General features: G+C 33.0%; 1 protein-coding gene across 3 annotated transcripts; it reads right to left on the reverse strand.

Moving 5' to 3' along the window:
• Positions 1 to 495: 495 nt before the first annotated feature.
• LOC114325816 (myosin-9) lies at positions 496 to 100,217 on the reverse strand. Of its 3 annotated transcripts, XM_028273977.2 has the most exons (7): positions 100,007 to 100,217; positions 80,732 to 80,818; positions 31,838 to 32,007; positions 31,424 to 31,609; positions 22,363 to 22,509; positions 14,585 to 14,725; positions 496 to 1,200 (listed from the first exon to the last, which is right to left on the reverse strand). In XM_028273977.2, the coding sequence occupies exons 1-7, from the start codon at positions 100,080 to 100,082 to the stop codon at positions 1,123 to 1,125; spliced, it is 885 nt and encodes a 294-aa protein (XP_028129778.1). In that variant the 5' UTR covers positions 100,083 to 100,217; the 3' UTR covers positions 496 to 1,122. The 3 variants fall into 3 exon arrangements, with proteins under 3 accessions (XP_028129778.1, XP_050510569.1, XP_028129849.1); XM_050654612.1 differs by lacking the exon at positions 14,585 to 14,725; XM_028274048.2 differs by lacking the exons at positions 80,732 to 80,818; positions 100,007 to 100,217 and adding an exon at positions 76,799 to 77,019.
• Between the last annotated feature and the right edge of the window lie 2,856 nt (positions 100,218 to 103,073).

Consider the following 103,073-nt stretch of genomic DNA (forward strand, 5'->3'; position numbering starts at 1 on the left):
ACAAATAGGCACTTGTTCATTAAGATTTTAACTGCCTCCAAAGTAGTTTGACCTCCAGTTGTAATCATCTCTTTTGTTATTCCGTCGTCCACAGGAGCTTTTCATTTTTCATCTGTTTCAAAGGCATTTTTAACTTCCGCGTTAGTAATTTCTGGTAGTGTTTCATATCCTACATTTAGTATTCTTCGTTCCATATCGTGGTTTTCGGGTTTTGCTACGCTGGATCAGTATAATTTCAGTTTTGTCTTTTATCTGGTGTTTTTGCTATCGGCCTTTGCTGTTTAGAGTTTTTAACGCTTTCATGCTCTTTTTCTCATGCGTTTTCTATATTTTCGTTCCAAGAGTGCATAATTACTAAAAGATTTGTATATCCACATTCTGCTAAAGCTAGCTGGTCAATTTTGAATATAATAATATATTTTTTCTTATCTAAAATCCTTGATAAACAACTCTTACATTCAAAACATCCAGAAATCATAAAAAAAAAACAAAAAATAAATGAAAATAACATTTTACTAAGTCAGTACAATATATAAAATACGGTTAAGCAAAGAAAAATATACGTAGACAAAAACAATAATAACACAAACTGAATATCAGTACGAAGCCACATTTCTGACAATATGTGAGAATTAGGCGGTAAGAGTTTTGCGCCTGCGGTGATATACACGCAAAGAAGAACGGAATATCAATTTAGGAGTGTTGGAAACATGACACATGGCACATAAAATACGAAGGCATAACCACTTTCAGCTTAAGCTGTGAAACTTCCCTCACAAAGCAAAGCTTCATCTTGAGGCAAAGCAAAAGTACGATAAATTACTTAATATTACATAAACTACTTTAGTTCAAGCTTATTCCAGCTCTAAACAACGACTTTAACAAATATATCTAAAGTAGTACGTAAGATAATAAAATCATGTGTCCAACAGGTATATTTAACCAAATATCAAAGCAAAACGAAGTTTTTACAAATTCCGGAGCGTGTATATTAGCGCAGGCGCAAAGGCCACCTTCAATACTAAAAGTATGTATTATTAAACGATATAAGAAGTAAATGAGCTTCGATCGAAGTAAGATTTATAATGATAGATAATTGTAACCATGTGACGGTTCCTTCTTCTAACCAGAAGACGGGATCAGCTTGCCTTCGGCGACCAGATTGGCCTTGTTCTGGCGAACGAGCTCAGCTCGCTTCTCCTGAAAAAGAAATTTCTTAAGGTTATACGTGCATCACGACAAATCAAGAACATGCATATGATTAAGAAAACACAAAGTTATATTTGTGAATTGATTGTGAACATATTCGAGACGTAAATCATTTGTCTTGTGTTAGTCATATTAATAACTTTGTTTTTTGAATAATGCCACTTAATATAATCACTTGAAATTTATAGCAATTAACGAATTATTGAAGTGTGGTAAATCTCAACTAGATCGACCATCTTGTAGTTCCTTCTCCTATCGGAGGTTGGCTATCATCACAGCTATCCGTACCTTATTGGCGGCTGCTACTCTCTTAAGTTTCTCAGCCAGGAAATTCTTCTTCTACCTATAGACCTTTTACCCTTTATTTTACCTTGCATTATGAGCCTTAATATCTCATATTTCGCACCTCTCGTAATGTGGCCTAAATATTCTAGCTTTCTTGTTTTGATGTTCTTTATCACCTCGCAATCCTTTTGCAGCATTCTTAACACTTCTGCATTTGCAACTCGTTGGATCCATGGTATTTTCAAAATCCTTCTATAGCACCACATCTCAAAGGCTTCCAACTTCTTTACATATTCTACTTTTAGTGTCCAGCTTTCCACTCCATACAACAAAGTCTAGAACACGTAGCATCTTAAGGCTCTTATCCTCAGCTCCAGAGGAAGGTCTCGATTAACAAACATCTTTTTCATTTTTATAAATGCTTGTCTTGCAATTTCAATGCGTGTCCTGATTTCTCTACCCTGGTCATTGTTTTCATTTACCCAGGTTCCCAGATATTTGTAGTTATTCACTCTTTCTACTTGTTTTCCCTCGATATCCAACCTTCCTACTGTATGTTGCTTATTCTAGTTAAATAGTTTGTTATTCTAATCCAAAAAGTTATTCAATTTGTTTATCCCGGAGAGTGCTTATTTTAGCCCGATCAAAGAACAGTCTGACCAAAAAAAAAATAAAGTAAGGATGAAAATTTGGGAATAGGTACATAGTTAGGGTTACCATACGTCCGGATTTCGTCCGGACAGTCCGGATTTGAAAGACATGTCCGGATTGGGGTCCGGATATGAGAAATGTCAGGATTTTTTCTTTATTAAAAAAAAAATGGAAAATACTAGGGCCAACGGTGGGAAATTTCATTCTGCGCAGCACCTTAGGTCTAAAGTATGTTAAAACATAGGTCTATATTTTATGTATTTTAAACTGGCAGAGATTTTCGATGTTAGTTGCATATTGTAGCGAAACAGCTGTACTTTTAATTGTGCCATATGCATTTCGCATATATGTAGGTACAATGTAGAGGTAACAACACGGTCAAATTCACATTTTACATTTTCTACAACCCCTTGGACTACCCCTGTCCGGATTTGGCCATAATAAATTATAGTAACCCTATACATAGTTGAAATTGTCCATTATTATATAAGAAAAAGTTTACAATTCTACATCCCCTCCATTTTACAAAAATGGAGGGGAATACCCCTCTCGAAGATGAAAAAAATACATTCAAAATAAGACCGGAATTGGATAAAATGACTAATTCTAAAAACTTTTCTTTTATAGAGTTTTTGCACTAGGTCAATACTTTTCCGAGTTATTTGCGAGTGAATATGTTCATGTTTAACAAAATAAAGAAAAAAAAGAAAAAAAAAGAAAAGAAATATAAAAAAAATAATAAAAAAAACAAAAAAAGAAAGAAAAAATATAAAAAAGATATACAGGGTGTTTCATTAATAATTGTCCATATAGTAACTGGAGAAACCTTAACCCAAAATACGAAGATTTAACCTAAAACACTTAAATAAAATGTGGTTCCTTACTGAGTTACAGGGTGTTTTATCTAAAAATTTAAAAACTATTTTTGATCAGCATTTTAAAACTATTCGACTTATCCTTTTCATACTTGGCAGAAAGTGCGACTACTAAACACCCTACTAAATAATGATAAACAAACGTTTCTAGCTACTACCAGAGGCGTACGACAGGGGATGGTAAATGGCTGGCCCTTCTCAAATTCTACGCCACTGGAGGAATAACTATTTTAGTACCATTTTTAGATTTTCCAATACTTTCCACGTAAATAATATACTCTTCATTGGTAGCGATAAAGTCATTAGTTTTCGAGATATTTGAAGTTAAATATGAAACGGCACAGTTATTTTGATTCATTTTTGATAATAAATATGATTCATATGATTAAAATTTAAAAATTATTTGTACCCAGTACTTTAAAACTATTTGGCGTATCGTTATCATACTTGGCAGAAAGTGTAGGTACTGTACACCCTACTAAATTAAGATAAATAAAGGTTTCTAGCTACTACCAGAGGCGTACGACAGGGGATAGTAACTGGTTGAACCTTCCCAAATTCTACGCCACTGACTAAATTGCTATTTTAGTGTAATTTTTTGATTTCACAATACTTTTTATGTAAATAACATACTCTTCATTCGTAACGATAAAATGATTAGTTTTCGAGATATTTGAAATTAAAAATGAAGCGACACAAAACATTAATCAAAATAACCGTGTCGTTTCATTTTTAACTTCAAAGATCTCGAAAACTAATGCTTTTATCGTTACGAATGAAGAGTATATTATTTTCATAGAAAGTATTGGAGAATCCAAAAATTGAACTAAAATAGCAATTTTGCCAGTGGCGTAGAATTTGGAAAGGGTCAACCATTCACTTTCCCCCGTCGTACGCCTCTGGTAATAACCAGAAACGTTTGTTTAACATAATTTAGTAGTTTGTACAGTACCTATACTTCCTGCCAAGTACGAAAAGGATACGTCGAATAGTTTTAAAATGCTGAGGAAAAATAATTTTTAAATTTTTAGATAAAACACCCTGTAACTCAGTAAGGAACCACTTTTTATTTAAGTGTTTTAGGTTAAATCTTCGTATTTTGTGCTAAGGTTTCTCCAGTTACTATATGGACAATTATTAATGAAACACCCTGTATAAAAAAAATAGAAAAAAAAATATATAATAATTAAAAAAATATAATAAAATAAATATGTAGGTAAAAATGAATGACGAACTTGGACAGTCCATAGTAAAAAGCTTCCGAATTAAGTAGAGGGCTAAAGAAGAATGTTGCAGTTTTTGCTGTGGAACTCTTGAGAACATCATTTAGAAAAAAATATATCAAAAATTATTAAAAAAAAAAATACAAAAATAATTATTTATTAGTAGAATTGTTTATTATATTAGTATTAGTTTTAGGATAAGATACGAAAAAATGACTAATAAAATAAAAAATAGTAAAATTGGCGAATGGATTTAGTGTCCGCAGTCATATAAACCCAAACAAACGACAACAATAAAATAAAACATGTTTTGGACGGTTTTTCTGAGATAACTCAAAAAGTAAGAATTTTAGCGAAAAAAATATTCTTAGCAAAAATATAGCCCATAAAAAATTGAAAAAAAATGGTGTAGGTATACGTGAGGTCAGTAGAAGCAGAGTCAATTCTTCGTCAAATTTCAAATCGAATATTTCAATGTGAAATAACCCAAAAACGGAGCACTTTTAGGGGAAAATTCATTTTAACTTTTTTAAAGTGTTTAAAAAAAGGTGTATTTTTGTTTTTTGAAAAAACTTGTAATATTAAAAGTAAGTGAATTACGCTCAAAATATTGTTGGTCCCTTTTATTTTTTGGTAAAAAAATCGCGAAAATCACCCCCTAATTAGCATCACATATAAATTTTAACATTACCACTTCACAAGTTAATTATTTGTCTATGTATTATTTATATGATCTATAAGTTTCGTCGGTTCAAATGCTTCGTTTTATAAAAGCTGTAGTTAAAATGGCTTGAACGAGTAACTAATCACGAGTTTAGACAAATTTTGAACAGCCATAGCATAACCAATTTTTGTCTAACAAGAAAACGAAAAATCAAAAATATTCAGAAAAGCAAAATGTACATTTTATTACTCTTTGAGATTTTTGGTATTTCTAATTGTTTTTAAGTTAATTCCATAAACAATTACGATTTTTTTCAAAATTAAAAAAAAATGTTTTATTTTAAACCCAATTTTTTTCAAAACTGAGCACTTTGAACCAATGAAACTTATAGATAATATAAACAATACATAAGTAAAGTAACTTGTCAAGCGGTAACGATTAATTTTATTTGAGAAGCTAATTAAGGGGTCATTTTCGCCATTTTTTTACCAAAAAATAAAAGGGACCAACAATATTTTGAGCGTAACTCACTTACTTATAACGTGAGTTTTTTTTAAAACAAAAATAAACCTTTCTTTAAACAATTTAAAAAAGTTGTAATTAATTTTCCCCGAAAAGTGCTCCGTTTTTTTGTTATTTCACACTGAAATATTCGATTTGGAATTTGACGAAGAAGAACCTACATTTCATTAGCTGCAACTCTGCTTCTACTGGGTCTGCAGACCTCACGCATACACCATTTTTTTCAATTTTTTATAAGCTAAGCTTTTATTTTTACCAAGAATATTTTTTCGCTAAAATACTTACTTTTTGAGTTATCTCCGAAAAACCGCCCAAAAACATTTTTTCCACCTACCTCTACCGAAAGTATACTTTTCCGGACCTGATTGTAGGGAGCAAAGTTGTTATTTTCCTCCCTAGTTCTTCTCCCTAGGGAGGAAAAGTAAAGGTGACGTCATGGTATTTCATTCATGAAATATAACTTATTGACGCCCTGTACAATATCTATTTTCTATTACGTAAGTATCTATACATTTTAACGTTTATTTATAAAACACCCTGTATTTTGCAAAATGGTAAAAAAAAGTAAATTGTTATTTTGATTTAACAATGTTTACATTAATAGTTTGACTTATATTTGACAGTTGACAGTTATATTGTACCATTGTAGGGAGCAAAGTTGTTATTTTCCTCCCTAGTTCTTCTCCCTAGGGAGGAAAAGTAAAGGTGACGTCATGGTATTTCATTCATGAAATATAACTTATTGACGCCCTGTACAATATCTATTTTCTATTACGTAAGTATCTATACATTTTAACGTTTATTTATAAAACACCCTGTATTTTGCAAAATGGTAAAAAAAAGTAAATTGTTATTTTGATTTAACAATGTTTACATTAATAGTTTGACTTATATTTGACAGTTGACAGTTATATTGTACCTACTTGTTAGTTTTAGTTTTAATAAATTTTGTTGGTTAGTTACATAAATAAATTAAGTAAAAATGAAAAATGACTTGTTATTAATTTGAGGAAGGTGGAAAAACCATATGTATAACATGGGAGTAAAGTGCCTTTTCCTCCCTTGAATGATTACTACCCTCCGCTACGCGTCGGCCAGTAAACTTCATTCTCGGGAGGAAAAGTATCACTTTCCTCCCTTGTTATACAAATAGCTATCTTTTTGGTTAAAAATTTCTCTCGCAAATAACTCGAAAAGTATTGACTTAGTAAAAAAATATATAGAACAAAAGTTACTTAGAATTAGCCATTTTATCCAATTCCTATTTTTAACGTATATTTTTTCACCCCCGGGAAAAAATTTTTCACGCCGTATTTTCCAATTTTTGTAAAATGGAGGGGATGCAGAATTTTAAACTGTTTCTCTTATAATAATAGACAATTTCAACTACCTATTCCCAAATTTTCACCCTTCCCTTATAGCCAGGGAGGTAGTGTCAAATTTGACCGGAGCATTTTAGCATGGCTCGTTTCTTATTATTTAGGTAGGTGTTCCAAAGCTTATTAACAAATGATGTGTCAGCTGGCCCAAAACCGGGGATTTTAGGCAAGAAAAGCTAAAATATGAAAGTTGATGGACCAACGCTACAGCTTAAATGTCAAATATTTATATACGTTACTCAGAACATTTAATGGACTTGCTTACTTGGCACCTACCTTTCACTCAGAAGATCGGGGTTCAAATCCTGGCGCGGAAAATTCTTTTTGTTTTTTAAATTGACATTTTATTTTGAAAAATATTTATTTTTATAATACCACGTTTTTATTATTTATACGAGACAATATAAAAAAAAATCTGTATGTCTTTTATAGAATTATGCATAGAACTTATGAAATAGCATATATACATTTGATCATAAATATTATGATTGACCTTAATAAGCAAAATTGTTGTACATGAACCCCTGAAGCTTCCTGAGTTAGTACGACCAATCTAAGTGAAAAAGGGGGTTGGCCTCCCCACCCCACTCCCGACATTTTTTTATCTTTTTAGACAAACTGTTTTTTGCATAATTTTATGTGATGTAAAACCAAAAGATACATACAACCCTAATTTTTCACTTTTCTATCACCAACCCCCATTTTTTTAATAGCAATCTAATTATTTCCCTGTTCTCTATAACATATAAAAATGAATTTTTGTCTGTATGTCCCTTAAAGAATCGTAAACTATGCATTTAATCATATTATGATGACCTCAAGCAAAGTTTTTGTACTTACATGAACCCAGGAAGGAGTTAATACTTAATAATATATACTTAATATACTTAATAATTAATAGAGTTAAAAGAGTTAATACTTTTTTATTATTAACTAGCTGACCCGGCAAACTTCGTACCGCCTTAAAACTAAATAATGTTTGAATGTTTAATACCTAAAATTACCAGAAAGCCAAAAAATACTAAAAAATATTGCGTACCCATACTTTTTTCTACCAAATGCATAGTTTACGATTCTATAAGGGACATAGGTACAGACAAACATTAATTTTTATATATTATAGAGAATATAGAAATATTTAGATTGCTATTAAAACATGGGGGTTGGTCATAACAAAGTGAAAATTTAGGGTTGTATCTTTTGGTTCTACAACATATAAAATTAAGAAAAAACAGTTTGTCCAAAAAAATAACAAATAATATCTCCCTTTTCACTTAGATTGTTGGTCTTACCAACTCAGGAACCTTCAGGGGTTCATGTACAACAAATTTGCTTATTAAGATCAATCATAATATTATGACCAAAAATGCATATGCAAAGACATACAGATTTTTTTATATTGTCTCGTATAAATAATAAAAACGTGGTATTATAAAAATAAATATTTTTCAAAATAAAATGTCAATTTAAAAAACAAAAAGAATTTTCCGCGCCAGGATTTGAACCCCGATCTCCTGAGTGAAACGTAGGAGCCAAGTAAGCAAGTCCATTGAATGTTCTGAGTAACGTATATAAATATTTGACATTTAAGCTGTAGCGTTGGTCCATCAACTTTCATATTTTAGCTTTTCTTGCCTAAAATCCCCGGTTTTGGGCCAGCTGACACATCATTTGTTAATAAGCTTTGGAACACCTACCTAAATAATAAGAAACCAGCCATGCTAAAATGCTCCGGTCAAATTTGACACTACCTCCCTGGCTATTATTTTTTGGAGGCTTTCGTAAAATTTTGCGATCCCTGATCGGGCTATTTAGACAACTGTACTTTCGGATTGTTCCGGTGCCAATGTTAACCATGTTTCATGTAGCTAGTGTCGATGTACACTAGCCCAGGGGGACCGATGGCTTAATGTACCCTTCGAAGCACGGTGAACGGCTCGTACTAATTTTTGAAATGAAAAAGTCGTTGTTGATGTCGAGAGATTTTAGCTTATAAACATTTAGAATATCTTTGATAGCTTTTATGACAGAAACTTTTATGACCAATACGAATCAATCACTATAACGGAACTTTTTACACCTCTGTATTTCATCTATAAATTGGGTCATAAAATCTAGATCTTCACTTATAATCTGTTTAATATTTTCACCTCTTCTTCTTCTTCTTACGGTGCCTATCCGTTCCGGATGTTGCCGATCAGCATGGCTATCCTAACTTTGCTTGCTGCTATTGTGAATAGTCCGGTTGTGGATGTACCAAACCACTTTCTCAGGTTTTGAAGCAAAAGATATTCTTCTTCTCCCTGGTCCTCTCTTTCCAAATATCTTGCCCTAAAGAATGTGTTGCAACAAGCCATTTATCTGTTCATTCCTCATGACATGGCCAAGATATTCTAGTTTGCGCTCTTTGATGGTGTTAATATTCTCGCATTCCTTGCCTATTATTCTCCGCAAGACCTCAACATTAACCACCCACGAAATTCTTAAAATGCGTCTGTAACACCACATCTCGGATGTCTCGAGTTTTCTAGAAACTTCGGAAAGTTTCCAGGCCTCCACTCTGTATAATAACGTAGAAAATACATAGCATCTGATAATAGAGAGTTCCAGTTCTTAATGTTAAAAAAATGGAGATATTATTTTAAGAAAACAAAATTCTATCTAAAAGAGATCTTTGACTAGACTGAAATCTCTGGAGAAGCTAAATCGTTTTCCACGATAAGTTCCAGAATCATTTATAATCTCATTGTAGTAGAATAAAAACCGACGCAGAAATGTAGACTTCTACAAGGTTAGTAATTTGAAGGGAATACGTTTGGATGACTTATTTGATATTTTTAAATCAAATTTTTGTGTAATAGTCATGCAATGTTTTGAACACTCTTCGAATACATTATTTTATATGATCGTAAATCGTCACTAATTTTAAAAATGACAAAAATATAGACAGATGTAAGTAGTACGGTCAACGACCACGTATGTAAAATGCAATCAGATAAGCAATGTGGACCAGTATATCTAAAATACCTTTACATATGCATCTAAATTGGGTAATATACCACGTATACTTAAATGGTTTAGACAATGCTTTTCGATAAGGTAGAATAAAAATAGAAGAAAAAAAAAACAAACTACGCATGAAATATAGTACAGAGTTGTTTCTTATCTATATTTGCGAAATCCCTTACATTAACTAAAATCGGCAATATCAAAAATAATACCTTTAGATAAATAATCAATCACTTTTTAATTAATTTATATTTGCATTACTTCTTCTTAGAAGTGGAGGAAGAGGCAGAGGAATGATGAGAGCAAATGATACTGACTCTAGTCTCAAAAACTACACTATGTGGAGTACCACAAGGTTCAGTATTGGGTCTTCTACTTTTCCTTATCTTTATAAATGACGTTACCAATTTAAAAATCGATGGAAATTTTTTTCTTTTTGCTGGTGATACCAGTATCACATGGAGCAATTCAAATATTGCCACTCTTCATGCAACTATAACTTCTGATCTTCTTACGATAAAAACCTGGTGTGACTCTAATTTACTCTCTTTTAATATGGACAAGACAGTAGCATTTTCCTAGAGATGCTCTTCAACCCTCGTTTGTTAATAATATCCAGATCAGTACCGTTGATTCTGTAAAATTTTTTGGTATTTTTTTAGGCAGCAACCTCAAATGGTCCCTTCATAATATATATTTGGTAAGTAAGGAAATCACCTCAGCTTGCTATGCTATTAGAAGATCTGTTTCGAAGGAACTCAATTTAGCATCTTCTAAAATAACATATTTTTCTTTTTTTTTACGGAATTTTAACCCTTCCATCTTTATATATTTTAGAAACTGTTTGCTTAATTCGTAAACACCTACATGTCTTTTCAGCAAGGCCTCATCATGACTACTGAATTTCACCAGAAATTCAACTTTTGATGTCTATTTACCGATCCTGTCCTCTGAGCTAGTAAAGAAATCTATATTATATTCCGCAAAAAAAAACTATACAACCATCTCCTTTTACAACTCAAATCTGCAACATCTTTACCCAAGTTGCGTAAAATGACAAAAGCTCATCTATCTAAAAAACCACATTCAATAGAAGAGTTTCTTAATGACTAACTAAGAAATTACAGTAATGTACAAGTGACTAAAGTATATTTATCTATATTTTGTTGTCACATGCAGCAGCTTAAACTTATTAGTTCCTATCTTTGCATTTTATTATGTTGGATGTTCAATTTATATTAATTTTGCAATATATTGGTTTTGTTTTTGCTTTACTTTATTAACTTGTATTTTTTTAATATTGTCGATTTATCTAATTTCAGAAAACTGTATTTTTGTTATTTTTTTTTTGACTCTATTTAAGCTTTGTTCATAAAATTGTAAAATTTTCAGTAACAATAAAGCATATTTCTATTCTATTCTAGGAAAACCGAAAAGAAAGTGGAAGGACTGTGGAAGAGGACATAAAAAGAGGGATCTGAGGAGGAAGAAGAATCTGTTGTACGAGGATTGGTCGACAAATAAGTACCAAAGGGAGAGGAAATATCATGAAGAGGAAGCTCAGAAGTTGTACCAAAATGTTCCATCAAGGAAGTTTATACGAACGTCAATGATTCACCTCTCGCCAGCCATTACGGTGTTGAGTGCACCTTGCAGAAAATCATTCCGCGATACTTTTTAATAGGTATGCGCAAAGTGTAACCGATGTATGCGCAAAGATGTAACCAATGTATGCGTCAAAATATATAGAGTGTGAAAGATACAAAGCAGCTAATCTGACTCTCGTTGAAGTACTTCAACCTCCAGTTCCAGTTCAAAGTCAGCACATTGAAACTATTGCTATTGATCTTTTTGGTCCATTACCAGAGACATCAATTGGAGAAAGGTGGATTTTTATTATTGAAGGCACCTCCACTAGATGGATTGATATGTTTACCCATAAGGATGTGACTGCTGAATCCCGCGCCAGATGATGCCTCATTGACGAGATTGTGCTATGATTTGGTACTCTCAGGAGAGTTATCAGAGATAAAGGAGTACAGTTCGTCAGTTATGTCATGCAACATGTAACTTAAGCTTTAGGATTTAGTCAAGAGTCTTGATTCCCGTTTATCACCCAACTGCAAATCCTGTTGAATGCAAGAACCGTCACCAGAAAACTCAGTTGACTATATTTACCTCAATCTCACAAACATATATTTAAATTGAAGTAGACTGTTTCATTCTATATATAAATAGTATTACATTAAAATCAAAAAACAACTCTGTACCATAAAATGGTTTCTAGATAAATTGCAAAAATGTTCTCTTTATCTACATCGCTGCAACTTGTTCGTAAAATGTATAAAATAAATTGCAAGAAGTTTTCAAAACGCCTCTCCAAATTATTTATGATATTTTTCTAGTATCAAATAGTGTAGATAGAAGGGGAAGTAGATATACAAGTAATCTGACAACTTCTTGTTCCCAACTTTGGTATAAGGCGCTATTTTTCAACAAACGATAGGTAATGGCCAATATTTCACACTATTTTGCGTAGCTCTAATAAAAATACTCTTCGAAAGCGATTATGCTGTAGAATAGATGTTAAATTAACAAAAATCGTCAGTCATAAGGTTCAATAGGGAACTTGCACATGTTTTTTTATTACATACTAATGTTCAGTTTTGTATAAAAATGAGATTTCCAAAATTTTACGCTTCAAAAACTCATAATAACTTAGAAGTACAGATTTAAAATCTTCTCTATTTTAAAATAGTTCATACTATCCGTGACGTCACACAGGTTAACTATATGGTTCCATTTATGGTTACAATTAGGTATATTCTTCTTCTTCTTTAGTTTATTGGCCTCCACCTACTTGGGTATACCTCGTCGCGGAATAAAGGAAAAATATTTTTCCACCTACCTCTACCGAAAGTATACTTTTCCTCCCTAGGGAGGAAAAGTAAAAGTGAAGTCATGGTATTTCATTCATGAAATATAACTTATTTCCGCCCTGTACAATATCTATTTTCTATTACGTAAGTATCTATACATTTTAACGTTTATTTATAAAACACCCTGTATTTGCAGAATGGTAAAAAACAGTAAATTGTTATTTTGATTTAACAATGTTTACATTAATAATTTGACTTATATTTGACAGTTGACAGTTATATTGTACCTACTTGTTAGTTTTAGTTTTAATAAATTTTGTTGGTTAGTTACATAAATAAATTAAGTAAAAATGAAAAAATGACTTGTTATTTGAGGAAGGTGGAAAAACCATATAACATGGGAGTAAAGTGCCTTTTCCTCCCTTGAATGATTACTGCCCTCCGCTACGCGTCGGGCAGTAAACTTCATTCTCGGGAGGAAAAGTAGCACTTTCCTCCCTTGTTATACAAATAGCAATATATTCTATTAACATTTATCGTATGTCATTGTAATAATACAGTGCGGTGGAATAAGTGTTGCCCCCCCCCCCTGTTAACTTGTTTATTTTAAGAATATAAGCAAAACGCTCGTACAGGTCGATTTTTAAACTAACCATAGTATATTATAGCATCAACGTTTCGAACTTCAGGTGACAGCCATAACTTTGCTTTTTTTAAATGGGAAAGTACATCATGTTACACCTCATTTAAAAGCTCTTAAAATGCTGATTTCAAAAATGTATAATACTTTAATCCTTTTTGAGATCGTACGCGCAAACTTTCGGTCGAACTCTTTTTAAATGCATTTATTTTTTTCGAATTCTGAGGAAACTAATAATTATTTTTGAAAAATTTAAACGCAGATTGAAAGATTAAATTATTACCGAGGGCTGACAGTCCCTTAGAATAAACAAAAAGTTTCTTTTGAATGATATATTTGAAATTAAAAATCACACTAAATTTTCTCTTTTTTTCACCACTGTAACTTATTAAAATAACCATTATAGGAGTTCTCAGGGACTTTGGACCATCGAGAATACTGTAATATTTCATTCTGCGTTTAAATTTTTCAAAAATATTCATTAGTTTTTTAAGGATTCGAAAAAGAATTCGACCGAAATTTTGCGCCTACGCTTTCAAACAGGATTAAAGTATTATACATTTTTGAAATCAGTATTTTAAGAGCTTTTACATGAGGTGTCACATGATGTACTTTCCCATTTAAAAAAATCAAAGTTATGGCTGTCACCTGAAGAGGGATCGCGTAAAGTTCGAAACATTGATGCTATAATATACTATGGTTAGTTTAAAAATCGACCAGTCCGAGCGTTTTGCTTATATTCTTAAAATAAACAAGTTAACGGGGGGGGGGCAACACTTATTCCACCACACTGTATATACCAGTTTGTTGACATTGGAGTTTGATATAGCTATTGAAGGAAACGAAAGAAGGTTTACTACGGAAAATAAAACCATTTTGTAGAAGTACAAGTTTTCTATGAATAGTTCAAACGATCAAAAACACCTCTAACGTCACATAACTGTATTTTCTACTGACGTTCATAACGTCTAATTTAAAATTCTGTTTACTTTGTTGGAAGAATGTAAACATATAAACGGATGACGTCACGACGCGTTTTGGCCTGGCTGGAATAATTTGAATTTTTAATCGTCTTAGGGGCCAAACGAAAGCCAAACAAAACTTTTTTATCTTTGATACATGTTTTAAATTATGTTCTGTTGTGATTTATAACATTTTTTCGAATTTCAAATTTTATGCAAGTTCCCTATTCTGAAAACTTCAAGCAATTTACTGATAAATGACCGATTTCAAGCATATCATACTTACGTAACTCTTGAGTTTCTCTTTCTGCTCTTGTTCGAGCTGTTCTTTTCGTGATTGAGCCTGCTCTAGTTTTTCTGTGATCGCAAGGTCCAACTGTTGCAATTTTATGGTATTTTGCTCTCTCACCTTAGCTACTTGTTCTTCCTGCATAATGAAGCACATAAACATGCAAGCGATGATGAAATTTGTGATAAAACTAACGATACTGTGATCTTGTTTATACACTTCTCCAAGAAAAACGCACCACCACCTTAAAAATGGACAATTTTTGATGTCTCGAATTTCCTAAACCCGTTGTCTGATTTAAGTGATTTTTTAATATGTTATAGTCTTATTCTTTAATAATATCGCTGTAATAATATTGTTGCTAGCTAGGTAAATCGTCATTGTATACCGGGTGTACCAACTACCAATAAAACTGTGTTTATTTCTGAAAGGCATCACACTGTGGAATATTCTAGCATTTATAAAATACTGAAATTAAAACCCAACTATAGCCCCATGTTTTCTTAATATTCTGATTTTTAATTAATTCGCTTATGTTGGATAATAAAAAAGTTAGGTACTTTAACAACTAGCCATGCTTTTTAATACAGGGTGTTTTTAAATAAGTATGGAAAACTTTAAGGGAATGAAAAAATAATTTTGCTTCATAAACGTATATCCGCAAATGCTTCGTTTCCGAGATAGGGGATGTTGAAATTTTTCTTATAAACTGAAGATTTATTTACTGCTCTAAAACCGGTTAAGATAAATGAAATTTGGTGTGTTTTAAGAGATAGTTATGTCGTATTTTTTGACATACAGTTAAGGATTTAATATTCCCAATTGCGCTAATGGCGAATATAAAATTCTTAATTGTATGTCAAAAAATGCGTAATAAATTCCTCTTAAAACCCACCAAATTTCATTTGCATATCTCAACCGGTTTTAGAGCAATAAATAAATCGTCAGTTTATAAAGCACGCCGTCATTATTTTTTCATGCAGAATTACCCCTTAAAAACACCCTGTATTGATGAAAAACTTGGCTAGTTGTTAAAGTACCTAACTTTTTTATTATCCAACATAAGCGAATGAATTAAAAACAGAATATTAAGAAAACATGGTGCTATAGTTGGGTTTCAGTTTCAGTATTTTATAGATGCTAGAATATTTCACAGTGTGATGCGAACTTTGAGAAAAAAACACAGTTTCATATTGGTAGTTGGTACACCCGGAATACACTGATAATTTACCTATCTAGCAACAGTATTATTACAGCGATATTGTTAAAGAATAAGGCTATAACATATTAAAAAAATCACTTAAATCGGACAACAGGTTTAAGAAATTCGAGACATCAAAAATTGTCCATTTTTAAGGTTGTGGTGCGTTAATTTCTTGGAGAAGTGTACAAAAAAAAGAAAGTAGGAAAAATGTAAAGTGTACGATTTTGGAGAATGACAACTATAAGCTTGAACTTTGTGCATAAAAACGTCGACGAAAAAACTCTTTCGATTTTATTTCTAGTTCTAACAAATTTTTATCAAATATGTACAACAAAATGGATATAAAATTACACACACAAGTTTCTAATTTATTGATCAAGTTCAGAAGACGTCGGTACACATCGCTAGCGACTGTTAAGTTTTTAGATTTATGCTCAAAGTTCTAAGCCGGGGGAGGGGGGTGAAAACTCTGAACGTGAGTTTCGTGATGCTGAAGTAAAAAAGAAATAGTAAAAGTGCAAACGCAATCGTGGATAACTATTAGAAAGTTGCACAAATAATTTAATTTTTTAAAATATAGATTAATTCATTTTTCATATAGATTATTTGACGCTATGAGATGCAAAGTTGCCTAACCCACAGCCCAAATTTTACCAAAACGCTTTTATTACATTACAGTTATCCCTTATTTAAGTATTTTCATATGCAGAGTGGCTCAAACAACCAATGCTGAGAAGAAGAATGTAGAAGAAGAACTAACTGACCCAATTGAAGCTGGCAATGGGATAAGACCAGATTTTCTGAGCCCCTATTGTCAATCATGTGGGACAATAATTTAATAGCGAATATTATATTATGTTGTAAGCACAAGTCGCAAGGCCTTCTTGATGAAATCTTTTATTTGTGAGCTTATTTTGAGTTGGAACTCTTCTTTGTATATAGGGTGAGGCAGATAAAGGGCCTATTAGAAATATCTCGAGAACTAAAGACAATTGAATTATGAAAATTGGAATAAGGGGGTTTTGAAGACTGATCTATTTAATGAAAATATTTTCATCTATTTGGTACTTCCGGTTATACCGGAAGTTGCTTATAACTTCGTTTTTTTTAAATGGGACACCCTGTATATTTTTACAATTTTGGATTCTCCTCGATTTCTCCTTTCTTAAAATATAAGGTTTTGTAATAATATACAGGGTAGGTTAAAAGATAATTACGTTTTCTTATTAATTTCGTAGCAATATTCCCACCCTGTAGGATTGTAGTAGTTTGACATAATAAACTCTATTTATGTTCAAATGATTTTTAATATAGTCTACTATTGTTAACAATTATTAGTGTAGCTAAATTTTTAATTTTAGTATACAGGGTGGGCCGAAACTCGGAATGAGTATTTTCTGAGTTTTCTTAAATGGAACACCCTATATTTTAGTATTGTAATGAAATGATATTTCATGGTACTTTTTACTTCTTAAGCATTCCCTATACCTAACTGCTTTAGTTTGTGCTTAATTGTTAATCGCACCAACAATCTTAACTTCGATGATATTTTGATACCTCAACCACTATTGGCAATTTTTAGTATCAGTATAGATTAATATGTATTTATTTCCAAAAAATTATTTGTGACTGAATATTTTCACAGCCAACCTAATACAATTTCACCTATTTTGTGTTGCAATTAATTTTTGGCTTTAATCACCAATAACTCACAAATTAAAGAAGTTAGGTATAGGGAATGGTTAAGAAATTAAAAAGTACCATAAAATAACATTTCATTACAATACTAAAATACAGGGTGTTCCATTTAAGAAAACTCAGAAAATACTCATTCCGAGTTTCGACCAACCCTGTATACTAAAATGAAAAGTTTAACTATACCAATAACTCTTAACAATAGTAGACTATATTAAAAATCATTTGAACATTAATAGAGTATTATACCAATCTACTACAATCCTACAGGGTGTTAATGTTGCTACGAAATTAATAAGAAAACGTAATTATCTTTTAACCTACCCTGTATAATATTACAAAACCTTATATTTTGAGAAAGAAGAAATCGAGGAGAATCAAAAAATGTAAAAATATACAGGGTGTCCCATTTAAAAAAACGAAGTTACAATCAACTTCCGGTATAACCGGAAGTAGCAAAGAGAAGAAAATATTTTCATTAAATAGTTCATACCCCAAAACCCCTGTATTCCAATTTTCAAGATTCTCTTAGCTTTAGTTCTCGAGATATTTCTAATAGGCCCTTTATCTGCCTCACCCTGTATATACAGTGCTAGTCAAAAGTCCGTACCACCCTCGTATCTTTCGAACGGTTATACCTATAATGGGAAAATTTGGAGGGAGGAAATAAACGGACGTGAGCTTCTTAATTAGTCATGACAGGTGACGTAATAGTGACAGATGAGGTTACAGAGCCACTGTGACCGATAATTTTAAATGGAACCTTATGGCAAGTGATACCTCGTTTGAAAGGTATTCAAAATACCTATTCAGTCATACTAATTTTTGTGGGTTTTAGTTGATTTTGATTTTGGTGAATAAATTAAATGAATATGATATTTTAGTTTCGCATTTAATTAATAAAAATTCAAATGTCCGCCTATGGTTTTTTTTGTCAAAAAGGTTGATGTTTTTCAATTCTCTAGTAGATTTTACGTCAACGTCAACCTTTTTGACAAGTAATTATATGCGGAATTTTGAATTTTTGTCAATTAAATGCGAAACTACAATTTTATATTTATTTCATTTATTCATCAAAATTAGTTTAAACTCAAACAAAATTAGTATGACTGAATAGGTATTTTGAATACCTTTCAAACGAGGTATCACTTGCCATAAGGTCCCATTTAACGGTCACAGTGGATCTGTAACGTCATCTGTCACTATTACGTCACCTGTCATGACTAGTTAAGAAGCTTACGTCCGTTTATTTCCTCCCTCCAAATTTCACTATTATAGGTATAATCGTTCAAAAGATACGAGGGAGTACGAACTTTTGACTAGCACTGTATGATCGGTTTAGAACGTCTTGCGGCGTTGTCCGATTCCCAAATTCCATTCCTTCCTATTTTGCCACAGGTCATCCCTGAGGTCTCGCACGCTCATCGCTTTCCGGATGTCGGTGGTCCAATTAACTTTCGGTCTCCCTCTCTTCCGATGTTCAAGAGGTTGCCATTCCAGACATTGTTTTGGAAGTCTCGTCATTCATTCTATTCACGTGTCCATACCAGATCAGTTGTCTTATCTCTATATCTTTCATGATTGTTCCTTCTATTCCCATTCGATTTTTAATGTCTTCATTTCTGATATGTTCTCTTCTGGATATACGTAATGGCCTTCTCATTGCATCCATTTCCAATACTTCAATTTTATTTTTGTTTCTTTTTCTGTAAGCCTCCAAGTTTCTGCATCATATAATAGACTGCTCTTGATCATAGTCTCGTAGATATTAAATTTTCTCTTTTTCGATATTTGAGTACTCCAAAGAATATTGTCGAGACATCGGATTGCTCTTTTTGCTTGTATAATTCTGGAAATAATTTCTTCAGTTCCAGTTTTATCAAATGTTGCTCCTAGATATTTATAATCTGGGCAAGCTTTTATTTTTTGATAAATACACATAAATACTTTTTATCGATATTGACTTCCAATCCCCATCTTGAATATTCCTGACCAACTTACGCATCATGTATTCTATGTCTTCCCTGTCGTTTGCTATTACGACCTGGTCGTCCGCGAACTGGAGCGTGTAGAGGCATGTATTGTTTAGCTCGATACCCATTCCATTTACTTTCCTCTTTCAACCTTTAAGTGCTGCTGCAACGTAGATTTTAAACAGGGTCGGAGATACGCAACATCATTGTCTAAGCCTGAAAAGCTGTTAGTAAGTGAGTTTCCTATCTTTAACCGTGAACGTGATCCTGCATATAGATTTTTAAAGCATTGGTGAGAGTGTAACTTACTGGCGAAGAATGTAGAACTTCCCATATCTTATTTAAGGGTATGTGATCATAACTCTTCTTAACATACCAAAAACCCCAAACCATGCCTCGCAAATGTAGACTCTTCTTTGTGAGTAGTCTAATCAAAATATTTGCCTCAGCCAATACGTACCTATAGTCAATTTAGAAGTTAATTCGAATTACATTATATTTTAATTTATACAAATAGTACCAACATCGTAAACTAAAAGGAATAGATTATTTGACCGAACTGACTTGAATTAATCTATATTTTAAAAATAAACTTAATTTCTTATATTTTTCCTACGGTAACCATCGATAGAATCAGTTGTAAAAAGATTTTGAAATTTGGAAAACTAAAAAGGACGGGAAAAGCCATTCAATCTGAGTCACAAAATACACCAGATCCGTTTCCTTGAATATACCAAAATAGAAGAACGTAATACCCGTACGGACTACAATGAATTTAGTATCTCGATAAACATATATTTCAAATTTTTGAAAAACTGTACAGTGTCAAAGGAACTATTGATATGCACCAACTAGATCCAACCGTAGTTATTCAAGCATCATTTCCTATCAAGCCATCCCAAACCAATTTTGAAAACTGTGCCGTGTCAAAGGAACTCTTGATGTCCACAAATTTGTTCAAATAACAGCAAAATTACTGTTTTCAAGCATCATCATCAGTCATAAGTGGCATTGTTCCTAATTTTATTTCTGGTTGTCCATTCCAACTCAATTTTGCTCTTAAATTGTTTCATACATTCATTTATAAATATGAGTAAATTATTGCTCCGATACCAGTTCGATCTCGATCCGATACCGGGTCGATATAACCACCCGGTGTTCACATTTACGCTCTCCAATGTGATCTTTCACTTTTATTAAACTAAAAATGATTATTGTCTTCATTATATTATTCGTTCTTGTGTCTTTTCCTGTTCCGTAATTTGTATTTTGGTACTTTTTTCTTGATTATAAATTTTTTTGACTACGATATCTTAAGCATTTCATAAACTTTCTTTGGTATTAATTATTTCTTCTGTCTTTACTATCTTCTTTACTACGAAAGTCTTATTCCGATTCCTGTATGTTGCAAAGTTATTTGTTCCCCCTCAACGGTTTTCACTCTGACGTCATCCAAGCTGCTGTCTGTCACATATGTATGTTAAATGCCACATATCAGACGCCAAATGTCAAAATGTCCTTTGTCAAAAATACAGAGGCAAGTCGGATAATATACAAGGTGAGATCGAAACAATTATCAACGTCCACAGCTACACGGCATCACTTTTTTTAATCACTGTTACACTGCGCCTACCGTTTAGTCCAAAAATTGGTCAATATAAGCTTATTTTTCTTTCATTCTGCTTTAATATTGGTGAACACAGTTTAGTCCTGTCGCCAGGGGGGGTACAACGGCCTCGTTAATTCAGATGGACTTACTCAAGTTTTTTTTATGTATTTTGACCCGTAGAACACGAATTTTTTGGGTAACAGTTGATCCGGATGTCGATAAGATTGTTATAGACCAAGAACTTGAGGAATCAAATAACAGCGATTTTTGGCAAAACAAAACACTATTTTGTATTTTTTGGGCCATTTTAAGTAAAAAATATTTCTACAAGTTTTTTCGTAGGATGCACAGTTTTCGAGATAAACGCGGTTGAACTTTAAAAAAATCGAAAAATTGCAATTTTTGAACCCGAATAACTTTTGATTAAAAAATAAAATAGCAAGTCTGCTTACCGCATTTAGAAGTTTAAGTCAAATTATATCGGTTTTGATTATTTCCATTGGTAAAAATTTATTTTTTTATTGTTTAACAAAGCTATAAACACGTAGGGTTTCCCGTGCTTTTACATGTGTTTTAACGCATGTAACGTAGAAATAGTCTTGATTGCACTAGTACCTATTCTACCTACTCGTTCGATTTTAAATGAGAAATCATAGAAACATCACTCACGCACTAGTTGTTTGTAGCTTTGTTTAACAATAACACAATAAATTTTTAGCAATGCAAATAATCAAAACCGACATAATTTGACTTGAACTTTCAAAGGCGCTAAGCAGAATTGCTATTTTATTTTTTAATCAAAAGTTATTCGGGTTTAAAAATTGCAGTTTTTCGATTTTTTGAAAGTTCAACCGCGTTTATCTCGAAAACTGTGCATCCTACTAAAAAACTTGTAGAAATATTTTTTGCTTAAAATGACCCAAAAAATACAAAATATTGTTTTGTTTTGCCAAAAATCGCTGTTATTTGATTCCTCAAGTTCTTGGTCTATAACAATCTTATCGACATCCGGATCAACTGTTACCCAAAAAATTCGTGTTCTACGGGTCAAAATACATAAAAAAAACTTGGGTAAGTCCATCTGAATTAACGAGGCCGTTGTACCCCCCCTGGCGACAGGACTAGTTCTGAATGTTGTGAAAATTTTATTAACAAAATTTAATAAATGAAAAAAAAAACGTTCTTATGAAAACGGATCAGGTGTATCTTTTTTGTACGTAAAACTACGGGAATACGTAATCTTTTTGCAAGAGAAACTAAGGGAAAAATCTTGGAAACAAAACCGAGTACTTACGTGCTCTTTTAGGCGTTCCAACATCTTTTTGATGTTATCATCGCGTTGTTGAGAAGCTGTCTTCAGTTTATCTTCAATAGCTGATCTGACTTCTTCTGTTTGAACTTCCAGAGATAAACGAGTCTTTTCGACATTTTCGATATGATCCTATATAAGAAATTTACATAATTAAAAATATTTAGTTATAAGATATGTAGTTAAAAAAAATGTTGGGAGATATTATAGTTTTCAATTCATGCTACTTTCGAACGTCGCGATTCATTCATTCGGACAATATGTCCTTCATCATCATTCAACCAATTGCATTCACTGCTGCACAAAGGCCTCCCTCAGTTTTTTCCAATGTTCTCTATACTGGGCCGCCTGTAGCCAGATACCTTTACCAGCTACTCTTTTCACGTCATCAGTCTATCTCGTCGGTGGTCGTCCTTGGCTTCTTTTATAGTTTCTAGGCCTCCATTCCATGATTTGTTTTGTCCACCGCCCATCTTGTGTTCTAACTAAGTGCCCTACCAAGGTCCACTAAGGGTCGATTTCTCATACCTGCGTTAATCTATGGTTCAGTTGATCAAAGTTCATCCTTGAACTTCGGTTTTGTTTGGAATGCAATTCTCATTGTCACTTCACGTTCTACAGCTTTCGAGAAATGCCAATACATGGCAAAGGTAAAACTATCGCTATTTTGTAAGACCTTTTTTTATGTTATTTATTAAAAGTCATTTAAATAATTATAAATAAATCTAATAAAAATAAAATAATGATATCGTTTATCGTTATGCTTAATATAATATGATAGGTTATATTTATATTATGACAACGTTTGATGTCAAGTTGCAATAATACAACGCATGCGTAATCCTTGAAATATCTGAACTGAGTTTTGAACGCCCGAATTTCACCGTTCAAGTTGAACGTAGTTTAAGCTGCCATCGGTTGAACGTGAATTAAGAAAGGCGATTTTGTCTTTAAACTGACGTTCACTAGAACTTCAGGTTAAACTGGAGTTGAACTCGATATGAGAAATCGGCCCTTAATCGTTGTGATTCTTTCAATACCGTCTTGAATGCCCGATCTTTGCCTGACTTATTGGTTCGCTATGTGGTTTCGAAGGTTACGCCCAGCATTCGCACGTTCCATGGCTCGTTGTGTAATTCTTGAGTTTATTTGCGGATTTTCGCATCAGTGTTAAGTAAAGTCTGGATTATAAGCATTTTGCTTATAATTAGGATTTTTAGTAAAAATGCTTATTTTAAAGATATATTGCTTATCTTTGTTTATTTTACTTCTTATGGTAAACTATAGTGAAATTTCATGTTATTTCCTGTCTTAAGCAAAATTCTATAAAGTATACAGAGCTATAAAACTCCAATAATTAAATAAACCATAAGAATGTTAATCCCTTAGGCTTAGGAGATAAACGGGGAAACCCATAGTTATACCTGTCATGTAATAAACTAATATTTGTCTGCAGACTGCCCAAATTTATTATATTGTTGTAAAATAATACCGGTACATTTGTCTAAATTTAAATACGCACCAATCACATCTGCAGATGTTGAAAGAACTTTTTCTACGTATAAATATATGTATACAGATAGAAGACATAGCTTTTTACAAGAAAATTTTGAAAATCATATTATTGTTAATAGTTTTTATGCTAATGGGATTATATCATTATATCCATGTTTACTTACACGTTTTTTTTTCTTGAACCTTGCTTATTTCTTAAAAACTTTGCTTACAATTTTTGCTTATATAAGTGCTTATTTTGACCTTTCTGTCATGCTTATAATCCGGACTTTAGCTATTAGTCTCTGCACCATAAGCTTGTACGGGGAAGACACATTAGTCATAAACGTTTCGCTTGAGACACATGGGAATTGAACTTCTTACAATATAGCTCAGTTTGCCAAACGCTGCCTATGTCAGGCCTTAGTCTAAGAGCTAGTGAACCCTCCGACACGGTCGTCCTGTAAGGCTAGAAATTTTTCTAGTGATAATTCATAGCACACCAAGGCTAAAAACCATGACCTGGCAGGCCTCAGCGGTGCACGTGTATCTACCAGGTGAATCGAAAGGTGCAAATTTAGGGGGTAAAATAAACTTTCTCCTGTAAGTTTTAAATTTAAGTATGTGTTTGAGTAAGTCATTTATAAGAAATGTGTACAATGACAGGCGATTCTGAAGAGCATAAGACCTTGCCAGGCGAGGGGAAAGATTAGGGGTTTTTCCTAAAATTATTCTTTTTGCATCGATTAATTTTTTTTTAGGTTTTTTGAATCATTCCAAACAGAAAACGTCTTTAGTGATTTTTCTTTTAAGTTAATAGTAGTTTTTGTTATAATATAAGCGATTGAAAATTTTGAAAATTGCGAAATCGGCCATTTTTATCCCTAAATCGGACATTTATCTAAAAATTTTAATTTTGCCAAGATACGTAGATATTCTCTAAATATTGATTGATGAAATCCCGAAGAGTTTTTTACAATAAAATATCGAAAACCCCTTTGTTTTTTTAATTGCTAATCAAGCGAGTGCGACACTGTAGTATAAGTGAGGACGTTTGAGTTTGCATAAATTCATTATCTCGAGAATGGACAAATTTCAAGAGAAATCCTCAGACACGTCGATTTTTATTTTTAAATTAGGACTTTTTGGCATATATATAATACTAGTGACGTCATCCATCTGAGTGTGATGACGTAATCGATGATTTTTTTAAATGAGAGTAGGGACTGTGTGATAGCTCATTTGAAAGTTTATTGAATTTTCTATTCAATAATATAAACATTAACATAATTATTTATACAGGGTGTACAAAAATTTTTTTTTATTAAATTAACTTTAATTAAATTTGACAAATAGAAGAAAAATTTGTTTTGTACACCCTGTATAAATAATTATGTTATTGTTTATATTACTGAATAGAGAATTAAATAACCTTTCAAATGAGCTATCACACAATCCCTACTCTTATTTAAAAAAATCATCGATTACGTCATCACGCCCAGATGGATGACGTCACTAGTATTATATATATGCCAAAAAGTCCTAATTCAAAAATAAAATCGACCTGTCTGAGGATTTCTCTTGAAATTTGCCCATTCTCGAGATAATGAATTTATGCAAACTCACCACGTCCTCACTTATACTACAGTGTCGCACCAGCTTGATTAGCAATTAAAAAAACAAAGGGGTTTTCGATATTTTATTGCAAAAAACTCTTCGGGACTTCATCAATCAATGTTTAGAGAATATCTACGTACCTTGGCAACATTGAAATTTTTAGATAAATGTCCGATTCAAGGTTAAAAATAGCCGATTTCGCAATTTTCAAAATTTTCAATCGCTTATAATAACAAAAACTATTAACTTAAGATAAAAATCACTAAAGACGTTTTCTGTTTGGAATGATTCAAAAAACCTAAAAAAAAATTAATCGATGCAAAAAGAATAATTTTAGGAAAAACCCCTAATCTTTCCCCTCGCCTGGCAAGGTCTTATGCTCTTCAGAATCGCCTGTCATTGTACACATTTCTTATAAATGACTTACTCAAACACATAATTAAATTTAAACCTTACGGGAGAAAGTTTATTTTACCCCCTAAATTTGCACTTTTCGATTCACCTGGTAGATACACGTGCACCGCTGAGGCCTGCCAGGTCATGGTTTTTAGCCTTGGTGTGCTATGAATTATCACTAGAAAAATTTCTAGCCTTACAGGACGACCGTTAGTCGGAGGGTTCACTAGCTCTTAGACTACCTATTCGTTTTTGTATTTCATGTGTCTTTGCTATTTTGATCTCGTGTCCCAGATATTTTTAAGTAAGTATCTGTTTATTGTATGGTATTATTATCAATAATCAGTATTCTTCATACTGACACAGCACATATCAGATGGTAAGATCTCTTGACCTTACCATGATCAAATTTTTGTTATATGTAATGTAGTTTTTCGTGAAAGTCCTTTGGGCTTGTAATATATATGTTTTTTCAACTTTTCCGACTAAGAACAGCAAAAATTGACCACCTTTTTTCAACAGACAGACAAGGTTTTTTTCTATATTTTTTCCATCATTAAAAAACTGCACAAGTAATAGAAGTATTTTTTGTATATCGTACATGAGATCCATCTCTCTTCATAGTGGTATTATGAACCTTTTGACCATAGCTCCGAAGATGGCTTTATAAGCCGAAAGCGCTCAGTTAGGAATTATTTGTTTTACACACTTCAAAAGTACACTTTTCCTAGTTCACCTGTTGTCATAAGTGTTTACAAAACTATTTCAGTCTTTACATTTTTAATATAAAGTCATCCGCAAACCTCATATGATTTAATCTTTCCCATCTACATTGTTACCCATAACTTGCAAATGAGTGTTCTTAAATATTTAGAGGACGTTAACAATTTTTGGGAAATATTGTCCTTTTGTGTTCCTCCTCAACCCAAGCTGAATGTCTATACCGTCTTATTACTGTTGTTACACGATTATTTTTTCGGCCCCAATGTCATTTGTTTTACTCTTTCATTTCATTTCTTACTTATTTACTTAATTTAAAAATTACTGAATACATGACTCAGTAGCATAATATGATTCACGGCCAGCAACATAACACATAAAAGGTTTTCTTGACACAAAAAGTAAAAAGACATGTCAGTCGAGATAAATATTATTTGTACAAAAACAACAAAGAGATGGTTTCGGAGATATATGTAGTTCAGGTCAAACACCTAAACACAAAATGGGCTTCAAAATTAAACAATCTTTTAAGAAAACAACAAAATCATAAACAGATACAGTAGTTAAATATTGTTATTCAGATAATAAGCGAGGAAGTTCACTAAATTTACTTGGAAAACACGTTTTATTATCTACGCAAAAATTACTAAGATTATTTACGAAATCTGGTTATTAAATGGTCCATTAAGGATTCGTAAATAAGAACATTTTGTAAAATTATTTCTTGAATATCTAGGATTTTTATTTAAAGCGGCCCCTATATGCTCAATATGTTTGTCAATATATTGCACAATATTTAATATTGTACAATATATTGATCGTCTGTAGATCACATTGAACGATTACGGAATATATTGTGCCAATCAACAGGACTTTGATTTTTATTGTGCAATATAGTAATATTTAAGCGTCTGTGGCTTATATTGCGCAATATTTGTTCACTCCTATTTTATCGCTCTTGCCAAAAAAAAATAGGAAGAAAGAAAGTTTATTATAGAGTGGATGGATGTGTATCGGTCGTTACCGGCTCTGTGGAATGTCAAGACTAAAAATTATAGTAACATAATTTTAAAAAAGTAACAGTACGATCAATTGCTTCGAACATATACAGAATATTTTTCAGATTCAGAAAGTTTGGAAATCAATTGGTTCAGTAATTCTTAAATAACCATTTAATAAATTTTCATGAGTGTACTTATTTCTTTTTAAACTATTCCTTCATCCACATTCGTTTATTTTCCTTCGTACTTTTCAACGAAAACTTTTCGTTTATAAATTCGCAAAGTCTGTGTGTTATTGCGTCGCCGCTCCTGCAATACTTAGAGTAGATTTATCGATGGATTCTTGTGTAGTTTTGTCTTCTGAATCCAAATCTGAAAACGGCATTTCAATCGACCTCAAAGTCTAAAATGGGATGTCACAATCATTTTACTTTCTGCCGACACACTAAACGTCAGCTGAAATCGTTGCTAGTAAGTAGGCTAGTTTTTTAATCTGAATTTGTTAAGCAAAGCATAGGTTATTTACATTATTTGAGTTTGACACTTCGTGAATGAACTAAATTTTAAATAAAGTATTAATAAAATATCAATGACATTTGATAGCGAATTTAATTATTATATAAAATAAATAGGATGTTCAAAAATACAATTTGAGTATATTTTGAAAGAAATAATTTATTAACAATTTTAAAAAGGTTTATACGAGTATAGGGCTTCCCCTCTAATGGGAGTACCTAATGATAAATGGACTGTTCCATTTGTTATGAAATGAAAATTGTTATTATAGTCGGTTCGCTAAACTCGGACGCAACTGGATAGTGATTTTAGTAGGTAATTTTTTTGTTTTTTGCCAATTTTGCCAAAATTACTAATTATTTAGTAATTATTAACTACACACACCGGCAAAATTAGCCGAACACCTTAAAAATGGGACATGTTTGATGTCTCGAATTTCCTAAACCACTGGTCCGATTTGAGTGATTCTTTTAGAATGTTATAGCCTTATTATTTAAGAATATCTTTGTAATAATATTGTTGCTATACAGGTAAATGTCATTTTATACCGGGTGTTACAATCATACTGTGTTTTTTTCTTAAAGTTTGGAACACCCTGTGGAATATTCTAGTATATCTAAAATATTAAAATTAATACTCGACTGTAGACTTAGGCTTTCTGAACATTTTCCTTTTTGATTCATTTACTTACGTGAGATAATAAAAAAGTTATGTGCGTTAACAACTATCCATGTTTTTCATCAATAAATCCTCATAGTAGGGGAGGAAAGTATACTAAATTTGCAGTTACTCGAGCGTTATAAGGACCTATTGGATTGTGAAGAGTATGTGCTAAAATCAGAAAAAGGTTAAGTTAAGTTTTCCATAAAGTGGGGGTTCCATTCATATTTTAATTTAATTTTCCATTTGAAACAATCATTTTTCTCCGATTATAGCGCTATCTATCCGCTAGAGCAGCTAGAGTATCTATCCATAATTCGGAAAAATGTGTCAAATAAAAGTTGTTTATTTTTACGTAAAGAATCCAAATCTGCAATAAAAATTGGGGGCTCCTATTTAAGATTTTAAATTAAATCCCCCACCGCACCTCCGTGGGGGCTCGTGACACCCCACGGAGAGGGGTGGGGGTAAATTAAAAATTTTAAAAACGAACTCTGCGATATTTCGCGAAATGAACATCAGATCGTAAAACTGCAAAATACACATATTCAATATTTTTCAAAAATCTACCGAATGGCACCAAACACGACCTCCCACGGAGATGGGATGGGGGTTACTTTAAAATCTTAAATAGGAGCCCCCAATTTTTATTGCAGATTTGGATCATTGACGTAAAAATAAGCAACTTTTATTCGCAACATTTTTTCCAATTTTGGATAGATGGCGCTATAATCGGAAAAAACGATTGGTGGAAATGGAAAATTAAATTAAAAATGGAGAGTCCTACAGTTTATGGAAAACTTAAGTTAACTTTTTTTGGTTTTAGCACCCACTCTTCACAGTCCAATAGGTCCCCATAATGCACGAATAACTGCAAATTTAGCATACTTTAGCAAATTTAGCATACTCCCCTACTATGAGGATATATTGATAAAAAACATGGTTAGTCGTTAAAGCACATAACTTTGTTACTTTCCAACATAAGCAAATGAATCAAAAAAGAAAATGTTAAGAAAGCATAAGTCTACAATCTATTTAGTTTTAATTTTAATATTTTATATAAATATGCTAGAATATTCCACAGGGTGTTCCGAACTTTAAGAAAAAAACACAGTATGATTGTAACACCCGGTATAAAATGACATTTACCTGTCTAGCAACAATATTATTACATCGATATTCTTAACTAATAAGGCTATAACATGCTAAAAGAATCACTCAAATCGGACAAGAGGTTTAGGAAATTCGAGACATCAAACATGTCCCATTTTTAAGGTGTTCGGCTAATTTTGCCGGTGTGTGTATAGTCCGTTCGCTAAACTCAGACGCAACTGGCTAGATATTTTATTCAATATTTTTTTTGTTTTTTGCCAATTTGGCAAAAATTGGCAAAATTACTAAATATTTAGTGATTATTAACTATTTAAAAATTATTTTTTGCCAATTTTGCTAAAATTGGCAAAATTACCGACTAAAATATCTAGAAAGTTGCGTCTGAGTTTAGCGAACAGACTATATTTAGTGATTATTTTTTTTGACAAATTGGTAAAATTACTGACTAAAATCACTAGCCAATTGTGTCTGAGTTTAGCGAATCGACTATATGAAATTGAGATTGTTGGGAATAAAAAATTATGGTCTGGTATGTGCAATTACATCCTTCTAATGGAAAAAAAATATTTGAAGATTTTTCTCAAATTATGGATACCAACAACATTTTCATTTATAACTCTTTTATTTTTAATTTGACGAAGAAAAGTTATTCTTCATAAAAAGCTCTTCATGGTCTAAGATTTATGATGCAACCATTATATATATCAAATTTTATTAATTTTATACGAGGTATATAAAAATAAGAATTTCGATCAAGAGTAAAGTACCTTTATAGTTCACAACATTTAAATTAGAATGATATAATTGCACATTAAAACATAATTTTTAATTCTAAACAACTTTTCATAATAGCAATCTTCCATATTATGAATTAAATTGCGTAAATAAATAAAGATTTCGTTATGATAATGCTCGCATTTTCAGCTTGTTATAGATACAACTAATGCAATAGCCACTCGCTGTCCTTTTCCACGTGTTGGCAGCACCAGTTTCAGTTGGGAACTAATTTATTGTGCAATAATATCGTGTGGGTGTCGACCTACTAATATTATTGTACAATATATTGTACAATATATTGACCGTCTAGGGGCCGCTTAAAGATGAAGTACTACTACACAAAAGATGATAACTTTGAATTTATCATTATTTAGTGGTGTTCTTATGTTAAAAAAATCATGGTGTGCTTTATCAACTTTGAAAAAGCATTCGATAAAGTTAGACATGAAAAAATGATTGAAATTTTTGGACGAGTAGTAATAGACGACAAACACTTAAGAATTATACAAAATATCTACTACCAACAGCAACCTAATGTCAAAATTGACCGAATACTTCTGAATCGATTCAAGTTTTCCGTGGGGTTAAACAGGGGCGTATCTTGTCACCATTTCTATTTAATCTGTATTGCGAGCATATTCTCAAGAGAATATGCTCGCTGCCAGTGTTAATGGTATCACGGTCAACGTTCTTGAAGACAATAAAAAACTATTTGAAGCAATAAAAAAATTGCAGATGGATTTGGAGCTTACCTTTAGTTTTGACCTTAAGTCGGTGATATATGCTTCCCTTTTCTCTACGTGAGTGCCCATTTTTTGTTCTAGAGCATCGCGAGTGGTAGATATGAATTGACAAGTCTTTTCGTTCTTTTTGCGACTGGCCTCTTCGATTTTCATGATTTTCGCAGACCAAGCAGCCATTTTGTTTGATTCCAATTGCTGGAAAATGACGAAAATAGTAAGTTTCTTAGTAAAAAGTTAAATGTGTCTTGCGGGACACGTTGAAAAATCGTGTAATATGAAAGATATTTGGTAGTTTATAGTACAACGGGCCGTGGCGACAACGGGGACGTGCCCCGTCTATTGTTCCACGGCCCGTGTCGTACATGCCCCGTCCTAACATAAATCCGGCTTTAAACTGCAAAATGAGGAGAATGTAACGCTTACCTGTCTGCGTTCCTCAGCTGCCTTTAGTTTATCTTCAATATCCTGGACGGACATGCTGCCCTTCGGAGAGAGTGACAACTTTGGTGGGGGAGCTTTGACATCTGGCTCACCAAGGATCACTTCATAGCGAAGACCTCCTTTGGTTTTCTCTTGACAACGGACTTCAGTTGCTGAAATCAAATAAAAACGGTTGAGATATTGCTAACTTGTCATGGTTTTATAATTATCTCAGATGTAGTAGAGGTACATGTAGGGTGGATGAAATGGAAGAAGGCGAGTGGTGTGTTGTGTAACAGAAAAGTTCAATGGAAACTGAGAGAATTTGTTTTCTCCAGTTCTCTCTGTTTTGCCAGTCCCCTTATTGTAGATTTCTTCTCTCCATTGCTTCGTCCACTTCCTCTCTCAAGGATCTTAGGGAGCTGACTCTCTTCCTTCTTCCTATCGAGCTCCACTGTTATTCTATTTATCAAATGATTTTGGTCTGCTCTTCTGACATGTCCATACCAGGGTAATCTCTTATGTTCGATGTAGTCTATTATATCTGGGTTCACTCTTAATGGGTCTTCTGATAATGTTAATTTATGTTATTTATTATATTTCTTCTTGTTACTCAGCTTCTCCTTAGGAATTCCATCTCTGTTGCTTTTATTTTGTTTATTGTTTTCTTATTTATTGTACAATTTTCACACCCATAAGTGAGTAAGCTTCTTGTCATGGTTTTATTCTTCCTTTTATTTTTATGCTGATGTTCTTATACCACAGTACCGGGTTCATTAATTTTCGTATGCAGTCTCTTGCTTGTCCTTGTCTATTTTTTATATCTTCTTCCGTTGTTCCTTTGTTTGATATTATGAAACCTAAATACTTGTACTTGTCTGTTCCTTTAATTTGTTTACCTTTGTCTGTTTCCAGCTGTTTTATTTCTGTATTCTCCGTTGTTAGGTATCCAGTTTTCTTTAGGTTTATTTCCATTCCATTCGTTGCATATTTCTGTTCCAGTTTTTTCATCATAAAAAGGAGAGGTCATCTTTATCTTGCGAGAGCCCTACTTGGTGGAACTAAATGTTGGGCAGTGATAAAAACAGAAAAGCAATAAATGCAAGTAGCAGAAATGAAAATACTTAGATGGATCAGTGGAATGATAAAGGATAAAAATATGATATGGTCAACAATCCCGATAAATAGAAAAAAAACTTAGGATCTACTGTTACAGATAAGGTAGTTCGGAAAAGGGAAAAGGAAAGCAAGAAACAAAAGATGTTTCTACATGTTTATTTAATTTTAGTTTTTATAGAATGTATTCATTGTATTATTACTATGTAGATTCTTAATTATCATCAGTTGACACACGTCAGCTGATTACTGGACACATACCTTTTGTTCCTTTGTTTAAATTATATTATACCTACCTAAATTTGTTTTATCAGTTCTACAATTTAATGATTGTGACAGGGTGAGTGAAAAATCGTTGGAATATTATTTTTGAATGGACAATGGCATTACTCATAGTTTCCAACTGTTTATCACTTCGGTAAATTTAAATATTTTGCTGATTGGGCAGGTTTATTGTAATTTTTATCTCGCTTAGTTCATCATTTTGTCAATGGACTGTTAAAATATTACCATGCAAAATTGAATTCAAAGACTGCCGCGTCCGATAAGAATTATAAAAATTCTAGGTAATCGAGAGACATATACAGGGTGTCCCCGAAAATAGTGCGTTCCTTAAAGGTATAGGTAGAAGGTACCATGTAGAGCAAAAAAGTCATAACATTTTTTTTAAATTCAACCGTTTGGCCAAAAAACCAAAATACATTTTGGTATGCAAATTGAAATCTGACAACTATGTATACAAAAATCTAAACATAGACAATCACAATTCAAAAATAGTTGCAGCAGTAGCCTTTAGTATTTACATTAAACCCTGTCTTCATCCTAAACAAACAAACAAATTCTTGTTTTGTTATTTTCTAAAATGGGGTGGCATAATTATTTTGCAGGTGTAACTGTCTGACATACATTTTTATGGTGTCAATAACCTAGATCACTAACAGTTCTTGTTCAGTGATGCCAAATTTTTAAATTTTATGAAAATAAAAGTTCGCTTATATGACGAACCATATGTTCGCTTATATGCCATAAGTAAGTTATGGCTGCGAAACATGGGTGGTGACACAGAAATCTGCCAATGCATTAGATGTCTTTGAAAGAAAAGTATTACGTAGGATACTGGGCCCAATAAGGGAAAATAACAACTGGCGAATTAGGTATAATAGAGAAATATACGAGCAATATAGCGAACCAACTCTAGCACAACACACTAAACTACAGAGATTACGGTGGGCAGGGCACGTGGTCCGCATGCATGAGAATAGAATCCCCAGAAAATTGCTGAATGCAAGAATGCAGGGAAGAAGACCGGTTGGAAGACCTAAAAAGAGATGGGAAGACGAAGTCGATGAGGATGCCAGGAACTTCCTGGGAACGCGTTCATGGAAAAGAACAGCGGTAAATCGAAATGATTGGAGAAGCTTATTGAAGGAGGCCAAGGCTCGATTTGGGCTGTAGTGCCATTGGATGGATGGATTATATGACGAACAATGTAATTTTTTTTGGAAACGGTTAACTTTAGAAAAAAATGTTATAGGACTTTTTTGTTCTACATTGTGTATGGCTACACTGTATCTACACTGGCTTTTATTGGTATGTTAATTTTGATGTACACCTGGTTCCAAAAAAAACTGATACGACTCTTGACGCGTATTTTGTAGAAAATTGAGCAGTGTATTTTGAAGGATAAATACTTAATATTTACATACTGTCAATGTCACTGCCAAATATTAAAATTTGTCAGATAGCTTATTCTGTTCCACGGTTATTAGACTTTATTATTAATCCTTTCTCCGCAACTGAGGGTATCTTATCAACTGTATTGTTTTTAAACAATAGATGATAGAATAAAAATATTGACAGTTCAAAAATGTGAACATTATTGCATTGTGTGTGGCCTAAGTTTGGGCTGAAAACTGAAATGTATTACATTTTTACAAAATTTTGGAATATGTTTAATTACGTAGACCAATTTTAATAGTTGTTTTCAATACATATTTCAATCATCTACAAATAGTTTCTAATGTCTTTTGATGTCAAATAATTAGGGAAGCTGGAATTCAACAGTTTAGAATTTTACATTGAGTTAATTCAAAATTGTGACGCATGTCAAAATTCTCAATGTATTTTAATTGTATTCATTTTTTTCGAATCCTGAAAAAACTAAAATATTTTTGAAAATTTTAAACTCAGAATGAAAGGCTACATTATTACCGAGGGCTGAAAGTCCCTGAAAACTTCTATAATATTTATTTTAATAAGTTACATGGATGAAAATAAAAAAAGGTGTGATATTTAATTTCAAATATTTCATTCAATAGAAACTGCTTGTTTATTCTAAGGGGCTTTCCGCCCTCGGTAATAATGTAATCTTTCATCCTGCGTTTAAATTTTTCTAAAAGACTTATTAGTTTTTTCATGAATCAGTTGTTTGTTGTTTGTTTATTTTATTATTTGTCTGTCATAATCAATATAATGTCAGATCAATCAAATACACTGCTCAACATGATCAAATCTTACTAAGAGTCGTATCAGTTTTTTTAGGAACCGGCTGTACATTGTAATTTTGTTGTAAGGTTTGTAAATTGTTTATATTAATATTTTAGAAGATGCTGTGTTTATTAAGCATAAGATTCTTAAGTTTAATCCATTTTCAACAACTCTTAATAAATATATTAGCTATTTTCGAGGTGGACATTTTTACCCACCCTTGGGCGTACATGGAACCTAAAAAAGTAAGGTATTTAACAAAGTGTGAGACAAAGGGCTTATTCACAAAATCAGCCAACTTGGATACAGGGTCATTTCATATCAAATCAACCAGGGGTTTGGCAGACACCCTCTCCGATTTTGATAATTTTTGGTACACTTATTTTATCCATAAAGTAGATGAAAAATCTAAATTTTCAAAATTTTTGGTCCAGTAGTTTTTTTGTTATTAATTTTTGAAAATGATAAAATTGACAAGTTTTGCCTTTACATAAGTATAGAAAAATAGGAATATCTCTAAAACTACTTATCAGAAATTCATGAGCGATACCTTGTTTAAAAGGTCTTTTAAAAACCTTTTAAATAATGTATAACATGGCACATTTTAAAATTACATTTTTTTTTTCAAAAAAATTGAAAAAAGTATTTTTTATTTTTTTTCAAAAACACCATTTTTTATTTTTTTGAAAAAAATATATATTTTTTTTCAATGTTTTACTAAGACACACACCAATTTTCAAGATGGAGAAATGATGGGTTCCATATGAAAAAAAAATAAAACAATATTCAAACATGTAAAAAATGGTAGCTTTTTTAAGTAAAACACATAAAAGTCAAAGATACATGCTATAATATAGAAAACAATAATTTTTTATAAGTAACACAAACGCTTCTCTAAATTTCAAATAAATTAAATATTTTTTAAAGTTATTTTTCTTTCCAAAATGTGGGTGGAATCTGACATTTCCTCCTTTGTCAGTGTGTAAGTCCGACCTGTAGCGGTAATGGGTTGAACTTTTCTTAAAATCATTTTTCTTTCAATAATTAGAATATCTGATTTAGGTTTGGGGTAATAAAAGGAGGGGGCTGGCCCGTTTGGATGCAAGAAACTAACTTTAATTTCATTTGTCTCATCATTTCTGCCTATAATACAAGCCACCCACCAAGCATTGTTATACTCTACCGTTACAAATCCAGATTCAATTAGTTTAAGTTCCATTTGATTTAATTCTGACAAATCTTTCTGAATTAGTTGTTTTTGTTGATCAGAACTTAATGAATAATTTTTGGTTATGATTTGTGTTTCTGAAAAAGAAATAACCGCATGCACTTTTTGTGTCCCTTGTATTGTTTGGGCTTTAGCAAATCTTGGTTCTAATTTTTGAGTATGTTCATTATATTCTTCAGTTGAACAGTACTTAAAAGTGATTCCGTGAATATTTTCGGTGGCAAATTGAAATAATTGCTCTGGTGTTAGTATCTGATTCTCGTAAGGCCTTTGCAAACTGGCCTTAGTGGCCAATCTTTTGACTGTGCCTCCTAGACCATCACAGGCACTTTTACCATGTGATGTGGCAAAAAAATGCCACTCAGCTGTAAGACCAAAACCTTTTTCGTGGTAGGACAGATTTAAAAAAATTTTTTTGTTCTTATATTGAGCGGCACATCCGTCAGAAAAGTAGAATATTTTTGATAGATTCATAATTTCATTTTTCAATTCCGGTATCAACACAGTTAGAAATAAATGAAAAGCTATTGTATTATGTATTAAACAATCAGATATGAAAACATAATTCATATGCTTTATTTCTCCTTGCTCATTTCTGTAGTAAATCACAAATGGGTGCAGGGTGGCTTGCGAATTATTCCAATGGTACGATTGTACCTCATCTTGTAAAACAAATGAGTAATTCTCTGCAAAATCTGACGTAATGAGCGCTTCTCCATTTTTTAAATTATTTTTGGTCTCATTATAAAATTCCTTTTGAATGTTTGAAATAAATGAGTGTGTTTTTAATTTTAAAAGGTTTTCACCAAAGTCTTCAACAAAATCTTCTGTAGATTTAATCACCGTTTCCATATTGCACCGGTCAACAGAAATCCACTTTTTGTAGGAAACATTATCAATGAAGGATTCATTGAACTTTTCCATAAGATGATTTTTCAAATTTTCTATGCCAGGACATGTTGAGCATCGGTCCAAATAACAATCAATATTTGGGGGATTACACATTATTTTGGTTAAGCAAGCATAGTAATCCGGATAGCTAGGTTTGTTATTTTCATTAACAATTATTTTATTCAGTTTTGAACCATTAATCATTAATTTAATGTTTTGATGAATAGTGCAAACACATACTGAGTGTGTTCCACTTTGTCCTGCTAATATGCAATTTTTTGGTTTTAACTCATAAAATTTTGTAAATCCAACTTTAACTTCAGAATTCTCTTGTTTAAATAGGGCATAAATTTCTTTTAAGTTGGCTAAAAGTAAGCGTTTTGAACGTGTTCTTTCTGGTTTTCTTGCTTGACCACAACACAGTCTTTTTTTCCTGGCATCATACGACTTATGTCATCTCTTAAATAAAATTCTGTAACTAACTTGACTATTTCAGGGGAAACCGTTTTTCCTGGCTTTGGATTTGGGGTGGACAGAATCCCTTTTTCTTTTACCATCTGCTTAACAGCCCTTGCCATATACTGACTGACTCCGAATTCTTTCACTATTTTTTATCTACTCCAACTAATAGGCAGGCAGGATAGCAAATGCATTTTCTCGCTCCTTTTTGTAAGTTCCCTAAATTTCTTCTTTAATTGCTGTACCATCTCGCATTCATGTTCTTTTACAGCTTCAACAGGTGGCTCTTCAGTTTCAGCTCGTCTTTCCTCTCTTAATTTTTTCTCAATAACAGTTTTAACCTTTTCCGCTTTCTGCATTGTCAATCTTTTCTTTTTAATTGGTGATTCTCCTAAAAGCTCAAGTGATTGGTTAAGTAGCTCTAAAGACAGGTCTGGTCCAACCTTAGGTTCGGCTTTAAAATTGGGGGATGGATTTTCTGTTGAAGGTCTGAAAAAAAAAGAACTGAATAAGTGTTAAAGTTACAAAAAAATTATAAAATAAATAAAAAATATTTTTTTAATATAAATAAATAAAGTTCATGTCTATATAATAAAAAAATCCAATGTAGATGTTTACTTTTGTAAAAAAAATAATAAATTAAAACTTACCCGGCTTCAGGAGATTCAGCATTTTTCAAAGTCTTCATGTACTTTAGCCTACACCCATCACAAATCTTCATTCCTTTTTTTATGTCGACGCGATTGCACATGGCTTCAGTAACATTTCTAAGTTTTCCTGAATGTTTTCCAGTTTTAAATGGATCACAACACTTAGTTGAATACTTGTACCATTCTTTTGCCTGGTTTTCAGACATTGTTTTGCCGTAACCCCTAAATCACTATTTTTCAAAAAACAACACTTGCAATTTTTTACAGTTTTAAACACGTACTCTTACACCACAATAGATACGCCAACGTCTATTTGTTGAGCTCAAATAAATTAAAAATGAGTTTACCCCTGTGCTTCTTTTATGCAGGATTTTTCCTGCAAAAACATGCATTCTAATTTATTTCTAAGACTGACCAATCAGGGAAATTGAGGTGTGGCCTAGCTAAAACGTGAACATGCAAGTTTTTGTATCTAGTTTAAAAAGTGGTTCATAGAAACAAAATAAGTTTTACAAAAACCAAGAGAAACCAAATTAGCTTTAATAAAAAGTTAATTTTTTAAGGTAAAATCATGTGTATTGAAAACTTTATTTATTTTTTGTACCTAAACCCATGATTTCTCCATCTTAAAATTTGGTCAGTATCTCACTAAAATATTGGCAAAAAATATATATTTTTTTGAAAAAAAAATAAAAATGGTGTTTTTGAAAAAAAATAAAAAAAAAAATTTTTTCAAAATTTTTTTATTTTGAAAATGTGTCATGTGACACATCGTTTGAAAGGCCTTTAAAAGACCTTTTTAACAAGGTATCGCTCATGCATATCCAATAAGTAGTTTTACAGATATTCCTATTTTTCTATACCTATGTAAGAGCAAAATTTGGTAATTTTGTAATTTTCAAAAATTAATTACAAAAAAACTACTGGACCAAAAAATTTGAAAATTCAGATTTTTCATCTACTTTATAAGTAGAATAAGTGTACCAAAAATTATCAAAATCGGGAAGATGAAAATCCAAAGTCACCATTTTATTGGTTGATTTCATATGAAATGACCCTAGCAAGGCAATGGCATGCATTATCTCGTTCTACCTAGCCAGTAGGAAGTTCAGGTTTTACATAGGACACGTCTTGTCTAAAGTCGGAATGATCCAAGCTGGAGTTCCACAGGGAAGTAGTGTCAAGCTTCCTGTAGATACACAGCGGCCACACCCAATCACTCTGCCAACAATGCTTAGTCTATTATGCCGATGACACAGCAATAGCAGCGAGAAATCTGGATCCAGACATAGCCAGAAGATAAGATGCTCTAAATTCTAATGCTCTAAATGCTCAGTTCGTTTTCAGTCGTCGATGTGACCAGTTGTGTTTTGTTTTGGTTGTCATCACGACCGACTTACTCAAATTTGTTTAAGTGTTTTTGTTATTGTTTTGGAGTGTTGTGTAACTAAACTCGTTGTAAGTGTTACCAGATTTGTTTGACTATTCTACATTTTGTTTACTTTTTTTACATTCAACGACCCAATTAAATATTGCTTAACCTTGACCACCATGATCTACAATTGTGATATTTGCTTGATTGAATTTTCCGAAAACGACAAATACAAGATACGTTGTCATGGGGACTGTAGACGATATTTTTGTCTCAAGTGTTCTGATCTCAATAAAACCACCTCAAAAACTCTACTAGATCCAAAAAATGCCCATTTAAAATATTTCTGTACATTATGTGATTCACCTAGCCTCAGATGTTTAAATGAAAAAGTAACAAATTTAACAAAAAATCAAATACCACAAGAGAACTTTGACGCCTTACTTCAAGTTACTAAAAAACTCACAGATAATTTGCCTGTATTTATAGAGACATATGATTTATTAGCAAAAAATGACGACAAATTAGACTATCTTACAAAAAAAATTGACGAAATTCATAACTTGTTAAATCCTGAGTATCTTTTAAAATCCATAAGGCAGATGGAACAAGATATTTTCAATATATCGTCAGTTTTTTTCGGCTGTTCAAATGACACGATTAAAATACAAGTCCAAGATACAAATTCATCTGAGATAAAGTTGGGATTAGAGAGGCTCTCTTCACACATCAGTGAAATATCTAATCAAATGTGTAATCTTTCCAACAAACTACCTACTATACCAACGAAGAAAGAGGTATCGAAGAAAAACATTGTATATGCCACTTCAAGTACCCAAACTGAAGACACCCAGCATTTCGAAACCAGTACAGTCAAAAAAACAAAAATTGCAGAAGATAAATGTCACTTTGTCGTCATTAGCAACTTAGCCCCAATATACACACCTATACAAGTAGTTCATTACATTAAAGAGAAGCTAGGTATCAAGGAATTTATAAGATGTTACGCCCTCCTTAAAGATGCCAACTCAGATACTGGCTCCTCATTCAAAATAGGTATTAAGTCTAAAACATCTATTGACTTATTATTTAATAAAGAAATTTGGCCACCGGGTGTAAACGTTAAGTGGTCTACAGAATCCTTATACTCCGAACCAACGACTTCATCTGAGACAGATATAAATCGGAAGAACATCAGAAGCACGGTTAACTTGGAAAATCCAATTACCATTCCAAGTAACAACAAGAATGAAGTTGATACCACAAATATACTGACAGACAAGCAGGCCATTGCAATGTGCAAATCTAAAGATCCTTTCCGTTCTCATATTAATTTCATTAAGAAGGATACTTTAGAACCATCGATAAATCTGGATCCTTTGACCCCACCAAGAGTTAGATTGACCAATAACTCGAATAGTCGATATCTTTTAGCCAGATTAAGGGAACCGGATATCTTGAAGGCCATTAAAATTCATCTTGCTTTTCTACACGACCAACCTGCATCAGTATTTTATGATGGGTATACCAACACAAGTGTTAAACTGTTTCTGGCTTCCGAAGGACTTCCGACTAAGAGTGAAGATCTAAGAAAAATTCTAGAATTCAACGATGCTTATGGAATCGGTGCAGATGAAGTAGACGCTGATCTTGCTGCTTTTAGGTCTTTTCTCACTTCGGACAGAATTATTCACCTGCAAAAATCAAGGGAATGTCACCGAAATTATTATTCCACTAGCTCTCCAAGACGAAATTTTTAAATAATACGACGTGTTCTGAAGAACTATAAACCTCGAATAATTTTAGTGATGACAACTTTAGTATGGTTCTGATTAATATTCGTTCTATAAGAAATAAAACCGACGAATTGTTTTTGTTTCTAGAGGAATTAGGATTTCCCCAGATAGTTGCTGTTACAGAACACTGGCTTGCAGTCAACGAGCCTTTTTTTGTAGAGAAATATACCACAATTGCTAGGTATGATCGTCCAAACTCAGCTCATGGAGGCACCCTAATTCTTTCTGCAAACAATGATTTTTCTCTGATAACAAAATATGACTTTTTGTTGAATGAAGCCTTCTTTGAATTTTCCTTAGTTTTTAATAAAAATCTTAATCTTTACATTATTTGCATCTATAGATCACCTGACTCTTTCGTGGAACTATTTTTTCAGAACCTGCTAAATTTGTTAGATGACTTGCCTCAGAAGAGCAGAAAAATTCTATGCGGAGACTTCAACATAAATTATGCTGCTGCTTGTGCTACCCAAATGTTCTTGGTCAACATATTTGAATCATATGGTCTCTCAATGCACGTTAATTCTCCTACAAGGATTACAAAAACTACATCTACCATAATTGATTATATTGTCTCCGATTTCTCACCCCTTAATGTTTGCTCTACAGTTATTAATGCGGAACTATCGGATTATGAAGCAGTATATACGAAATTTAACATCTTCAGCAAACCCTCCTCGAAAACCCGACGTTTAAGTAGGATTTTTTCCGCTCGGAATTTTCATAAATTTCAAAATTTATGTTTAACTTCTGACTGGCATTTTCCTTCTACGGACGTGGACTATAATTTCAGTGATTTTTTGGAGAAGCTTGTATGTATCTTCAATAAGGCATTTCCTTTAATTACGATTAAGCCAAAACGTCGCAAACCCTGGACTACCAAAGGTATCCGCATATCAGCAAAAAATATGCGTTCACTACTTTATATCAAGAAATTTACTACCAACGTCTCTGTCACTCAATATATCACCAATTACAGAGTCACATACCTAAAACTCATCAAATCAGCTAAAAAAGCCTACTATCAAAATCGTCTGGGAAGCTCCAAAAGTGTTGCAAAAGAAACTTGGTCCATAATAAACGATCTTCGAAATAAAACCCACGCAGCTCAAACATTTGCCCTTCCAAACCCTGAAAATCTAAACGAATACTTCATTAACGTGAGTAAAAATATAACATGAACTATTCAGTCTCAACAAGATCCCATTTCCTATCTCCATAATTCAGAAATTGTCTCGAATTCATTCTTTATAAGACCAATCTATAAATCTGAATTAATCCAAACGATCAATAGTATCAAAAGCAAATCATCTTGTAGAACTGATGGACTATCCATAAAAATCTTCTCAAATCTCACAGATAATGTGTTAGAACTCCTCGTGTCACTAATTAATGATTCCTTTGAAAACGGTAAATTTCCAGAGTGCCTAAAGACAGCCATTATTATTCCTCTTCATAAAGGTGGCGAAAAATCTAATGCCTGCAACTATAGACCTATTGCCCTACTACCGGTACTCTCCAAAATTATTGAGAGGCTCATAAAAACCAGACTTATGTCCTTTCTCTTTGATAACAATATTTTATCACAAAATCAGTTCGGCTTCTTAACTAATAAATGTACAACTGATGCCATGTTTTCTGTACTTCACGAGGTTTACCAAGCACTAAACAATAATCTTTATACTGCCACTGTTTTCTGTGACTATTCCAAAGCTTTTGATTGTGTAAATCACAACATTTTGATTAAAAAACTTAATTACTATGGAATTCGAGGTATTTCTTTGAATTGGTTCAAATCTTACTTAGATAATAGGAAACAATTGGTTAGAGCAAATGATACTGACTCTAGTCTCAAAAACATTATATGTGGAGTACCACAAGGTTCAGTATTGGGTCCTCTACTTTTCCTGATCTTTATAAATGACATCACTAATTTAAAAATCGATGGAAAAATTTTTCTTTTTGCTGATGATACCAGTATTACTTGGAGCAACTCAACTATTGCAACTCTTCATGCAACTATAACTTCTGATCTTCTTACGATAAAAACCTGGTCTGACTCTAATTTACTCTCCTTTAACGTGGATAAAACGGTAGCATTATCATATAAAGGTGCTCTTCAACCCCTGCTTGTGAATAGCAGCCAGATCTCTACCGTTGATTCTGTAAAATTTCTTGGTATTCTTTTAGACAGCAACCTCAAATGGTCCCTTCATATCGATTTGTTAAGTAAGAAACTCGCCTCGGCCTGCTATGCCATAAGATCTGTTTCGAAGGAACTCAATTTATCATCTTCTAAAATAACATATTTTTCTTTATTCGAGTCTCATCTTCGATACGGTCTTCCTTTTTGGGGGTCTAGTACAGCTGCCCAATTTGATGTTATTTTCAAATTACAAAAAAGAGCAGTAAGATATCTGTTTGGCCTCAGAAGAACAACCCATTGCAGAAGTTACTTTAAAGATCACGAAATTTTAACTCTTCCATCTTTGTATATTTTAGAAACTGTTTGCTTAATTCGTAAACACATGCATGTCTTTCCAGCAAGGCCTCATCATGACTACTCCACCAGAAATTCAACTTTTAATGTCTATTTACCGATCCCGTCTTCTGAGTTAGTAAAGAAATCTATACTATATTCAGCAAAAAAACTATACAACCATCTCCCTTTACAACTCAAATCTGCAACATCCTTTCTCAAGTTCCGTAAAATGACAAAAGCTCATTTATCTAAAAGACCATATTATTCAGTAGAAGAGTTTCTTAATGACTAACTAAGAAATCACAGTAATGTACAAGTAACAAAAGTGTATTTATATATATTGGGTGTCACATACAGCAGCTTAAACTTATTAGTTCCTTTGTTTGTGTTTTATTATATTATGTTGTATGTTAAATTTTGCAATTTATAGTAATTTTGCAATATATTGGTTTTTGTTTTTTTACTTCACTTTTTTAAATTGTTTATATTTTTTTTATTGACGATTTATCTAATTTTTTAAAATTGTATTTGTTATTGTTATGTATATCTTTTTCGTGAATCTATGTTAAGCTTTGTCCATAAAATTGTATAATTTTCAGTGACAATAAACTATTCTATTCTAAATCAGTTGGCAGATTGATGCACTCAATGGAAAATCGCAGTAAATCCACAGATGTCACGGACAGTACTAGCAGATAAAATAAGCACTTTGCACAGAAACACGATAATAAGTGCCAAGTATCTTCAAAAAAATATCTAGGGGAGTGCAATTAGAACGAAAACATGCATTGTTTCGGAAAAATTCAAACAAGCTTATATTTTTCTAAAACTTTTTTTGTTAGTTTATATACATGTTAAAGTAAAAAGTTCTACTCGCAGATTTGGCCGCTAATTGTTTATTAATTGTTTTGTTTTGTATAAATAATTTTAAAAATATCGTTAAATTAATCATTTTACTTTGATCAAATATGTTTCTATTTTGTTTTTGATTATGCTGAATCCGAATATGGCATTGCAATTTGAAAATTCTTATACAGAAGCTCTTATACAGTGTGTCTGCGTAGCTAGGAACCACATAGAAAACTTTTTTATTATCAATTTTACGAAAAAAAGTTATTCTTAATGAAATGCTCTGAATAGTCAAAAATCTAAAACTCAACCATCAGATATCAAATTTTATCAATTTTATACGAGTTGTGTCAAAAATATGAATTTCGTTAAAGAGTAAAGCACCTTTATATTCCAGCATATCAAAAAATACTATTATGAAAAGTTGTTTGAAATTAGAAACTATGTCTAAATATACAATTACATCATTCTAATCAAAAAAAAATTTAATTTTTTCTCAAATTACGGATACTCATCATCATTTTATTACAATTATGATAACTATTTTATTATCACTTTTACGAAAAAAAAGTTATTTTTCATAAAATGCTCTCCCTGGTCTAAAATCTAAGATACAATCATCAGACATCAAACTTTTTTAATTTTATACGAGGTATGTAAAAAATATGAATTTTTCTTAAGAGTTAAGTGCCTTTATTATTCACAATATTTTAATTAGAAGGATGTAATTGAACACTAAAACAAATTTTTTAATTCCAAACAACTTTTCTTAATAACAATTTTCGATAATGTGAAATGTAATGGTACTTTACTCTTGAGTGAAATTCATATTTTTTGACATACCTCGTATAACATTAATTAAATTTGATATTTGATGATTGCATCTTAGATTATATACGATGCAGAGTATTTTATAAAGAATAACTTTTTTTCGGTAAACTGATAATAAAAAAGTTATCAATAGGTTCCAAGTTACGCAGACATACTGTATAAGAGCTAAAAAAATTTTTTTGCTGAACATTTATTATTGTTGAAGCTTATTAGTAAATGTATTTTAGGTAAATTTTACAGAAAAAAGTTTTGATCACTTTGTACAAACATTTTTTTAGCTGGTAATTTTCGGTTTTTGTATTACATTTTTGTTATCTTTCTTAGTTTTCTTAAAAAGAAATAGTTTATTTCATTTCTAAAGTAGAATAATTTAGTGTTAGTGCATTTTAGAGACTACATCCTAACCTTTAAAAAAGCACTTATAAAACTGCAATAGATCTGTTCAAACTTGAGTAATACCGTCTTAAAGTGGTAGTAATTCTATAAAATTACGAAAGTTTCAAAAATTACATTTTTTGAGACGTCACATCATTTGAATTAAATTTTTAAGATTTTTTTTTTGAATGAAAAATCATTTAGCAAGATGCTTGAAAGGTAAGTTGTGCAAAACTGACTGAGAGTTTTATAAGAAAAACTGTATTAGTTACACATTTTTAAACAAAATTCATGTAAGGCTCACTTTCTGCCCACACCGTAGTTATGCCCATACATTTTATCTCTTTCTATTATAACCATAAGATAGCTTAATTATTTTTCTTTCATGTTCAATTTGTAAAATTTCATTTGACCCATTAGTTAAAGAATTACATTAGAATAACTCAACCATGCACTTCGCCGTACGTTAGTTTACAGTGCGCCAATGTTTGTGAGAAGGGTGACTTTAGCGTCATAATTAAAAAATTATAGAAGATACAGATTTAATTTTAGAAAATTCTTTATATAAGGTTTTTTTGTAAAATTTTCTGAATTTTTCAATAGTCAAGTCAGTTTTTTTCTAAAATTTATATTTTCGGAGTTATTAAAAAAACATCTAATTTCGTAGTTCATTTGTTTAATAAAAAATTAAGCACCCGCACCCACTTCTCGAGTAGAACTTTTTGATATGTTGTTTATTAAACATTTCTTAACGAAATTACAAAAAGTTCTATCTTGTTTGATTTTTTGCGAAGTGAAAATCTATATGCACTCCCCTAATCTGTGTAAATGTAAACGAAAAGTACGTTTATCTCAAATTTGGAATTTCGGAATTTCTAGAAGTGTCGTATGTATACTTATCAATGACATAAATTCCTAGTAATTTCTCTCAGTATCTTCTTCATGTACCATGTCCTTTCAGAACATTGGTTTTACCATCATAGCTATCTTAATATTATTGCTCCCTAAATAGCATGCTTGTATCAATACCATACCAATCTAGCAAGTTCTTCAACCATGAAGCCCTTCTTCGTCCTGGACTGCGTTTACCTGCTATTTTCCCTTGCATCATTTAATCTCCCATTACGTTTCCGAAATACTCCATCTTTCTTTTCTTGATGGTTTTTATAATCTCAGTAGTTTTGGTGAGACGCTCTAGTCTTGCGGAGTTTCAAATCTTCTCCACCCAAGAAACTTTTAAAATTCTTCTGGAGCCTAATGTTCTTGTTGTTTAATGTCGTCGTTTCTTATGTGTTCTAGGGTAGATCTTCTTGCTGACTATTTATTTATACAGGATACGGAAATAGTGCGTCGATATACGATGTATCCGGTATAATAAGGAAATATCCTTATGGCACACCATGTATAACAAATTACCATCAAGTATCGGTTAAATATGAATGTGAAAAATATTATTGTGTCGTCCTTCACCTTGTCCGAGCACCTCAAAAATATTTATAGAACTTTTACGCAACTCCTACACGACGAGTGAGTGGTTAATAATTGAAGAGGCAATAAAATGGGGCGGTTTCATATAACTTTGATGAGGCTAAATGTCGCCTGCTGGGGAACCGATCATGTGGAGCGGGGGTTGTTAAAACAACGAGACCGTTGGGGAGATCTTCCGCGTTGATGAGTTTAACGGCAGTTTAACTATGGTAAAATGAGGATGGAGGGATTAAAGGAGATGATAGTGTTGATGGTTTTATTGTGTTGTTTATTGACAATGATGGACCCATTCAATGAAGAATCCTTGGGCGAATATAAAATCAGTTAACTTAAAACGAAGCAGCTTTATAAAATATACCCGACTATTCCTAACACAACTTCACTATTTTTTAATAGTGACACTTAGCACTATTTTTTAATACAGTCGGAAAAAGGAAAGAATACCCATAGTACGAGATCCGAATACGAGGTCAAAATGCTGCTTGCCGGATGAAACATTTTTTTATTAAATTTCATACATAGACAAATATTTCTAGCATGGGTTGCCTATCATAATCGTGTCATAGATATCCTTAAGGGGGGACGAAGGGGTTGAAATCAATATTCCAAACACATTTTTTTTAAAGTATGGTAGAATTATTTTACTTTTAAATTAAATAGGCATATTCAGTACAATTCATAGATTACTCAGAAAAAAATTCAAGGAAAAATACTGAAAAATAAGCCAACGGTGGCAAATTTTTAAGACACCTCAAAATATAATGAATTTTGGGGTGGACATCAGAACGCATCATTGGATCATGTTAAACAAAAAATTCAAAAAGATTTTATTAGCTTATCAGTTTCTCGAGGTAATGCTGTCGAGTTTTTTTAACTTTTTGATATCACTCACAAGTCAAAACGACGAATTTTTTTTTGTAAAAAAGGGTGAAAATTAAAATATTTATTATTGTTAAACAAAAAATAAGCATACAACAAAAAATATTTCGACAGCTTTACCTCAAGGAATGTCTTAAAGAAAATATATACAAAATTCCAGGTGAGTTGGTCAAGTAGTTTTTGAGTTACAATGTCTACAGCCTGAAAAAAGCAGTTTTGAGAAAAACGCGTTTAAACTATTGTCAACTTTCATTTTCAATTTCTTTTTTGTTTGTCAAATGGTAAAGTGATGCACACCGAAATATGTTTTTAAATCGCGGAGTAATTTACAAAAGAAAATAAGATCAGCTGTTGACCGTTTCTCACTACGCTCAAGCGCGTTGGCACGAACTTGCTATTAAACGCGTCGAAGGTAGGGGAGATAGTGTTCAATAGCCCTAGCTTGGACTCGATTTGCAGTAGGTTCGCGCCAGCACGCTTGAACGTAGTGAAAAACGGTCAACAGCTATTTTTATTTTCTGTTGTAAATTACTCCGCGATACAAAAAGATATTCTGGTGTGCATCATTTTACGATTTGAAAGACAAAAAAGAAATTGAAAATAAAAGTTGACAATACTTTAAACGCGTTTGCCTCTAAACTCCTTTTTTCCAAGGCTGTAGACATTGTAACTCAAAAACTACTTGACCAACCCACCTGGAATTTTGTATATATTTTCTTTAGACATTCCTTGAGGTAAAGCTGTCGAGATATTTTTTGTTGTATGCTTATTTTTTGTTTAACAATAATAAATATTTTAATTTTCACCCTTTTTTACAAAAAAAATTCGTTGTTTTGACTTCCGAGTGGTATCACAAAGTCAAAATTAGATAAAACTAAAAAAACTTGACAGCGTTACCTCGAGACACTCATAATAAGGTAATAAAATCTTTTTGAATTTTTTGTTTACCATGATTCAATGATGAGTTCTGATGTCCACCGCAAAATTCATTATATTTTGAGGTCTCTTAAAGATTTGCCACCGTTGGCTTATTTTTTTGTATTTTTCCTTGAATTTTTTCTTGAGTAATCTATGAGTTGTACTGAATATGCCTATTTACTTTAAAAATAAAATAATTCTACCATACTTTCAAAAAAAAAAATGTGTTTGGAATATTGATTTCAACCCCTTCAGCCCCACCCCCTTAAGGATAGCTATGACACGATTTTGATAGGCAACCCATGCTAGAAAGATTTGTCTATGTATGAAATTTAATAAAAAAAAATAAAATTAACATGAAGTAAAACTCCCTATAGTATGGTATAGTTAGACCCAAACCCAGACATCCAAAGTGAAAGTTATCCTCCAACACCAAATTGTTCTATATGGTCCACATAATGTTCAGAAAAAAGTCACACCATTTTGAGCGTCGGGTTTGGGGGAGGGGGGGAGAAATCTGGAAATTCGTAGTTTTTTACGTTTTTCGTCAATATTTCTAAAACTAAGCGGTTTAGCATGAACAACCCTCTACACAAAATTGTTCTACATTAAATTTGAAATAAAAAAGGCCCTATGCATAACCCTTCTAAAATGAACGGTTCCAAAGTTACGGAGGTAATATAGTATAATTGGTCCAAAAAAAGGCCTAACCCAGACATCCAAAGTAAAAGTTTTCCTTCTAACACCAAATTGTTCTATATGGTCCACATATTGTTCAGTAAAAAGTTACACCATTTTGAGCGTCCGGTTTGGGGGGGAGATGGGGGAGAAGTCGGTAAATTGGTAATTTTTTTACGTTTTTCGTCAATATTTCTAAAACTATGCTTTAGCGTAAGGAATGTTCTACAGAAAAATGTTCTACATAAAATTTAAAACAAAAAAGGTTCTATATTTAATTGTTATAAAATTAACGGTTCCAGAGTTACGGAGGGTGAAAATTGGAGGTTTTCGATACTTTTTATATTGACTGATTTCTCCCCCCTCTCCCCCCAAACCCGAGGCTCAAAATGGTGTGACTTTTTTCTGAACATTATGTGGACCATATAGAACAATTTGGTGTTGGAGGATAACTTTCACTTTGGATGTCTGGGTTTTTGGTATAATTATATCATAAATATTGCCCAATAAATATAAAAAGTATCGAAAACTTCGACTTTTCACCCTCCGTAACTCTGGAACCGTTGATTTTATAACAATTATGTATACAACATTTTTTGTTTTAAATTTCATGTAGAATATTTTTGTATATAACATTGTTTACGCTAGAGCATAGTTTTAGAAATATTGACGAAAAACGTAAAAAAACTACTAATTTACCGGCTTCTCTCCCATCTCCCTCCCAAACCGGACGCTCAAAATGGTGTAACTTTTTACTGAACAATATGTGGACCATATAGAACATTTTGGTGTTGGAGGAAAACTTTTACTTTGGATGTTTGGGTTAGGCCTTTTTTTGGACCAGGTATACTATACTACCTCCGTAACTTTGGAACCATTCATTTTAGAAAGATTATGCATATAGGGCCTTTTTTATTTCAAATTTAATGTAGAACAATTTTGTATAGAGGGTTGTTCATGCTAAACCGCATAGTTTTAGAAATATTGGCGAAAAACTACGAATTTACCGATTTCTCCCCCCTCTCCCCCCCAAACCCGACGCTCAAAATGGTGTGACTTTTTTCTGGACATTGTGTGGACCATATAGAACAATTTGGTGTTGAAGGATAAGTTTCACTTTGGATGTCTGGGTTATGCCATCTTTTGGATCAACTATACTATACTACTAGTGTAGTTGGTATATTTAATATAAAATGTAAAAAATGTTTAATCCGGCAAGCAGATGGGTACATTTTGACCTCCTATTCGGATCTTAGACTACCATGAACGATCACATCAATCACTTATTTTGTATTTGCTGTCTTTTTCTATAACAAACGTTTGTTGAAAAAGATAGCAAATACAAAATAAGTGATTGATGTAATCGTTCATGGGTATTCTTTCATTTTTTCCGACTGTATGTATCTAGTATGTAGTCTTAAGAGGTGTTAATACTGTTAAAGGGTGGATCATGGTTTGAACATTTTGTTTTTTTTTATTATTTTAAATGAAAGTACATAACTTCAAGAATACTCCCTGAAATTTTCAAAATGATCAGAGCAAAATTACTAAAAATACAGCATGTGAATGTCCCTATTTTCAGCTCACTTTGCAGCAGCTTCACGCCATGCGCCAGAGTGTTTGAGCGTAGAAACATTCAACAGCTGTTCCCCCTCTCTTTTGTAAATTACTCCGCGATTCAAAAACATATTCCGGTGTGCATCACTTTACTATTTGACATACCAAAAAATGAAAATAAAGGTTGACAAAACTTTAAACGCGTTTTTCTCAAAATTACTTTTTTCAAATACATACGGTGTACATTGTAACTCAAAACTATTGGACCGATCCCCGGGAAATTTTGCATGAATTTTCTTTGGACATTACGTGAGGTAACCCTCTTGAGACATTTTCTGTTTTATGCTTAGTTTTTGTTTAAATATGAATGTTGCCCCCCCCCCCCCTTAAAGAGTCAGGAAGTTTATTACTCCAGTCCGGACTGCTTAATGACCATATTCTTCTACCTATCTTCGACAATAATTATTTTTGTACTTTCTATAATTGACCATCAATGAAAATTAGATGTCCATCTCCTCAAGAGGACACACAACATCAGACCATCACAGATATCGCGAACTTAATATTTCTTTTGGGTGATACTCTTCCCCTGGTATTCGGATATCTCTACTTCGTGTATCGCCAACACGAACCTCAAACTTAGATTCATCACACCAAATAATTGAATCCTATTGGCTTTGAAACCAGTTTCGGTGCTCTTTTGTCCATAAAAATGGGTTTCTTTTTTCTTGCTTTGTAAGAAGAAGTTTTTCCTTTGCCTAAAGTGTGATGATAAGTTTAAATCTTGTAGATGAGATAAGTGTTGCCTGTAATGATTTGTATACTGTACAATCCATATTCAATTTTGTGCAATTTTAAAGTGGCTTTTTAAATTGGTCTACCAACAGTATAGGCACATTTTACAGCCAATTCTCGAGAATAAGCTCATCTCTTTCAGTAATCTTTGAAGTACGACCAGTTTTAACTTTTATTTTAACATTTTCCATTTATATTATACCCTGTATAAAGCGCCACCACTGCCCTGAATTCCCGTCGGTGTCTAGTAATTGTAGAAAGCACAAACGACGAGTACAGAGCTAGATTCGCCCCCTTTTAATTCCTTTGTACGAAGTGGCTTTAAAAAAAGATAAAAACAAAAGAAAATATTCATTAGAGACCAATTTCCTTCATCAGCAGTCTGGCTTAATAAGGTCGTCGTTGTCAAAGCAAAAGTTCTTTTATGGGGTTGACTCGTTGACTTCACCCTTGCGGCATCATCAGCGCAATAACACGAGAGCAGTTACCGAGGAAAAGGCGCATAAAGAAAACCGACTCGAGTGGTGCAAACAGTGCTTGTTTGCGGCCCTAAATTATCCACAATCGATCTCTTTTCATAGACGTGTGCTATGGAAATTTTAGCGAATCAAAATGGACTAAAACATTGGATTATTACTCATAATTGATCAATCAAATACCTTGTACTATACGGTTAAATATCTGGTGGTCCGATAAGTAACTTCCTTTGTAGTCCAGGGCGCATCTGTTTTGAGACGGACGTTGAGAGGTGACTCATATTTTTTGCATAAATTGCTTGGAATTAACTCATATAATAATAATTGAGTTATCCCGCTCCCTCTCAAAAAGGTCCGGAACATTGTTTAAATACTCAAAATGTCAATAAATTAAGGAAAAATTCGATTTTTTTTTTTTCGTTTTTTGATTATAACTTTAAAAGTATTCATTTCCGAGAAAAGTTGTACTGACATAAAAGTTGCGTAATTCAATTTACTACAATATAGGATTGGTTAACAATTTTAAAATTCTCACAATAAAACACTGAAAAACGTTTGTTTTCTATACTTCCACAAAATTTATTACAACTATGTACGGTGACCATATCTATTTAAAGAAAAAAAAGTACAAAAAACAAAAATGTATTAAAATCGCAAAATGTATCTTTTTATTGGACAAATAAAACTTTTTGGCATTAAAAAGAAGTAAACTATTAGTCGGAGAGATAGAAGCGGATTTTGTGCGTGATAAGTAATATGGAAAACCTATATGGGGATATGTTAAACTAGTTGTGTACATTACTTTCCCCAACGGCCGGAAACCAGAGTTGGGGCCGAGGGTAGATATAAGGGGTCAAAGTCCCGGTTTTTATTATTTTTTTTGTGACGCTCTTGATAGAGATAGTGCACCAAAATTTGGGAATAAGTAGGTCATGACGTAACTAATTAAAATCTCCAGGGGCGGAACGCTGCGTGGCCGACAAAGGGGTGGGGGAAGGGTTGAATATAAAAATTATAATTGGGTTTTTGTGACGTTCCTGATCGAAATAGTGCACCAAAATTTGGGATTAAGTAGACCATGACATAACTAAGTAAAATCCCCAGAGCCGGAAAACAGATTGGGGGACGAGGGTAGTTATAGGAGGTTAAAGTCGCGGTTTTTATTATTTTTTTTGTTACGCTTATGATCGAGATAGTGCACCAAAATTTGGGAATTAGTAGGTCATGACGTAACTAATTTAAATCTCCAGGGGCGGAACGCTGCGTGGCCGACAATGGGGTGGGGGAGGGGTGAATATAAAAATTATAATTGAGTTTTTTGTGACGTTCCTGATCGAGATAGTGCACCAAAATTTGGAAATAAGTAGACCATGACATAACTAAGTTAAATCCTTAGAGCCGGAAACCAGAGTGGGGGACGAGGGTAGTTATAAGGGGTCAAAGTCGCGGTTTTTATTATTTTTTTTTGTGACGTTCATGATCGAGAGAGTGCACCAAAATTTGGGAATAAGTAGACCATGGTGTAAAGAATGAAAATCTCCAGGGGCGGAACGCTGCGTGGCCGACAAAGGGGTGAGGACAGGGGTGAATATAAAAATTAAAAGGGTTTTTTGTGACGTTCCTGATCAAAATAGTGCACCAAAATTTGGGAATAAATAGACCATGACCTAACTAAGTAAAATCCCCAAAGCCGAAAACCAGAGTGGGGAACGAGGGTAGTTATAAGGGGTCAAAGTCGCGGTTTTTATTATTTTTTTTCTGACGCTCATGATCGAGATAGTGCACCAAAATTTGGGAATAAGTAGGTCATGACCTAACCAATTAAAATCTCCAGGGGCGGAACGCGGCGTGGCCGACAAAGGGGTGAAGACAGGGGTGAATATAAAAATTATAAGGGGTTTTTTGTGACGCTCATGATCGAGGTAGTGCACCATAATTAGGGAATAAGTAGGTCATGACGTAACTAATTAAAATCTCCAGGGGCGGAACGCTGCGGGGCCGACAAAGGGGTGGAGACAGGGGTGAATATAAAAATTATAAGGGGTTTTTTGTGACGTTCCTGATCGAGATAGTGCACTAAAATTTGGGAATAAGTAGACCATCACATTACTAAGTAAAATCCCCAGAGCCGGAAACTAGAGGGGGGACGAGGGTAGTTATAAAGGATCAAATTCGCGGCTTTTACTATTTTTTTCTGACGCTTATAATCGAGATAATGTACCAAAATTTTGGAATAACTAGTTCATGACGTAACTAAGTAAAATACCCAGGTGCAGAATGCTGCTTTTGTGGACAATGGGGTAGGGGCAGGGGCAGGGGTGAATATATAAATTATAAGGAGTTTTTTGTGACGTTCTTGATAGAAATAGTGCACCAACATTTGGGAATAAATAGGTCATGACGTAGCTAAACAAAATATATACGGGCGGAACGCTGTGTGGGGAACAAAGGGGTAAGGGCAGGAGTGTGTATTAAATTTATAAGAGGTTTTTGTGGCGTTCGTGATCGGGATAGTGCACCAAAATTTGGGAATAAGTAAATCATGACGTAACTTAGCAAACTCTCTAGAGACGTAATGCTGCATGGGGGACCAAAGGGGTCAATATGCAAAACTTTTGAGTGATGATCGTCCTCGAGAATATGTCTGCAATTTGCACAATTGATTAATTTAAATGTCTATGATCAAAATCCAGAAGGGCACAGAGCTAGGTGGGGGTTATTTTTCCTAAAAATTTACCAATTTAAAAAAAATTCCAACTGGACAACATTATATTTAAATAGTTAAAGCTATATTTAAAATTTCCTACCGAAATTAAATTTTGAATTTCCTGCGTCATCATCCGCTTGGGTTAGTTCCGACACGAATCTCTTGGAGCGTGGAATTTGATATCCAAATAACGATATTTGATATCCTTGCATGTAACGCCTATGTAACGCCTGTGATTTTTGAGTGAACGGTTGTATTGTTGTATTCAAAAATGGATGAAAACGTTATTGCTTCGTGTGTTCTAAAAATTGCTTGTAACGAAAATGATAGAATTATTTTGTTCAATGAAGATTCTTTAAAATATTGCAGAGATATATTGGATATTAGAAAAGCGTGTAAACTCAAATATCAAGAAATTATTTTGCCGGATTCGGTGAATAATGTAAGTGGTCATCATGGTAATTGTAAAAAGTTTTTTACATCGATTGACAAGGCCATTGTAGAAGCTTACAACAATAAAACTGGATCTTCAGAGGAAAATTTAAATACCGGTAAGTAATTATTGGATAATATATATGCAATATGTACCTACTGCAATATACACAGTATCGAAATCAATTATACTTTCAATATAGTTGATTGATTATTTGAGATCCAAATTAATTAAAAAAATAAGGCTTGTCTTGAGAATTGTATAACTGCTGCCATTGCAGAGTTTACACTTTTTCATAAGATTAATAGCTGGTTTTTTGAATTTTTGTCTCGTTTACACGAGATTTTTACGTCAAAGTGACATTAATTAGGTACCAGTAGCAAACCCAGAATAGGTTGATTAAAATTAATAAAAGGTAAATAAATAACTCGAAAAATTATTTAAAATACATGTAAAAATGAAGGTGTAAATAAAACAGTGACCGAAGCTGTAGGTACATAAATTTATAATTTTTAGAAAAAATATAATTTCTGTTAGACATACGGAATAATTGTTTGAACAAAATTCCAAACCATTTAATTTTTTTAAGTATTCGTTTAAAACAATTATTTTGAAATCTATTGACCTGGCGGATGTTTCATAGTAGGTATAGTATATCATTTTTTCCGTGCAAATTGAGTAAATTTGTAACAATTATTACTTATTTTTTTTTATTCATTAATAGATTCATCAATCGACTTTACAACAACCGAACATGCAACGGAAAGTCATATCGAAGAAGACGAGGGATGCTTGTTTTGCGATAAAAGAAGAAAGAGGAGTAAAAAATGTCATCGTGTACCATTACATAAGTCATCAGACCAGTCACTTCTTAATACTATTACTAATGTTGCGAAAGGATTAAATGATACTCTAATGCTTAACAAAATTAGTTCTATAGGCTCGTATTATTATTATCATTTTCAATGTAAGCAAGTGTATGTTTATCAATTTAATGGACCTACTAATGAGCGAACAGTATGGCATGACGTGAGAGATCTGCACAAAAAAGCATTTGAAAAAATATGTGATTACGTTGAAATTAATTTAATTGAAAACAAAAATTCTTATTCTTTAAAAGTGTTGACGGATAAGTATTTAACAATATTAAGTAATCTTGCAAAAGAAAATCAAGTTGACTTTGACAGTAATTTTTTTCAACATCATTTGTTAGATAAATTTATTAACCGGTTTGGTAATCAGATACAAATTATAACAATTTTCAAGAAAAAACTTATAGCTTCTCGAATGAGTTGTAACATAAATGAGAGCACTTTTGGCGAAATTACCGATTTGGAAGAACAAACTCGCGTCGGCACTAGGGTTAGAAAATCTATTTTATCTATTAACAAAAAACGTCTGCCTAGAAAATTAGAGACAAGTCACCTGATTGCCGGTGAGTGCGATATAGATGACATTCCCGAGAATTTGATTAGTCTTTTGCGATGTATAATAACTAATAATGATTCAAGAAGGCTTAAAAGCGAAAATTGTATGAGAAAAATTTATTCTATAGCCTGCGATATAATCTATGCTGCTTCTGACGGTAAAATTAAAACTTCTAAACATATAACATTAGGTATGACTTTAAAAAGCATAACTAGTAGTCGTAAAGTAGTTGACATATGTAATAGATATGGTCATTGTTGTAGTTATCACACTATTGAAGAACTAGAAACGGAAGCTACTTTTTATGCAAATGATAAGTCAGTGATATGTCCTTTAAATACAGTTTTATTACCAGACTATTGCACGGGTATAGCGTTTGATAATTATGATAGGTATGTAGAAACTCTTAATGGGAAAGATACATTGCACGATACTGTTGGAATTTTATACCAAAATATCGAGGAAGGCCATGAGATGAATTCTGCGGCAAATAAAGGAAATTTATCTCCTTTGTGTAAGAGGCGAAGAACTTTTGATGCAATTGCTCCTGAAATTCAAAATTATAACAAAGCTCTGATTTTCAAAGATACCTTGTTACCACTAGAAAGTCCATTACGGAATATTACTTCTAGTAATGCCAACTACATGAAAAAAATTGACTTTTTATGGTTATTATCTCATTTTCTTGAAATACCAAATACACCTTTATGGGTTGGTTTTAATAGCAAAATTATTAGTGATGATAGTACCCAGCAAAGAGTAAGTTATTTAACACCCATAAATCTTTCTCCAACAAATCAATCTGTCGTATACTTAACATTAAGACAAGCTCAACAAATAGCTTCAGAGTGCAAGCAAAATTACATGCAAGTCTCCTATGATTTAGCTATTGCTAAAATGGCTTTGCAAATACAAAATATTGAAAAACCTTTATTTGACAACGTTTTCATTCGCTTGGGCGATTTTCACATTATGATGGCATATTTTCACGCTATAGGAAAATTTATAGACGAATGTGGGCTTACTACTTTGATGGTTGAAGCAGAACTTTTAGCTAGTGGCTCAGTGAACGGCTTTATCTCTGGAAAACATTTTAATAGATGTAAGCGTTTATACCCTATACTATATTTTACGTTCCATATGTTGCATTTTGATCAGTTTCTGACAGATAATGAAATAACAATTGATGATTCCATTCGTGAGTTGCTTGATACAATTTTTATTGAAAAGGTATCTCCCCTTACTTTTGAGAATGAAGATTTATCCAAACTTATTAAAAAATACATAGCGTACAAGGAGAAAACTGTGGCTGGTGACCATGGCTATACCGCTCAATTTTATATAATTTTAATGAACTTAATACAAAATTATTTAATTTTTTCGCGCAGTATTCGTACCGGAGATTTTGATACATATAAATATATAATTCCAAAATTAAATGACATCTTTTTTCTGTTCAATCATCAAAATTATTCCCGCTGGCTTTGTAAATATCATGATAACTTATTAAATTTAGATAAAACCCATCCAAAACTTGCTGTAGAATTCGACAAGGGAATGTTTGGCATTAAAAGAACAAAAAATATTTTTTCGAGAATACCCGTTGACTTAACGTTAGAACAGACAGTAAATGCTGATGCTGCACGTCGTTTAACTGGAGTAACACATTTTACTAATTCTATATCAGCTAGACAGCGTTGGGCTAAAAGTAGTTGCATTCGTACAACAATCGTTTCTCACGTGTTAGATTTTACAGGTTTAAAAAAATGTCAAGATGTAACTTCTGATTTGGAAAAAAGTAAAATAATTATATCAAACAAGCAAGTTAAAGCTTCTATAAGAACTATTAACGAAAACATGAATCCCTTCAAACACACTGAAATAGACCATAAAAGTTTATTCAATATAGCAACCGGAAAAGCAACAACATGTGACGTAAGAGATTTTCTTTTAAATATCGAACTAAATGGTAAAAATTTGAGAGAAACTTTTATTAAGGAGTGTGCAACATCTGAAAGCCGATTTGAACAACCTATTGCAAAAAATAAGATTCTGAATTTTGCATCAGCTCATGTAAAAAAGAAAATTATTGTAAACAACAAGGTGCATGAAGTTAGACTTCAAAGAGACTTGTTTGGTCGGTTACTTTGCATATCGTTAACTAATAATACAGATGTAGAAAAAGCTCTGACCTATCCAATAACACCGGTTCCAATGTCTATGTGCCAAATGGATGGAACAATTTGCAAGACCAAAAAATCTTTGTTAGTTGAGTGTCTACATATCTCAAATGGTACAATACCTTCCTGTTCTGAGATTGACGTAATCGACGGTTTTTATATTCTACATTGCCTTGTCGACATACCCCAAACATTTGGTAACATAGCCAAAAAATTTAAAAAAAAAATAACCAATACTACTGCTTTAGAAATTCATTTAATCTTTGATCAATACTTTAAGCCTTCAATCAAAAATTATGAAAGAAATTTAAGGGGTAACAATGAAGCTGAGCGCAGTTTCAATATTACAGGTCCAAATCAAAAACGTCCCGTAGATTTCTTGAAAGAATTGCGTAATAATAAATTCAAAGAAGCATTGGTGAACTTTTTCTTAACATTTTGGGGAAAAAATGAGGTAGCACCCTTTATTGGACAAAAAAAACTTGTCGTTAATTTCTACGAATGCCATACATTTTTAGTTAATGCTGTTGGGAATGTTGAAAAAGTTGTGGTACCTCATTTCAGCTGTCCTGCCCACGAAGAGGCTGACACCAAAATTGTTTTTCACATTTGTCAAATTCAAAAAGATTCCAATATTACAGTAAAATGCTCAGATACTGATATACTCATAATTTTATTAAGCAATATGCATAATTTAAAAAGTAACTCAAAAATTTGGATTGAAAGTGAAGTAGCAGGAAAAAAAAAGTTCATTGATGTTTGTCAAATTTATAAACAGTATGGCGAAATATTATGCAAAGCTTTAGCAGGTTTTCACGCCCTAACAGGTTGCGATTATAACCCTAGTTTATATAGAAAAGGGAAAAAAAGGCCATTCAATGTATTAGTTAAGTCAGAAAGATACCAAAAAGCATTTTATTCCCTTGGAAATATTGATCAAGATCCAGATGAGGTTTTTAGAGTTATAGAAACTTTTATTTGTCAACTATATGGTTTAGCTCCCACAAAAAAGATTGTTGATCGGGATGTGAATTCTATGCGATATAAATTATTTAACCGTCAATATAAGATGAATGATGTCGATGAACCATTTTGTAAGAAAAAACTAAAAAACTTTGATGCCTCAAGTTTCCCACCTTGTAAAGTTGAATTATATGAGCACTTTTTAAGAGCACAATATATAACAAATATTTGGCTAAATGCTCATAAATCAGTTCCAACAGTATTCATTCCTACTGATTATGGATGGAAACTGGCTGATGATAATTCCTATAAATTTAATTGGTTTAAAGGCCCACAGTTGCCAGAATCTATTCGAGATATTGTTATAGGGGATGATGAGTCTGAAAATGAGATGGATGATTTTGAGTGTGAAAGTGATGAAAATGATGATAATAACGAGTCTGATGATAATAATATTAGCGGTGATGATGACTAATGTAATTTATATGTATTGTATAAAGTATATCTTTAAGTAAATTTTTATATATGTTAAAAGGCTACATCAGCGCGTCATCAAGACGAAAAACGCCTTCCAAGATTGCAGCTTTTGTTTTGAATATTTTGTCGGGTTATTTGACACACATATACGTACTATATTAAAGAATAGCGGTACACAGAACAATTTGAAAAATATGTTAGTATGTGGAAATTACTCTAAGTATAATTAAATAAAAGAAAAACAAAAAATTACACTATCTTCGAATAAACTTTTTATTCCATGCCTAGATTTTGTGTCACATTGGAACTACATACTAAAATCGTTTATCTATAACAAGAAATTGAACTTAACTGACAACATTTAGCAACATAGAGAAATAGTCACCGTTATCACAATGACTAATTACAATATTGTACTTTCGTCTTTGATAGTGTCACCTACTTCCGAGGCACTGTTGCCAAAGGTTCGCAAAACTTTCGAAAAACAGTGCGGCAAAATTTTCGCTCGAATTAATATTAATTACACACTGATGTAGCCTCTTAGTACTTGTAGATGTAAATAAAATTACATTTTCCAATGAAAAACCATGAATTTTTTCTAATTTCATCATTGTTTTTATCAATTAATAATAAATTTTCGAGAACAATAATTATAATTATTTGCATAAATCAATGTTATAATGTTATTTTGAAAAATATAAAAAAATTTAGTTTTTCTCTACATTATTTATGAAAATATTGTGACACCGTTTTTAACAAAACTAGCTGACCCCACCTAGCTGTCCGCTCTTTTGGATTTTGATTCTACAATAAATGAATTGTGCAAGTTACGGACATATTCTCGTTGACGAGCATCACCCAAAAATTTTGCGTATTCACCCTTGTTCGCCCCCTGGAGATTTTATTTAGTTTTTTCATGATCTACTTATTCCCAAATTTTGGTACACTATCTCGTTAACGAAGGTCACAAAAACCCCTATATTTGTATATTCAACCGTACCCACCACCCCTTTATACCCAAGCAGCGTTCCGCCCCTGGAGATTTTAGTTAGTTATGTCATGATCTACTATTGCCAAATTTTGGCGTACCATATCCATCACGAACGTCACAAAAAAACCCCTATAATTTTTACATTCACCTCTGCCCCCACCCATTTGTCCCCCACACAGTGTTCCGCCCCTGGAGATTTTACTTAGTTATGCCATAATCTAATTATTCCCAAATTTTGGGGCACCAACTCGATCACAAATGTCACAAAAAACCACTTATAATTTATATATTCACCCCTGCAGCCCCACCCCTTTGTCGGACACGCAGCGTTCGCCCATAGAGATTTTACTTAGTTACGTCATGAACTAGTTATCCCCAAATTTTGGTGCACTATCTCGATCATTAGCGTCAGAAAAAAAAAATAGAAAAAACCGCGACTTTGACCCCTTATAACTATCCTCGTCCCCCACTCTGGTTTCCGGCTCTAAGGATTTAACTTAGTTATGTCATGGTCTACTTATTCCCAAATTTTGGTGCACTATCTCGATCAGGAACGTCACAAAAAACTCAATTATAATTTTTATATTCACCCCTCCCCCACCCCATTGTCGGCCACGCAGCGTTCCGCCCCTGGAGATTTAAATTAGTTACGTCATGACCTACTAATTCCCAAATTTTGGTGCACTATCTCGATCATAAGCGTAACAAAAAAAATAATAAAAACCGCGACTTTAACCTCCTATAACTACCCTCGTCCCCCAATCTGTTTTCCGGCTCTGGGGATTTTACTTAGTTATGTCATGGTCTACTTAATCCCAAATTTTGGTGCACTATTTCGATCAGGAACGTCACAAAAACCCAATTATAATTTTAATATTCAACCCTTCCCCCACCCCTTTGTCGGCCACGCAGCGTTCCGCCCCTGGAGATTTAAATTAGTTACGTCATGACCTACTAATTCCCAAATTTTGGTGCACTATCTCTATCAAAAGCGTCACAAAAAAAATAATAAAAACCGGGACTTTGACCCCTTATATCTACCCTCGGCCCCAACTCTGGTTTCCGGCCGTTGGGGAGAGTAATGTACACAACTAGTTCAACATATCCCCATATAGTTTTTCCATATTACTTATCACGCACAAAATCCGCTCCCAGCTCTTAGACTATATGTAGCTAAACATAAAAAATTATATCAATTAAACTAAACATAACACATTTCATTAACTTTGAAAAAGTTACAAGCCTGTAATTAAGAGTTTTTAGATGAGGGACCTGGAATAGCCTCATCTTCTCCGGTTTTTTGCATCATTCATATTTTTCTGAACTTAAAATTTATTTTAAGAATGTCCGGCTTCTACTGAAGTAAATGAAACATTTCACACAAATCTCATCAAAATTTGCGTACACCTGCATCGCTGCCTTGGGAGTGGATATGGACATTTGTGACTTTTCCGACGTCCAATAATAATTATTTATTACAGAAAATAAACGCTTGATAGCCGTACTAGTACCCGGAAGACAAAAAATAAATGCGCATAATATTTGTAAGTTTTTCAGTTTGAATTGATCTACACACTTAAAAACTATAAGCCATCGATCCTGACTATCTTTTTCTCCTCTGTTTAGCAGAGAAAAGCTTCTCGGGAGAATAACAAACATCGTTCCATGTTATTTCACTTCTTATGCGAGCTCCACACTCTTGCCGAAGTCGATCGAGGTTCAACAAGTACGAGAGTGTAGACGGCCACCTTGTGTAACTTTGCCTCACTTCGTTCTACTTCCATTATCTGTCGGTCTGGTCAAAGGGATCTTTGTCGGTATCGCACCGCTCTTTGTCGGTATCGCACTTCCTCGCGAAGTAGAACGAGTGTGTAGAGGGGGTACTTCGGACTTCGGTCAACTTTGGCGAAGTAACTTCGCCGAGAGTGTGGAGCCCGCTTTAGATCTATGCTTTTGAATTGTTTAAATTCACGAAAATTTGTACTCCAGTTTTCTAGGTAGGTTACACATTTTGTGTAAAAATGTTTCACTTGTGCAGTGAAGTTTTGTGTAAGACCACCGCACCATAAGCCTGATGTCTCACACACTTAAAATGTTTTTAAAGATCATTCATAAACGCATTTACCAAACACTTGATATGGATACTGAAGAAACCCACTTTGCAGTTACACTACTAATTCAGAGATTCTTGGATGCGAACCAGGATATGTACGTCTGTTTCATAGATTACAACAAGGCTTTCGATAAAGTCCGCCACAAAGAGCTAATGGACGTCCTCAAAGCAAAACAATTACAATACAATGACCTTTGAATTATATCAAATCTATATTATAAACAGCAGGCACACATACGCATTAACGAACACACATCAGAAGAGTTCAAAATTAAAAGAGGAGTTCGACAGGGGTGTGTATTGTCACTACTACTATTAAATGCATACTCTGAAGAAATTATGAAAAAAGTTCTTGAGGGAAAAACAGCAGGAATAAAGGTACCTAAATGGAACGCTAATTAACAATATTAGATATGCGGACGACACTATCATAATAGCGGACAACCTCCAAGACCTCCAAAAGCTAATGAACAAGATAGTTGAGTATGGAGAACAATATGGATTATCAGTAAACATCAAGAAAACTAAATTTATGAGGATATTAAAAACCAAAATAATGATAAAAGCCTGACAATTAAAGGAAATCTTTAGAACAAGTTGAAAACTACAACTATCAAAGTTGAACAAAGAAATCAAAGTTCGAATAGAGAAGGCAAGAACCAACTTCAATAAAATGAGAAAGGTAGTTTGTGCAAGAGAACTGAAATAATTAAGACTTGAGAGTTAGGCTGGCAAGGTGTTACATTTTCTCGACTCTGCTTTACGGGATAGAAGCGTGGTCAATTAACGTGTCGACTACTAAAAAGTTGGAAGCATTTGAACTGTGGGTGAAGGTATTTACCTGAAGATAGCATGGACCGAGCCTGTAACAAACAACGAAGTCATGAGAAGAGTCAACAAAAGAATGGAAATATTGGAAACCATCAAGACACAAAAGCTGCAATACCTGGAACAGTATACAAAGAAATTTGTTTAAAAGTAGTAAAACATAAGAATATTAATTTTTTAGAAAAAATAAGTACATTCGCGTGTCCTTAGAAAGGTTTTAAAGTACATTAGGACAATATTTAAAAATAAGTACTGTCCTACTTAAATAAGTACATATGGTCACCGTAGTTATTACTACAGCGGTTTCGGCAAAGTGCCTTTCTCAAGTGATATATTTTATCCACCACCAAATTAGTGTATCCACCACCACAGAAAGAACCCATTACCTTCTGCTCTCTCACATATACTGGCAAAATAACAACAAAAATAGCCAGATACATAAAAAAGAAAGGAATAACACCAGCTTTCAGAACTAACAACAACTTAAGCAAACATATTAAAAACAATAAAAGCCGAAAGAGAAAGCAACTACAGAGTGGTGTGTACAAACTAACTTGTGGTGACTGTCCGAAAACTTACATCGGTCAAACTGGCAGAACTTTTGACAAACGGATAGCAGAACACAAAAGGGCTTTCAACAATAGAAAAACAGACACTTCTACATACGCACTTCACCTTCTAGATCATAATCATTCTTTCAATGAAGAGTTTCAAATTCTACATATTCAAAATAAAGGCCTTAAGCTATCACTTTTAGAATCAATGGAAATTAATAAATTGAAAAATACAGATATAATTCTGAATGACCAACTCGAGACAAACAGCTCCCCACTCCTCAACCTCTTCAGTTAAAGACTTAAAAAGGCAAACACATTGTAAAATATATCACTTGAGAAAGGCACTTCGCCGAAACAGCTGTAGTAATAACATAGTTGTAATAAATTTTGTGGAAGTATAGAAAACAAACGTTTTTCAGTGTTTTATTGTGAGATAAAATGAACTTCCATCAAGTAACGGTCGAATCCATCAATTTTAAAATTTGTCACCCTTGTCATAAAAAAACAAGTATTCGCATTTTACGTTTTTTAACCATTTATACTACACTTAGGACCTTCATATTTTACCCAGAAAAACTTTATGATATAATAAAACAATACTGTAAATTTTATGAAGATCGGTTCATAGATTTTGCAAAATAAATTTTGTAATCCAGCTTTCGCAAAAAAAATCATTATTTCAAAATGTTGCAGGACTGAAAATAAAGCAGATAGCAAGTTAAATTTTTTTACGTATAAAAGAATGCTGTACCTTTTATTTGCAATTTGCAAAGTTAAAATCGGTTAACTACCACGGCGCCAGGAATTTTTTTAAATAAACATTAATTTTTTGTGCTCTGCGCAGGACAGCGATGTTCGATTCACACAAGTTGATTTCCACCTAAATTTCTTCCAATCTTTATCTAATACATATATTATTTTCTTACTCTATATTTTGTTGTATTTTAATATTTTAATTCCACAAAAATCCAACTAATTTGATTATTGTTTGTGAAATATTGTTTAAACAATTGCATATGTTTAAAAATAATAAACTTTTATTCTCTAAATTAAAATATATGAACAAAGAAAATTTTTGCTAGAAAAAGTGTTATTTCAAAGGACACAGTATGTGTTTTTATTTTGCAATAAACAAATTTATTTATTTATATCGAAATGTACTCAAAACTAAAATTTATCAATCATTATCAAAGGTCATTGGAATGCCCAATCATAGCAAACGCATCCGCTGTCCTGCGCGTAGCACCAAAAATTAATGTTTATTTAAAAAAATTTCTGACACCGTGGTAGAGGTATAGCATAAATAAATGGTTGAAAAACGTAAAATGCGAATACATACTTGTTATTTTGTTTTTTCTTTTTGGCAATTATTGCCATTTTGCAACAAGGGCGACAATTTTTAAAAATTTTAACTAATCCCATATTGTAGGAAATTTAATTACGCAAGTTGTCCGTGCAACTTTTCTAGGAAATAAATACTTTTAAAGTTATCATCAAAAGACGAAGAAAAAAATCAAATTTTTCCTTCATTTTTTGATATTTTGATTATTTAACCCGGGAGTAGTCGCGCTCACTTCTGTAACGTCGATAGTCGCGTGTGAGATTCTATCTCAAAATACGAATTTAAAACAAATTTTTATTTTGTACTATTTTTATCTACTTTTTATATTGAAAATATGTATTTCTAACAATTTTATTAAAAAAACCTGTCTTAACGGTCACCTGCCAACATCGGCCACCTGTCCTAACGGCCAGTTTAAAAATTTCCCAAACCAATTATATGTAGATTACAAAAACTGGCAATACCGTCCACCTTTCTATATCGGCCAATAGTTCTTTCATTTTTAGTGGCCGTTACTGACAAATTTTACTGTTCAGTAAAACCTTTGTTAACGGCCACCTGCCAACATCGGCCACCTGTCCTAACAGCCAGTTTAAAAATTTCCCACACCAATTATATGTAGACTACAAAAACTGGCAATAGCGGCCACCTTTATATATCGGCCAATAGTTCTTTCATTTTTAGTGGCCGTTACTGACAGGTTTTACTGTATTACGAAAAAGGATGAAATGTGAGATTCTATCTAACGATGCGACTACTCCACAAAAAGAAGAAGAAAAAAAATTCCTACGCATTACTACACCCTTCCTCGAGGCACTTACGAAATTTTTCCAAAATTGCAAAATTTTTAATCAAGTTATATAAAAATTGAGATTCTACCTCACCGCGCGACTACTCGCGGGTTAAACAATGTTCCGGACCTTTTTGAGAGGGAGGATAACTCAAATATTATTATTTGAGTTATTTTCAAGCAATTTCTGCAAAAACATTTGAGTCACCTCTCAACGTCCAAATGTACTAATATTTTTACAGATGCGCCCTGGTCTATTGCCGATCACGATGCTACAGTCTCAAGAAAAACATTAGTTCTAGAGAGTCAACTTTTTTAGACATACACGTTATATTTCAGCGCGATGCGACCATTAGTATATTTTTGGCAGCTGCATAAAGTTGTCGTGTTTGGAAAAATGACGCCTATGGAGAGGATTTGGTATCTCTGTTTAAACATCATTATTTGAGAAAGAAAACGGCAAAGGAAATAAAAACATGTTGGATATATATTAGGAGACTAATGCTCCTTCCTGAAAAAGCTTTATTACCTGGCGTTCTGTATTGTGCAATAGAAGTCTGTCATTGACCACACGTCCGCCTGGTCCGTTTTGTTCTCTGGATGTGAAACTTGGGACAACAAAAATGAAGAATCTTAACAAATTAGAAGTGTTCGAGTTGTGGTGTTATCTGCACCCGTACCACCCCCTTAAATTTCGCAACCAGGAAATCCTTTGGTTTAGAGCATGCACAAAGAGCGAGAATTGATCAACGTCATAAAAATGGGAAAGGTTCAATATTTTGGTCATATAATGAGAGGACCTAAATATCGCTTACTCCGGTTGATCATCCAGGAAAATCGAAGGAAAACGCTAGGTTAAAAGAAAACTACTGCACTGGCTGCGTAAAGACGCGTTTTCACGGGTCGATCTGGGTTGAACGATTTGGATCGTTCGACAATAATTCGATCTTTGCCGAAAGAAAAAAGGTTTACATGACAGTCGATGAATGTTGAATTAATTGTGAGAACCAACATGCTTAAAACTTTGGTTTAAACCTTGGTTTTCTAGAAAAAAAACCTGGTTTTTTATTGAGCCTCCAAACTGGTATTTTTATTTAAAGTTTTTAATACAGCTGCTGCAAATGAAGCAAATTAAGATAAATAAATTCTAATTTCTTACTTTCGAACTTAGTTATTTTGAATATTATTACGTTTGATGATGTTTTTTTTTTGTTATATTAATTTTTTGTGTGTGTAAATAAAAATAAGAGTTGTCTTAATCATTTTTTTCATTGTTTATTACTATTATTTTATAAAATAATTTATTAATTTTTAAAGTATTTAGACTTATTATACTTTGTATCAGATAAACCTCATTTAAACAAAAAAGAATGTGTGTGTACTTTGTACGCACGTAAGAAGTTATACTTCTATTATATGATTTAAACGAAATTAATATACTTTTTATTTATATTTTGTTTAAATATTAAACTAATTTATACTTACTACTTCTCAAACATTTTTATTAGAACAGTGCCAAAAATTAAAATAATAAAAGAATAAAACACACACAAACACATTAAACAAGCCACAAATGATGTCTGAACATTAATTGTCGAAAATTTTTTTAACTAAATACGTATTTTCTGAAAATACAATTATATAATAAATATACTTACAATCATAAAATGTATTAAAAAAAACAAAAAAGAAAGTTTCTATTGGGACTCGAACCAGCGCTGATAAGAGCGGTTGGTATTGGAATTCATTCGCCTTCTCCGCTTAGCCACGGACACTATGTGTCATTATTTACGAAGATCGACTAACTAAACGGATTAAACTTGTGATATTTTGATATTTTGAAAATTGATCAAATTATTTTAATTTTGAATTGAAATGATTTAGAATTGAAAAAATACAACAAAACATAGAGTAAAAAAACAATATATTAGGTGAATATTGATAGAAATTTTGATGGTAATCAAATTATATAAATAAAAGTATTACATACTATGTATTTTGGCAGAGCAAATAGGTAGGTTTATACCCATGATACATTAACAATTATTACGTACCTGTTGCTTTTAAAAACTATTTAAAAGTCACTACAATATTATAAACTTTTTTTGTTTCTGTCCTCACAACAATAAAACTAATATATTATACATTTGTTTACCTTTACCTTTACCTCCAAACCACAGCTGCCATATCGGTTAATTTTTGACATGTCATTTGAACATCCAATCAGAACAAAGTTATAATGCGCATGCGCCGGGCTGATAGGTTTTAACATATAAAAAAATCACCCTCTATCGCCGGTAAAGAAGTATAACTTCAAAAAACCTGGTTTTTTGGTTTTTTAAAACCCTGTATATAGTGTTGTTATTTATGTGTTGATATATGTATCAGAAACATAAACCATCTCCAAGACAGATGAAAACCTCTTCTATTTGAATGAAGAAGCTTTAAGATAAGGTGAGGAATATTCGGTGGCATCTGTGAAAACGATACTTGGAAAAGGAGAACTATGAGATATACCACAAATACAACACAGACATTTGGTTGTAAAGATGTGATATCTCTCATAGAAATACAAAGTCTAGTATGAGCAGGACATCTACCAAGAGTGGGAAGTAAGTACATATATGAAAAGCGTGTAGGTACAGTATAAGAAAACGAAAACCAGTTGGTTTCTTAGGCTGTGGTGTAGGTGTAGATTATACTAGCAAATGGGTGCAACAACTGATAACGGTTAACAATGGATAGGGCTGATTGGCGTAATAGACTTGGGAAAGTCAAGGCTCTACTAAAGGACTATAGCACCAATGATGATGGTATCGATGGTAGTATAATACCATTTGAAGATTGTATCGAACTGATATCAAGTCGTAGCGATAGGCTAAAAAAGACCCACAACTCCTTTTGAGATCACTTCAAACGAACACCCTTATAATCTACGTAATAAATTCCCCTGTCTCATTTGCGTTACTTTTGTTGTTTTTCAATCAATCTAAATATAGCATGAATCTTTTATCCGGCAATTTATTGTAATCTCGAAATCCAAAGTTAGTTTTCCGCCAAAAGGCACGCAACTCTTGAGCGATTATTTTTTTTTGTGGCCAGGAGATAATGAACGATGTCGGTACAAGGTCAGAGTTACAATCAATAAATAACAAATGTACTATATTCTTTGAACAAGGTCTCGAAATATATTCCATCATTTGCTTGATTTTTATGACCTAAAAAGAGGATTCGGGTGAGAAAAATAATTTTTATTATATTGAGTTGATTATATTAATTTTTTGAGTCTACCAAAGGAAAAATAGATAAAATATTAGCACTGAAATTTGGATGAAATACGTGAGAAATATAGAATCTACATAATTGCTTTGCAAGAAACCAAGCAAATGGGACGTGAGATAGTGCAAAAAATGGAAAAAGTACTCTTTTTAACAGCTGCGGACCAAATAGATACCTGGGGATGGGTTGTATGGTTTCAGAGAGAATAAGCCGAGTAGGTACACCTAATAGCTGACTTTCAAGCAATATCAGAGATACTGTGCTAAGATTGCAAAATTTCGCGCCAATTTGTTTTAAATGCATTAATTTTTTTTTCGAAGCCTGAGAAAACTAAAGTGATTTTGAAAAATTTAAACGCCGAATGAAAGATTACATTATTATTTACCAAGGACCGAAAGTCCCTTAGAATAACCGAAAAGTTTCTTTTGAATGAGATATTTGAAATTAAAAATCACACTCAATGTTCTCTTTTTTTTTACCCATGTAACTTATTAAAATAAACATTATAGAAGTTTTCAGGGACTTTCGGCCCTCGGTAATACTGAACTCTATCATTCTACATTTAAATTTTTCAAAAATACTTATTAGTTTTCTCAGGATTCGAAAAAAAAATGAATGCATTTAAAACACATGGGCGCGAAATTTTGCGTATACCTCCTTAAGATAGCAAGTACACAATTTGATAATAAAGATGTACATAAAACAACCTGGATCTCTCCTGATGGGAAAACGAGAAACCAAATAAACCATTTTCTCATGGAAAGAAAACAATAGCTCTGTGACTGATTGTAGAAGCTACAAAAGTGGTGACCATAAAATATTGACAATAGTCAAAAAGCAAAAAATTCTCAATTTTTTGCAAAATATTCAGCAAATTTTGCAAAAAAAATCAGCAAAAAACACTATACAATCAAATGTACTGGCAGATGCACAAGTATGCAAGCCAAGAAAGAGAGTAAGAAGAAAAATTCTCAAACTACCAAGAAAAGGAAAACAACAGAAAACGATCTTTATACCATTCGCCTTTCTACTGATTTGGGCGCAAATAAAAATAAAATTGAAAAATATTGTAACTGACGTGACTTTATAAAAAATAACCAGTACAAAATATGTTTAGACGCCATAAAAGAATGAAAACAAAACATTTTTTTATCAACAAATTCAGATCATTAAATATGAATCACACTTTGAATATAATAGATACAATGAACCTTCCGCAAAAATTTATCTAAATTATTATATGACTCATATACACCTTTAATAAATAAATATTTGAGCAGGTAGAAAAACAAATTATGGATATTTTGGTTGCAAAAATATCCTTGGAAGTCCTAAATTATTTTGTTGTTTGGGAATTTACACAAGAAACGTTATTAAATAAAATTCTTACAAAACTGCTCAGTCAGGTCGATTTTTAAAATAATTATAGTATATTAAAGCATCACTGTTTCGAACTTTACACTATCCTTCTTCAGGTGACAGTAATAACTTTGATTTTTTTAAATGGGAAATTAAATCACGTGACACCTCATTTAAAATACTTATTACAAATTATATACTACAAAAATGTAAATATGTAGAAATTTTTATAGCTGAATACTTGTAATCTTGTCCAAAAATAATTTTTTTAATTTGTTGTTAAAATTGTATCACTTTTTCATATAATTTACTGGTCCTTGCCTTTAGTATTTAATCAAATCTTACATTGTTTATAAGTAAAAGATGATGTTTAATCCTATGCGTATTTTGTTTATTACAAATTGTTATCACCTGATAATACTCTGATACCTGTAAAGAGTGCCTTATATGAAAACCTTTACTATCTTGGTCTAATACATATACCTATTTGTAAACAATCACCGTATTTGGGCCTCTTCAAATTATTTTTCATTTTATAATATAAGATATCTAGGGATCTTGTTTTTTTAAGTTAATTTAATTTTAACTGATACCTGAATCCCCACTACACAAAGATTAAATATTACCTATACTCATAATTCAATATAAAGAAACCTTATATCCAGTGACAATTTCAGGAGTCAACACCAAAAATGTTTTAATTCAATTTTTACGTGAATAAAATTAAGAGCAATATCAACTTTAGAGAAATATTTAAAAGGGGACTATGTCAGGCACATGTCTTATCATGTAAATTATTCAATAGCATGCTCAAAAAAATAATAGAAGACAAAACAACAGTCAACACTTGAGGAACAATAATAAAAATGTGCAAATACTAGGTCACAGTTAATGCTTAAAAAAATACATGAGTTTTTAGATGATGTTGATAAAATCACAAGGTCCAGAAGATGAATGATAGAGGCTAGAGGCATTCAATCAAATAGAAGAAGCTGTACAAAATAGTGAAAAGGGATAAAATCGTAGCTTAACTTCTATTGAAAACTGAAAATCATTGCTGATTGATTTTATTTTTAAATAACTTTTATTATGACTTATTTTATTCATAGCTTCAGCTGCAGAACTTCGGAAGAATAGGGTGGTTTTCGTCTCGGATGCTCATATGTAGTGATCAATATATCTTCTATAAAACAGCTCACAGAAGAAACAATAGCATTCATCGTTGAATGGCAGATTGTATTCATAGACCTCCAAAAGACCTATGACAGTGTCCCAGTCAAAACCTGTTGCAATGGAAAATCACACACTAGATAACACTTACATAAATACCATAAAAACACTTTATGAAGACAATGAATATTTAGTGTCTTATTGAAGAGTCTTATTTAAAGTCTTTATGAATAAAATACAAAACTACTCAAAACCATTTAAAGTCGATAAAGGACTTTGACAAGAATGCTGTCTGTCACCAACCTTATTTGATGCTATAAGATGCAAAGTGCCCTAACCCCTACATCTGAAAATTCTTAAATAAGCGATAACTTTAGTGTAATAAAAGCGTTTTGATAAAATTGTGGGTTGTGGGTTAGGCCAATTTGCATGTCATAGCGTCATTTAGACTACAGTCGGAAAAATGAAAGAATACCCATAAACGATTACATCAATCACTTATTTTGTATTTGCTGTCTTTTTCTATAACAAACGTTTGTTATTTATTGAAAAAAGACAGCAAATACAAAATAAGTGATTGATGCGATCGTTCATGGCATAGAGGTATATATTAACATAGAGGGAGCCTACCTTCCGCGCTTCCTGACGACAAGATCTCATGGACTGGATTGCTGCATCTCTTTCTAACACACTGTATCGAAAATCTATGATGACATTCAGTGTGAATATAGGCACGGAAGAGGAGGACAACTGTAGCAGCTTTACTATGCGTAAGAGTGAAACAGCACTAATCCAAATAAAAAAGATGGTGTCGTCACTTCGCTTTGACTGACACTCTCTCTATGCTAATATATAACTCTATGGTTCATGGGTATAGGGCTTTTCATCGATTGTCATTTGTTTCGAGCTTCTGTCATGTGTCACATAATATTAATATATCTATGTCATACGTCTTTGGTTTGTGTCAAGGTATATACCAATAACGTATGACGTAGATATGTTAATATTATGTGACACATGACAGAAGCTCGAAACAAATGACTGTGAATGAAAAGCCCTATTCTTCCATTTTTCCGACTGTATATAGATTAAACACAAAAAACTGGAATAAGACATGTGGACAAAATGGTGATTGGAATGTAGTAAGCAGCAAACATAATATGCTGTGAAAAGCCATGGATAAGTAAGTAATCTTCCTTGTAGCCTATCAAGCCTTCAGAGCTACCTATTATTTTATATTCCTTCCCCTTTTTTCTGCTCCTTCATAAATGCTTTATTTCTTGTGTCTTGTATTGTAATGTCATCAAACTTTCTCCTGCAAATGGTACTAAAAATTATAGGAGATGAGCAATGGAAATGGAACAAAACCACAGAAAACCTAAAAACTTGAGACACTTGAAACACAGAAAACTTGAGAATTAATGATGGGATAGAATCTGAGGAAGTGGACATGGCATTCGATGAAATAATGAAAAATGAAATGGGAGTAATAAAAGGAAAATAAAAAGAAAGAGGAAAGAAAAAAATGGGGAAGCTTGGTCAAAATGAATACTTAATAAAAATGGGAGATGGGAGATCTTAATTTTACAAATATGTACATGTATTTCATACATATAGTTTAAGTAACCAATACAGTGAAATGGGTCAGATTTGTCAGTCCTGTTAGTTCCCCTTTAATATAGTTCGGAGGCTGGTTGTTTTTTCTTGTGATTAAATATGTAATTAAAAATATTTATTTTTACTTAGATATACCGTTAAAGCAGGACATATCGTATGTACTAAAATTAATTATTAATTAATAAATTAATCTTAAATTAAACAACATTTTACACTCCATTATCGAGCTTTAAATCACACACCTATACTCCAGTAAGACATACTACTGAACTAAAAGTTTTGTAAAACTTGTAAATGTCTGAGGGGACCGATTATGTGGGTGTGAAAAACAGATGTCATCAAACGAACCGCCTCTTAAAACATCTTTGACAAAGAATACCAAATTTTGCCGACCTTAAAGCTGTTTCACAATATAAATTTCTCGAACTATACCCTTCTGAGATCACCACATCTTAAGTTTTTTGGGACAAACGATGGAATTTTATGTACAGAAAAATAGCCATATTAATGTAAAGAATTTAAAGTAAAAACCAAAATAATTTGCTGATCTGATGGACAAATTTCTTCTCTTAATATAGTACTAGTACCTACTAACTACCGGATTCAAAGGGATAGTGATACATTTTATTTGGTAACTAAATTATTTATTATTCACTTCAGTTAAGAAAACTGTAATTATTGCAATAAATAATTATACCTATCTAAAAAAGGAATCGGAAGTTCATTGTACTTTGTTATACTACTTAATTGATATATTTTTCTTATTAGGCAAAAATATCCAATGTGTAGGAGGAGATCCAATTTGAGTTCAGTGTTCAGTGCATAAGTACCTATAGACAGTTATTTTACAAGTCTGCACAAGTAGGCAAACCACTTTTTTTAAGATGTAGGTGTTTAAACTTTTCAGTTTATTCACTATTCACCAACCGAAAAGAAATAATGCAATTACTTGAACAATCCTTTCATTGTTTCTAAGGTGAATTACCTTGAAAATCGGTCATATTTAATAACCGAACTATCCGAAGAATCATTGGAAACAATAATGGTTGGATCTACCCACAATATGTCCCGAATATGATAATTTATAATTTACCGACATATATTTCCCAAGCAAAAACATATTTCTCAGTTATTTTGAATCAAGCAAAGTTCTTATGTAAATAAAAGAATACTTTTTTGTCAATTGTTTCCCCAAATTTCGCGTAATTTACAAAAAAAACTCATTATTTAAAAAAAAAATATTAAACATGTTTAATAACATTATGGAATTTCCAGAAAAAAGTATTTAGATACAAAATTCCACCATCCTTTGTTCATCCCCTACCTTGATTCATTCCAAAATGGTCCAAACAGACTATTTCTTTCATCTAAACAAACATCTGTAAATAAAAAGGGCAGCTTACCTTTATCCATTTCCATTATTTTAAAGTTTCGAAGACACGAAGAAATACTTTTTAAAAGACACAAAGACAATACACACAAATAATTTTAAAAATACTCTTGAAGATTCGAACAAAGAATGTCTCAGTCTCGAGTCTCGAGTTTCGTTCTTACGGCCGGTTTTCGGTGGAATAAAAAACAACGGAAAAAGCCAGCCAGTTTAAATTTAAGTTAGGTTACAGTTGGTACTGGGCGCGAAACGGTAACAAGTTTAAATTTGGTAGTGACTACTGGCCCACCAACAGAGTACCGACAATAAAATAAACGGTGTTTTTTTTAGAGGTACAGAACTTTGAAATGAAATAAATTAAAGATGATTTTTTATTGGATGGTCTAAAACCTAAAATACAACCATCTTATATCAAATTCTATCAATTTTAAACGAGGTATGTCAAAAAAGATAAATTTAGATCAAAAGTAAAGTGCCTTTATAGTTCAGAATATTTCAATTAGAAGGATGTAATTACAGGCTGAAACATTGTTTTTCTACGAGCGTGCAAAAATGTCTACTTTCGCGCACGCATTTTAGTTTAGAAAGTTTCACTTTTCCGCACGCGTGTTACTTTTCCGCACGCGGTTTTTACTTTTCCGCACGCGTGTTAATTTAGATATGTTAATATGGCCTTAAAGTAATTATAATACATGCAATAAACTAATATTTAGATATTATTTACTAATTTATTTCAAATATATCTTATTGTGTTCCTGTTTTAATGAAATTAACGCGACAATTCGATGAAATAAAATTATTTTGACATAATATTCGAAAGTCAAATCGGTAGACAATAGGGCTTTTCATCGATTGTCATTTGTTTCGAGCTTCTGTCATCTGTCGTCTAATATTAATATATCTACGTCATACGTTATTGGTATTACCAATGATACAAACCAAAGACGTATGACGTAGATATCTTAATATTAGACGACAGATGACAGAAGCTCGAAACAAATGACTGTGAATGAAAAGCCCTATAACAGTCGTTTTGAATCATCGTGATGGAAACCAAGATCGTCGTCATGCTAACTAATTATATTGAAAGTTTGGTTTTGACAACCTTGTCAAAGAATTAATTTGTGTATGTATTTTCATATTAATTAAATTAATTGATTAAGATTTGGTAATTTTTTAAAGACTCTTAGAAAAAATAATGTTCCTAACTCTTGCAGAAAGTCTCTTTTCCGCACTCGACCGCTTGCCGAACTCCCGCTTCGCGTCGTTCGGCAAACTGCAGTCGCGTGCGGAAAAGAATGACTTTCTGCACTTGTTAGGAAAATAACTATTTTAATGCTAAATAACTTTTCATAATAACAATTTTAGATATTGTGAAAAATAAGCGTATTTTACTCTTGAGCGAAATTCATATTATTTGACATACCTCGTATAAAATTTGACATAAGATCGTGTATTTTAGGTTTTAGACCATGCATAACTTTTTATTAAGAATCACTTTTTTTCGTAAAATTAATAAAAGAGTTATCTGAATTGAAATAACTGAAAATAATGTTAGTTATCCATAATTAAAAAAAATTCAATTAGAAGGATGTAATTGCATACTAGAATATAGTTTTTAATTCCAAACAACTTTTCATAACAGCAATTTTCAATATTGTGAAACATAAAGCTACTTTACTCTTGAGTGAAATTCAAACTTTTTGTCATACGTCGTATAATATTCAACAAATTTGATATTTGATGGTTAAATCTTAGGTTTTGGACCATTCAGAGCTTTTTATGAAGAGTAACTTTTTTTCGTAAAATTGATAATAAAAAAGTTTTCCATATGGATACAACTTAATTACAGGGACATACTGTATAAAATCCTAAAAAGGGCTACATCAAAATAGCCGTTTTCGGAATTACAATTCCATGATCAAGTTTTTTCAGGTTAGAATGCCTGTTCGGCATTTCGACGGTTGTGCGAAGGGAGTATTAATAAATGGTGAATGGTTGAATAACATTAGATTGATATGCAGATGACACCATAGTTTTCGCCGATAATCTGAATGATTTACAGATATTAACAAATCGTATAACAGAAGTCAGCAACAGATATGGACTAGCTCTTAATATAAAGAAGACCAAATTTATGACAATTAGTAAAAAACCAATATTAAACGCTCAACTTACAGTCAACCAACAGAATATCGAAAGAGTTGAGCAATATACATATCTGGGTACGAATTTAAATAGCCAATGGGACCACTCGACAGAAATTAAACACTGAATAATAAAAGCGAAAGTAGCATACGTTAGAATGAGACCCATTTTTAACAGTCGAGATACATATCATTAAAAACAAAATACCGTCTGTTGAAAAGCTACATATTCACAGTTCTGCTCTACGGAATGGAAGCGTGGACACTAACTGTTGCATCTATGAATCGGCTCAAAGCTTTCGAAATGTGATGTTATAGGCGCATCTTACGTATATCCTGGGTTGACCGAATTACTAATGTGGAAGTCCTGCGTAGAATGGGGAAAGAGTGTGAAATTCTCATAACCATCAAAACAAAAAAAATTAGAATATCTAGGACATGTAATGAGAAATCAAGAACGTTACGGCCTTCTCCAACTGATTCTCCAAGGGAAGGTAAATGGTAAAAGCGGACCGGGAAGAAAACGCATTTCCTGGCTTCAAAATTTACGAAAGTGGTATAACACCACTACCACTGAACTGTTCCACGCTGCGGTACACAAAGTCATGATAGCCATGATTATCGCCAACATCCGGAACGGATAGGCACTTTAAGAAGAAGAAGAATGCCTGAGCCACCAAGATATTAGGGTAAAAAAACCCTTTAAATGTTTTAACGTTTATAAAAAATGTACATAATGTTGTTAAATTGATAGGATGTTTAAAATCTTCCTGGATTTAACTTCAGGCAACATATAACTTGATCCCATGTAGGTTGCAATGTCCAGAGGATGGAACCTCTCTTGACCAACTTCAAATCGCAACGTCCATACTCTTGAACGATTAATGGAATCGTAAACGTGTTTGATTTTTTTTGTATTCTTAAATGTTATAATGTCATATTATCTTCTTTTCTTCCTAAAATCTAAGATTTTCTAGAAATGGGCGGTGGGAAAGAATCTACTTAGCTAATAGCCTAAGGGCCTAAGTGTAATTAGCCACTTGTGAATATGTCAGTGGCTGGAGTCAGTTTGATTTCACAAATTGACTTGGCACGAGATAGGCGATCTTTAGTATGCGAAAATTAATACAGATTTGTTTAGATCAAAGGAAGGATGTTGTTTCCTATTTTATCGATTATTAGAAAGCATTCGATAAAGTAAAACACGAACTAATCATAAAAAATTTATTATATTTAATATCTGCAAAAGTTGAAATTGGATGCCAATGATATAAGAGTTCTCGCAAATCTGTATTAGAACCAGACAGCAATATTAGGTGCGTCTTTCAAAATTCCAAAACGGAAGATTTCTCAATAAAAATAGGGAGTAAGGTAAGGTAAAGTGTTAACCTGTTCTATTGTATGGAAAGGAAGCATGGACGTTAAAGGCTAGCTCCATTAACAAACTTGAAGTTTTTGAAATGTGGTGCCTGCGCCAAATGCTTAGAATATCATGGAAGAACATGCAGTCAGAAATAAGGAAGTATTAAGAGAGAGAAAAGAGAATTTATTATTATAATCATAATATAGTGAAATACATTGCAGATTTAAGATGCAATTATTACCATCAGTAATCGTAACAATCCTTACCACCGTCACAGTGTTTATAAATTCGTCAAAGTTTTATTTTCTTATTGTTAAGTAAACGTTAATAATTCTGTTCGAAAAATTCGTTTTGTTAAAGAATAAATTCACTTATTGATTATGTTCTGTGACATGCCCAAATGCTAGTTTAAAATAAATAACAATATTGTACTTACTAACAAACTGCACCCGTTTTGGTTGGTCTTGTATGGAAATCTTTGACTTCGTTTTCACTTTGGTAATAGGCATCTGTGACCTATGCACTGTAAATAAAAAACTATAATAAATTATTTGTAAATATAAAACTTTCTGTGGGTAAAACGATATAAGTAGATTATAGTTTCAATCGATTGACAGTGATATTCGTAATATATTTGGCATAAATTATGACATACAAGTACGCTTGCTGTGTTCATAATTTATGGAGATTTTATGCACTTTAAAGGCGGTGGTCTTCAATACACGCTGTACGCAGCCTATGGCGTCTATTGGATACCACCGGCTAAGTCGGAGGCCACTTTGTCTCAAAGCTGCAGCGTCACTGCCTGTTCTTTGGGCTGATAAAAATCAAGTTTAGTTGTTAGTCATACCACAGAATAAATAACCACATTGTGTGGTCATACTGAGTCATATACTCTCTTCGTTAAAATCTTTATAAAGCATTTGGACACATGTGTCAAGCCCTAGGCCTTCAAGACCTGTTGAGCTTAACAAATATGTTGAATATCCTGTTTTATCTGTTGTTGCCATAGGCGTCATTTCACGAATTTCATTGGAGTGGCAAAACCTACCGTGGGATTTGGGAGGTATGGAATACCCCCAAGGGAAAGGGGGGTCCGGGGTCCTCCCCCGGGAAATTTTTGTAAATTTTGATGCAAAATAGAAGGGTTTAACGCAATTTATACACTATTTTTTTTAACTATACACACTGGCTGTACACATCCTGATTTTCATTTTTTACAATATCTGCCCCAACCTTGTGTATCAACCTAGGATTCTACTGGCTACAGGTCTAAATCTTATAGATTCAATACAATAATTCAAATATTTAAAATAGACTTTTATTTACAATAGTATTTTAGTTAGATAAGAGAAACAATATGTGTTTTAGAGGTGATGGATTCAAATATAACTTAAATGAAGTCTCCTTTTCCGGATATTAAATACATCAATGACACTTTTAATATCGACTGGGATTTTCCTTTCAATGGCTAAAAGCCCCAATGCAGACATTCCTTCCTGGCCGCTAACTTTTCTGGTGTAGGTTTTTAATCTTCTCAGGCATGAAAAGGTCCTTTCACACCCACCTGAGTTTAGTGGTATCGTAAAAAATAGCCTGAATATTTCAAACGTCATGGGCAAGACATATTTTAGAGGCTTTACCACAAAAACTGACAATTTTTTTTCAATTGTTTTGTTTCTCATTTCTTTCATGTTATGAAAAATTTTCAATTTGCCGAAAAGTAACTTCTCATCCAAAGAGTAGTATTTTGAAACAAATTTGATGCTTTCCTCCACTACTTCATGTCTTCCCAACAATTGGCTCAGGTGGTGAAGTACTTCCAAATTGTTTTCCTGTAGCCTATTTTCCATTTCCAGTTCCAAAGTGTTAAGGAGTGGGAAAAAACGGTAGCTTTTAGATGCTATTTAACCATTTCAAATGGAGCTGTAGAGCCTCTGCCAAGTTTAGCTGGGATTTTTCCCAATGTAAAAAAACAATATTTCAAATATTAACTAAATATTCATACACAACATACAATAAAAAATTATATATCATGTCACAATATATTTTTATGGTTACTTTTAAACGGACGATTACGTACTTGTTTTTTAATAAAAATAGCGATAAACCCTTATCACGAATTGGTTAAGTTTAAGGAAGGTCATTTTTTCTTTAAGACAGTATTTAAAAGTACGGAAGTTGATAATAATCTCAATCTACACGATATCTAAGAACTCTATCGTCGAAAAAATAACCGTAACAAATAAACTTAAAAATTGTATACGTGTGAGTGAACTTTGAGTGAGAAATTTGGACATCTTGTTAAGGAGGCTAAAAATTTAAAATATTGTCAGTTATATCATTTATTGGTCATAATAAAAATAAGCTCATACGAAAAATAATATAGTCAAAACAAACTCTAATAAATAGAACTAAGAAACCTGAAATAAGAGAAAAATTGAGCAACAGCAACAGTAAGAAATCTTTTTATATTATTTGGATTTCTCTTTCTAAACAGAAACCGATTCGTTATTTTCTTTGAAAATACCTAACCGACTCGTATTCTATATTTTCTTAAATATCAACTTTATACATATTTTCAAACTGGCCATTCCAGACCTCTGAACTTCAATCAGAAACCAATATTGGCTGTCTGGCACTCCGCAATCGAGCGACAAAGGAATGTGCGATAATCAAAAAACCTTTTCGAGATGCTGTGAACAAAACGAAAGCAAAACGAAGTAACTTGCTGTGTAATATAGAACGGAGTTCGAGCAGGGATGAATTGAGGATCAGGAAAATTTTAGGCTACCATTATCGATCTCGAGGATATACCAGTGGCGTGCTGGAACTTTTCAAGCGGCCCGGTGATTTTATAGAAAAGCGGCCTCCCATCCTCATTTTACCTTCTATTATCAGGATGCTTTATTCGTTATTTAAAAAAACAAAAAAAAACAAAAATATAAATTATTTTTGAATCAAACATAAAACTTCGAATTCAATGATTTTTTTAATTTGCTATATTTTTTAATTTAAGAATAATAATAATCTTACAAATAATAAATGACATGTATGACCATATTGTATGCAGTAATGCAGAAACCATATTTTCCTGAATAAATATAATATAAATTTGATGTAATTAAGATAAAAGTAAAATAAAATTTTAAGAATTTTTCAACTATGTATTATATATGTTAATACAACGCAATAATCTAAATATTCTTTTGCGATTATTTTATAAAATAATTACTTGACTCTTGATCAATAATTTCCGCATTAAAGTAGATTTTTGAGCAAATACGTCGATTATTCCATCATTTTTAAGCTCATACAAAGCTTCTTTTTCTATAGCCATTAGCATAAAAGTGATCTTGTGTTAAAGTACTTTTAACCGATTTTTTATGTATTTCAATGTTGAAAAGCTTTTTTTGCAAGATACTGGTGTCACTGAAAGAGTTAATATGCTTTATATTATACTATTTAAATTTGGATAAGCACACAGCACACTGATATAAGTTGTACTTATGCAAAACAGCGTAACAGCAAGCTATACAATCTTTACACTTTTTAGTACCACACGGAGGTGAAGTTTTCACGATATCAACATTGTCATTTGTTACTTCATATTCATTATCACTTAGATTAATAATATCATATTATCATCCTTCATATTTTCTGTAGACTGAACATATTCATCATTAACTCGATATTCTATAATCTCAGTATGTATTTTGCAAAATCTTATTTTTAATACAATCCATTTATCAGAGAAATCCACGAGTTCTTCTCTAATTGCAGTCGCAAATACGGTAGGATAAAAATTTCTTAATTTTTCAGTATACCATTTTTTATTGTATCAAAATTTCTAGGATGTGGAGCGCTTAGATCATCATAAAACGATTTGATTTGTCTTGATCAAATCGTTTTTCGATACTTTCAATAATTCGTTCAAAAATGTGCAAGACGTTTTTCCATTTTTTATTCTGCAGAGTACAGAGTACTACATGTTTGAAGGAAATTGGAAAACCATAAATATACTTGTATGTATGAAAATAAATAATGTTATCTGTAGCAATCTATTTATGTATATAGACTATAGAGTCTTATTCATTTAAGCTGTATTTCACAATTTAAAAAAAATTATTATTTTTTAAATTAATTTTTTTTAAGTTTTATTAATATTATTAGCAAAATTAACATCTGATTAGAAATTAAAAAAATATTTTTTTTATTATATCTAAACATTTTTGTGAAAACCTATTTGAGCGGCCTCAAGAGGCCGCGGCCTCTCGGTGATTGCACCGATTTATTTATATGGCCAGCACGCCACTGGGATATACAATTTGTGGCCTTAGAATCTCACTGACTATTGCTCTTACTGAAAGTATATCTGTTTATCTTGTCATGAAATAATTTTGAGTTGACTTTTCTTTAGGTACTTCTTACTTTGCTCCTTCTGGCAATTTTCATGATTTTGGACTTTTGAAAAGCCCTACATTTGAAGTCAAGTAACTAGAGTCAGATTCGAGATTGGTAGGCGAAGCGAGAGGTTGTGCAACCGGTCTGTTGGCGATAAGGTAATTTCGGAATCGAATCCTATCACAATAAACACACCGGTTTTTAAAAGACCTATCGTTATCGATAATCGTTAATGTTAAAAAGTGTACTTGTGCGAAATAAAAAATAAACTTTAACGTGTATATAATAATATTTATATTAGTGCTGAGAATAACATCTAACATTTAATTTAAAATGGCCAGTGGCGGAACAATCCGAAAGGAAACCAATAGTAGGAACGAATATAGTAGCGACGAAGAATCTAAGAATAAAAAATATAAAGGAGATGAACTGTGTTTTGAAAAGAGTAACATGACGAGACGAACACCGAATAAAAGCAATGACACAAATGAAGAAATGATAAAAATGATGCGGGAAGTTATGTGGAAAAATGGTGAAATGATAGCAGAAATAAGAACCAAGAAAGACCAAAAGGAAACGATGGAATATATTAAGGAGCTAAAAGAAAAAACAAAAAAATTGGAAGAAGGTTTAAAAGTGGCAAACAAAAGAATAGAACAATTGGAAAAAGAAAGACAGAGAAATAATATAGTATTAAAGGGCCTAACCCTAGATCCTAACGACAGAAAACCAGTAAAGGAGTCAGTAGAACACTTCATAGGAAGAAATCTGAAATTACAGGTCAAACTGAGAGGAGCGGTGAAGATCGGAGACCAAATCTTTGTAGCAGAAATGAAAAACCTAACGGATAAGCTAAGTGTACTAAAAAGCAAAGGAAAACTGAAGAATCTACAGGGACAAAAGGTGTATATAGAATCAGATTTAACAAGAAAGGAAAGGGAAATACAAGCAAAAATTAGGAAAATGGCAAAAGAAGAAAAATACAAAGGTAATACTACGAAGATAGGATATATGAAACTGGAGATTAATGGGAAGGAGTGGAAATGGGACCATAATAATGAGAAAATTATACAAATTCACAGAAATATCGGGGAAAGGACTCCAAAAAGGTAATAGAAAATAATGAGACCGGACACACAACCATGACGACCAATGCAATGAATGGGAAAAGCGATAGGGAAAAAGATGATGCACAGGTAAACAAGGATGAAAATAAGAAGAAGGGGAAAGCTAGATTGCAGAAAAAAGGAGAGATAAAATGGGAACATGGAATGTGAGAAGCATCAATGGAAAAGAGGAAGAACTGGTAGAAGAAATTATAAAACAAAAAATAGAAATACTAGTAATAACGGAAACGAAGATGAAAGGAAAAGGTCTTAATAAAATACACAAAGGATATTGGTTACTATGGGTAGGAGCGGATACAAAAGAGAGAGCAAAAGAAGGAGTCGGGATAATAATTGCACCGAATAGACTACAACACGTTATAGAAGAAACATATGTTAACCAGAGAATATTATCGGTGAAAATGAAACTGATGGACGAAGAAATATGGACAATAATAGCAGCCTACGGAGTAAATGAAGATGCAAGAAAAGAAGAGAAAGATACATTTTTCGAGGAGCTCCAAATGCAAATTGATAATGGGGAAGAAAACATAATTGTAATGGGAGATCTAAACGCTAGAGTCGGAAACAACAACAGCGGAATAGAGGAGTGCATGGGAAAAGAAGGAGAAGAAATACTAAACAGAAATGGTGAAAGAATAATAGAAATATGTATGGAGAACAAACTAGTTATAACAAATACAAAATTTAAACATAAAGAAGTACACAAATACACGAGAGTACAAGACAGCAGAAACGAAAAATCAATCATAGATTACTTTTTGGTAAGCAGCAATAAATGGAAAAAAGTATAGGATACGAAAGTGAAAAGAGGCTCAGAGATTGGCAGTGACCACCATCTAGTAATAATGAGAATGAAAACAATAGAGGAAAAAGAAGAAAAGAGAAGAAAGGTAGTAAACGAAAACATAAAAAGTTACAAATTAAAAGAGGAAAGATATAAGAAGAAATTCCAAGAAAAATTAGATAATACTCTGAAAGGTAGGGCAAAAAGTACAAATATAGAAGAAAAATGAGGATAGAAGTAGAGAGTATAGAAAATACAAATACTAACATGAGGAGAACGGAATGGTGGACGGAAGAAATACGAGAGAAAATAAAGAACAAGAAAGACAAATGGAAGAGATACCTAAGCACAAAACACCCGGAAGATTACGAGGCATATAAAGAAAAAAGGAAAAAGTTTAAAATAGCGGTGAAAGCAGGAAAAGAATGGTCATGGGAGAGATTTGGACAAAAAATGACAAAAAATTATAGGGAAAACCAAAAACTCTTCTACGGTACATTAAAACAACTCAGACAAAAGAAAGAGCACACGATGCCGAATATAAAGAATGGAAACGTACTAACAGAAGAAAAACAAATAATGGAAAGATGGAGAGAATTTCAAAGAGCTAACTCGTGCAGACACGGACAACATAGGGGAGATACAAGAAAGGAATGAAGAACAACAAGTGGAATCCATAACAAGAGAGGAATTAGAGTAAGCAATAGAAAGAGTAAACTTGGGCAAAGCACGAAGCAAGGATGATATCAGCCCGGAATGATAAAATTCATGGGGACAGAGGGAATGGATAGCATGAAAGAACTAATGAATGATATCATAAATAGAGCAGAATTACCAAAGGACTGGAAGAAAGACCCTATATTACGAATACACAAAAAGGGAGACAAGAGAAACTGTAATAATTACCGAGGTATCACCATAGCAAGTATCCCTGGGAAGGTATTCGCAAGAACAATAGAGTCAAGAATAAAAACCCAAATAGAAACAACTATGGAAGACACACAGTGTGGATTCAGGAAGGATAGAAGCAAGCAAGACCTAATATTCACATTAAGACAAGTAAGTGAGAAGGTAATCAAGAAGAATAGAGAGGTACATATGTGCTTCATTGACCTGGAAAAGGTGTTTGACAGAATCCGAAGAAAGGACGTATGGAAAAAACTAAAAGAAAGGGGAGTCGACAGACACATAATAGAAGTAATAGAGGATATGTACAAAAATAATACAAATACAGTAAAAACCAATAACGAGGAATCCAGAGAATTTACTACGGGTCAGGGAGTCAAACAGGGATGCGTACTGAGTCCACTGCTATTCTCAGTGGTACTGGATGAAGCGATAAAGAAAACCAAGAGAATAATAAGAAAACTAACATCAGGATACTGGCAAATGAAACGGACTCAATTATCGGAGCTACTATTTGCAGACGACATGGTATTGATAGCAGAAAACAGAGAAGACTTACAGAACAATCTTGAAATCCTAGAAGAAGAACTATCAAACATAAATATGAAAATTAATACAGAGAAAACAAAAACAATGATAATTTCAAATACGAGGAAGACACACGTAATAGAATTAGACGGGAAACAACTAGAGCAAGTGGAATATTTTAAACACCTAGGAGTAATAATCGAATCAAATGGTAAACAAAACATGGAAATAAACGAGAGAATGGGACGAACAGGAAGCTAATTTAACGCTATGAAAACAATATTTTTTGGGAAAAAAGAGATACCGGAGAAAGTAAAAACGGCAGTCGTTAAATCAGTAGTTAGACCAACAATCATGTATAGCAGCGAGACATAGACATTGACGGGGAGACAAAAATCCAGAGTCAATGTTATGGAAATGAGGTTCCTGAGGAAAATAGCAAACAGAAAGAGGACAGACAAAATACGAAACGAAACAATTAGACAAAACCTAAAACTAGAACCAATCAATGAAAAAATAGTGGAGGGACAACTTAGATGGTTCGGGCACGTGTGTAGAATGTCGAACGAGAGGCTTACAAAACGAATGTTCGAAACGAGAGTGCAGGGGAAAAACAAAAGAGGAAGACCAAGAGTTATGTGGGTAGATGAAATCAGGAAAGAAGTTGAGAAGAAGGGATTGACATTGGAAAGTGCAAGAAACCTAACGCAAGATCGGAAAGCATGGAGACTACAATGCCAAACTCAACTTCACCAGCCTTACACCTAAAGGTAGAAAGGCTTAGGACTAAGTAAGTAACTAGAGTCAGAGCATTATATCTTTGACTGTACCATGAAATTTGTGAGGTGTAACGCAGAAGCTGAAGGGTTGGCACTCAAACAGCTCCTTAGGTCCTTTAAATTTGCCGTGCCGGGAGCTAAGATGACTAGGTTATCTGCATAGCTCAGGACATGATGCCTCTCGTTGCTAAGTCTAGCTATCAGTCCATCTTTAACCAGATTCCACAAGAGAGGAAACAACACTGTGGACAGCCTCTGGTTACTTGTGTTGACATCGTATTCTCCACTAACATTGAGTGTATTATGGGGCTCCTCAGCATGCAGTTTATCCATCTGCAGCTTGTTTCGTCTATTACTTTTAGACAAGTTGCCACTGTGGTTACTTCGTACGAGATATTGTCGAATGCTCCCTCTATATGGACGAATGCACCCAGTATACCCTCTTGGTTTCCCAGACTCTCTATAAGTACGAGATTGTTCAGTGTTGTTTCCGTAAAAAGACCTGCTCGACACGCATGCTGTCTCTGATGTATCGAACTTTCAATCAATATACCATTCCTAATGAGACTATCAAGTAATTTTTCTAGAATATTCAGTATAAACGACATCAGAGTTATCGGCCTAAGAAACCTAGCTTTTTCCTCTCCGGTTTTGCCAGGTTTGGGTAAAAAAGCCACCCTCATTTGTTTCTATGCTTTTGGTATCTAGCTCAATTCTAAACCACCTATATTGAAGATCCGGAACTCAAACGAAATTTAAAGATGATATAAAGAGGAAGGTGATTAAATATTAACGAAATGAAGAGAGAACACTAGAAAACTAATGGAATCTGATGAGTAGAACCACAATAACTTCAGCAAACTCTATGCTAGGAACTAAAGAAAGTAAATATGACCAATGGTTTGATGATGGGAGTAAAGCGGCAATTGAAGAATGGAAAGACGTATATAAAATATATTTGACTAGACGAACTAGGTGAAAGGATACTTCAGAAGACATTCTGACGAAATAACTACTGTAAGGCTGGTATGGGTAGAAGTTCCAACTGGAGGAAGACCACATGGACGCCCTCGACTCCGGTGGCGAGATAATATAGCAGGAAACCTGAAGCTATGGGCGTGGAGAATTGGATAGAGGTTGCTTAAGACAAAGAAGAATGGAGGCATGTTGTCGAGTCGACTAAACCACACAAGGGTTGTAATGCCACGGAGTAAGAACTACAGAAAGAAAAATGGTATTTGAAAACAAAAGAGGAATAGATGATAAACTAAACAAAAAGAAAAGAAAGCATATAAACAAAAAATTAATGGACGTGGAAATAAACATTAGGAAAGACAAAACACGAAAGGCATATAAATTTATCAAACAAATAAAACAAGGATATAAACCAAAAACTAATCTGTGCAGGAATAAAAACGGAGCAATAACCAGCAACACTAAAGAAAAACTGCTGACGGAAAACTCTTACAATGATGATGTATAACACACAGAACATGAATTTTTGGAAGAAGCAAAAAATGACGAGAATGAGATAACAAATCCACCAATAATAGAAAAAAAGGGAAATAAAAAAAAAGGATTAATGAGAGTTTCCAAATCCAAATCCATTTCCAAATCAAATAAAATAAACACAAAAAATAATAAAATCTCGTTTTATCTGACTTTTGCTTATTTTCGTATACTACCGGATGTTCATTCTTATTGTCTTGCAAAAAGTAAGTAATGTTAAAAACGTCTTAACCCGACGAAAAATCAATCCGTCATAAATGAATAAATATCTTTTCAGACAGAAAATAAACTAGTCTTCATCCCGATTTGGAGTTGTGACCTTAATGGTCTTCGTACTGGTTCTAGAAACTAGAATGTATGCAGTATGGTACAACGACATTTAATCCTATACCGTTTTAAGAATCGCCAACCGGAATCAGATAATAAGGATTTAGTTTAATAAAAAATGTGATTAATTCTGAGAGTAATATTACTGATGTAAATGTAACACATTCCTAATAGAATCACGGTTAGTCAAATTATCTTTAATAGTTGCATTAAAAGTGAACTACTTTATGGAGAACATGGAAACAGGACGAAACTACAACAAAAAACTGCAAATTTTTGTAAATAAATCTTTAAAAAAAAGATCCTGAAAATATACGTATAATGGCCCAACAGAATAACTAATATAAACCATAGGAAAGAACAAAGCAAACTAACATCTACAATCAAGGAAAAAATGTGAAAATGGATTGGCCATATTTTGGGGAAAGATCAAAGCAACATAGCGAGAGAAGCACTTTAATGCCAACCAGAGGGGAAAAGAAAGAGAGAAAGACCAGACAATAGCTGGACTGAAAAGAACTAAAACGAGAGAGTACGAAAAAATTGTACTAAGACGCGGCTAAGTCAAAAATAGAGCAATAAATAGAAGAGAATTGTAAGGAAGAACTATTAGTACACAGTTTATTCATAGAATAAATAAGAAAGAAGGTGTTCTGACCTGGAGGAAATGAGCAATCTTACACTTTTGACCAAGAAACGCAATAGCGCCCAATACTTCACAAGTAGGGATGGAACTAGAGAGACAGAGAGAGAAATGAGATATCTTTAAATGCATAGCTAGTTTGTTTATACCAATCAAGAAACCTAATTAGCGACCATTGACAGATATAGGCCTGAAATTGTTATGTAACGAGTTTGAAAAATATTATCTTTTAACGAAGTCGTCAATGACTACTCATTGTCATTTAGAAACAAAGAATTCCACAAGATTGAAGAAAAGAAATAACACACCACAAGAATTCCAGAGACACTCATAGGAAGAGGCTCAAAGATGACAACAATACAAAGGATATGAAACAAGTACAACACCATAACAACATTTAAAACAACCAACACGCCCAGATATATCCTGTCCAAAACCAAACCCAACAGCACACAATATAGGTAAAAGAACTGCATCTACAAAATACGCTGTGAATGTAACAATTTCTGTGTGGGAGAAACTGCAAGACAACTAAGCGTCAGGATCAACGAGCATGATGAACATACATCAAAAATAGGGACTTTGACAAATCACTGATATGCAAACATGCCTGGGACAAGGGACAATGAACACAGACCACAGTGGAAAGATGCATCAATAATTATGAAGGGAACAGACATGAAAAAGAGAAAAATCAAAGAAGCAGCCCTTATCCTACTAAATGAAGAAAGGAAAAGTGAACAACAAGAATATAATAATAATAGCGGATAAGAAAATGTGAAACGCACGTCTTCAATCGTATACAATATATATGCAACACATAATACACAAACACAAGATGAACACTCCCAAATACAGAATTACACAAAACATTATAGAAATAATCAGAATTTGATGTACAATAGGGTAAAAACATCCCCCTCAGATCTTTTCAGCTTCAGCCAATCATGGGTGTTGCCTATAACACCATAGTCTCTATCTATATCTACGTGAGTCTCAATTTTGATAAGTCCTTCTCAACACCTTATCGCTTATACACTCTTTCAATACAATTTCTTAGTAATTTTTTTTTTTGAAAACGATTAACGTCATATTTTTAGGCAAAAACGCAAATTATCAGTAGTAATTGCACAAGAGCTCTAAAATTATCGAGTTTTTCCCGAGTGACACTTTGACAGTTTTAATTTCACGACCCCAAGGGGAGTGAAATTATGTCAAAGTATCACGAGGGTAAAAATTCGATAATAATTTTAGAGATCGAGTGCAATTTTTGGCGATTATTTCATGAATAAAACTGTTCAAAACCAAAATTTTATTGTAATTTATTTATGTAAGTACAAATTAGTACAATTAAACACACAGTTGCTATAAATATTTGACGGTTGAAAGTCATCACTTTTATAATTTTTAAAACATTAATTGTCATTAATGTCACTGCTGAATGTATTTTTTCGTAGCAACGAAGGGCATCTGACCTAATATACTTGACGACTGGATATTATCAAAAATTATCAGTTTTATTTTTATTTCTGTAGCTTTCTATTGGTCAGAATCTCCTATGAATGAAATAATCATTACAATCAACTGTGTCTAATCCCATATAAATACAATATTTAACTTAAACATACCATAAGAAAACTGTTTCAGAGTATATATTTGGTTAAATATGTATATGTACAGTAAAACTCATTATTTATCTGCAACCGCGAGGAAAAGACACGACATTCGTTCGTTGACGCGGTGTAAGCGACCTGAGGGTTTCAGTTAAATCTGTTCAGTTATATCTAAAACTCAAAAAGCTCTTTGGTTACATGTCCAGAGTATACTTTATTATTTAATTCAATTTTTGTAATAAATTCTACATCGGATGTCCGTTATAAATTAGATTCCGCAAAAATTCCAGACGCTGAATCAACAGCTCCGATCGATTTCCCATTACACTCATTCCGCTCCTGGAGACAGGATGAGTCATCCCGTTTTCCCACAGCAGGGCGCACTTTCCCCAAAACTCACTTTCGCAGTTCCATTTTACTCCATTCTCCCGTGCTTTGTTGAAACTGGTAACTGTAATCTCAGAGGCGAGGCCGGGGGTCGTATTGAAATAGCTCTGAATGTCAACCCAAACAATGCTTCGTTTGTGTTGCAAAGACCTTCAGAACAGGAATATTCAGAAACACCTGTTAATTCTATCACTTATTCCCTTTGTTATTTAATTTTAAGGGGAATGGGGCAAACTGTATTCAGAATACCCTTTGTGTCTCATTTAATTATTAAAATTAGCTATAAGAGGTCCGCTTTTCAAAGAATGACAAAAATTCTTTATAAACTCTACCTTATCGTTGGATATCCGATACCAATTTGTAAACATTCATTTGTTCCATATGGCTATAAGGAGTGGAAACATGGACTCTTAGGATTACAAGTATGAGGCGTATAGAAGCCTTTGAGATGTGGGTTTTTCGAAGGATACTGAAGATCTTTTGGACATCGCACGTGACTAACAACGAGGTGCTGAGAAGAATGGGGACTGAGGGAGAACTCCTAAATATTGTAAAAAAAAACAGAAAACGAGTTATCTATAGTGCGTTTCAAGTTAAGAATAGAACATTGCGGAGATAGCCCCATTTATTTCTCATGAAGGATAGAAGCGCGCCGATGCCACGTTGTACTGACTAGAATGAATCGTATATCGGCAGTCGAGTATCCTCCCGTCCACGAGAGGTTTGGCAACATTGATCTTCGTCAGCGTAACGTTCTATTCTTAACGTGAAATGAAGTATAGGACATATTTACAGAGGAAAACGATATAACTTTTTTCGACTCATAATGGAAGGGAAAGTGGAAGGAAGAAGAGGTCTAGGAAGAAGAAAATTCTCCTGGCTGAAGAACGTAAGAGATTGGACAGGCATGGATACACATTCGATACTAAGAACAGCTCAAGATAGAGAGCAATTTGCTATAGTTATAACCAACCCTTAAGAAGAAGAAGAGAAGAGATAAATATGGAAAGTGGAGGAAAGACGTATAAATCTAAAAGAATACAAGAATTGAAAGTGAAAAAATACTGACTGTTCATTTTCAACATCTCAATAACTGCTGAAAATTGCTCCATTAAAGTAATGTTTTGTATGCCACGTATTTTGGGGAAGACGAAATTTTGCCAGAAATGATAAAGTATCTACTAGGAGGGAAAAGGAATGGCTGTGGATAATTTGTAAAGAAGCTTGGAAGAAACAAAGGATGTGAAAAATTGGGAAATAATTTACTCGTTCCAATACATAAAAAAGGAGAATAAACTCAATGTGCAAACTGCAGATCAATATGCCTAGCCCAAGTTAGCTATAACGTGGAAGACTACCTGAAAACCACGAACGTAAGACAATGGAGGAGAAGGGCCCAAGAGAGATCTGAATGGAAGGACATAGCCAGACAGGTAAAGACCCATCCAGGGCTACGGTCAAAAGAAATAAAGGACCAAAGCAATAAGGAGATAGGATAAGGAATAAAGAAAACGAAAATAATAAGGAGATTAAATAATGCAATGGAATAATAATATTAGAAAAAATAACAACGTACGAATATCTGGGCAGCATTATAACTGTTAATTACACAATTAACATTTAATATAACAATACTAATAGGACACAAAGATGTAAAAATAGAAGTGGATGAAAAATTCACAATACGATAACAGTACCAATAATAACCTACGCAAGCGAAACCTGGACAATTCAAAAAAATAATAATCAAAAATCAACTCAATTGAAATGAAACATTTGATAAAAATGTGCGGAGAAACAAAATGGGACACAGAGGTGTAACCAGGATGATCCTAAGAGGGGGGTTACAACTAGTTTATTATATGGTCTCTGGGGGTATGGAATAGTAATGGCGTTAAGCGTATAGAGCTCAAAGTACATCCAAATGCGGGGGGTTATAACCCCAAAAACCACCCCCTGGTTACGCCTCTAATGGGACATGTTAAGAAAAGAAGATATCAGACAAATGACAAAGCAGAAATCTATTACTGATATCATTAAACAGAAGCAAATGTTCTGGTTCGGACATTGATAGAATGAAACGAGAAAGAATTACAAGACAAATGTTAGCATTAGGAAATAGAAGAAAAAAGATAAGGGGAAGACCTGGAAGGAAATGTATAGGTCAGATCGAAGAAATAGGAAGAAATAAAGGGAAAGGGAAATGTTTACGACGATACGCCGACAAGAAAAGATAGCTACGTTTGGTATTTGTAGATCTTAAGAAGGCTTACGACACAGTTCCTAGACAGGAGCTATGGCGATCAAAGAAATATTTGAGAAGTTGGAGGGTTAGAGAACGGCCATTAAAAAGGGAGGACTTAAAGTTAGCAGGTCGAACGTGGAGTACATTTGGTTAGGAGGAACTGGGATAGTTGGGGAAAAACTAGGACGAATAGAGAAGTTTAACTACCTTGGCTCATTAATAATGGTAAACGGGACACTAGATTAAAAAATCGGGGAAGAACTAAGAGGGAAGATATACGAGAGTGTGGTGAGGCCTGCATCGGTATACGGCGGTGAAGTGTGATAAAGAAGATAAACCCGAAGGAACCGGGTTGACTACAGTCTCCAAAAAGATTCAAGAACAAACACGGGAATAGTTTGGTCACGTTAGATGTAGAAATGAAAAATATATGGGACGAAGGATAGGAAGGATCAACAATATTGATACGAGTAAATTAGACGTACAATACAGAGGAGATACGTTAAAGAGGAACAAACACATAATAGATATGTAGAGAACTTGATTGGGAAGATAAATTCTAGCTGTCCATTGAAAGGTAAAATTATAAACTCAGATGCAAAAAAACGGGGGTATTCCCATTTCGGCCCACTATAATCCTTTAATACTTTATGATACCCCAGGTACATTTTAAAAACCCCCCAGCTCGGCTCGAATATTAACAGGTAGGTATTAGGGTGTATTCCCATCTCGGCCCACAAATTTATCTTGGAATTATAGATTAGGGAAAATATACTGTTTGTGTATCTGCTACGCCACTGCTCATGTAGTCAAAAGCAATTATTTCTAGTTGAAGATACACTAATGTCACTGTTTTTGTACTATGTTTTAAAAAGCATGTTATTCGGTCGACACCTCGTAGTGTAATTAATGTATCTTTCAATTTCAATTAACTACTAGTTCAGTATCCAGGCAAAATCTAAATGACATCTTTAAGTATAAATGAAATGTTTAGTCAAAGAGGAAAATTGTTATTAGTGTGTGAACGTTATAAATTTAAAGAACAAACACGAAAATTAGCTTCAGGTGAAACAAAGTGGAGATGTGTAAAGGATAACTGCAAAGCATCTTTCCATTCCCATTTCAATAATTCAATGTATCAAACTCATCCTTCATTATTTATATTTTTAAATTCAATTTTAAATATACAAGCTGAAGTTCATGTTAAGTGTAACAGTATAAATACACCCCATAAATGTATAAATATACATTCAAAAAAGCGCCATGATTTTATTAACACAAATGTTAATGAATACAACAACCATATGTTATCGCAACTAGAATATGTTAAAATATTATCAAAGTATTATAATTTTTTTATATGCTTTTATTTTTATTGGACTATGTATAATTATATATCTATTTAATAAAGTTATTCTATAAATGTGTTTTTTTCCATTGAGATGTAAAATTATTTGATTGTAACAATTAATATCTCATGGGCCGAGCTGGGTATATTTTATATCGGGCAGTTTTAATCTTTGCGCCGGCTTGCGACATTTTTAAAAGACCTACCTGTTTCTTGGGCCGAGATAGGCACTGCCCAAAAAACGCAACGGAGAAAAATTTTTTGTAATTCAAAGTATTCCAATTTTTTATTTTTTAGCCCTATTTTGATGATTTTTTTAGCACACTGTGTATAAATTTATAAACTTTAATTTGGTATAGTCAGTTTTTTGATAAAATTTTATATTTGACTTATTGTACGGGGTTAATTAAAACGTGTTTTTTATCCTAATTTTGAAACATCCTCTGAATTGATATTTATTGAGGGTTCGTTGACTGCACACCGGTATATTGAGGAAATTTTAGCGAATCACGTAGTACCCTTTTTTCAATATATCGGCGATGATTTTCTATTAATGCAAGATAATGCGCGACCCCACTCTGCAATCTGTGTCACGCAATATTTAGAGGAAGTTGGTATTAATAAAATGAACTGGCCAACGTGTTCGCCAGATCTGAACCTAATAGAGCACGTTTGGGACATGCTTGGTAGAAATATTAGAGGTCGCGAAGTCGCACCAGCCTCAATTAACGAACTTTGCGTGGCTCTAGATAGAAGAGGAATGGGAAAACATCCATCAAGATGATATTCGCAACCTCATAGACAGCATGAGCCGACGTGTACGTACAGGCAGTTATAGAGGCTAGGGGAGGCAATACCAAGTATTAAGTTATTTTTTAGTAGTTTTTCTTTGTTATTTGCGTACTTAGGTTAAATTATATCTAAGTTGTTTTTTATGTTTTGTTATTGTTACCATTGTTCATTAAAACCAAGATCATGTCGTTGCTTTTAATCAATATTTAGATACAGTGCTTCGTCGTATTACAAATTAATACAAACGATAATGGTAACAATAGGAAAAGTCGTAAATTGTGGGTGGCAAAGTCATTTCGCTCCTAAAAATGAACCAATTTTCACATGAAACAAAAAACATAATACTTAGACTTAGAAGACATGGTTGCAACCGAAAAACAAGGTTTTACGAAAATCCGTTAACGGAATTATTCCACAGGATATTTCAAAGTTAGGATAAAAAACCACCTTTCAATTAACCCCGCATAATAAGTCAAATACAAAATTTTATTAAAAACTCACTATACCAAATTAAAATTTATAAATTTTTACACAGTGTGCTAAAAAATCATCAAAATAGGGCTAAAAATAAAAAAAAAACTGTTTGAATTTGATCAAAATTTTCTCCGGTGCGTTTTCTTTGCATCTGAGTGTATTTCGGTATTAAATTAAAAAAGCCGAAACCGAAATATCTAATATCAGTTTGGCTTTATGTAAGACAGATCAACAATTAATGCAATTTTCATTGATGAAAAAATATAGTGATAAAGAAACAAACGTTCATATGGTATTCATTGATCTTGAGAAAGCATATGATAGAATTCATTAAGAGATTCTGTGGTGTGCACTCAATAAGAAAGGTGTCCCCAATGAATATGTAAAGATTGTGAGAGACATGTATGAGGGAGTAACAATTATTGTTATGCTGGGGTCACAGTAACGTCTAATGCCGTTAATTAACGCATTATTTGCCATCTCTGTAATGCAAATAATGCGTTAATTAATGGCATTAGACGTTACTGTGGCCCCAGCATTAGGAGAGGTGCAAAAGATACTGCTAAGTTTCATGAGAAAGTAGGACTGTGCCAAGGCCCAGTGCTTATTTATTCTCATTAGCTTTGGATCAGATATCAACGCTACGACATGGTAACATTTCACGGTGCTTAATGTATGCTGATGATGTAGTGTTGGTAGGAAATAGTGAAAGCAGCTTATAATAAAAACTGGAAAAGTGGAGACAAGAGCTTGAAGAAAAGGTTTAAAACTCAGTGGGACAAAAACAGAGTATGTGCAATGTTAATGTTCATTTTAAAATGGGGTACTTAGTATCGGTAATGGAAAAATATATAGAGATGCAAGCAGTAGAATTAAGGTTGCATAGATGAAGTGTAACGAAGCGAGTGGTGTGTTGTGTGACAGAAAAATTACAATTAGGCTAAAAGGAAAATTCTATAAAACAGACATAACACCGGCTAAAATGTACGGAACTGAATGTTAGGCAGTTCAAAAGAAAGAGGAACAACTAATGCATATGGCGAAAATGGGAATGCTTAGATGGATGAGTGGAGTAACAAAAAAAGAAAAATTAAGAATGACTATAGTAGGGAAATATATAAGAAGTATATTAGGTTGCACCAGCTGATGCCAAAAAGAGGGAGCATAGGTTAAGATGGTTTGGTCATGTTCAACTTCGTGACACTAATCATTCAAATATGCAGAAATTTTTAAAATTCAAATGAAAAAATAAATTGACGATGTTCGATGAACGAATTTAGAGGCTAAAAACCGGAAAAATTCCATTAATTACCACATCCTGCTATCGGTGCGGACCGACTACAATTCAGCAAGGTCTGACCAGTCGTCAAAGTCTGTCAACTGTCAAGGGTAACACGACATGCCGGCAGGAACATGCAATATTGATGAATTCGGCATATTGAGTCTGGAAAAACCTACCAATACCAATTTATTCACCATACAAACAGGATTTCAACGAAATAATAAATCACCATAAACTACGAAAAAATAGTTTTTAGATAGTTTATAGAATATAGTTCCTAATAAAATGAGAATCTATAAAAGTTCTTATATAGATTAGAATGAATTTTATAGTTATTCTTAACGTAAATATACTATCAAAGTTAATAAAGGTAGTAATTTAATTTTTTGTAAATGCAGGAAATTTCCATGACAATAAATTTGTCTTAAAGAAGATTAGTCTTGTGGTGATAGCTTGAGCAAAGACGTTCGTCCACACCTATTCCAATCTATCAGTTCTAATCACCGCATAAAAGATCCAATACGTAAAAAAGAATCGATACTTAAGGTCTAAGGACTTACCGGCTGAGGCCAACGGGGCCCGACATGTGTGGCAAAAGCATTGCATAACGGATTCTCTGACTAGCCCGATGAGCATTTTGACGGTTTTTTCTTATTCGTACGTTCACAACCACTGATACCGCTCCTGATGAGGGTTTTGATGTGTTTGCCGAAATTTGCGTTACTTCCGTGATAAACTGACCGCCTTTTCCGTTGATACTGACGGAAAGGGGAGAACCAAGGAACCAGGAATAGAGAATGGAGGGCGGTGTTGTCGCGTCGAGGTGGAAAGCGCCGTGGAAAGCCAGGGGTGGATGGCTGAAAGGGATGGAATTTCCCGAAAGATATGGCACACAAGACTAAAAATAGCAGTCTTAGTATTGTTCTGAAGCTATTTTCTTATGGCATCTTAAAGCATTTTATTATTTTTGTGGGGAATAAGGCACAATTTTACTTTAAATTAAATTTATTTGGTGTTTCGATAAAGAATACATAATAATTTCTATAAAGATAAAGATCAACGGGACCTTATACCAAATGATCAAATGAGCCAACGAGACCTTTGGAAAAGAGGATATGTAGAATATTATTCAGATTATTTAGCAGATTACAGCAGAAAATTAATTACATCTGATTACAGCAAGGCACCTCATTTCTATGGAGTACCGAAAGTTCATATTCGAAAGCAAATACCCGAATTAGACCTAAAATAATATATAATATATATACTAAATGATTTCCAAAGTTTTCACTGTATTCCTTCACTCAACTGTTCTCTCCAGTTCTCTCTGTTTAGTTAGTACCCTTCCTGTAGATCTGCCTTTCTTTCCATTGCTTCGTCCTCTTCATCTCTGAGAGATGTTCGGGGTCTACCTCTCTTCCTTCTTCCCATCGGGCTCCACTCTGTTATTTTATTTATCCAACTATTTTGGTCTGCTCTTCTGATATATCCGTACCAGCTTAATCTCTTCTGTTCCATATAATCTATTATATCTGAGTTCATTTTCATTATTTTCTTAATCTCTATGTTATTTATTCTATCTCTTCTTCATGCTCTGTAGCTTTTCCTTAGTAATTCTATCTCTATTAGATGTTCCGTTGTTCCTTTGTTTGCTATTATGAAACCTAAATAGGTACTTGTACTTGTCTGTTCCTATTATTTGTTTACCTTCGTCTATTTCTAGCCGTTTTATTTCTGTATTCTCGGTTGTTAGGTATTTAGTTTTCTTTGAGATGTGGTGCTGGAGAAGAATGCTACGCATACCTTGGACAACTTATCGGACAAAAGTTTCCATTCTAAACCAACTCGAGGTTTAAAAAAAGGCTGTCCACAATATGTCTGCAACGAATTCTGCAATTCTTCGGTCACGTGGTTCGCAGATAGTTTGGAGAGATTAATTGTTTCTGGAGACGTTTCGGGGAGAAAATTAAGAGGACAATCACCAACTGGATGGTTTGACCAAATTAAGAATTCAGCTGGAAACTCATTCTGCGAAGCTCTTAGAGCAGCTGAAGATAGACCAATGGAAAAAAATTGTTAGGAATATTGGAGGAAATCGCGATCCTCAGTCATGGGGAAATGACAAGAAAGTGAGTTCTAGTTTTATCATCATAAAAGTGCGAGGTTATCTTCTTCTTGTGTGATCACTATTTGGTCGTCACTCGTCAGCAAAACTTAGGATATATAGGTATTCGTTTCCTCCTACTGGTATACCCATTCCTTCGCACTTTCTTTTTCACGGTTTCATGTTTTTTTCCAGGAATATATTGAACAATATAGAGGATGTGGAGTAGCCCTGTAGCAGTCCCTTTATTGTATTAAATGGACTGCATATTCTATTGCCCGTTTTGATAGTTTTCTATTTTGTTATTTTTGTATAGAGTGCTTTTATTGCTTTTATTAATATTCGTAGAACTTCGATGCCTTCCATTGCTTCCCATAAATGTGTTTTATCTACGTCGAAAAAGCATTTGATTGGGTCACCCACGACAGACTGATAGGTGTATTCGCACTTTCTTTTTCATGGTTTCAGGGTTTTTTCCAGGAATATTTTGAACAAGATAGGGGATGTGGAGTAGCCCTGTAGCAGTCCCTTTATTGTCTTAAATGGACTGCATATTCTATTGCCCGTTTTGATAGTTTTCTATTATGTTATTTTTGTATAGAGTGCTTTTACTGCTTTTATTAATATTCGTAGAACTTCGATGCCTTCCATTGCTTCCCATATATGTATTTTATAGACTTCGAAAAGGCATTTGATTGGGTCACCCACGACAGACTGATAGGTGTATTGCAACAGGTGGGAATTGATGACAAAGACTTTCGTATTATCAAATGCTTGTCAGAATACGACGTGGAGTGAGACAAGGGTGTATTTTATCGCCCCTACTTTTTAATATCTGCTCCGAATTTATTTTGAAAAAAAGCCTTAGATGAAGATACAGGCATTAAAATCAACGGAATTAAAAATCCACAAGGAAAAAGTTTTCCTGACAACGGAATTAATGTCAGCAATGTCAGATACGCAGGTGACACGATACTTCTTCATTCATTTCGGATGTTGGCGACCATCATCATGGCAATCTGTAGGTACTTTGCAAACTGTTGCTCTGAAAATATTTGTGATTGTTGTGTTGAATCACGTACGTAGGTTTGTATTTGGAGAAGACACAAGATCCTTTTTAGAGTGATGACAGCGTCGATTCAGACTGTAAAAATATTCTGATATCGACTCCGACCTAAAGTTAAAAGAATCTGAAGTTGAAGAACTTGGCGAATTAGCTGAAGAGGAATTGGATAATCAAGCTGAAGACAGTAGTCATTCAACTGTTGATGCACAACAGCCACATAATCTAGATCCAAGTTTCGATTGGACAGTTCATAATAGCTATTTGTATAACAAGGGAAGAGAGTGCTACTTTTCCTCACGAGAATGAAGTTTACTGCCCGACGCGTAGCGGAGGGCAGTAATCATTCAAGGGAGGAAAAGGCACTTTACTCCCATGTTATACATATGGTTTTTCCACCTTCCCCAAATTTTCCATTTTTCATGTTTACTTAATTTATTTATGTAACTAACCAACTACT

The sequence above is a fragment of the Diabrotica virgifera genome, chromosome 1 (genome assembly GCF_917563875.1).
Source record: "Diabrotica virgifera virgifera chromosome 1, PGI_DIABVI_V3a".
Classification (NCBI taxonomy): Eukaryota; Metazoa; Arthropoda; class Insecta; order Coleoptera; family Chrysomelidae; genus Diabrotica; species Diabrotica virgifera.

What these genes read in the sequence shown, in the direction of transcription:
- LOC114325816 (XM_028273977.2), bottom strand. Translation starts at nt 100,082, where the DNA reads ATGCTCATCGGGCTAGTCAGAGAATCCGTTATGCAATGCTTTTGCCAC. An exon ending in AAAACGGGTGCAGTTTGTTA is followed by an intron (nt 32,008 to 80,731) that starts GTAAGTACAATA and finishes ATTTGATTTCAG; the next exon opens with CAACTGAAGTCCGTTGTCAA. An exon ending in TGGAACGCCTAAAAGAGCAC is followed by an intron (nt 14,726 to 22,362) that starts GTAAGTACTCGG and finishes TTCATTATGCAG; the next exon opens with GAAGAACAAGTAGCTAAGGT.